The following is a 142,287-nucleotide window of genomic DNA, read 5'->3' on the forward strand; positions in this document are numbered from 1 at the left end:
ATGCAGCGTTTGCCCTTTCCTGTATGTCTGAATTTACTTTAGCACGATGCGTTCAAAACCCATCCACGTTGTAGCACGTGTCATAACTTCATTCTTTTTTTTTTTTATTGAAGTGTAGTCGATTTACACTGTTTTTTATGGCTGGATAATAGCCAATTCTATGGATAGAACACATGTTGTTTATCCATTCTCTCTTGAGGTAGACTTGAATTGTTTCCTCTTTGGCTATTGTGAATAAGGCTGCTCTCCATATCTGTTTGAGTCCTTGCTTTCAGTTCCTTTGGGTATATATATATCCCTAGGAGTGGAATTGCTGGATTCCATGGTAACTTTATGTTTAGCTCTTTGAGGGACCACTAAATTGTTTTCCGTAGCAGCTAGACACATGCACGTGATGCCAGCAAAACGCACAAGTGTTCCAGTAGCTCCACATCCTCTCCGTCATTTGCTAGTTTCCTTTTTTTTTTTTTTTTATAATAGCCACCCTAATGGGTAGGAAGTAGTATCTCATGGTGGTTTTGATTTACATTTCCCTAATGACTAATGATGCTGAGCCTCTCTTGATGTGTTTATTGGCCATTTGTATAACTTCTTTAGAGAGATGTCTGTTCAAACCCTTTGCCCAATTTTAAATTGGGTTGTTTGGGGTATTTTGTTGTTGAGTTTCAGGAGTTCTTTATATATTTGTATATTAACCCCTTATCAGATATATGATTGGCAAATACTCGCTCCCATTCTGTGGGTTGTCTTTTCACTTTCAAATTTTTAAATTTTGGTGGAGTTCCCCTTTCTGTCCCAAGGGCAATGAAGAGTTGATGGTAGACACCCCCGCCCCCACCCCCTGCGCTGAGCAGTGGTGGCTACGGCAGCAGGAGTTTCGTGTGGGGTCTTCGACCTGAGGAGGGAGAGGGAGCTCCAAGGATCTCCTAAGAACAGAGCTGAAAAGCTACTGGGATAGTAGCCCTGTTTCTGAGAAAGACATAGCATGCATCTGAATGCCAGAAATCCCGTCGTAGAGTTCAGTCCTGGCAGCTACAGAGAAGACCGTCACAGGAGCCCTTGCCTGGGAGCAGCCTGGCCCCCATCGTCAGTGTTCTCAGGGCTGCTCCTTCTTACAGCTGGGTCTCCCCACTCTGCCTGCCTCTGTCCTGCTGACCCTCTGTCTGCTCCAGCCTCAGCGCTAGAAGGCCAAGGGGAAGAGCAGGGAATAGGCAGGGTGAGAAAGCCTTCAGAGGACGTGCGGTGAGTCCCCGCTGCGGTCCAGGAGAAGGCCAGCGGCAGAAGTTGGAAACTCTGGTTCTGGTTCTGGCTCTTTCTCTTTTTTTCTTTTGCGGTATGTGGGCCTCTCACTGCTGTGGCCTCTCCAAACGCGGAGCACAGGTTCCGGACGTGCAGGCTCAGCGGCCATGGCTCACGGGCCCAGCCGCTCCGCGGCATGTGGGATCCTCCCGGACCAGGGCACGAACCCATGTCCCCGGCATCGGCAGGCGGACTCTCAACCGCTGCGCCACCAGGGAAGCCCCCCCTGTACTGTTCTTGACCTCAGCTTCCTCATCTGAAAAATGGGGAATGGCATCAATTAAGATAATGCTAGCTGCTAGAGCACCAGCTCTCAGTTCCTTAAGGCAAGAGAAGTTTCACATTCACTTAAAGTGCACCTGGAACTGGGGCTGCGGAGCAACTCCACAACATCATTCAGGGACCCAGGCTGACTCAACATGGCTTCCAAGGATGCCTGGCTATCGACACGCAGCTGCCAGACAGGGGAAGAGAGGATGGAGTGAGGATTCATGGGGTGCCTCTGTGGACCAGGGCTGTAAGTGGTGTGTGTCACTCTGACGCATTCAGCGCAAACATCTCACCGCCAGGTAGACTGGGAAATAGATGAGCCGTGTTCCCGGGAGCCACGGGAAGCAGGCAAAGCCCCTGCTCTGATGGGGCTCACCTTCTAAGGCCTCACTTCTCAGAGTGTGGTCCATGAACACGACCATCAGCATTTCCTGGGAATATAGAAATGCAGAATCTCCACACCTGAAACTAATAGGATATTGCAAATCAAATGTACTTTAATTTTTTTAAATGCTAATTCCAAAAAAAAAACCAAAAAACCTAGAAACGAAGAATCTCAGACCCCAACCTGGATATATTAATACTCAATCAGAATGTGCATTTTAACAAGGGCCATGGGTGGTTTGTGTGCACATTTCAGGTTCTAGAGAAGTGTCTTAATGAGGTGAAAAGAGGATGTTGGTCCAGCACTCCGGTTACTTAGTTAGCAAGGGCCAGACTGAATCCTGCCTCTTCCACTTGCTAGCTGCATCATTTTAGCCAGTTACTTAATTAAGTCTCCGCTATTCCGAGGGGAGTAATGACGGTCCTTACCTCTCAGGGTTATTGGGATTATCAAATGAGACAATCGACGTGAAGTTCTCATCACAGCACCTGGTATATAGTTTGTGCTCCATCGGTGTTAACAAGTACTAACCTTATTATGGCTGTTAATTTTCCTCCACTGTTGATCCTTCTACTTTCCCTAAACCAGCCCCAGCACAAGGATGGCAAATACATGGCAAGCATCTCACTAGTTTATTCTCCAGTGTCCAAGACAGACTTGCTAATCCATCAAGACACTTTCTCCCAGAGCCCAGACTCACCTGAGAGTCTGTCTCACACAGGGCTCCAGGCAACTGTTCCTAACTGAAGGAGGTATGCAAGGGAAAAACAATTTCCCATCTCTGGTTGACTTGGGCAACCCCAAAGACCAAATCTCCCCTTTAATCAACGGCATTGGTATTCTTAGTAGTGACAGGTATCAGGACAAAGAAAGGGCAGAGGGAAAAGACCAGCTGGAAGAGGCCAGCCTTGGAGACCGTGAGAACAGAGGAATCAGGGGAGGGAGTTGTTCTGAGGCAGGTGCTCAACTGGGGGCATGGTAAATCTTAGCCGTCTCAAGATACCTAAATGGAAATATCAGAAGGAAGTTGAAGACACACAGTTGGATTTAGGAGGAACATCTGAGCTGGAGACAGAGATCTGGTCACCGTCTGCAGCAGACGCTGTTGATTATCCAACAACAATTTCCCCCTTCCTTTTAGCTAACTGCACCCCACTTTTGTTCACATGTGGAGCGGTCATGCTTGCAGAGGAGGCTGGACCCCAGCGCCGTGGGTGAACCTGGATTAGCCCAATACAATCCTAGGGAATTCCATTCCCCTAATCTGTGTTTAAGAGCGGGAATGTAATATGATTCTGGACAGTGAAATGCAAGGGGATGTCTGCAAGGAGGATTCTGGAAAATTCTAGGAGTCATCTCTTTTTTCAAAAAGAGAGCAAAGAGAATCTTCCCTTCGTCTGCCTCTAGATGTGGCTCTGTGCGGAGCCATGGCCTGAAGCTCGGCAGCCCTTTTGTGACCATGAGGGGAAAAGCCTAAGGGCAAGAATCAACGTGCTAAGGGTAGCAGAGCAGCATGGTGGAAAGAAAGGGGGTCCCTGATGATACTGAGCCATCAAATTATCCAACTCCAGAAACAAGCGCAGGACTCCTCGCTGTGTGATGATAAATGTCCTCTTTACTTAAGCCCCTTGAGTCAAGGTCTCCGTTCCTTGCTCTGCTAAGTATTTCAACCAATGCACCATCTATGCAGAGAAATAGCTACATGACAAAGGCGACAATAACACCAACAAAGTGTGCAAGGAGGAAAAAAGCAAAGGGGAGGCCAATGGTTAAGGAGTAAGAGAGGGAAAGGAAGAGCAAGGAGACAGAGGAAGGGCACTGTTGGGGGCGGGAGAGAATTAGAGCCCCTGTGTCTTGCAAGTTCACGGAATGGAAGATTCCAGAAAAAATACACAGACGTGGAATGAAATGCATACAGAATCAATGACAGTAGAAGAAGGCAGAAGGCGATGGGAAGAGTGGGAGGGAATCACTCTTTGTTGGTTGACTATCTACCTGTGTGATTGACAGCTACCCCATGGTGGCCGGGATGACCCCAGTGTCCAAGACTTGGGAAGCTTTGACCCTCAAGATGAGAAAGAAGCGTCCCTCTGCAGATATGGAAGCCACATGTCCAGGGCCTCCAGGACAGAGGCTTTACAGAATGCTGTCCATTGTCAGACCGGGGCCCTGCCACCTGGTCCTGACCTATCTTCTGTAGGCAGAACACGATACACAGAGCTGTGTCTATCAGCTGTAACTCCAAGGAAGTCCTTTGTTGCTTTCTTGTTACCACGCAGGCAGCTCCCCGGTGCCCTCCTCCCTCCCCGCTTGGCTCCTGTGCTTGCTGCCTTTGATCACAGGGGTCCCTCTACCGTGGTGTTCTTCCTCCCCATCCCATCTCTACTTGTTAAAGCGTCTCTTCCTGTCCTTCAAGACTGCCACCTCCTCCAGGAAGCCCTCCCGCTTTCCCCCAGGTAGAAGTTATCTCTGGCATGTAAATGCTCCCATTGCACTTGGCTTGAACCTCTATCCTTCCAAGCTCGAGGCAGGAAGTATTTGGGGACATCTGTGGTCTGCTGGGAGACAAGAACACAGATCCAGAAGGAAATTCACTTGTACAAATAAAGGCAAGGCCTGCACACAGTCTATCCCATGTGTGAGCAGAGGGTGGGTGCAGCAGGTGCAGAAGTGACCCACCCCCTCCACCCACCTACAGAATCTCCCCTCCCCGTTCCCTTCCCAGATGACCTCCAGGGCAGAATGACCTTGGCGAAGCAGGATGTGCCCCCCTCGCCTTCCCCACCTACATAGGGTAAGTGACCTCACCGGCCCCCAGATGAATGTCCACTTTCTTTGGGGCATCTCACTCGGTGGCCCTCCCCGCTGCTTGGCCTCTCCCATCCTCAGCCACCTTCTCTGCTGGGCTCCAGGCCCACGTCTAGCCACTCTCTTTCTCTTTCTCTTCCTTCTCCTTTATCTGGCATTGTTTCTTTCTCTGCCCACCTCTGTCAGACGCTGGCCTTGTCCTTCCTCACCCCTCTTCCTCACTCCCTCGGCCTCCCAGACTGAAAGGAAGATCCTTTAAGGAAAGCAGATCGGCTCCTGGCACACCAGAGGACCTGGGAAACAGACCCAAAGGACATGAGGCTTTGGGGTCTGAAACCAACCGGCAGAAACCTACACGTGTTCATCAGACCTTGGAGTAAAATCACTGGTCAGAGTCCCGGAAGCCGGGGCCAGAAATGCAAACTGTGGCCTCGCTAGCATCTTAAACGGTGGCCTAAATGGTTTTGATTATGCGCCCCGGTCAGTTTTTTAAATTGAGCAGTGCCTTCAATATATGCATACCTACCTACTTCTAAGTCCTACATTAAATGAAATCGTCAATTGTGGCAAAGAATGCTAGTGGTCTCCCGTTAACCATTTTCCATTCTTCTACGGTATTGAAACCCCTAAATTTTAGCTGGACACATAGCCATCCACAATGAAGACTGTACTTTCCATGCCCGAGAAGTTTAGGCTTAGCCATTTGGATGAAGTTCTGGCCAATGGAACTGGAGGGGAGGGGACGGCTAAATTCGGGACCCTGCCTCCCTCCCCGCCACTTCCCACAGGCTGCCCCCAGAGCATGGACTTGGTAACAAGCCATCCTGGACTTTGTGGAGAAGAAGGATAAGATCTAGCAAAGGTGAGGCAACAGAGGAGGAGCCTGGAACTCTGGACAGCCTGGTGGAGCACAGACCTCTTACCAGCCTGGGCCATCTGCCTCTGGACACTTCCACTTAACCTGAGTCCTGCCGTCATGCACCTGAACCTACTATGTTGTCCTTTTATAATAACGTTGTGTACATCACTTTACGTACACAAATGTACACTATGAGAAGGATGATAATTTTGACTAACTTTTTATTTATTATTATTGGCTGCTTTTGGTCTTCGTTGCTGTGCGTGGGCTTCTCGTTGCTGTGCATGGGCTTCTCATTGCAGTGGCTTCTCTTGTTGCAGAGCACAGGCTCTAGGCGTGCGGGCTTCAGTAGTTGTGGCTCACGGGTCCTAGAGCACAAGCTCAGAAGTTGTGGCACACGGGACATGTGGCATCTTCCTGGACCAGGGCTTGAACCCGAGTCTCCTGCATTGGCAGGCGGATTCTTAACCACTGCGCCACCAGGAAAGTCCCGAACTTTCTATTTTAGAAAAAGTTTAGACTTACAGAAAATTTGTAAAGACAGTTCACAGAGTTCCCATATACCCCTATTAGTTAGCTGCTCCTATTACTAACACCTTCCATAGTAATGGGATTTATGAACAAATACTGATACACGATTACTTTAAAGCCCTTGCTTTACAATGGTATTTTTTGTTGTTGTTATTGGTTATACCGTGTAGCATGCGGAATCTTAGTTCCCCGACCAGGGATTGAACCTGCTCCACCTGCAGTGGAAGTGTGGAATCCTAACCACTGGACCGCCAGGGAAGTCCCACAATAGTATTTTTTAAAATAAATAGAAGTTTACCATTTTCTTCCTAACCCACACATCTGGCACACCCCCTGTGTCTGGGTGCCCCAGGAGGGGGACCATTGTTTAGGTCATTCCCTCTGAGTCCCCTCACTAGTCACATAGCTCAGGAATAAGGCCCTTAGAGGGGACACCAGGTGGAGGGAGGCCAAGAGTGTGAGTACTGAGCACATGCTGAAAAATGGAGTGATCAGTGGCACGAAGGATCAGTCCAGAAAGCATCTTGGAAGTTGGGTTTGGCGGGGGGTGACAGGGACTGATGGAGAGAAGGGTCTGGCATTTCCAAAGCAGAGGCCAGCCCAAGTGCAGACTGACCCCAGGGGTGGCAGGAGCAGAGGCAGAGGGGGTGGTAGTGAGGTAGAATCTGGTTTGCGTAAGGAACGTGGCCTGGGCAGCAGTGCAGAGCTGGGCTGAGTCAGGGAGTTGGGTGATGGACTCCTGCCCTGGGTCTCGGGTACTTTCCTTCTCCAAGAGCCTGTCTGTATTTTTTTGAACCCAAGGCTCTGTCTGTTCTGCTGAACTCTGTGTGTCCTGGTTCCCCATTGAGACAGTGGGGTTTTCCTTGACCCTTGGGAGTCCATGTATCTGGAGGGCGGCCACAATCTTGGAGAAAAATCACAGCAAAACCCCCCTTTTCAGGACAGGCTATGAGATAAGAGCCATTGGCAGAATCAAGGCCTTTTCTGGCACATATATAAGGAATGTACCCATGGCATACACTACACACCCCTTACTGATGGCTTCTGTTCAAATCCCGATTCCCAGGTTTTCTGTGACTGTGCAGGGAAGAGGCCTGTGGACTGGGGGAGGTCAGGAAGCAGAGATCCTGCGGTCCCCTGCATCTGGAGAGAAATGAGCCCATGGACTTGTGCCCGGTGGCCCAGCACCCTGGCCTTCAGCTAGGCCTGGGTTATAGAAACAGGCACAGAACAAGGCCACAGACAGTCACAGGTGGAAGGAACGTAGGACACACGATATGGTACTGAAACGACTTCTTTCTCTGTCTAGCCTGTGCGCATCCCTGAGGATGGGACTGGGTCCCTTCCTTCTGCATTTCCACGTCCAGCTCAGGGCCCGGTGTGCAATGCGTGTGCTGAATGAGTTGTCCATGCAAACACACTAATCTTGGTCACAACAGAATCAACAGGGGCTTGGGTAGCCTGAGCTTTGGGTCCTATTATTCTTTTCACCGCACCAAGTTACCGAATTGCTCCTGGACCTCGGTCTGGCTGCGTTTTGGTTCTGCCAGCCACTGTGCTCCTGCACCCCAAGTACAACCACACCTGCTCCTCTGGTGGTTCACCCGGGCCGATGTGCTTACAGAGCTCACAGAGAGCGCTGTGGCCACAGGGCTGTTGCACAGCCAGCCGGTTAGCTTCAACCGGGCTGAACCCCTGGCTCTAGCAGTCTTCTTAGAGAAAAGAAGGTGCACATGGGGACAGACAGTGCTGCTTAAGCCCTTGACACTCAGTGGGGCTATAGTACCCGGAGGATAAAAGCCAAAATCTTTAGGGTAGAATTAGTGTCCTCCATAGTTTTTATGGAGCCCCCGTCTCTCCTATACCGACTTCCACGCTCTCACTCTCTAATCACCCACCTCCCCAAACATCCACGGCTCGGTCATTTAATATGTGCCATTCCTCACACGCAGCGTTTCTTGTCCCCAGACCGTGGCTCCAATCCTGCTGGGAGTGCCACGCCCGTCTCTCCCCACCAAAATCCCACTGTCCTCCAAATTCTGAATCAAATCCCTCCTCCTCTCAGCTTTCCCGATTCCCTGCCCACCTGCTGGGGTGGGGAGTCTCCCCACCCTCTACATTCCCAGGGCCCCATTCATCCCCCAGTGCTACAGTTAGTTTTATATGTGCGTCCAGCCAGAGACTCTGAGCTGTGGGGAGTATGGATGCTGGGACCTTTGCTTCCTGTCTCTTTCACCCTCATCTCTACACCGAACCCAGGAGATGCTCTTGATATATCCTATGCTGAGGGTGGGGGAGAGTGGCCAGCAGACTCCTCTCTGTGTCGGAAAGGCAGAGCTTCCTTATTTGTCCACACTCTGAATCAGACCATCACAAATGCGCCATCTCCCCTTTAAGCTAGGAGAGGCCATTACTGTGTGCAGGAGGCGATGCTGGATCTTGGGGACCATGAGATCAAGCAGCGATGATGTGAATCATCCTGACCCATGGCCGGAGGATCAGACCCAGGGGGAGAAGCCTGCTTGGAACCCGGCTAGAGGAAGTGTCCAGTCCCACCCTTGGGAAAGATCACCCATATTGCCAAATGGGCAGGGGGACTGAGTTACGGTTTCCCAGGAGGCTCAATGGACCCAGAAGAGAAGCGGAAGCCAGGCCAGAGATCATTGCGAACCCACCCGGCCCCTCTTCCTATCCCATGGCTCTGCTCTCTTGTCCACTAGAGATGGGCAGGAGTGACAGCCTAAGGAAGAGACCTTGGGCAAGAGGGTCTCCCCTTTCTGGAATCTCCTTCAATACCCTTGTGAAGATGGGCTCCAAATCTGCCACCCGAAATTTTATTTTTAACCGGGAACAAAGCATAGAGAGTTAGCATCCTTTGTAAACGTGTCCACCCGGCACAAACACATGGTTTGTCAAATGAATGTTTAAAACTGCTTCCTCTTTGGAAGGGTCTTCCCACAGCAGGTCATGAGGATTCTTGTTATGTCAGCAGTTCTGTCAGGCAGGGTTTGGGGCACCACCTCCCTTCACCCCCCGTCTACCTCTTCCCTCCTCAGAAGCTCTCCAGAGAAGCACCCCGTGGCCCTCAGAAAGTCACGGGGCTCAGAGCATTGGCACAGCTAGCTCCCAGCAGTGGCTTTATCCCAGCATCCTTCATGCCACCCCTCCCCCACTTCCTCTGTGCCTCCCCACCACACATGCCATTGGGATCCTCACATGGAAGATTCTTTGCAGCTCCATGGGTTCCGTAAGCAGTTTGTACACCCCTCATCTCCTGAGTGCCAGTGATCTTCCCCCGACGCAGCCATGACCCTTGCACGTGGAACCAGAATCATCAAATTCACCTTCCTCTTATCCTTCCAAGGAGGATGGGGTGGACGGGCTTCTGTGAAGCACCCGGGCTACCCAGCGCCCACCCACCAAGCAACGCTCTGCCAAGAGCAAGGAAACAGCCTGGGATTCGACTCTCCCTGCTTCCCTGAGAAGAGCCAGCTCGCTGCCTGTGGACCACACCAGCTTTCCTGCTATCACCCCTCATCTGTCAGATCAGAGCCCTAGAGCATCCCCACTAGCCTAAGGGAGCCCGAGGAAGAGCTGGCTGCAATAATACAAAGTCATGAAGAATCTCAAACCCGTTCTGCTGGGCTTTGGAGAACTCTAGGTGACTCTTTCCTGGCGGCTGATTTTCCTCAATCTATTGAACATTAAAATGTGTGGTACTCAGCTCTACCATCTGGGGGGTACCCCGTGGAGGGCACTTTCCAGTTTTTTCCGTGGGCAGAAATGTGCTCCCTCTCTCTCTCTCTCTCTCTCTCTCTCCCTACCACCTCTATCTGACACCGCCCCCCCCCAGCCAAGCAGGAACCTCCCAGTGTCCCAGTGACTGGTGTCACAAAGCAGGCCATGAGATGGAGGTCACAGGAACATTTGCCTGAGGTGTGACCGGTGCCCCTCAGGGCTCTGGGCTTCCACGGTCACCCCTCTGGACACAGTTTTACCTTCCTAGACACCGGGTAGCAGTTTTTAGATTCTGGCCTGTGACGTCAACTGGTCTCTCATGAAAAGGTCCATGTCCCTTCTGCAGGACACAACATTTTAAGACTGATTTAAAATAGCACATAACATGGCTTTTAAAACTAAAATGTACAGCAGTGTCTACCTGGGGCCACTGAGCCAAGGTCGTTGGCTTCACTGGCCCAAGGAGTCCCCAGTACTTGTTTCATTCCCTCCGCTGGCCAATTGCACCCCAGCCCTACTCCCCCCCGGGGTCCTGGGGGGATGGCTTTGCTTCTCTGGGCCTCAGGTTATTCATCCTGGAAAGGAGCAGGATGGGCCAGTTTTCCCTCCAGAAGGAAAACTCAGTAATGATAAGAGGAATAACGATGCTAGGTCTATCGTGTGCTTGCTGTGTACTCTCCATCTCTTTCCTTTAATACACACACACACGCCTGTATAACTCTAGTTGGTAAAGGGCTTCGCCCTCAACACTCTTCCCCATCACTCACCTCATTTAAGTTTCACAAACAGTCGATTTTGCCCCCAAGCCCATCCACACTGGCATCCCCACCCCTGCCGTTAGTGGTTCAGCCCCTCCTGGCGTTTTCCTGAAGACTTCCCATCTCCGCTGCGGTTGGCCCAGCCCGCAATCCCACAGCTTCCAGACAGAGCCCAGACCTTTGGGGAAGCTTAGAACGCCCTGCGCACAGGCTGCCAAGTAGGCGCCACCGGCGTTTATTATTGCGAGTAATTGTCCTGTTATCCTGCCTTTTTTACAGATGAGGAAACTGAGGCTCCGAGAGGTAAAGGCTGTTGCATGTGCAGCTGGTCAGGGGTGCAGCCGTGAGCGGAAGCCAACTCTTGCTGGCTCCAAAGCTGTCCCCTTGCCGGCCGCTTCTCACTCCCCTCAGTCACTTACACTCCCTGGAGGCGTCATGATGTTTAAAGCCTCTGGTCTCTTACAGGATGTTCTTTCGGGCTAGTGCGATACTCACACGTCTGCCCAGGAAACTCCTATTATGCTCCACTTTCTTGCTCAGGCACGTTATCCTCTGTGAAATCTCCCCAGACCTCTTTCCGGACGTAGCATCCCCTCCTCTGGTTAATGCTCTCCCTTTCATCCCTCTGTTACTCCATCCATCTCATCACACAGTCATCATTTTTTTTTTAATTTTTAAAAAAATTTTTGTCCGTTCCACATGGCACGGGGGATCTTCGTTCCCCGACCAGGGATCGAACCCGCGCCCCATGCATTGGAAACGTGGAGTCCTAACCACTGGACCTCCGGGGAAGTCCCACACAGCCGTCATTGGACCACCTGTCAGCCTCCTCTCTGCCTCTGTGAGCATTTGAGGGTGGGGACCAGGTTTTGTTTGTCATTGGACCCCTAACCCCAGTGAGTACGTGAGCTCACACATACTGAACAGTTTTCCAAGTGCTAAGTGCTTTACATGGACCGTCTTACTGAACTTTCCCAATGACCCTAGAAGATATCATCTTCTCCCTTTTACAGATGAGGAAATTGAAAGTGAGGGAGCGGTGTCACCTGCCAGATTTTAATCGTTGAAATTTATGGTTGTGGAGGTACTGGGGGATTCGCCCTGAAGCTGGGTTTCGCCATACATTGTTTTCACTTTACACATTGTGTGTTTGGGGGTGGGTATGGCAATGACGAGGACTGACGCCCTCCCTGGGTGCCACTTCTAGAGGGAATCAGCCATGTGCCCAAGGTCGCATGGCTGGGAAGTAGCAGAGTCAGGATTTGAACCCTGGTTGGGGGGTCGGAGGACCCCTGAGATGGGTGCCGGGGGCCGTTTAGTCCGAGGTCACTAGGTAATGAGGCATTAGAGTGGAGTTTACAAGAAGAAACCCAAAGGACTCAATTTTTTCTAGCTTATAGGTTAATAGGGGAAATAAGTCATTAAAACGTACATAGTGACACATACAAAAAGGACACACCCAGCAGGTACACAAAAATAGCAACTGGGCAGAAATCTGAGTGTGGAGCTGAGCTGCTATGGGGTGAGGGGAGCGCAGTGAGTGGCTTGGTTTCTGCGTAAAAGGGCGTATGAATCAAAGTTTTCAAGAGGAAGAGGAGACGGGCTGTCCTGCAGCGCTGGCCCTACCTACCTTGTGAGTTCCGGCTTCCTCACCCACGCAGATGGGGCTTAGAGCCAGTGGTCTCAAGAACCCTCCCAGCCATATTCATTTATGATTCTGGTTTTGTTTTCAAAGCAGAGAAAATACTGAACACACACAGCGCTCAGACTCTCCTCAATTCCTGTGATTTTTAAAAGATTTCTTGGAGAACAGCCGCTCAGACATTTCCATGTGGGTCGTCTGTCTTGAGACTTGTTTGTGGCCAGGTCTCATAAGGAGTCACTTTATGATGCGCGCTGAGGAAGGGGAAGTAGGATTGAGGGCATGGGTCTAGGGGGGATCTTTGTACACCAGGAGCAGCACGTGAGTCCGTGGTCTTTTCAGGAGATTCTAGCCAAGCAACAAGCATCTTCCACTGGAGGAACACGCAGCCAAGACAGGCAGGCTGGACTCAGTCCCCCATCTGGTCTCGATGGGCAGTGCACACCTGGAGAGTACCCAGACCTCTCCAGCATCCCACACACAGGCTCTCCAAGCCCCACCCTGCCCCCACTCAGAGCGCCCCCCTGCCCGCTACCATTTGGCTGTGCTGGGAGCAGGCGGCAGTGCCCAGGCCCGGCAGGGCTGGCACAGGAAGGTCTCCGACCCCACCCCACCCAGCTCTCTACCCTCCAGCTGTCGCTCCCCCTCCAAGCCCACCATTTGGCAGGTGCGGCCAACTCCCACCCCAGTCCAGTCCAGCAGGCACGGCTTAAGTTTCCACAGAAGCTCTGCCTTTCCTGGGGTTTGGAGCAGCCCGGCAAGCAGGGAGCTGGGTGTTTTCACCAGCCACGGTTCCAAATGCTGCTGGCTTCAGCACCCCCTCTCCTCCCACGGCTTCTGGCAGGGCATGGTCACTGCCACGACAGGGCCCTGGCAAATCCTGGCAGGAGAGGGTGGGTGGCCTATTGTTTGTTTCTATTCCTCGCCCGTCGCTCTCTGAAACCCAGAATAGCAACCATCACACTTAAGGGTCACTTTCAACCTCGTAAAGGACTTTCTAAATTTTATTCCACTTGATCCCCATGAGTTCCCCAGGAGGTAAGCAGGATAATTCAGATAAACCCCTTTTGGCCAAAGGAGAAGCAGAGACCAGAGCGGGGTGAAATGACTTGCCCAAGGTCTCACGGCTGGTTCGCTGGCATGGAAGCCGTGGAGCCTTCCCCAGGCCACATTGCCACTGCCACACCCTTTCCAGGTGGCACGACATACTCCCAGAGGTCACGGTGAAAATGTCTTTGCACTTTTCACAGCCTCCCTTTTGCATAAAAGAACCTGGAGGTGTAGGGAGCTCTTGCGGGGCAGTGGTGGGAAAGGACGTCACTCTTGGGCAGCCTCACCACGTCTGGGCACCAGAACCCACCCTCCGTTTTCTCCCCAACTTGCTGGAGACATGTGCTTTGTGATCAATTCTGTATCCCGGGCAAATCTTTTGATCGACATGAAAAGCCCCAAAGAAAGATGCTTTGTCTGTGTTTTTCCATAGGAGTAATGTAAGCTTCAGAGAGTAAAGGAAATTAGAAAACTTGGGAAGGAGGAGGGCAGAGGAGGAAGAGATGTGCACGCGTGTGGCTGCAGACAGGAGTTTCTGGGGTTTGCTCCATACGTGCCCACCTCTTGGAAGTTTCTCATGTGGTGGACTTATTAACTTGACCCCGCCTGGCTTGAGAAGAGAACCCTCCAAAGGCAAGAGGCTCATTCCTGAATCCACAGGACCAAAGTCGTGGGTCTAGCCCACCCCTAACCTCCCCCAGTGGTGAGTCTGAACCCTGCTCTTACAAGTTTCCAGAGAAGGAGGTACCTTGATCAATTCCCAGGTCTCTAGGCGCTACTTAGAGTCTAACCTAAATCCTTCCTGCTGCATTTTTAAAAGACCTTCGGATCTCTGCAGAGGAGAGAGCAGGCAGGGTGCCAACAGGCAGGAAATGAAATCATGAGGCTGGTCATTTCCCTCTTTTCTTTCCTCTCCACTCCCCTCCTCCTTGCCCATCCCCCCACTACCCTCACCCTGGGGGCTGCTTGTCATATGTTTCCACTGTGATGGGCAGCTCCCGTGTGGACAGTTCCTTTATGTGTTATAGATTTTTGCTGTGAGCCTTCGGGCTTCTCCTTGCAGCCCTGACAAGGGAAATCCCATAATGAAGGATTTCACAGAGCTTGCGGGCTGAGAGAGGCTTTTCTTTCCATCTGTCATCTTCACGCCCTGACCTTTCTGTTCCCATGCAGGGCGGTACCAGGAAGAAGCTTGGGCTGGGGAGTGAATGTCTGGGTTGGGCAGCGGACTGGGCAGTAAGTGAACCAAAGCAAGTAAGCTGGGGTCGGATGACCTTGAAAGGGTGCATTAAGGACCAGAGCACATCCTTCAGGGGTGTGGATGGAGGAGGGTGGGGTGAGGAGAAGGGTTTAGAGAAAGGAGAGAGGCTCTGGTGAGAAGCAGGTCCTCCGTAGAAGTGGGACCACGGAACAGACTAGGAGCCCCTGGCCAGACACCCAGGGAAGCCACTTTTGCCAAAGAAGCCAAGGCTTTGGGCTCCCCCAAGTCTGGGTTTAAATGCTGGCTCCACCCCTTGCTTGCTAGGACCTTGGGCCAGTCCGTTAACTTCCCCAAGGTTCATTTTCCTCATTTGAAAGTCAGGGGTGGGGACTCAAGACATCACTGGCAGATGGAAGAGGCCACTGTCCGGCGCTCAGCCTGGCCCCTGCAGGCAGGCAGCGTGTAAGCAAGGATGCTGGGCATGCTTTGGGGGAGGATAGAACCTCAACACCTCCACCTGGAAGATCATAGAAACCAGAAACCCCAGCCATGGCCTCTGTGCAGACAGAATACCCAAAACCCACCCCCTTCAACGGGGCCTCGGCCCCGGACAAGCAGCGGTGGGAAAGCAGCTCAGGGCTTTGATGACAGCGAAAAGGCCACCTTCCAACCAACTTTCCCATGTCGGGTCCAGATGGAGGCTGAAAAAAACCCCAGTCTCCAAGGCTCCACCACCAAATACCCGCCCGGCCCTCTGCTTTGCAAAGGCCAAAGCCTTCGAGATGCACAAGGATTGTGATTGTCTGCAATGCTGGTAACATTTCATCTTTCCAAGGACCTTGTTCATTTATCAGGGTTCTTAAAACCCTTTTGTTCCTAAGCTCGTGGTGAGCACAGAAAACATTCTATCTAATATCAGAGCACAGCTGTTCCCTGACAGACAGACTTGGGGAGAAAACCCTTAAAAAAAAAGAAGGGGGGGTTATCCCATCAGGGACAGAAACATGGGAGAAGCAGCTGGAGCAGCGGCTGCCTGACAAGGATATGCTGTGGGGGGACCTTTGAGAAAGTCGCCCCCAGCGACAGTGGGCCCCCGGGCTCTCAGCACCGAGACAGAGGCCAGGTCCCAAGTCGGGGCTCCACCTCCCGTAGGGTTCCTGGCAGTCGCACCCAAGGACCCAGCCAGGGCCCCTAAACATGTTTGAAGTAGGTGTGGAGTCTTGAGTAACATCTTCTTAAGGGCCAGTGTGGCTGGAAAAAAAAAAAAAAAAAAAAAAGCCTAGTGGAAAACTCTGTCCATCCAAGGCCACAGACAACCAGGAAATATTTTCTAAAAAGGGCTTTGATTGCTCCTGAAAGCCCAAGACAGAGTAAGCAGGACCAGGCCAAGGCGGGGACGCTGTGACCTTAGCCATTGGCCGGGGGAGGTGGGACAGGTCCAGAGTCTAGGATTTATTTTCAGCTCTTAATGATTTAGTCGGAAGTCGTATAAAATTTCATGAATTCGGACAAAAGAAAAATCACATCCGCACTGATGAAATGTCTGAAGAGTCGAAATTGCCTTAAATGGCATTTTATTTCATAAATCAAAGCCATATTCTAAAAAGGAAAAATGATAAAGTTAATCAAGGTGACTTTTCAACACTGAAAATTACAGTTGCCTTGTAATCGATACTAGTATATTACAGGTGGTGTAATATATTAGTATACTACAGAGTTTAAATGCTGGTGCTGGGTGACCTTGAGGAAATGTCTCAGCCCCTCTGTGCCTGGGATTCCTCAGTGGAATGAGAACGAAGGCACCTACTTCACAGGCTTCCTGTGAAGGTTACAGGAGCTTCTCTAAAAAAAAAAGTGTCTCGAAGAGGGTGAGAATCTCTTGAGCCTCTCCTTTTAAAAGGAGAGGCTAGAATTTTAATGAGTTGGAGGTTATCATGGTGCTTTGTTGTTTTCAGGAAACAGGTGATCTCTGCTGGACCACTAATTGGATCCCATAACATCTCCGGACATGAAGGTCATGGGTCAAAGAAGCTTAGGAAGTATAAAGGCATAGGTAACTGTGATCTATAATTAGCATAAAGTATTTTTCTTATGTAATTTATTCCCTCTCATTCAGCAAACATCCTCATGCAAGAACTTTGAATGAGCAGCTAATCATTCTGCCTGATACCTGCAACCCAACCTTCCGCTGGATCCTTATTCTAACAAATCAATTGCAAAAGAGTGACAGACAGACAATCGGGGAAATTGGATATTAAGGACTTATCGTTCATTTTTTTTAGTTGTGATCACTGTATTGTAGATATATATGTATGTATGAGAGGGTTCTTCTATTACACTTGGAGTGTTTACAGATGAAATTGCGTGATATTTGGATTTCCTTTAAAATCACCTGTGCAGCAGGGGAATCTGGGGCTAGGTGTACATAAAAGAAGATCGGCCATATGTTAATAATTGTAGAAGCTGGGTGAGAGCACATAGGAGTTATTTATATTATATTCTCTACCTTTATGTTTGAAAATTTTCCATGAAAACAGGAAAAAGCAATACCAAAAATACCCAGAAGGGGATCAATGATTAAGCATCCATGACAGCAGCTGAGGACCAGGTAGAGAGTCCTAACCAGGGACGGTCGGGTAGTTGGGATGCAAAGAAGGCGCCCAGTAATGGGAGAAAGCTGGAAACTGGATGGCCTGCCGCAGACAAAGCCTTGAGGTGCCACCAAGTCACTTAATTTCTCCAGGTCGCTGTGTCATCTCCTTTAAACGGAGGAGAAAGACTCAAGTGCCATTTTTAGCTTGAATGTGATATGATTTTTGAGGGTTTCAAAATCAAGTACACTTCACCAGATTTTCTGAATGCAACAGACAGCTCTCACTTTCAAGTGAATGAAGCCATTTAAAATGTGTCCGAATTGCTCTCAGTTTAAAGATGCACGGTGGGAGAGTGTCTAGCTCAGCAAGAAATCTTTTGGTAAAGTGTGTACCTTCTTCCCCAATTTATTGGCTTCTGATGTACTTGTTACAGTAAAAGGTCCATTGGCCAAAGTCCACAGAGTTTGGAGAAGTTCTTCCAAACTCCATTTCTGGCAGCTGAAGGATAATTTTTTTTTTTTTTTTGCGGTACGCGGGCCTCTCACTGCTGTGGCCTCTCTCGTTGTGGAGCACAGGCTCCGGATGCGCAGGCTCAGTGGCCATGGCTCACGGGCCCAGCGGCTCCGCGGCATGTGGGATCCTCCCGGACCGGGGCACAAACCCGTGTCCCCTGCATCGGCAGGCGGACTCCCAACCACTGCGCCACCAGGGAAGCCCCTGAAGGATAATTTGAAAAAAAATCCTTTAGGTTTCAATTCTTGTTACAAAAAACCTCTCAAAGCCAGGCTTTCCTAGCTTAGCCAGCACGGAGAAACAAATGCCTCCTTCTTGGTGATCTTGGCGAGAGGCTTCTTCTGGCTCGAGGTCACCACCAGGCACCAGGTCTGACTGCCCAGGACAGAGAGGGTAGAGACCAAGTCCAGTCTACATGGATGCCCGGGCATCTTCTGGAAGGTGAATTTTCAACATCAATCCTGTAGGAGCCAGTTTTCTCATATGTCCTCCTACAAGTGGAGGACAGAAGAAAAGGACAGCAGTTAATAAAATGTTTTGGATTTTGGCTGCGTCACTCAGTCAACTGATGTGCGCTGTCTTGCTGAAAGCCTCACGTTTCTCTTTGCTACTATAGACTGTTCACCCGCAGCACTTCTGATGCCAAATCTGTGGGGTTTATCCCCCAACCAACCAACTCTCCAACTCTCTAGACACCAACTGGGTGTCTGACAGTTCAATACAACTCTGACTGTGACCACCTAGACTTAGCGCACACCCCGAAGGTGAAGGGCTCAGCCAACAAGACTTCCCCACCTCAGATGCCGGTCACAAGTCCCAGGTTGCCACTGGGACTCCTGACCAATCGGCCATAAATTCAGGGGTTCCCACGACCCCCTCCTCAGGTTTGATCATTGCTAGAACAGCTCACAGAACTCAGGAACAGTTTACTTGCTATTACCGGTTTATTATAAAGGATATTATGAAGGATACAAATGGACAGCCAGAAGAAGAGGTACAGAGGGTGAGGTCTGGAAGGAACCCAGGCACAGGAACTTCTGTCCCCTTGGAGCTGAGATGCACCACCTTCCCAGGCGTGATTGATTACATCGGCCACTGGTGATGAACTCAGTCTCCAGCCCCCTCCCCTCCCAGGAGGTAGGGGGATGGGACACAAAGTTCCAACCCTCTAACCATGACCTTGGTCTTCTTGGTGACCAGCCTCCATCCTGAAGCTCTCGAGGGACCCACCAAGAGTGGCCTCATGGGAACAAAAGACACTCTTATCACTCAGGAAATTCCAAGGGAGTTAGGAGCTCTGTGTCAGCAATCAGGGACAGAGACCAAATACATATATTTTTATTGTGTCACGGTCACCTTGAAGACTTGGAATAAAATTTTCTAGGACTCTGCCTGCAAACCTCTCACTTCTCCCAAGAAGTACCTGGCTTTTGTCTAGCAAGGGCTCAACGCTATTTTCTCCTCTCAAAAGCACCCGAACTCATGGATTACCGGAAAAGCAGACTAGACACGTCTTTGAACAATCAATTAGCCAATGTTTCTTGAGCAACTACTCCGCAGAGGCACTCACTAGGAGCTATAGGAGGTACCAAGAAGGTCCTTGATGTGGTCTTGTTGAGGACAAGTTGGAGGCAAATCCCAGACTCTCATGCCTGACTGGGGTTTCAACACTGTGGTCCAGGGCCAGCTGGCTCCTTAGCTGCCAAGGACTGGGGCCTCGGGTTCCTCCTCTGTAATACGGCAATAATAACACCGACTCGTAGGGTTGTTGGAAGGATTAAATGAGATAATCCCTGGACATAGTGCCTGGTACATGCTAGGTGCTCCGTTAACTGTCTTGTGAGCCTCTGAGAGATGCATTCGTGCAAGAAGCTGCTATGGCCAGGAGACACTGTACCAGAGAGGCAGCAAGACATCAGTGCCCAAGGCCAGCTGGATGGTAGGGAGGGTACATTTGCTGTAAGAATGGGGTTTCTAGGGAGAGAGGTCCCGGGACTGACTAGGCTGGCTTCCAGGGTATCTGAGGCTTTTATCACCGGAACGTCTGGTCTGAACCTCGGCCCACTGGGGACCCCTGCTCTGAATGAACGTGGACTGGCCTGGACCTCAGAGTACCTAGGCTTTATACCCCTGGAACAGAACTGTGCATTCTACGGGTTGGTCAGGAAGGGCTTCATGGAGGAGGTGCCCGTGCAGCCAAGGCTTCAAAGATGGGTAGGGTTTCAGAAGGCAGAGACGCTGAAGAGGTCAGCTTCAGGGTGGCCCATGTCCTCTCTCTAGAGGCCCCTCCTCTGGGCAAGGTCCCGTGGCCACCCTCTGCCAGGGTTGCCAGGTTGAATTCCTCTTTCTCCCTGAAATCCCACTGGTGCTGCCCGAACAGAAACCTACTTTTTCTTGGCTGGCTCTTGGGAGAGCTGCTCCCTACGTCCCCTCGTCCACAGAACAGCCCTTCTCAGATCTGAAGGCTGAGGTCGTGCCAGTCCTTCCCCCAGGCTTTCTCTTCTCCCGAGGACCATGTTCTACTGGTCTCCTCGAAGCCACGACTCGTTTTGGTGCGCTGCCCAGCTCAGGGGTGCCAACCCGCCAGTGGGCTTTGAGGTCTTCCCTGGCAAAACCCCAGGCTTGTGGCTGCTGTCTCATCACCCTCCCCACCGCCCTCCATCTCCAGAGCTCCAGGGGCTTGGCCATCCCTGGCACCCCTTCGCAGTGCAGCTCAGAGACTCTATTCTCAGAACCCTGGCATCCCACCCCCGGCCCTCGCAGAAGATTTCAAGGGAAAAACAAAACCCAAACTGAGGAATGTCTTCCTGTTTCATCACAAAATATAAGCAGTGAAGCATAATCTCAGCTCTGCCACTTACCAGCAGGGTGAGCCTGGGCAAAGGACATACCCGTTCTGTGCCTCAGTTTCCCCATCTGTTAAACAGGGATAATAGCGCCCCTGCACGGTGTTGCTGTGAGGACTGAACAAGTTACTATAAAAGAAGTATTTGAACGGTGTCTTGTGCAGAGTGAAGGCCCTATTAGTATACAGTCTGGTTGTGACCGTGTGGTTAAGAGACCAGAGAACTGAATCAGGCATCCCTGGAGACATCACTTAACCTCTCTGAGCCCCTGTTTCTTCATCTTCTTTTTTTTTGCGGTACGTGGGCCTCTCACGGCTGTGGCCTCTCCCGTTGCGGAGCACAGGCTCCGGACGCGCAGGCTCAGTGGCCATGGCTCACGGGCCCAGCTGCTCCACAGCATGTGGGATCTTCCCGGACCGGGGCACGAACCCGTGTCCCCTGCATCGGCAGGCAGACTCTCAACCACTGCACCACCAGGGAAGCCCTCTTCATCTTCTTAAAATGAGGATAATCACAGCACCTACTTCACTTGACTGTTGGAGGACCAAAGAGATGCTGCCTGCTAATGGTTTTATGTTAGCACCATAATTGACATGTAGTAAGTCAGATAAAGGTTTATAGCATAAAAACAAAAAGAAGAAGAAGAAGAAGAATCTTGAAGGAAAGAAAAAAAGAAAGGATGATCAACCCTGGCTAGAAAAGTAATGACCAAACTCAAGAGAGATGTAAAAAATGCCTGCAACTCAGCCCCCCTCCTCCCCCAAGGCAGTGGCCTCATCCCCTACATCCTTACATCCCCTCGCTGGGCTGAGCCAGGGGTCTTGAAGTAAAACCAGGGTTCAATGAACAGCATGTTTAAGCATGCCTGCCCAACGCCCAGGAAACCAGGGGAGTAAAAAGAATCCTTCGAAGGATTTTCCTGTACCTGGTCAACACACAGACCTCCTCTATCTGGGACAGTGGCTGCTGTGGGTGCCACAGAGTGTGTGGACCCGCCACGTGGCTTTGAGTACCGTGGTCAGGAACCTGGGCTTTGCTTTTGAATGACTGTGGTTCAAGTCCATGATTCTGTCAGTTACTGGTTAAGGAATTTGGGTACATTTCTTCCTCCTTTCTAGCCTCAGTTTCCACCTTCCTAAAGTGGGAATTATGAAAAGTACCTCACCATGGAGCAGTGAGAAGTAAATGAATTTTTCCTAAGATGCCCAGCACACTGTCTGGTAGATGTTAAGTGCTTAATGAATTTCGGGCCATTATTATCCACTCTGGATTTCTCAAACCCCTGAAGATGGCAGGGCATTCCATTCAGAAAGTATTTTTGGGGAAAATCTGCTCTCTTCTTAATTTTTCTGGTTGGGGGTCAGGAGAAGAAGTGTGTGGCCATGGCCCTAACCCCCGGAATGCTTCTGTACAGTGCCAGCATCACTGACGTGTGTGCCCACGCTGCTTCAGGGTCACGGTCCCCCTCTGGCTGCAACTGTCATTTCCATCACTATCAACACGGCTCCTTCTACAGAGATGTGAGCACGCTGACGTTTCTTCTGGCCGATGGCTTCTCTCTGGCCTGTGATTGGTACCCCCGAGATTCCACTGCGGTCCAGGCATGCCAGCTATGTCAGCGTGACTCCAGCTGTGTGTGTCTGACATCCACATGGCCCCGTAGAAGGCAGGCTCCAGCAGAAGGTTATTTGGAACGCTGCTGAATGTTTGATGGCTGTCAGGTTATCGTTTGGGGGTTAGGCCATTAAAGTCACATCTAATGTTTTATGGAACAAAGGAGATAAACTGCCTGTTGAAATTCATGGGGCATGGAGAGAATTTTTACGGATGCAGACACAGCAGCAGCTAAAAGTAGGAGGGTTTCTTTTTCCCCCCCTAAAACTTTGTAGTTTCAGGACTTCCCTGGTGGCGCAGTGGATAAGACTCCGTGCTCCCAGTACAGGGGGCCCGGGTTTGATCCCTGGTCAGAGAACTAGATCCCACATGCATGCCGCAACTAAGAGTTCGCATACCACAACTAAGGAGCCGGTGAGCCACAACTAAGGAGCTCGCAAACCACAACTAAGACCCGGTGCAACCAAATAAATAAATATTTTTAAAAAACAACAACTTTGTAGTTTGTCTTCCACATGGCTATTTCACTTGAATTCAAAGCAGAGACAACCCCCCAAAGTGAAGCAGAGAGATGCCGCAGTAACAGATTCACTAAAACTGGGGCTGCGGGGTCACTTAGAAAGAATGTGGACCCATCTGTCTGGTTCCCATCATCCCTTCAGAGAGCTGTCTGCTCTGTCCTTACACTCTCTGCCCAGCCTTCAGCATGCATCTTGAACAAAACTCCTTTTCCGGCAAACTGAAATCCCTCCTGGGTGCCTTTTAGTCCATGCCTGTGACATCCTTCTATCCCTGCGCTGCCCGGAGGTGGCCTGTGCTCGTGTGCTCCGGCCACAGCAGCCAGGTCTTGGCCCTCTGAGAAAGCGGGCACTTCGTCACGTTAGCTCCTGGGCTATGTCTCCTTTGCTCAAAGCATCCTTCCCCTCCATCCCCACCGTTATTCATCCAACCAAATGGCCTAATGAAGAATCCAACCAAATGGTAGGCACATTTTAAGACCATGATAGGAAGATGGGCAGACCAAGCATCAGAGCCTTCCCATCCTCCACGACTGGACTCAAGTGCCGCCTCCTCCATGCAGCCTTCCCAGTCATCCACTCAACTGAGCCCCTCAGTCTCCCTCTTCCTGCACTTCCGTAACACTGAGGGCATTCCTATCTGCCTCACTCTTAAATTAAAGGGAAAGCTATGTGTGTACATGTCTGCTCCCCTATAGACTGTGAGGTCATATTCTCTATCTTGGACCTCCTTTGAGGTCACAAAATCAAGACCTCAATATTTTGCTCCTCCCATGGACACCTGAATGCACGAGGAAGCAGAGAACGATGGTGCTTAATGGCACATTATTTATAAAAGCAAAAACAGTGGTGAGGGAGGACGCCCAAATGCCCACTAATTGTAGGAAGTGGTTAAATTACGATACATTGTAACTATTAAAATCATTCTGTACTTACAATGAATGAAGCAGATCTATACCAACTGGCATAGAAAGACTCCAAGAGATTACTGTTAATGAAAAAAAATCAAGTTACAGAACAATATGTTTGTCATAATCCTACTTAGATTTTTCAATTCTGATGCTCAAAAAACGAAAACCGGGCTTCCCTGGTGGCGCAGTGGTTGGGGGTCCGCCTGCCGATGCAGGGGACACGGGTTTGTGCCCCGGTCTGGGAAGATCCCACATGCCGCGGAGCGGCTGGGCCCCTGAGCCATGGCCGCTGAGCCTGCGCGTCCGGAGCCTGTGCTCCGCAACGGGAGAGGCCACAGCGGTGAGAGGCCCGCGTACCGCAAAAAAAAAAAGAAAAGAAAACCAAAAAGTAAAGATCTCTCTGATGTGACTGGGAAGGTGGTGGGTTATCTAAAAATGTTAGGAAGGTGGGAAATCATTAAAAGATGAATTATACATACCTAAACATTTATTTGAAGTGAATGTTCCTTTATTTACAAATCTCTTGATGTCCATTCAAAGCCGATTTTTTTAGCATGGGTCTGATGATGGAGTTCTCCCTCATCTTTCCTGGGCAAGCCACACCCATAAAGCACTGTCTACGATTGCTAGTTTCATTTTCTGTGAAGTGGAATGAGAACTTAAAGACACGGATGCAGTCATTTGAGTGCAGGTCCCTAAATTATGGTACGTAGAAGCTGCGTGTCCTGTACAAGTTGAATAAGCTCTGTAAGCCTCCGTTTCTCATTTGTAACACAGGGCATGGTAATAGTAACTGTCGGTAACCGAGAAGAAAAAAGATGATTCCATGTTCAACGCCTTGTGCTCAATAAGGTTTAGCTAATCTATGAAGCATTTTACTTTCGTATGGTCTTAGCAAAGTAGGAAGAAGAAGCAGCGGCAGGGGACCACCCTCTTTGGGACTCTGGCCACCTTCTCGTTCTGCCTCAATGATACTGATGAACCTAGGGGCAGGTCAGGAATAAAGACGCAGATGTAGAGAACGGACTTGAGGACATGGGGTGGTGGGGAAGGGGAAGCTGGGACGAAGGGAGAGAGTAGCGTGGACATATATACACTACCAAATGTAAAATAGATAGCTAGTGGGAAGCAGCCGCATAGCACGGGGAGATCAGCTCGGTGCTTTGTGACCACCTAGAGGGGTGGGATAGGGAGGGTGGGAGGGAGGCTCAAGAGGGAGGGGATATGGGGATATATGTATACGTATAGCTGATTCACCTTGTTATACAGCAGAAACTAACACAACATTGTAAAGCAATTATACTCCAATAAAGATGTGAAAAAAAAAGTGAGAATACTGAAGATCAGAAAGGAAAAAAAAAAAAAGATACTCAAAATGCATAGTTACCAGGGGGGATGAGGATTTGTGATATGAGGGACAGATGATATGCCAGAACCGTGCCAGGTAGCACGGCAACATAGAGCTTGGGGAAGTTAGTCTCTGCTCCAAAGGACATGACAGTCTAATGACAAAGTGCTGTATATACACGGGAAGGTAATAATAATAAGTATCAGTTAGGATATTTTCAGTTGCAAATGATAAAATAAACCTAGCAAAGTAGCTGAAATACTAAATTTTTTAATTGGCTCAAGCAATGGAAAATTCCAGAGGTCGGAGGGACTTCAGGAGATACTTAATCAGGCCTGCAGCTCTAGTTCTCTTTGATTTTTCTCAGCTCTGCTTTACTCTCTGTGTCAGCTTTGTTCTCAGGCTGGCTTCCTGCTAGTAAAACAAAACGGCTCTAGCAACTCCAGGCCTCACATTTGAGGCCACATTGTCAAACTTCAGTCCTGAAGGTCGCTCTGGCCTAGTCAAGTTCGTGTACCCAAGTCTAACTCAATCACTCTGGCAAGATGGATGGGATTATGTCCATCAGTTTGGGCCAATCAGGGCTTACCCCTAGAGCTGGTGATGGAATCAATTCACATTTATCCTCACAGCAACCCTAGGAAGTAAGTGCTACTAGCATCTCTAGTTTGTAATTGAGGAAATCGAGGCCCACAGAGGTTAAGTAATTTTCCCAAGGTTGCACAGCTTATAAGTAGTAGTGTTGGGATTCCAATTTTGGCCCTCTGACTCCAGACCTCGCATTCATAGCCACTAAGCCATAGGGTCTCCCAAGGCATAAGTCCCAAGGTGGTGCCTGATGTGTACTTCAGACAACACCTGCTGGGTAAATTGATGGGAATGAGCAGCTGGCCAGGCTGAGCTGGTGGAGAAGGCAGGGCTTGAGCAAGGTATTAAGCAAGAGTGGGAAAATTAGATCAAGTAAACTGTCAGAGACAGGAATCATGTTATACCAGGGATAACAAAGGCAGTGGGGTCAGACAGCTGCCAAGTTTTCCATTTACATACAAGTTGAGTGACCTTTTCTAAATTATTCTACTTCTCCGAGCCCACAGGTAAAATAAGAAGCCACCAGAGTGAATCAAAGGTCCATGGGGAGAATCTACAGAGAGAAGAGGGCAGAGAATACAGTCCTGGAAACCCTGAAAGGGACCAGTAAGAGTCCAGCCAAATACTACGGAAAATGGAAAGCCTGTCGGGAGGCTAGAGTAGGACATCACAACTCATGGACTCACTGTAGAGAGAAGTCTACAGCAACTGTTCTACAGCAATCCTACCACTGCCAGCTAGGAAACAGGAAGGAGGGGGATCAAGATGAACCCTCAGGAACTATTACATGAGAACACCCTAATAGCTCCTCACAATCACGCAACTGTGGAGCTTGACGGGACAACAGACAACATATGGTATAACCTGATTATCTTACAGATAAGAAAGGAACACATCTGAACACATATATGAGGCTTGTAGATAAAGTGCCTAGTACAGGGCCCGGTAAACAGTAGGTGCTCAATAGACAGTATTTCTTATTAGTTTTTGAAGTGACTTATCCAACGTATCAGAAATTGGTTAGTGACCAAAAAAGATGAGAATCCATATATTTTAATACCCAGTACAGTTCCTTCCATTACTCTTAGCTTTCTTCTTCTATGGCACATTCAAGATGAAGGATGCCAGGTACTGCTAAAAGAAGGGCGAAGAAAGAAGAATTATTTAGCCTCTCTCTCACCCAAAGCCAGCAACCCTCCTCAGTACCAAAGTGGGGGAAACTATCATGGAAGGAAAATGTTGGAATAAGTACTAGGCAAGGGGTTTGTAAACCAAGATTATGGATGTTAGTCTGCCATTAACCAGCTCAGTGATATAACCAGCTTGAGCCCCAGTTTACTCATCTATAAAATTAGAGATTTGGAAAAAAAATAATCTCAGTTTCCTTCCAACCCTGAAATTCTGTGAAAGTAGGTTCTGCTCTTGCAGTTGTTCTACACTGCAGTAGATTTCTTTATAAGTGAACATAATTGAGATCTAGGGAAATTGTTATAAGGCAAAGCCACATAAAAATTGAAAGTGAGAAAAGACGTGAGAGTTGGCTTCAAATATTTGGAGCACTCTCTAGTCACAAAGGGGTTAGACTTACTTCGTGAGGCTCCAGAGGGCAGAAATAAGTACATGGAGTAAAAGTAACAGAGGCAGTTTCCTGCTCAACATAAAACAGATCTTTTTTCATGTATTTTGGGGGCTCATTTATTAGGGGCATATTATGTCTATAATTGTTAGGTCTTCCAGATGAATTAACCCTTTTGTCGGTTGTTCTTTTTGTCTCTAGTAGCAATTTTTGTCTTAAAGTCTGTTTTGTCTGGTGTTAGTATAGCCACTTTAGCTCTCTTTTGGTTAGTGTTTGCATGATAAATATTTTTTCATCTTGTTACTTTAAATTTATTTATGTCTTTGAATCTAAAGTTTGTCTCTTGTAGATAGCATATAGATGGATCATGTTTTCTTTATTCTGCCAAACAGTTCCTTTTGATTGAACTGTTTAGTTCATTTACATTTAATGTAATTACTGTAAGGTAGAACTGACACCTGCCATTTTGCTCTTTGTTTTTTATATCTATTACGCCATTTTTGTGCTTCTATTTTCCATTGACGGATTCTTTTGTGTTGAATAGTATTATCAGGTGTGTCATTTAAATTCTCTTATTGTTTCATTTCCTTTTGTTTAAAAAAAAAATTATTTTCTTGGTGGGTGTCCTGGGATTACAGTTAGCATCTTAATATGCAAAACTTTTACTCCAGTACAGCACTGTCCCCTCTCACTCCTTTGTGCTATTATTGTCGTACAAATTACATCTTTAAACACTATAAGCCTATTGATAAAGTTTTATAATTATTGCTTACTGCAATTGGTTTTTAAATTAGATAGGGGAAGAAAACTGTTACCAAAAAAGAAACTACATCTATATTGCCTTTTACATTTACCTCTGTAGTTACATTTACTTTTTATTTTGTACTTTTTATTTGTGTGGATTTGACTTACTATCTAGTGTCCTTTCACTTAAACCACAAGAACTCCCTTTAGTGTTTCTTGTAAAGAAAGTCTGTTAGCAACAAACTCGCAGTTTTTGCTTATTTGAAAACATCTTAATTGCTCCTTCATTTTTGAAGGATAATTTTATCAGATACAGAATTCCTGGTTGACAGTCTTTTGCTTTCAGCACTTTGAACATGTCATCCTACTGCCTTCTGGGCTACATGGTTTCTGATGAGAAGTCAGTTGTTAAAATTATTGAGAATCCTTGGATGTGATGAGTTGCTCTTTTCTTGCTATTTTCAAGATTCTCTCTGTCTTTTGAAAGTTTGACTAATATGTGTATAAATGTGACTATCCTTGAGTTTAATTAGAATTTGAGCTTTTTGAATGTGTAGAGTACTGTTTTAAAATAAATTTGGGGAGTTTTCAGCCATTATGTCTTCAAATATTCTTCTATCTCTTTCTCTCTCCCATCTCCTTCTGGAACTCTCGTTGCATGTATGTTGGTATGCTTGATGGTGTCCACAGGTCTCTGAGACTGTTCATTTTTCATCATTTTTTTCCTTTCTGTTTCTCAGACTGGAAAATCTCCATTGGTTTATCTTCAAATTGGCCGATCCTCTCTTCTGCTAGTTCATATCTGCTGTTGAGCCCCCTGCCAGTGAAATTTTCATTTAGTCATTATATTTTTCAAATCCACAATTTATGTTTTATTCTTTTTAATAATTTGTCTCTTTATTGATATTCTCTGTTTCTTTCTTTCTTTTTTTTTTTTTTGGCCATTCCGCATGGCACGCAGGATCTTAATTCCCCAACCAGGGATCAAACCCGTGCCCCCTGCAGTGGAAGCGTGGAGTCTTAACCACTGGACTGCCAGGGAAGTCCCAATATTCTCTACTTCTTATACTTTATTCAGAGATGGTTTCCTTTACTGCTTTGAACATATTTCTATTTAAATAACAGATTTAAAGTGTTTGTGTAGAAAGTACAAGATCTGGCCTGCCTCAGGGATGATTTCTATTCACTGCTCTTTTTCCCTGTGTTTAGGCCATACTTGTCCGTTTTTCTGTGTGTCTCATAATTTTTTATTGAAAACTAGATGTTTTAAATAATATAAGGTGGCGACCCTGCAAATCAGATTCACACACACACACAGAGCAGCATTTGTTGTTTTTATTGCTGTTGTTATTGCTGTTGCTTGTTTACTTAGTGCCTTTCGTGAGCTAATTCCATAAAGTCTGTATTCTTGGTCATGTATAACCACTGAAGTCTCTGTTTCGTTTGCTTCATGGTCAGCTAATGATTACATAGAGATTTCCTTAAATGCCTTGAACCAGTAATGTCTCCTAGACTTTGCCAAGAGATCCAGCATGTGTGTGTGTGTGTGTGTGTGTGTGTGTGTGTGTGTGTGTGTGTTGGGGGTGGGGGCGTGTCTTCAGCAAGTGGCAGACAGTTTAAAACTCTTAACAATCACTTTCTGTCTGCACAGAGGCTCAAGGTCCACTGGTAGTGAGTAATTAGGGCCTGCTCAGGTCTTTCCTGTGTACATGCAAAGCCATGCACATGCACGTGACCTTCTAGATTCCCAAGAATATGCCAGAGCTGTTCAAAGCCCATATGGACAGCACATTTCCCAGTGTTTCCTTTTGCTTCTCTTAGTCGCTTCTTGTTAGCCCAATGGATATCACCACCTCAGGTAGATGAAATGCTAAACAATTGCCACTCATTGTTTTGGGCAAACACACTGGGGATAAGGCTGCTCACAGAGAGCAACCTCTGAGTCACATCAAATAATGACAAGCTTGAGAAAGAAGCTTTTCCAGAGAACCGATAGATAAGTCAAATAATGACATTTCTCTGCCCTTAAAAAGGCAGAGAAGTTTGGAAAGGTGATAGGACAGAAGGAAAACCTACTTGGAGAGGCAAAAGTAACAGGCAGTGGTGGTCTGGTAAAAAGCAAGGCAGCCAGTCCAAAAGTTCAAAGTAGGGAAAATCATTAAAACAGAAACGATGAACAATAAGAAGTGTCTAAAGCCATTCAGAAAACAGAATCCATTTGTGAGTCACAATAAAATACTGACAGAAGAAACGAGAAGAATGGGTAAATTGTAACAATATAGTTTACATGAAAATAATCCACACAAAGTCTTAACTTCTTTAGTTTCAGAAGTGAGGGGTGCTATGTTCGTCCCAGACTGCCACTGACAGGCTGTATGGTTATGGGTGTAAATGAGATGCTGTTCCTTAGTTTTCTAAGGAAGAACTGGAGTTTGTTTTCTAAGCTTTAATAATTTCATACAACCTTCCAGATTTTTAGAACCCGTATCTATATATCACTTCTTCAACTTACTTAATTTTTAAAAAATGGATTCTTTTTTTTAAACTTAAATACCATTATAATATTTGTGAAACTATGAGTTTGATATGTTGCATTTTTTTCTGATACTCATTAAAATAAACTTCAAAGCATCTAAATACAAATGCTCCTCCATGTACCAACTACCTCACTTTGATAAATAATGGATTCGATGTGTAAGGTTCTTTCCACTTCTATGACTGTGTAGTTGCGCTTTCCCTTGTCCCTTGCATAGGTTGGAAGATTACCTCTGAGTACATGTCTCTCTGAGGACGAGGTGATAGGAAGTTGAGAATTAACTGGTTTGAGATTAAACCATGTTGGCAGAAGCCACTGAGTAACTGGCTAATAGTGGTGTAAACGGTGGGTAGAGACACCCCAGAGCCATGATCTGGTACAGAAATGTCCATACTTTCATAGAGTGTATGAAATGCATTAATAATTCCAAGGACTCCTAGAGCTGCACTGATTCTGAGAGTAGAGGTTAACAATAATAATAACTCCACTTATCTTTATCTCAGTGCTTAATGCACGCCAAAGCACTGTGCCAAGTACACTACAAACATTTATTCCTTACAACCACTGTGCTACGGATATTATTATCCCAATGTTACAGAGGAGGACATCTAGGCTCAGAGTCAATAAGTGACCCATCCATCTCCTTGTAACATCCCTAATTAGCTACTACTATAGGTCCTTTATTTGATTACTAAAGGTAACCCTTGCCATGTTGCAATGGATTACAGAAGAAGCTCTTTAAGTGAGCAGGAATATGCCTCTTTCTAACGTTTTATCAGAATCACTCGTTTTGTTCCCTGGGGCCACAGAACGTACATAAGGTAAGAGCATCCATGGTTTAAGTCACCCAACTTACAGATGAGAAAATGGAGTGCAATTTGGGGTTTCATTAACAAAACCAGCCTCCAGAAGATGCGATAACCATTTTCTCTTTCCTGTCTAGACTAGTATGTCCTCAGTGGTACTGGGGGATGCCTCAATGGTACCAGGTAAGTGGAGTGAGAGAAGCCAAAGGGTGGTCCATGGCTGTGTGTGTTTTTCTGTGACCCCCTTGATGATCTTCAGGTTTCTGAAGTTGTTCCAAGCTGCTCCATCTCATTAGTGACACACTAAGAAAGATACCACACTTTGAGATGGATATCAATGAACTAGTCAGGATCCAGAGGAGGGTAGCCTGCTAATGAGGGGCCAGCATCCAATAAAAGAGCTGAAGAGAAATGGATGAAGGGATGGCACCCTCAGATATCTGACCAACTGTCAGTACAAATGAGGAAGATAGCTAGTTCTCTCTTGTCCCAGTGGCCAGAGACAACATATGTGGGAAGAAATTGCCTAGAAGCAGGCGGCTTTGGGCCCCTGACTAGCTTTCAATGACTTTGAGTAAGTCATCGAACCCCTCTGTCCTTCAGGATCCTAACGGCACATGGTTCTTGGGAAGATCCTATAAGGCAAAGCACCTAGCTCAAGGTCCATCAGTAGTAAGCAGACACACACCAGTGATGCCGATGGAGCATCGTGCTCAATAAGAAAGAACGTATAAACTTAGAACAGACAATGGGGATAACTTAGAGGACGTGAGTTCCTCATCAGTAGAATATCTGAGCAAAGACATCACTTTTACCTGTCAGGGATGCTCTATAGGTGTTCCTCTGTGATAGATGGGGGTATGGACTGGGAGACCCATGGTTTCCCTGACAACCTTAAAATGTGGTAACCCCATAAGGGTCTTGCCCCAAGTTACACAGCCTATGGCATAATGGGGACTAGATCCCACCTCTCCCAACCCCAAGTCTAGTGCTTTCTCCATGACCTTATATACCACATGTTTAAAAAAATTATATAGAACACTGTCCAGAAAGTCTCCCAAACGTAATTGCTTATTAATGACTACCAGTTTCTCTTTCTCAGTAGCCACACTTTTAAGAAGGAAACATGTCTACAAACATATAATTCTATAAAGCAAATAATTTACATCTAAGAGGATTTTGGTGGAGTACAAAGAACCCCAATGAATGAAATTTGTCACATGTTCAAAGCAATGAAAAGTGAAGGAGAAAAGTGCGACAGAGCAGAAAGCTTTCCTTGCTTACTCCTAGCTATTAGGACGTGCCAGAAAGCAAGGAGGGATATCTTGTCTAAAGATTGCAGTGCTGGGAAATTTGCTTTGTTCTCTTTTCACCAAACAAGCTACCTGATGCTCCATGAGTTCCATGTAGCTCAGAGTAAGCCTGATTGAAAGAGGCCCACAGTCTCTAAGCTGTCACTTAGTCAGACCTAAAGAAGGATCTGCAAGTTAGGGTCCGTCCAAAACTCTATGTTGATATGTGCTGTAAGGGGGGTTGTGTTTGACTTGTAGGAATAAGCACTAGGTTAGTTTAACTTTTGTGCTGAGATTTTCCACATATATGTGGAATCTAGAAAAATGGTACAGACGAACCTATTTGCAGGGCAGGAATAGAGACACAGATGCAGAGAATGGACGTGTAGACATGGTCGGTGGGGGGACGGGGTGGGATGAATTTGGAGATTGGGACTGACATATATACACTACCATGTGTAAAACACATAGCTAGTGGGAACCTGCGGTATTGCACAGGGAGCTCAGCTCAGTGCTCTGTGGTAACCTAGATGGGTGGGATGGGGGGGAGATCCAAGAGGGAGGGGATATATGTATACATATAGCTGATTCACTTCATTGTACACCAGAAACTAACACAACATTGTAAAGCAACTATACCCCAATTACAAAAAATAAACAAAACAAAAAATCTAAAAATAAAGCTACCATATAACCAGCAATCCCATTCTTGGGTATATATCCAGAGAAAAACTTGATTTGAAAGTATACATGCACCCCAACGTTCACAGCGGTACTTTTTACAATAGCAAAGACATGGAAGCAACCTAAATGTCCATCGACATAGGAATGGATAAAGAAGAGGTGGTACATATATACAATGGAATATTACTCAGCCATAAAAAGGAATGAACTTGTGCCATCCGCAGAGACGTGGATGGACCCAGAAACTGTCATACAGAGTGAATTAAGTCAGAAAGAGAAAAATAAATATCATATAATATCGCTTGTATGTGGAATCTAGAAAAATGAAACAGATGAACTTATTTGCAAAGCAGAAACAGAAACACAGACGTAGAGAACAAACGTATGGATACCAAGGGGGGAAGGAGGGTGGGATGAATTGGGAGGTTGGGATTGACATGTATACACTACTATGTATAAAACAGATAACTAATGAGAACCTACTGTATAGCACAGGGAACTCTATACTCAATGCTCTGGGAAGGAAATCCAAAAAAGTGGGGATATATGTATATGTACAGCTGATTCACTTTGCTGTACAGCAGAAACCAACACAATATTGTAAAGCAACTATACTCCAATAAAAATTAATTTTAAAAAAAAGAAATGGAAACATTGAAGCTATCCCCAGGTCACAGTGCTGGAACTAGAATGTGTGCATTCTGAATCCAAGCCTGGTGCCATTTCACCACCATGGTGCCAATGACAGGGACAATGTTTTCTGCATCTATTTTAGGAGGCGTCTGAGCTTATAATCAGAGGTCTACCTTCTGCTCTGTGAACATCTGGGTGATTCAGGACAAGTAAATGATCCACTCTGACCTCAGTTTCCCTAACCAAAGGAGTGAGATGCTGGTCAACAGTCTGTCAGATTCAGGGAAGGTTCATTCTGAGGAGAAACAGATGCTCTGGGAAAACCAGCTACTCAAAGAAAGGACTTCTCGCAGTCTGATGGACCAAGAAGGGGTTTGGCTACTTTAAAAGGACTGACCAAACCCCAGACATGTAACCCAGACATCCAATCAACAAGTTCCTATAGTTTATTAAGAACAATATTCAAGAATAATTTAAGAAAAATAATACTATGCAATCCAAGGAATAATTACTTGCCTAGACTGAGTTTTAAAGAAAAGATAAATTTCCATGCCCCTGCGTTAAGGTAGGTGATGTAAGATGGGTAAAACATGGCAGCTTATTCTATGCCTTTTGTTCTCTGTTTTATTATTTTCTTAAAGCATTCATGTATAGGATGTTAATTCTTTCCCAGGCTTGATCCCTAGACAACGGGCTTGTTAGGGACAGGGACTGTATTATTCAACTCTTTTTCCTTCTTGCCAGCCTTACAAAACATTCACTGAGTGTCTAACTACATACCCACGACATCCCCGATGCCTAGCACGCTGTTTGGCACCTGGTAAGGACTCAGCTTGTACCAAATAAATGAAAGAATAAAACACAAAAGCCAGAGGCAATCTCCAAAGCACAGAAACCCCTGCATGTTTGACTCCTTCATTAAAACCATTTGAATTTTACCTTACAAATCTGAAGCGTGCCCCTGACATGTTCTGATGTATCTGTGCAGAGACCTGTGATGTTATCAGTTTAGCACATATGTGATCGCTCAGCATGAATACCTTGATGAATACTATATAGAATTTCAACTGCAGACTCCCAGACACAGAAGGCATATTCTGTGACGGGCCAAAATGTCATGAGGGTCCACAGCCCATTCCCCTGTTTCCAAGCAAGACTACATCTAATCTATAACAGAGAGCCAGGCTTCCCTAAATCTGAAAAGAGTTCCACTGAGTGAAACATACAGGCAGCCTAGGTAAAGTCTTAAGTGTCTAAATGGAAGGTCAGACCTTGATTTCTCGAGGTAAAGTATGGTTTTCATCCCAAGTATAGCAAATTTCACTGGAGTTCGATTACCAACTTACTTAACTCATTTGCTAGATGACATAAAATTGTGGGTAATTACACTACAAAGAGTAATTATCTGAATAATTTCCTTGTACAAAGGCAAGTAAATTGGAGCCTTAGTCTATATTATGTTAGGGAAATTTTAAATTAGGTACACCATTTTATTTAAAAAAGAGAAACATTAGAAGAATATATATTCAGAAGTAGGGGATAGAAAAACTTGCTATTCACCAGTTTATTGGAATTATACAAAAGGGAGCTCATGGGCTGCTACTTGAAACAACTAAATTTCCTGAGTTTAAATGATTTCAGGAAGACCTCACACACAAAATGGCTGTCCAGATGTAATGCATGATCTAGACTCCCCTCTCTCTCAAAATATTTCTTTAAAATGATATTTCATGATCCTGAAATAATTGGTGACTGTGAGATGCCAGATGTAAGACATTTCCTCCAAAACCTTACGTAAACCCATACCATTCGCTTTAGAACATCTTCCTTGACACCAGGAAAGGCTTTAGGTCCTGAGTTTGCATTAGCTAGACTGACCGCCTGGCTGCTCTCAAAAATGGAAACATATGTGGGCACGATGAAGGTAGGGATTTGTAAGTTAGGCAAAGGAATTTTCCTGTTCATTTTTAATCCTGTGCATTTTGTTCTCTTCCCTTAAGCAATACGTCTACTAAATTTTGGTGACTTTTTATTTTCAAAAGCACAAAATTGAGCCCTTTTGGTGTTGTTTCCCAGGACAAAAACCTAACTTCAGAGTCCATTTCCTTACAATTCGATCACAATTTTTAAAGAAACATAAAGTGAAGGCTCACACACACTCATTGGAAGAGGAGACAGCGGAATTACTATTATCTATTGTCATCATCATTATTAAACAGGGCTTGAAGGAACACACCTCTATATGGCATAAAAAAAAAACTATTTGGTTTATAGCTGATGGGATCACAATGCAAGTGTGATTTGAGATGGCTAACAGCAGAAATAAATTAGGATTTTCTGTTCTAACTTCACCTTCCACGTAAACCCCTCTCCTCTGAATTTGTGCTTTTCTAAGTTGTTTACACAATGCATAGGCGCAGACTTTGTTTCAAGTTCATGTAAGAGCAGATGCCCTTACTTCAGGCTGAACAAAAAGGAAATGCATTCCTCCTAGGAGTCTAAATCCATCCTAGCTTGGATTGTCTAGCATACTTATACAAACTGCTTGCTTTCAGGTCAATCCTAAAATAGAAAGAACATCTCTCTCCAGAGGTGCACATTTTAAAGATGATAAAACTTTAAAAACAATCTATTTCACATTTCAAATGAAAAATGCCAACCAAAGACCACCAAGAAAATAATTTTAGAAAAATTTTCAATCTCCCTCCTGAATTGTGCCACCAGGGAAAAAAGCCACAAACAACAACAAAAGCAACCCAAAACCTCAACAAGAAAATTATGTCTCCGGTTTTTATTAATGAGTTTTTTAAAGTTTGGAGAATATGAATTCAGGGTGTTGTAGAGTTATGCTATAAACTATACTAACAAATGCCGGCCATCCTTGTGTTTAAAGGCTGAAAAGTAAAATATGAAATACGGACTATTTGTTAGAAATAGTTTACATTGCTTCGATTTGGTTGTAACTAATACACAGCTGAATAAAGCCACAAAATCGAAAGAATATTCAATCACACTAGGAAAGTGGACATTTTAAAGGCAAATGAACGTTTGAACTTGGGCAAAATGTTTATAAAAACATTTTTAAGTTTTATAAAACAAATAAAAATGACTATTGCTCCAGAAACATTTCCGGTAAGGGTAGTCTTGACATTTTACTAGGGATTTAAATCTACAAAACGTTTAACATGACCTCCCCGAACTTAAATGTCTCAAATGAAGCAGGAGTAAAATTTAAAAGACATTTGTCTTTTTGGTTTTTCAAACACTTCTTTGGTTCCTTCCCTTTTCTTTTCCCTCAATAATTTATTCTGTTTTTCTACCTTTGTACATACAAATCAAGTGTCCATCAAATCAGGCACCAAAAAGCAAGCTCTCTTAAATATAGTTCACTCAGACTGACCTTCAACAGCAAGTATTGACATTTTCATTAATTTTAACTCTTTTTTCCCCCCAGAAGAAACAAAACAAAGTCTCTTGGGTGGGAACAGCATCCATTAAACGAAAAAGAAATAAATAATAAGTTAAAAATAGAGGGAATGTGTTAAAACGAAGGAAGAATGGTCATAACCAAAGTCTGTCATCTTCAAAAAGAAACAGTTCCACACTTCATAACTGATTCAAACAGAAAGCTTCTCCTTTACATTTGAAACAAGTAATTCCACCTCACAAGCACATTTTCAAAGAAGCCCCTAGCTTTCTGCATCTGATTCTTGCAACATTCTCTATACCTCATCGAGGTAAAACCCAGTTCACATTGACTATTTTCCTCCCAAAGAGTCCCACAGAGCTTCTTGTAAATTTCAGTATAAACTCAGCATTATCACCGTGGGTTTTAAGAATGGCACACTTCTGATATCACCCCCCCGACTGAAAGATTAAAAAGACTTTGCCCACATAGAGGGGAAATGAAGGTGCGCGGACTTACTCTGCAGCTGCAGTGTTTAGCTCTCGGGGTCTAAATGGTCCTCCACGAGCACGGACACCCTGGGGGTATCCAGCGAGTGGGAGGGGAGTCGCCCTAAACGCTTGCCCATTTATTTGTGGAACTCTTTGGACGGGCGTTATTTCTAGACGGATTTGCTCCTAACACAGTAAAATTCGTCCAAAACTACTTCTATGCATCCTCGGGAGATGGATTGTCACATGTAATTTTCACAAAGTCAGCCAACCCAGCTGGTATCGAAATAGTGGATGGGGCGGGGGGACCAGGGAGGAATAAGTCGCGCGTAAAATACTGGCGTCCAAGTAAGTGCAGAACTCATTACCGAGGAACAGAAAGCACACCCACGTTTCCCCCGCTGGAGAGACGGCGGAGAGCTAGGTGGCGTCGCGTCGCGACCAGCAATCGCGATATTCAATCTGACGTCGCCAATGAGCGCAACTGGACGGCAACGCAAAGGAATCAGCTTTTCCCGGAGCTGAGAGCAGCTCGCGATTTCAAAGGGAGAAAACTCAGCTCCTCGTGGTGGAAGGTGCGGGGGCACGGCAGGGGGGGCCTGGGAGGGGGTCGCCATTTGGCTCCGGGCGGGCGCGCGCGGCGGTCCCAGCGAGCCGGGCGGCCGGGGGCGCGAGGCCGGAGCGCCGTCCGCTAGGGGCGGGCCACGCACCGCCGCCGCCCGCCCCCGCCCGCCCCCTCCCCCGCCGCTTCCTCTCGCTCTCCCAGCCCCTTCCCCCCACGTGTGGGTGACGTCAAAATTCCGCGAAAAAGCCGCGTGGTGGCTCCTCCGGCGGAGGCGCGATTCCGTTGCCCAGCGGGCCCCTCCCGGGCGCCGGGGGGGAGGGCGAAGAAGCGAGCCGGCCGGTTCCCTTTCCTCCCGGAGGCCGGGCCCCACCGACGCCGGGGGGCAGATGCCCCCCGCCCCAGATATTACTGGAAAAGTCACTTTTATAAAGCGAAGACACTTCCAGGGCTATTTTCGGCCGCGTGAGGCAGCTGAATCAGACAGGAAGAGGGGGAAAGTTCGGGTCTCTTTACTTTTTATTTTTTTTTCAAGGGAGGGGAGGAAGATGCGAGGGGCCTGAACGGACGGCAGGCGTTCCTGACCCACGCCTGTCGCATCTGCCGCCCGAGGCACGCAGCCCGGGTTCAAGCTCGGACCCACGGAGGGCGGCTGGAGAGCGCAGGCCGGCCCGTGTCTATCCCCGCAGGGTCTGGGCGCCCCGGGGCTGCCACGGGCGAGGGGCGGCCGTGCGGGGTCCCGGAAGCGCTCTCACACCTGGGTCCCAGTGCCTGGCGCGGGGAGCCACCCGGCGGCTCGTCCCCACCCACCTTCTGTCCCCTCGAGCTCCAGTTCCCGACCTGTCCCTCTTCCTTTCGCACATTTTTCTAATTTGCTTCCACTCCCTTCCCGCTCTCTCCCGTCCCCTCCTTCTGCACCTCCTCGGCTTCCTTCCTGGTACTCTGGCCTCCTAGAGCCGAGACTCGGACCCTTAGCCATCTACTTTCAAGCGACCGTCGGGTTTTCGGTTTTGACTGCCCGTCCATCCCTAAATGGAGAAATACACCGCTCTGCTCTGTGGGGGGAGTTAGGGGTGGTGGGGGCGCCTGAGCCCGAACTCACTCCCCTCCCCCCACCCCGCCAGAGCGCCCCTAGGAGGACGAAGCTTGCAGCCGACAGCGGGATCACCTGGCTGGGCGGCATCCGCCAGGTGAGCTGGGACGTAAGTGTGCTTAGCGTTGCAGGTTCCTGCAGAAATGTGCCTATAAACACCCTGCACCTACAGGGGTTTGTACACTTTCCAACCGAAACTCCACAACGCGAGAGGTGGTGAGCCGGCCAGGGAGAGAATAAAAGTCCAGTAAAACTGACGTTCGCTAAAGGTTATCATTGATCCTACAAAGGGAAGGAGGTGGGTTTTTTTCCCCCTTGAGGGGTTTAAAAGGAATAAAGAAGAGCCAATATTTTGTTTTGTTTTGTTTTTTCCCTACAGTGACCAGTTTTGACTTAAAAGCCGGAGCACAGACGTTTGGTTTTTTTCTCTAAACCTAAGGCTACACTCAAAAGAAAATGCGCAGGTTTGCCCAGAAGGCAACGTGCCTTTTCCTGCGTGCGAGGAGGAGTGCTTTTTAGCAAGCAAAATTAAAGTTTTAACACATGGTCGGAGTGGCGACCAAAAGGGAAAACTCAGTTTCCAGTCCAAGCCTCGCGGAGACATTCCTGCCAACCTCCGCACCCTCGCACGCCCCACCCCGAGCCTTGGAGCCTGAACCACTGGGGGACGGATTCGCTGCGAGGTTGCTGTTCGGGAACAGTCCGTAATCGGAAGGGGAAGTCAATGGGGAACTTGAAGGGGCGAGCCTGCCACGCGGGGAGCGCCCGCACCCGCGGGTCTGGGTGGACGGAGAGGGCGGCGGGGAGAGTGGCATCCGCCCGCGCCCCTCCCCTTCACAGCCGTCTGTCCCCCGCCCCCCGGCCCCGCTCCCCGCCGGAATTTCTCCGTAAACCCAGACGGGTTTGGGGCTGGGGGGAGGGAAGGGGAGAGGGGGCCCCTCGGCTCGCCGCTCCCGAGACTTGAGGCCTCACCACCCAGGTTTTCTCCCCAGGGTGGGCGAGGCCCGGAGGACGACCACCCGCCTCTTCCCCGCCCCCAGCTGCCCCTCTTCAGGGGACCCAGGGCTCGGGATGCTTTCCCTGCAGGGAGGTGGAGAAAAGGCCGTGCTGGGTTAGTTACCAAGTGATGTCAAGAGGCTGGGAGCCCTCGCCGGCTTCTGTCCTTGCCTGTCGGGGCAGATTTATACTTTAAAAATACCTCTCTCGCCCACGCTGCCCCCCACCCCCTACCCCTACAGCTTTCTTTGATCCGCTCAAAGGTGGCTGAGCTGAAGTTTGAGTAAGTCCTTTATGGGGTCTTAAAATGTTAAGTTCACTTATTTACCCAGAGGGACTCAAGGCCTGAGTTGGGAAGTCCGCGTTGACTGAAATCAAGAGGTGATTGTTAGGCACCCGCCGTCTTGCGAGGAACACCGTACTCAGCCCCGACTGTCATCCGCCGCGCGGGACTGTTTCATTTTGAGTTTGCAACTTGGGTTTTTCAGCGAGCTTTTTTTCTTCCAGAAAGCTAATGGCTTCCACCGCAATTAGACATTCTCCTCGCCCGCCCCTTCCCTCCCCTTTCTTTACATACAGTCGATTGGATACTAATTCCCGAGGCTATTGATAAGGTCGCCCGCGCCCCGGCCTCTCCCCAGCCCTCGCCCGCCCCAGTCCCCGCTCTCCCTCCGCCCTCCCTTCCTTGGCTTCCTTTTGATGTAGCGGGGAACGCGTCCTACTAAAAAAAAAAAAAAAAAAAAAAAAAAAAGTAATCTGCCCGGTAACAATCAGCGCGCAGTAGCAGGAGACCCAGAGCTATTGGCTATGCAAATAGAGGGAGGGGAGACGGCGCCCCAAACTCTTACTCACCCTTTTAAAGCGATATCCCCCTTCCACCCACCCACCCACCCACCCACCCCTTCCGCCCCACCCTCGTGGAAAGGGGCTGGCCCCGGGGCCAGGGTTAATCGCTCGCACCTCTGGGTTATGCGCTGTCCGCCCTCTTTATTCCACCTCCCCCTCCTTTCAGCGAACAGAGCTCACAGCTCACCCAGCCCCCCGCCTCCCCCCGCTCGCCCTCGCGCCCCGGTTCGGGCCCCCTTTCTCCGCGAGGGAGGTCCTGGGCCAACCTCGGTGTCTCTCCAGAGACCCTACCCACGCCGCGCTCGGCGCACGTGCCAGCTCCGCCAGCGCGCCGCGGGCCCTGGGCCCACTCCCTTTCTTCCCGGAGTGAAATAGCACAGACGGGCAGGGTGGGGGGGTGGCGGGAGGAAGGAGGTGAGGAAACGCCACCAGATCCCCTCTAAAAGCGGCTTTGACCCGAGGATGCATTGGAGCACGTGTCAGAGCCGACCGCACTGGCTGCGTCTCCACCGTAGTTCCGCTCGCGGGGGGAAAGCCCTGGCTGCGAGCGACGCGTGAACCCGGAGGGTCCGCGAGGGTGCAGGCGAGGGACCCGGGGTGGAACTCTTGGGCCTCGGAGGAAAGGAAGGAGTGGTGTCGTTGGCGCCCGGGGAGAGAGGGGGAGCCAAACCTACCCCTCTTTCGCCCCTCTCCCCTCCTCCTCCCGGGCTATTTCCTAGAAAGCTGTATCAGTGTGGCCACGCTCGGCGCAGGCACCTCGGGCGGCTTGTCAGCAGAAGCAGGGCGAGGAAGCGGGTTTTTCCTGCGTGGCCGCTGGCCGCGGCGGAACCGCTGGTAGCCCTGCCCCCGGCCTGCGGCGACTCGGGGCGCCTCCCCGCGTCTCCCAGTGGCGCCTGCGGCGCCCCAAGAACGGGATGGTTTCTGCTCCTGGGTCACATTCTATCACGTCGGAGAAGCGCCCCCTCCCTCCGGACACTCACCCCTCCCCCCCAACACATCTGCGGGGGGGGCGGGGGCGGGGGTTGGAGTGGGCGCCGAAGTTCTGGTCCCTTTATTCGGGTTTTGGAAACAGCTTCAACATGATCAGGAACATAAATTTCAGGGACATAACCTTTTTCTCTGGGTATGCGAAGTTGCTGTTTTCTCAGATCGCCCTCCCTCTTTCTCACGTAAGGGATCTATTTCTCAATTGTCTGAGCCCACCTCATCTTCAAGTAATCCACCCGTCATTCCTGGATCTTAAAATACATGGGCGGTAGTATTAGGATCAGTTTTGAAGTAGCCAGAGTCGGAGGGTCGTATTTTGGCAGGATGCACCTACAGAATGTGCGCAATTAGAGGAAATAAGTAGGAATCGGTGGGGTTTTTTTTGTGGGTTCCCCTCTCCGAGGCCCCTGGCTTGCGGGGCTGCATAGAGGGAGAGGGCCTCGGAGAGCTAAGGAGAGGGGGCCGGGGGGCGGGGGACCGCGTTTGAAGTTTGGTCGGGCCAGCTGCTGTTCTCCTTAATAACAAGAGGGGAAAGGAGGGAGGGAGGGAGACACTGAGAGGAGGAGGGGAGGACCGGGAGGGGAGGGAAAGGGAGGAGGAACCGGAGAGGGGGGTGAGGCGAGAGGGAGGAGAAGTAACTGCCCAGCCAGTTTGCGTCACTGCCTCGGAGAGCAGAGAGCAGAGCGAGCTGGGGAGAGCAGACAAGTTTGAAGGGGAGGGCAGGCAGAGTCGGCAGCCCCCGGGGCGCTCCTCTCCCACCGCCCATCCCTTTCCCCTCTTCTTCCCCAGCTTCCCTCTCTGCCCTTCGCTATTTCCCCGAAAAGCCCTTACTTAGCCAAAGGAAGGAGGTAAGGGGAATCCTCTCCCCTCCCCCCCTCCAAAAAACCCCCCAATTTTCCAGTCCGGAGATCGCAGGGGCGCGAGTGGGCACCCAGCTGGCCATGGAGCTGCTGTGCGGAGAGGTGGACCCGGTCCGCAGGGCCGTGCCGGACGCCAACCTGCTCCACGACGACCGCGTGCTGCAGAACTTGCTGACCATCGAGGAGCGCTACCTTCCCCAGTGCTCCTACTTCAAGTGCGTGCAGAAGGATATCCAGCCCTACATGCGCAGGATGGTGGCCACCTGGATGCTGGAGGTAGGTCTGCAGGCAGGCGCACCGTCCGTCCCCGCCCGGACCCCAGACCCCACGCGGGGACCCTTAACCTGCGAGAGGGCAGCCTCCGCGCCCGCCTCCCCGCTGCTGCGCGAGAGGTTACCCCGTGCCCTCGGCGAGACGCGTGGCTTCCTTTCTGTTCCTTGCGGGGTGCAAGATTAACGGGGGGAGGGGGGAGGAGGGAGGAGGCAAATCTGGGAGCAGCGAGGCTGTCCTGGGGCGGGGGTGGGGGAGCATCCCGCGCGCGGGTGCCTGCCTGTGGCTGCCTCCTCCCCCCCCCAAACCCCGACCTGTCTTTTGCGAAGCCGAGGCTGCTTTCGGTGCCTTGAAGAAGGGAGTAGGAGCGGGAAGCCGGGACCCCAAAGTTAAAAAATCAGCCCCCCCACCAAAGGCCAGGGCAAATTCGTCCTAGCCTCGGATACCCCCCCCCCCCGCCTGTGGTCGCGACTCCGCGTTGGCACTTAAGGGGGGAGGGCGGAGGGCGGAGGGAGAAGAGAAACGGGGAATTCAGGAGCCCCGGAAGTCACACTGAAGAAACGTGTGTTTTCGGGGAACCCAAAAGAACCACTTCTTTCCCCTCGCTCCGAACCCTTGCGGAGCGAGCCGTGTGCCCACGTCTGCACGGCTCCGGACCTGCCGTGGTTTCGCCATGTTGCTTTGTAAACTCGGGGTGGAGAGGCTGGAACGCGTCGCCCGCTCCCCGTCTCACCCCACTATCCCGGCCCCCCACTTCTGATGGCGCCTTCGCCCCCGATCCCCCCCTCCCTCACGAAGGTTACTTACGTTTCGGCCTTCAGTTTCCTGGGTGCGGAGAGCTGGGTGGGGTGGGAGGGGGGAGGAGGTGTGTGCAGGGGCGATAGCGGGTCCCCCCCGAAGGAGAGGCCGGAGCTCCCCGCGCCTCTCTCCGGCGGCTCCCCGTTCTCGTCTGTCCCCCAGCTCTTCGCCACCGTCCCCGGCCTCTGCCCTTGTGGGCCGCGGCCGGACACTCCCGCCGCCGCGCTCACCCCTGCAAGTTTCCCCCTCGGTATCCAAAGCCCCAGGGGTCGCGGTCCAGACCTTCCCGGCACCCCAAACCTCCGTTGCGGGTAGCCTGGGTCCTCTGTGGGGTTTTCACGGCGAAAGGTCTTGTCTGGGGTATTTCCTCGATTTTTAATTATTTTTTGAACCCGTCTCCCCTGCCCCGACTCCGGCCGCCCAGGCTGCGCGGCGCTGGCTCCCTCCGCCCTCCCCCCGCTTCCCCACCTCTCCCCACCCACCCCCCCAAATGCGGCGCCTGGGCCGCGGGGACTCCCCCCGACAATTTTTTCAATTGTCGGGAATGATAGAGCAGGGTCTGGGGGTCCGAATGAGACCAAGAACGAGACCCCCGGAGCCTCCAGAATATTTTTATTGATTTTTTGAAAAGATGACGAAATCCAAAAAAGAGAGTGAGTGAGTGCGAGCGAGCGGAGCGGTGAGCGGCCCACGGGGGCGGCGGGGCCGGAGCTGCTGCGCCCTCGGCCTCGGGGTCCTTAACCCACCTCTCCGGTGAGTTTTTAGGCTCCCGGGGAGGACCCCAGCGCGGATGGCCATTCAGATTGACCCCAATTTCCTCGCCTTCACTCTGATCGCTTATTCTACTCCCCTCCCCCTCCCCCCCGACAAATTCAATATTTTTGTCGTTTCCCTAGATTGTGCGGTTTCCCTTTTTTCCTCTTTTCCTGATACTATGGTCTCCCCCGACCCCGACCCTGTCCCACTCGTGTCATAGGTCTGTGAGGAGCAGAAGTGCGAAGAAGAGGTCTTTCCTCTGGCCATCAATTACCTGGACCGCTTCTTGGCCGGAGTCCCAACTCCGAAGACCCATCTGCAGCTTCTGGGGGCCGTGTGCATGTTCCTGGCTTCCAAGCTCAAAGAGACCATCCCGCTGACCGCTGAGAAGTTGTGCATTTACACGGACAACTCCGTCAAGCCTCAGGAGCTGCTGGTAATGACTGCCTCCTTCCCCCCTGCCTTTCTGCTGTCCCCTATCCTAATAATATACTTTGATGCCACTGCTCCCAGAACAAATCCTTAGGACCCCAAATTACCCATCACTGAAGTTTTCACATTTCTGGGAACTCTTTAACACGACGCTCCTTGCGTTCCTACTGTGTGCTGGGCTCTGTGCGAAGCGAGGCTCCACCCGTGAATAACGTCCTCGCTCAGGGAGGTTTGTGTTGGTGAGATTCATTTGCAGCGTGTGCGCGCCCGCTTACGTATGCAGAGGAGGCATGAAACACAGTGATAAAATATTTTAATTAAATTCCAAATTTTCAATCGCTGAATTCCGAGACAGAAATCAACCTCTCACATGATTCTCAAATACGCGTGTGGCATGTCTCCTAAGAACCGGGAGTTCAAAGGTAGGTCTTAGGCACCTCTTAGGCACCTCTTAGAGTCTCAAGATACCCACACATAGTAGCTGTTCACTTAAATACCACCTCATTGGCTTTTGAGCAGAGTCAAATTGGGCCCTTTGTCAGAGGGTTGGGAGGCCTGAATTCCTGTCTCCGGTGGGGCTGTTACCTCTACATAGACACGGGGTCCTGTCTGGACTCTGGTTTCCTGCCCGCAAACCTTTTTCCCACCCGATAGGACTCTTTGCCCCCTGTAGCTTCATACTTAAGACGGCCATGTGGCAGCAGCGTGGCATTGGTTGGGTGGCTCCAGAGGCCCACCTTCAGTGATCTGCACAGCCTATCTCCCAACTGTTTGGAAAAGGGGCCCCCTCTTGCCACCCGCCCTCCCCCTCCCCCTCCCCGCTGGCCAGGACTGCACTAAGTCCACAGGGCCCGGGACTGGCTGCCTGAACTGAGGTCTTTGTGAGAGGCCTTCCTCCCTGAGGCTGTGCTGCCACCTAGCGGCAGACATGTGCAAGGATGGGGAGGAATCTCCGAGAATGCAGAGGGGCATGAATGACCTCACCTTTGAACAGTTGCCAGATTTCAGCTGCTTCTGGTTTGCTCCGAGAGGCCCAGAAAGGTGCTTTCTTCTAGGAGATCTGCTTCCTTTAATAATGGTACAAGTCGAGTGGTTTATACTCACATTCCCCCGTGAGAAGGAGAGCTGGAATTTCAAGCCATCTTGGAAAACACTGACTGTTCAGTAGCCTATCTGGGTTTTCACCGCCAACCTCCCGTAAAAAACCAAGGCAGACTTGAAGGCAGGTAAAGAGAGCATGGTTAAAATTGGCATCCAGTTATATTTCTCACGGGAGACGAGGAAAACGAATCTTCCTTTTGCTTCACTGTTTCAACATGATGGGGGACTCGGGTATGTTTCAGAGCACCCCAATTTTTTTCCAGGGGCTTGCCAAGCAAATTTATACTGCTGCAGACAAATCTGCCTTTTTCCAGTCTCTGTCTCTTTATCCCAGAAGTTGAGAACTGGAGGAGTCCTCCTATTTTACCAACAAGAAAGCCGAGGCCAGGGAAGGGGAGGGAGTTGGCCCAGACCACACAGCCAGCCGGTGCTGTGGGTCGCAGGCAGAATAGGGCTCTGGTGGCCGGCTTGGCAGGTGGAAGACAGTCGGTATCTTGGGGTGAATGGGGGAACGGACTACACTGGTAAGCTGGTCGCTCATTCTGCTGATGACGATAGATCGATGGGCCTGTTTTTCCCTCTGACTGCACGTAGTTTTAAGGCTTTCTCTTTGGCTTGTTTCCCTTTGAGCACAGTTCCCCCCAACGTATCCCAATAAGGGAGAGAAACAAGGTTTTTCACTAGGTGGGTTGCTGGTGAGAGGCCCACAAGAGACAGGGTTGCACGGTGCCAGCATTTGGGCTGCGGGCTTCTATGACCTTGAACAAGGACCTTCACCCTGCCCTGAATCACCTCCAGCTGCACAAGGGGGTTGCCAGTGACCATGAGGTCCTTCAGTCATGGTAACAAAGGCCGGTGAAACATTTCAGTGGAAGGGTGCCCCGTGTCTGAGTATCATTTCCCAAGATTTCTGCATTACGTGTCATGGGGAAAGTTTTAGCAGCAGAGAGAAAAATGGCACTTTTTGGCACCAACTACGAGCAAGCTAATTGGTTGCCAAGGATTTGGGCCAAGAAACCTAATTTTGAGCTTTATTCTGTGTACATCATTTTTCCACGAGGATTAAAAAGACTATTAATCTGGTGATAGATATACAATAAATTGCTACCAAAGGGCTACAATGACCTTGGCGGTATCTTACTGTAGATTCAACCTTCTGGGTGGGCGGGCAGAAGCATTCCCTAGAATGGAAGTCAGGGTTGGGTGTGGGTCGGGGAGCTGGAGAGGCAGAGAAATAGAAGAAGGTACCATCTTGGCAACAGCTACCTGGGCGCTCATTATTTTCAGTGGCGCCTGACCTTTGAAGCCTAAGAAGAGCCGTCACCCACTTCAAAGCTTTAGGGCCACTCTGATAAATGGCCCCACCTTCCAATCTAGCTGTGTGTCCTAATGAGAATCGTTATGAAGACTGGTCTGGATGCCAAGCCCCCAGTCCCGGATGCCAGGTCAGCCTGTGGGTTTTATACTCTTCCCTGCCTCCCTCCGTCCCCAGGAGTGGGAGCTGGTGGTGCTGGGCAAGTTGAAGTGGAACCTGGCGGCCGTCACCCCCCATGACTTCATCGAGCACATCCTTCGCAAGCTGCCTCAGCCCAGCGAGAAGCTGTCTCTGATCCGCAAGCATGCTCAGACCTTCATCGCTCTGTGCGCCACTGGTAGGAGCTGCTGGAGCCCAGTGGGGGCCGGGTGCTGGGGAGGGTTTTTGGGGGGGGTGGATTCAAGGGGAGGAGGACCGCAGCCCTAACTTCCAGGGATTGGGGGGTCGAGGGGAGGGGGTCCCAAGTAATCTAGAGTCCAAGGTTTCATTCCTGGGCTGTTTCTTCCTTTATCTCAGCTGGTATATTTTCTCTCTCTGCCAAACTCATAAATGGTTTATGAGGACAGGTGTGGTGAGGGGGAAAAAAAAATAGCGCCTGTTAAAATATTCTTTATGGTGTCTAAAGTGCTCTTTGAAGATTATATATACTGCCCTCTGGTTGTGTTTCAATCTTTCATCTTTGGAGGAAAAGGATGGCTTGGAGATAAGCCCAAGAGGAAATTTGGAGGGGGGCGGGATGCAAATATAGGTCCGAGGAACGCTGTCAAGATAAATACCGCCTGCCCTGATAAGTGGTCAGGGAGGCCAGAGGAATTCTTTTGGCTGCAGGGCATTTACTGCCTTCCGGCAGCTCCGGGTGAACATGTGGGGTTTTCAGCAAGGACTGCTTCCTGCGCCTGGGCTCTGCTGCCCTCCCTCCACGTGTTGGGGTTTTGAGTGCAGCCTTTTTAACGCTGCAACCGCTTTTTCATGTTAAGAGCTCTACACCCACCCCATTGATCCTGCAATGGATACATAGTCCTCGTTGGCCCGTTTGCTTTGCAATTAACTGATAAACTAAAGGCAGTGGTTTGATACCGTCTCATCACACTGAACTTTGGCCAGTTTCCGCCGTCTTCCCCCTCCCCCCATCTTTTTCCCCCCACCCCTAACGGTAGTGGCCATGGGAGAACCTCCGGACCCATCGTTGGCCAGGGTAGAGCGTCAGGAGTTCATATTTTCACAGTCAGAAGTGTTAGGGAAAGAACTTCCTTGGGTGGACCTTTCCCCCCTGCCCCGGGTGAGAGGGCGGGGTTCACGGTTGCCAGGAGCGTGTACTGGAATTGCAAAGGTGGGCCTGGGGCTTGACTTCTTTCAGTATCTTGTTACGTGTTAAGATGAGCACGTTATCTGCAATGTAGTGTACGTGCCCTGTTCACAGTCAAAAGGTCGGGCTTTGCTACTTACCAGCCCGCGACCTCTCTGAACCTTAGCCTCTTCACCTGCAAAATATGCCTGTTGACACGTGACGCTCCTACAGCCTTTTCAGGTGGTTAGGAAAACGGACATCAGAAGAGAGATGATGTACAAGGAGGTCCTTCGTCAACCAGGCAAGGTGTAGGCGATGTGCCCTGCTACCGAACGTGAAAATGTCTCCGATTCTGAGTTTTACTGAGTGGATACGATGACTTTCCTAACCCTGACCCTGCTACCCCCATCTGAGTTTAGCAGGACGGCGTGCTCGGCCTTTGTGGGCTCAGATGCAGGGTCCAGCCCCCCCACTGTGGATCCCAGAGCAGGCTTCCTGTCCCTGAGCTTCCCAGATCCAGGCCCAGCCTCGTGGAGTGTCCGTGCCCTGTGCCCTTCCTGCAGCCCTGGGGGACCATTCTTTGCCCGTGATTCTTGCTGCCCTGCACACCGTAGCCCTTCTTCTGCTTCCTCCCCTTCTGCTGTCTGGCCTGGCCCCTAGAGGTCAGCCCCTCATTGACTTGTCATTTTGTCTCCCAGGCCCCGCTATCCCTTCCTCTCCATTGTCATGATTCACTGTGGAGAAGGGGTCAACCAGCCCTTTTCTCTCTAGGACAGCTGACCCCTGACCCTGCGCTCCCCCATCGCCCAGCTGTCGATAGCCAGCGCTCTGCTCTGACCTTGTCTCTTGACGGACATATCTTTAGGGGTCCATCTGCCCACTCCCCGTCGCTGATCTCTGACTCGGGTCGGGAGGGGGGGTGGAGTGACCCAGGCCAAAAGCAGATCCCCGGATTGCCTAAAGGCCCACGCTGAAAAATTGGGGATCCCGTCCGCCACTCCTGGCCTTCTTGGCCAGGTCCTTGGGGCAGCTGCCACGTTTGGGGCCCGAGGAGGGAGCCTGGGATTCAGGGGCAGGGGATAGAGGTCTGAGGGGAGGCAGAGGAAGTCGGGAAGACTGCCCTTTGAGAGAGGAGCTAGCGTGGGGCAGGGGCAGGGAAGGATGGGAACAGGAACACCTCCAGCTGGGTACTGAGCGCCACGTGTGGACCGCTCAGAGCACAAGGAGGGTTTCACACGTTTCTGGGTCTAGAGGGGATGAGCCTGTCTGAGAGGCATTTCTTTCCCTGATCTGCCCTTGAGTGTGTCTGCATGGCCGAGTCACGTGGCATCCCGCTGCCTGGGGTTTTAGGGCCGTGGCCCTGACAGAGTAAAAGCCAAGGGGCTGCTTTTCTTGAGGGGACCACCTTCCGGCCAGATGAGATGCCTTGTTCTGGGGCCAGGGTGTGTGCGCAATGGGCGCGTGCCTGGGACAGGCCGGCAGGTAGCAGGCACGAGTTGCAGCAGCACAGGTCCTGCTCCGTTCCGCCCAGGGATCCTGGCCTTTCGGGGGCAGCCGCGACCCTGGGGCTGTGTGGCTAGTTGAGGGGGAAAGCTGCTTGTGAAAGAGCTGGCGGTGGTCCCGCAGTCCGTGGAGAGTGCCTGTGTGTGAAAGGGGAAGACGCGGGAAGGGCAGGGCTGTCAGTCCTCCTTCCGGGGGCTTGAGGCTTCACATGGTGGTGAGACGGAGAGAGGTGTCCTCTTCCCTTCCCAGCCCTGAACAGCCTCTGGGGTGGAGACTTCGGCTGGTGCTGGTCAGTGGAGGCCATGGGGTGAGGGGGAGCCCTTCACATCCGCCTTCCCTAGAGCTTTGGATGCTGGGCAGCTCACTGTTCTTACCATCCGCCTGGTGCCGCTCTGATGGCAGAGCCCCCAAGTCTGCCAACGAGGAAAGAGACCATCGGGATGACTCAGGATCGCGCCGGCGTGGGGGAGATTCCTGACGCATGACATCATGCTGAACAGATGACTCCAGTTAGTTTAGAAGAGCCCGTGGCATTGAGTTTGAACTTGGCGCGGGCGGGGGTGAGGGAGGGGGTGTTTAGCCTCCCTTCCCACGGCACCCCGCATCTCCCTCTGTGCCTAGGAGCCCCCCACCCCGAGGTGCTGCCCTCAGCTATCCAGGCTCCCTGGGCCCCAGGGATGGTGATACCCCAGAGCTTCCCCGTCCTCCTGGCTGTACCTGGACGTGTCTCGCGACGCTTCATCCCTGGTTTACAGCCGGACAGTGGTGGCCCAGAGAGGGTCCACGACTTGGCCCCTGATCCAGAAAGGGAGGTCTGCCTGGGTGGTTGGAAGGTGGAAGGAAGAATGGAAAGCCCTTTCCATCTGCGACCCTCTGAGTTCCCTCCACCGAGGAGCGGTCACGGGGCCCCAGGGAAGAGGACTGTTGAACCGGGAGTCTCAGTTCTTCCATACGGGCAGCTTGACAGGGCCCATCTCACTTCCCACCAGGCTGTAAGGTGCGTGGGGAGCAGGCTGAGGGTCCTCGTCCAGCCCCCCACCGGCTCTGGCCTTTTAAAGGCCCACCTGAGGCAGGTTGGAGGAGAGGGAGAGAAGGGCATCCCTGATTCTCTTCCCCTCGGAGCGAGCGCCTCTCGCCCCCTAGTGGTGAACAGAAGCACAGTGGTCACACTTGCCGGTCAAGGCCTCGGCCACCATAGTCAAAACAATGGGGATAAAGCCACCCCCAGGGCCGTGTAATCTGTGGTTTCAAACCCGCTTAGCTCAGAACGCTTCCTTCAGTGAAATCTTAACCAAGTTGATGAACGTGGAGCAGCTCTTCTGCCCTTGTCCAGATTAAGGAGCCCAGTGGGGCCCCAGGAGGTCCTTGGGTGGTGAAGCGTCTCTGCAGGATCCCACAGGGGGCTGGGGCCACAGACGGGAGGGGTTTCCATCTCCTGGACTCCTGAGCCAGGGCTCCTTCCTTTGGCCTTTTCTCCGGCCTCTGATGGGAAAGATGGCCGTGTATTCCCAGTGGGGCGTGGGCGGTGCCTCTGAAGAGCTCTCTACCTGCTGGTGAGTCTCAAAGCGCAGCGTCCAGATGCCTCTCTCCATCTTAAGCCCAGGCCCGGCATCAGACGTTAGACAAGTCACTTTACCTCTCGAGATTTCATCGGTTCACCCGTAAAAGGGAGTGTCTTGAAGCAGGTGAATTTCACCTTGTTCTTTGCTAATTCCTTGCCAGGTAAGCAAACAGTAGGAACACTGCCTGGGCTGGTCGGTGGAGAAGGTGGAGGTCAGGTCAGGGCTGCTGAGCTATGGGACCTGTTCCTTGGTTCTGGGTGACCCCAGCTGAATGAATAGTCCGACTTCTCTCTCATTCCTTGTGTGCTTGTGCCCTCTTTCCATCCCCCTGTGAGGCCTCAGCTTCCCCCACTGCTGACAAAGCAGCAGGAGGCAATGGGGACACGATGAGGCCGGTTCTGAGAGGGAGGGAGAGAGAGAGAGAGAGAGGGAGAGCGAGAGAGCGCGAGCGCGGGAGAGTGAAAGAGCCTCAGGGCGGCCAGAGCAGAGCCCTCGTTCTCCCGGCCTTGCTGTGCAGGACCTGCTGTTCTGCCGCATCCCTGCAGTTGCTGAACAGAATCTCCGACAGTCAGAATTGCCCACCCCGATCCCCCAGCGGGCCCCTGGGGTAGGAATAGTGGGGTAGTGACAGTGATGCTGCTGGTGGGTGTCGTGGATTGTTTACCAAGAGCCAGGCACTGTTCTCTGAGTTGAATCCTCAGAAGTACCCTATGAGAGTATAATTATTATCCTTATGTGTAGGTGGAAAAATGGAGGCTCAGAGAGGTCAGGTAACTTGCCCACCTTCACGCAGCTGGTAGGTGGTAAGGTCACCAGCCTCCGTGGCCTCCACCTTCCAGTGCTTGGAGCTGCTTGGCCCAAACCCTTCCCACCTCCTTTTGGGGAATCCTCCTAAGTGTGTGTCTCTAATGCTCCTATCCACGTGGGCACCTCCCTCCTTTCTTTGAGACATTTCTTTAGAAGTCACCTAGCCATTTAGATCATATGTCCCGTGTCTTGGGGGAATAATCATGGTGCTGCCTGGAACAGGGAGGAACACGTCGTAACTCGATCAGAATGGGTCCCTGCTCAGCTAATTGCCTCTCACTCTGGGGGGCGGGTTCTTAGGAGGTCACACACACTTCAGCTTTCCAGGTGGGTAGCTGAGGATGGAGATAGACCCTCACCCCTGAGCACACCTTCAGCACCAACATAGAGCTTGTCAGCGTTTTTTGACCAAGAGATTCAGAGATTTGGGAGAGATCGTTACTTTGTATTTTATTTTTGCAAATAGCGTTTCCCCCACTGGATGGTGGGGAAATCTACATACATCTTTGTATTCTCCTAATATCCCCATGTGCATGCATGTTGATGCATTTCTATTTACATATTTATGGACAATTGCAATCTTGATCATAGCACGTGCTCATGAAGCCTGATTTTATTTTTGCCCCCTCCCTCAAGTAAATATTGTGAATCTATCCATCCAGTTCCATAGCCAAAAGTTTAAGGTTTCCAGAAATGGCTGAAAAGGTTGGATGGAACTTTCCACGGGTGAGTGTGGAGGTTAGCTAACAAGAGCTAGTACAAGGACACGACCCTTCAGATGTTTTATTCAGGTGTTTTTCTCTCTGCCATTTCCCCTGCCAGCAGAGAGGGGGTGTCCCTGGGTGTGGTCTTGGGGCAGCCCCTGAGGCCATGCAGAACTGCTCCGATGGAGAGAGATGTCTTGTGACTTTGCTGCCTGGCGGAAGCTGTGCTGTGTTCTATTGTCTCTTCCTTATTCTTTTCCTTGAGAGTCGTTTTTACTCCAGAGCCTTAAGTAAAAAGCCAGTTAGAGCCGGAAGGACCCGAGAAGATTAGCCAGCCTACCTACCGTCTTCCAGCTTTTTGGACCTAAACCATAAAGGAAGAAATGCATTTTATAAAGCAGATCAGGATAACTGTCAGTATACGTCAGATGGATACAAATGTTTCTTAAGACAGTATTGACTTTCACTTCTTGCGTTACTTCCTGATACTTTCTATTCTAACATTTTGTTCAACTCAACAACAACAAAAAATGCTGGTCACCACCTACCAGTGAATTTCATGACCCTGTACTGAGTTGCAGGTGGAGGTTAGAAAAACTCGTTAGTTCGCTGCTCTACCTCCACCCTCCTCATAGACAACTGGGACTCCAAGGGCTGGGAGGGAGGAAGTGACTCGTCCAGGGTCCCACGGGCTGGACCTGGCTTTGTGGGAGAGCCGGGCAGTTGTCGGGGCCCTAGAGGGGGTCACTGCCCTGCTTCTCAGCAGCGCCAGCCTAGCTTCCCTGGCCCTGCCGGTGCTGCCCAGAGGCTGCCGTGTTCATGCAGCCCTTGCTCCCCAGTTCTGGGGGGCGGGGCAGGGGACAGTGTCCCTCGGCATTTTCCCACAAAACGAGAAGGGAGGTACGATCCTCTCAGCAACCCCAGGACCATCCATCCACACGCCCTGACTGCCAGGATTAATTCATTTGCTGGAAGTGGGAGTTGGGTTTGCAGGCAGCGGGATGCAAAGATAGGCGTGTGTGGGCTATGCTTCCTGGGCTGAGGCCTGGGGCAGGGGGGGCTGGGGATCCCCTCCTGCCCTGCCCTTCCCTGCCAGCTGCTCCCACCCGGGGCCTGTGTGGGCCCAGGGCCATGGGCTGGCTGCTGCCTCTGCATTGTGAATGTCCCCGGGGGGAGCTAACGAGGTTACTGGGCAGAGAAACACTCCTGTGTGACCCCATGCGAAGAGACCTACAGCAGAGCGGGAGGCAGGGAGGCTGGCTTCGTCACTGTCCGGGGACAGAGAAGAGGCTCTGGATGAGTTAGAGCACAGCAGGCTTTGGGTGGAATGGCGTAATATATATACATCCCTCGAGAGGTGGAGATGGTGCGTGGGCTAAGAACAGAAGGCCATGGAGAAAGACAGACAGACGGCCAGACCTGCTGTGTTCATGGGATTCGGCCAGGAGGGGAAGGGTGTGTGCCTGGTTGAGCAACCCAGCGCAGTTTCTGAGGACGCCATTGACCTGATGTGGACGGTGGGGTCACTGATAGAAGTGCGTCCTTGGACTATGTTGATAGAATAGCAAGAGGGGGAGATAGTAGGTTGAACTGTTTCTGTAGGTTAAACGCGGTGCTTATGCTGGGAATGGAAGTGTGACCCACGGCTTCCCTCTACAGCAATCCCCCTCCCTCCAACTTTCCACTTCTACATGCAGTGAATTCACTGGGATGATAGCAAAACTAGAGAGAACCCTTTGTGGAAGATGCTCTCCACTCCGGGGCTGCAGTCAGGATCAGGGACAAAGCTCTCACCTCTTTCATCTATCAGCACAGGACAGGGTGAGGGCAGTGGAGACTCAGACAGCTCGGTTTCTCATCCACGACGTTAAGGTACTGATTGTACACAGCTTCTGTGGCTGACGGCTGGATCACACAGGCTGTAACGAGTCAGGTCCTGGCCGTGTCGGCAGGTGGGAGCCCTTAGCAGCAGGAGCAGGGCTAAGGGGTGTGTATCCTTACCTCCCTGCCATGGACAGCAGTGGCCGATTTGGTTGCCGGCCCTTCTGGGGGACACCCCCCCACCCCAGAAGAAACTGGTGTTTGGGCTCCCAGGCTGGTACACAAAAGCATCCTCTGTAGTTGCTCTTGGAGAAATGGAAAATGAGGGGGTTCGAGCCCATCCAGTGTATCATCGTTTTTCCACTTGTCTCTAGCAAACCACTCTTTTTTCCCCAGCAATAAAATGGGATCTTCAGGCCTCAAAGCCATAAAATCTAAAGCAAGTCGCTCCTCTGATTAGGACGGCTAATAGTGGGAGTGTGATTGACTTCCTGTCCTCTCTTCTAACGTTCTGAGGGCCCTTGACGCTGGGTAGAAGTGGGGAATTGTGTGAAACTTGCCCCCCAGCACCCGCCCCCCATGGCTGCTTTTCCCACTTCTCTTGCATGGCCCATGGGATCTTAGTTCCCCAACCAGGGATTGAACCCGGGCCCCCTGCAGTGGAAGCATGGAGTCTTAACCACTGGACCACCGGGGAAGTCCCATCCTTTTCTTTTTTTTTCAATCAAATCATCTCTTTTGTTCTGAGCCGTCTCAGTCCTTGATGCCTGTCCAGAGAGTATGGCAGAGTCACGTCAGGGCTGTCGTCCTTCCTAAGATTTACCTGCTCGTACTTCCCCCTCCTTCGAACATGTGGAGCCCTTGGCTTGTGTCACTTGTGTAGCACGTGGGCTGTCTTGTCTGTACTGGTCTCAGACCTCCCGTTCTACTCAGTCTCCTCCTTTTAAACCTGGAACCGCCACGGTCACGGGCAAATGAAGGGCGTCTCGTGAAGGAAAGACTTAGGAGAGGATGCGTCCGTGGGGGTCCTGACCTTCCGCCTCTCGTCCTCGCAGACTTCAAGTTCGCCATGTACCCGCCGTCGATGATTGCAACTGGAAGCGTGGGAGCCGCCATCTGTGGGCTCCAGCAGGACGAGGATGTGAGCTCGCTCACGGGCGATGCCCTGGTGGACCTTCTGGCCAAGATCACCAACACCGACGTGGTAGGTGGCCCCCATCCATCCTCTTGGCTGAGACCAGGCCTCTCTTTCCTCAGCTCGGGGAAAGAGACAGTTGGTTCAATGAGGAGGTGGCAGAGGTTCTTTGTTGCTGTTGGTTTCTGTTTTCTAAGATCGGCACCCGCGGTCCTACAGAATTCAGCAGGTGAGGCCTCACGTGCCATCAAATAGAGAAAAGAGCTTCGCAAGCAGAGACAAGGGGGGAGGGAGGGCTGCTGACCAGTTTCCTGTGTGGCCCGGGCTTCCCCATGGGTCTGACTTGTCGCCTGTTGCTTGTTTCCATTTATGTACAATCCTTAGCCTGCCTCTCCTCCAGCGTGGAGCTTTCTTGCCTGCTCACGGGCGCTGAGGCTGGCAGGCAGGGCCCGAGCGAGCCCCTCCTGCACCTCAGGGCTTGGGAGACGGAGGGGCCCCCCACCATCAGGAGGCGTCTACCTCCACAGACCTCTCCACCCCGCCTGCCTCTCACTTCCCTTTAGTTCAACGTGATGATGGATTAAAAAGCACTCTAAAAAGAGTTAAGTGCCGTACAAATGCAAGGAACTATTATTAGCTATAGATTTTTCCATTCTGGGTGCCCTGTGGACAGTGCAGAGGCTGGAACTCTGGTTGCCAGCATTTGGAGCTCCTTAGAAGAAGAGAGGTTTGGGGGACAGCCCAGGGTCCAGGGAGGCTCTGATTCAGCTAGCTGGAAATTGTGGTCCTTAGAAGGTTGATTCTGCGAGGTCAGAGAGGGGGAGAAGCCGGGGTCACCGGCCTGGGACCAGAACCTGGAGGCTCTGACGCCCAGCCTGGGAACCCTGCATTCCTCCCTCGCCGCAGCTCCTGGGATCTTTTTGTTTGAAAAAGACCTTTGGTTTAAAGCCACTTGAGAGAGGGGTGTCAGCTCTGAGGCCCCTCTCAAGTCACCATGGAGAGGCTCAAGAATGCAGGGGAACTTTGTGATGACCCCCTCTAGATGGTCAGGGGGATTCTGAATGCCCTGCTGTGGGCATATATTGACTTATAAGGGATAATGTGGTTTACAGGCCTGGGGCCGGTGCCTCCACCAGGGATGCTGGGCAAAAGGGTAGATGTCAGCACGCCTAAGACTGCAGTTGGCTGGCCTCCCCCCCGACCCCCCCCAGATTTTGCCTCGGCCTTCATTACCATCTCAAGGACATGGCACAGGGAGGGGTTCTCCTCTGAAACAGTTCTTAGAGATGCTTTTCAAACGCTGGCTCCAAACAGGCTTCCGAAGCATGGTTTCCAAAATATAGATGGAAAAGACCCTCCAGTGCAGCTTCCTGGGAAGAATGCTCTTCAAATCCTCTAGAGGCAGATCTTGGACGGAACTTAGCATTTATAGAAATGATATGCTTCCCTCCTTTTCTGAATATCTCCTATTAAGGCTGCCTTGCCAAAAGGACTCCCAACCCGCTGAAGACCAGCCCCTCCTCGACCCCCGGGGACAAAAATGTCAGTGACAAGTGTTTGATTCCCCCCACCCCACCCCCCGCCAGCATAGTAACCTCCTTCGGATATTTCTAGATGTGCCCTGATGGGCTGATTGTCCCACGGGGTCTCCAGCTCTCTCCCGCATCTCTCTGTCACCCGTTACTGCAGGCTTCAGATGGACAGAGGTCGCTCCTGGGGTGCCAGGGGAGCTCGTGGGCTGTGCCTTGCTTTTCAAGTCCGCAAACCAGTCTCTCGTTTCACACGGGAGACACTGCTTGCCCCTTTCAGATACTATGTAGCCAGGCCATCCTAGTCGCTGTCAGACTGGGTCAACTAGACACAAAGCTGGCTTAGAGGTTCCTTCTAAAAGTCACCAGCTGTTGAACGTGCCTCGTTCTCACCAGTCGGCCCCGGGTTAAACATTTTAATGTGAAAAACCAAGCATGCATGTACCACTGTTTCAGAGGACAGTTGGAGAGCTCAGGAAGTTCCCAGCTTACCTCGGGTCCCCAGAGCCGCACTCCCACTCTCCCTGGGGACGTCCTCGGTGCCTCAGCTGTTGTGTGTGCCGGACTTCGGGCGCTAAGTCCTCCCACCCATCAGCCTGTGTTCTCTGGAGAGCTCTTGGTGCAGGCTGTCACCTTGTGAGCGAGGCCCGTGAACAAGCAAGGCACAGACAGCGTGGAAGAAGTTGGGGGGTGGGCGGCACACGGAAAATAAAAGATGAGGTTCCTGTCATCAAGGAACGTAGCGATTGTATGGTGAATCCACGGTAAAGCACGTAAAACCCCAGCAAATGAAGATCAAATGAGTGGATGCTAAGCAGGTGTTTGGAACTAGACGTGCAGTAGGAAATCAGCCCTCGGGAAGGAGCTCTCCGGGCCTAACGTAAAATGCAGAGTAGAAGCCATCACTTGGTGGTTGAAAATGTCCTTGGGTTGGAGAAAGAAACTGTGGTATGTGCATGCCATAGGACATTATTCAACCTTAAAAAGAAATGAAATTCCGATACATGCTACACTATGAATGAGCCTTGGACGTGTTAAGTGAAATAAGCCAGACACAGACAAATATCGTGGGATGCCACTTACATGAGGTCTCGAGGCCCCTAGACGTAGTCAAATCCATAGAGACAGAAAGTGGAATAGAGGTTCCCAGGGCCCAGCGGGTGGGGGAGTGATTGTGTAATGGGGATGGAGTTTCCGTTTGGGAAGAAAAGTCCTGGAGAGGGTGGTGGTCTCACGACACAGTGAATGTACTCAAAGCTGACGCTGTACACTTAAAACTGATGAAGTCGCTCAGTGCTGGGTGGTGTATATATTGCTACAACAAAAAGTTGTAGATACCCACATAGACATAAAATGTCCTTGGGCCACACTGAAGTGCCCAGGGGTTTGCGTTGAGCCCCCCTCCCACAAGGAAGCCCAGTGCCCAGACCACCTTCTGCCCTATGGGCCCTGGTGCATGGGCAGATAAGAATCGGGAAGTGCCGGCCTTTGACCCCAGAGTCCCTACAGTTGTGTGCTAGCCCCGTGCACCTTGCACCTTGCACCTAGAGACCTGGGCCAGCTGACGGTGTCCTTTTTCCGGGGATTGTCAGAGATATGACTGTAGAAAGAGGATCCCCTCTTTCTCCCCTGAAACAGCCAGAGCCATCTCTCTGGCTCTCTGGCCAGCGGCAGAGAGCTTTGATAGGAGGGACCCACGCGGCCCTGAGAAAGCTGCTCTCTGTTGTTTGCTCTGGTTGTCAAAATAAACCGGAACGCTTCATTCCAAAGAGAAAGCTGAGTGAGAAGCCTGACAGTTTTACAGGGAATAAAAGTCTCAGAGGGTGGTGTATTTTAAGTACTCTTTCCTTCTACTCCTAAGTGTTGCTAAAAACAGACACCAGCCAGAGAGGCCATTCTGGCTTTGGGGGAATGTCTACCGGGGCTTCCGTTGCCAAGGGTCCGCTTGCGAAGGGGGGGACCGACTGGGCCACTTCCCTGGCAGAATCGGGGTTCCTCTTCCGTCCCCTCGGCATCCTGCTAGAGCTTGGTGCCAGCCTTTATCTCCCTGTTCACTTGTATATAGACTCTTTTGAACGAGACCCAACTTTGACTCAGCCTTTTCTCCAGATCCCCTGGCAGAGTCATTGGGGAATGATGTAGGGAGGGCGGGGGAGGAAGGAAGGGGGACAAAGGCTGGGCAGGTGGGTTTCAAGTGTGTTTCTAGTGCTTTGGTCTCCCCAGGTCTTTTGGAAAAGCTAGATAGGTGTTAACATTAACAATATGTCAGGGTCCCCTGAGTTTTACCTGACTTTATCTTAGAGCAAGTCACTTTGTTTTCACGTGACACCATTTTCCTAAGTCACTAATGAACAAGTAGAATTGGGGCTCACGGGCCATGAAGATTGGAAGTTACTGGAAGGTATTTAACAGGACAGGTACAGATGGGAGTCGTCCTCTCATTACATGTATCCTTTTCTACCTAGATTACACCAAAACTGTCTGTTGCCTTCTTTCTTCTTTTTTTTTTAAAGCCTTTATTGAATTTGTTACAATATTGCTTCTGTTTTATGTCTTGGTTTTGGGGCCAGGAGGCCTGTGGGATCTTACCTCCCTGACGAGGGATCGAACCCACATCCCCTGCATTGGAAGGCTAAGTCTTAACCACTGGACCGCCAGGGAAGTCCCTTGAATTCTTAACTATGGCCCAGGAAGATTCCAGGCCATCCGTCCCCTAGGGTCATCCGCAGCGCCAGGGAAGACTCGATAGTGACTGCATGTCAGAACCCTAGGGTCCCCACCCTTGCCTTGGTCCCCGGAGCCCTCACAGCACATCTTCTCCTGAGGGCACCCGTGTCCCCGAGACTGTCCTTTTGCGCCACGAACAGGGCCTGTGGTCAGAAGCCCGCAGGAGAGTCGCTGGACGGGAAGCCGGGGGCGGGACGGCAGAGGAAACAGAAACGGAGGCCGATGCTTCCCGCCCCTGCTTGAGCTCGAGTTTTGCCGCGGGCCTCATTTGGTATTCAAGGAAATAAGCCCAACAGGCTGTGAAGAAAGGAAGAATGAGATAGTTTCCTAAGTTGTCTGTGCCTGAGTTGGCCGCGGGTCTGGGGCTCATTCAGCCCTTTGTGCCCCTGTTGAGCGCAGTGCGTGTGTGGTGACAATGCCGTGATGCAGTGACACTGGAGGCTGATGGTAGCAGTTCCGCAGCCCATTCAGAGGGCCGAGGAGGGTGCGGGGCGCGGGGCTGGAGCCAGCACGCGGAGGAAGTCGGGCCGGGGAAGGAGCCGGGCATCACAAATGCCGCTGTCAGGGCTCCGGGCCTGGGGTGGGGGGGGGAGGGGCCCGAGCATCCTCGGGCTGGAGGCCTGCCCGACCCCCAGCACTGTGGAGTGCCACCTGTCCAGGCTGACAGACGAGCATTATGGCTCTCCCTCTAATCAGCTTAATTTGGGGCATCTCGACACAATGGCTGGTGCTTCTGGAGGCTGCGGAGAAGCAGAGGGCCCGGAGCCGCGGCACTTGCCGTGCACGCAGCATCTTTTCATCGGAGGCGCTGTCGGGGGTTTTCCAGGCCGCTTGGGCTGTGTCTCCCTTTCTCGGAGATTCTCTGCTCTGTCTTTCCTTAGAGCCCGGAAGAGGCAGAGAGGCGCACAGGGAAGACGGTTCTGGAATTGGAGTCTCGCCCTTTGAAGGCCAGGGATCCTTTTTAACTAGGTGTGATTGGGGGAGGAGCCAGCTTCGGGTCGGCTCCCTAGCTGTGAAGTGGGCGCAGCTGGCTGTTGGATCTCCAGAAGCCCCCCAGAGCCCCCAGTTCTCAGATCCTATAAGGATCTGTGTGTGTCGCCTTAGAACTCCGCCCGTGGACACATGGCCATCACTCTCTCCAGCTTTGCTTTGGGTTCCCTTCAGGCTCTGCAACTTGTCCCCCCTTCTGTTTCCTTCTCTGGGCTTGGCCTCCTCCCTTCCTCCAGATCACCCCTCCCACCCCAGTCTCCCCGGCGCTCTCCTACCCGCTCGGGAGATTGGGAGCCCCTCCGGCAAGACCGGGGCCGGGTGGACTGGGTGGAGGGGCGTGTCTGCTGAGGTAGGGGCACCAGCCCGCCCTCCCTCGGACCTCACTTTCCACCAGCTCACAGGAAATCCACACGCTCTTGGGACGCCCAAGAAGGACTCCTGCAATCCTAAAGGAAGGTTTAAAATGCAAGGAGTGAGCTCTGTTTCCAGGAAGAGGGATGCCGATTTCCTTCCTGCCACTGTCAGAGTAGAACTTGCAACATCCTTTACGCAAGACAAGCTCTTGCCCTTAAGTAGGTTTTCATCTAGCCGAGAGCGAGAGGTCCCCGCAGTTGAAACTCAGATTAGGACAGCCAAGTCATGAAGCAGTGGAACCAGGGGAGGGTTAGACGGAGACCCCAGAACGCTTTCCAGGAATGAGGGACACCATCGACCCACCGAGAGCTTTAGCGTCCTGCTGTCACAGCTGAGCCTATGGGCTTCAGGGTCCCTCGTTTCTGGGGGAGCTGCTATAGTCGTCCCTTTTCCCTTCGAGTAAGAGATATCAAAGAGGAAGAGCTGGTCATAGTCAGGAATGATTTAGATTGAAATTCAAGTGGGACTGGAAAAATCAAGAAAGGAGAGTTTGTGTTTTATGCGAAATCTTTCTTCATTTTATTTGGGAAAGCTGTTTTTGGCTGGAAGTTACATAAATATGACATTCGACGCCTGTGTTCTCTTGAAGTCCCGTAGAAGTCACTGCCCAGTGTGCCAGCCCTCCCTGTAGGCCTTTCTCAGAACTGTTCCTTTAGGGTCTAAGGCTGCTGGGAGGGAAGTCTAAATACCGGGAACAGTAGGAACATGGGTGACCCAAAGGGAGACTGTCTGTGTCCCCGAATCAAATTCTTTAGCTCTCCAGAGCCCGGTCTCCCTGTTTGGAGGACCATCCATCTCGGCTGCTGGTGTGGCTAAGGCAGTGATGGTCACGGCATCCTGAGTTTGTCGTATTATTGGGGTGGCAGATGTGCTGACCCAGAAATAGAGCCTTGGGGAAGGAAAGTCGGACAGGATTGGCCAGGAGCTTCCTCAGGGACAAGCCAGAGGAGTTTTGACTGTCGCCAGTGTTTACGTTGTTAACCTTGTTCTTTAAGATTAATTGTTTGAGATCATAAGGCTTTCGGGTCCTCTAGTGCCTTCCGCTGAAATGCAGGTGCCCTTAGAAGCATCCTGCCTTTAGCCTTCACCACCGAGCACCTTCGTGAGTGGTGAGTGACCAGAAGCACGGCCACTGCAGGACGGGCCTTGGAGGAGGAGTGCTGGATGGGCAGAGCAGGCAGTGGGCGAGGCCCGTCAGCTTCTAATTCACCAGTTAGGGGGTCAGGCAGGTTAGAGGACATGACCAGGCGAGGCCACAAGCCAGTCTGAGAAACATTGGGTCCTCAGTGGCCAGTCCCTGGCTCTTTCTCATTGGGGACGGAGAGCTCTGGGCCGGGGTACGTCTGCCCTGCTGGACGCTCCATCCACTGTGCCCGCTGCACTGCCCGCCTCACCTGTCCTGAGCAAATGCTCGTTCGTACCTCGTTTCAAAGAAATCTCAGGAATTCTTTCACCGTCCAGGATGGACTTCTTTCTGTTCATAATAAATGATTGTCGTGTGTTGAACTTAGCACTTTGTCCAAATGATCTCAGTTGGTCCTCCGTCTGTGAGCGTTTCCTGGGCCTTATTTTACAAGTGGGGAAACTGAGGTCAGAGAAGGAAGATAACTTAGCGGCTGCCTGCAAGTCTGGTGGGGCGACAGCAAATACCCCTGCCTTCTAGTCACTCTTAATTCATTGCAGGTGAAATTTCATCTCTGCCCTTAGTGCTCGGTCTGCCATTGCTCCCAATGTTGAATTTCATACGAAGCTGAAATGGATGAGAGATGAGAAAGGAATGGAAACGGTGTTCCTGAGAACCCCAACTTTATTTTTAGATCTTGGGAGAACAGAGATAACGCTTTGGTGCTCGGCAAACAGTAACCCCTGGGCAGTTGCACGGTGAAACAAGCACAAGGGAAACGTACATTAAACTGTGGAAAGACCCGGGCAGAGTGGATTTAACATATTTTCCATGTGTCTGTGCTGCTTACGAGGGCACAGGAAAGCAGGCTTGCCAAGGAGAGATGTTGGGAAATAGCTCCTAAGAGCAATTTCTTCAGCTCACCTCCCACTTGCTACTACCAACCACCATCCCTCCCTAGGGACACCCACGAATTGCCGCTGTGTCCCGTGCCACCCAGCTAACAGAGACACCTGCCTGAGATTAACACATTGTGCATCTTCCCGACCAAATACAGACTAATATCAAAGCAATGCTGCAGGGTTTTTTTTTTGCCTATTCCCAAATTAGACGGCTCTGCAGTCGCTCTGAGGGTCAGTGTAGTTCAGTCCATTCTCTTATCTATCCCTTGGGTAGTCTAGTGCGGTCACACTGTCTGTACGGCTGGCCTTCCCCTTTTCCTTCTCACCTCCCAGTGTCCCCAAGCGGGAAGCATCTCGTTGGCCCTTGGATTACCAGGCACCGTGTGGCCACAAACGGCTGCTCATCTTGGCCAGTGGTGCGTAGGTCCTGTGCATACAATTCACCTGGGCTTCTGCTAAAATGCAGATTCTGATCTGACTGGTCTGGAGAGGGATGAGGTCCTGCATTTCTTTTTTCTTTAATTAATTGATTAGGCTGCATCGGGTCTTAGTCGTGGCCCTTGGGATCTTTCATCGCAGCACACAGGCTTGTCTCTGGTTTTGGCGTGTGGGCTCCGGAGCGCGCGGGCTCAGTAGTTGCAGCACCGTGGGCTTAGCTGCCCCGCGGCCTGTGGGATCTTAGTTCCCCGACCAGGGCTCAAACCCGCGTCCCCTGCATTGGAAGGTGGATGCTTAACCACTGGACCGCCAGGGAAGTCCTGGGTTCTGCATTTCTAACAAGCTCCCAGATGGTGCTGATGCTGCCGGTCCGTGGACCCCACTTGGAGTGGTGAGGCTCCGGCACCGGAAGGATGCATCTCTTGTACATTTCAGCTTTCTTTCTACTGGAAAGCGAGCGCAGACTCAGGCGGGGCTTGAATCACGTGTGTTCTCTTCGTCAGTTGCTCTGCGTACTGTTGCCTTTGCTAACAGCTCTGGTCTGGACCGTTCTTCCTCTAGGATTGCCTCAAAGCCTGCCAGGAGCAGATTGAGGTGGTGCTGCTAAACAGCCTGCAGCAGTACCGTCAGGACCAGGGCGACGGATCCAAGTCGGAGGACGAGCTGGACCAAGCCAGCACCCCTACAGATGTGCGGGATATTGACCTGTGAGGATGTCGGGCAGGCCGAATGGGAGAGAAGCGTCCACAATCTGCTCTCTCCTTCTCTCTGGTTGTGTTTTGTTCTCTTAATGTTTTAGAATGAAACTTAAAAAAAAAAAAAAACCTGCCCCCACCTAGATCATATTGAAAGATCTTTTAGAAGTGAGAGATAAAGGTCCTATAAACACGGAATCAGTAAAAGCATTTGGTGCCTATTTGAAGTACAACAGAAGGGAATCCCGTATATATGCGAACAGTTATTATTGTTTGATGATGTTAAAAGTCATAGTAAAATGCTTACAGGAAAACCTGCAGAGTAGCTAGCAAAAATGTATGCCTGCACTATGGGAACAAATTAGAGACTTTTCTTTTTTCCTGTTAGGAACTAGCATGTATATATCCCTGGTAGGATACTTTCGAGGAATTGCAGATGCCACTATGGCAGGATTAGATTGCAAAGCAATGAACTCGAGAAGGAGTTAGAAATAAGGAGGGGCAGGATGGGGAGGGAGTTACAAAAGAATCTCAGTGCGATCGAACCGTTTTGGATGGAGAAGCGCCCTTCCTCCCGACCACCTGTTTGTTACTAAGTCGGGAGCGTTGCTGGGCCTCTAGTGACAACTCTTGCTGTCTACAGTAGCTGCTACCTAGAAGAGGTGATGTTTGCCCGTTGGACACAGGTGATTGGATCCTGGGGTTTCACGTTTTTCGACATCTTGCTTCTTCTTCCAAACATGGTTCGTTGCAGACATCACCCAATTTTTATCTAAAAGGGGCAATCTAGCTACGGGCCATCCCCAAAACTCCTATGAGATGGAGTCAGATGGAGCCCGAGGGTGGGATCTGGAATGGAAACTTTTCTCCTGATGTGTTCAAGAGAGTAATGTGACCTTGGCATCCCTCATTAGGAAACAAACGAATTCTTTGGTGCTGATTGGCGTGTCTGGTCCACAGGTGAGCGTTTTGGTATAAACCATTCCATTCGAAAAGCACTTTGAAAAATTGTTCCCGAGGGATAGATGGGATGGTTTATGCAAATCATGCAGAGTAGATGCCTCCCTTCTCCTCCTGTGCCCCCTCCCCTCCTGCCCCCAGTTGGGTTGCTGTCCTGTATCTGACACTCTCTGGCATCCCCACCGGAACTCAAGACACACCCTCTTCCGCTGAAATCCCCATCACAACATTCCTAAAAACAAAGCTCTGTTACCATTTTGATGGCACAGAAGGATCTTAATTCCCACCTCTATACTCCTCCTTTGGACATGGAAAAAAGCGTTATTGCTGGTGCAAAGACAGACAGCGGGTCATCAGTGTGGCATTTCGTTCCCGTTTCCGTTTTTTTGTTGATTTCATTGCAAGGTTGCATTCAGCATACTTGAATTTTTTTTCCTCTCCACGTCTTAGAGGCATTCAGTTAGCAGAGAGGTTGAAGCACCAACTTTTTTTTTTTTTGCACAATTATAATTGACAGGTAATGAAGCTATTAAAATATTTGCCTTTTTAAGTAAAAATAAAAAAAAGATCAGAACAGGGCTACTCTGAAGAATTGTTTTATACACAGATTCTGCCTTGTTTCGTCGTATAAGGGTTTAAGATGGAGAAAAATCTAAGGGTCTCTTATTTTTCATTTTATTATGTTCAGTTTTTTATTATTTTTTTTTTTGCGCTGCTAAGAAGCTGAGATCATTCATTGTTATCCACGTTAACAGTACCTATAGCTGTAATGTTTCACCGAGTGTGCTGCTATCTTATAAACAATTTTATAATATATTATTTTCCCGCTTAAATTTCCAAGTCCTGAAGTAGATGGTTGAGATAGGAGTTCTTCGTACTGGAAAAGCCCTTCCATACATAGTTTGTTTTCTTCTGGTAGCGTATTCATGGATTTTTTTTTTTTTTTTCCTCTCTGGTCACATCCTTCAAAGACAGAGTATTCTTTACCTCAGGTGTACTGGACAAAATCAATAGCTACAAAAGAAAATGGTTCACATTTTTGTTCTCATAATACCTCACAACCGGACAGTTTCTGCTTGGGAGCCCATTAGTCAGGGAAGGCAGAAGGCGGGGAGGAGGCTGTGCGGGCCCCTCCCAGGTGGCAGGTGGAGGATTTGGCCCCAGGGTCTCTCACGCCCAGGGACCTCTTCCGTGGTGAAGGTCATCAGGCTTCCATTCTGACTCTGGTATCCTCATCATGATGGAAAAAATGCAATTGAACCAAGGGATTTCCCCTCCCCCGCAAGGCTGACACTCAGCACAGAGGTTGATGCAGTGGAGTAGGTACCACGTGGGTACCAGCGATCAGGACACAGACTAGAGAATTCCAGCAGGCTATCTGGAGAGTCTCATCTTGCAGGCCTTTCTAAAGCAGGGCTCTCATCTGCTTTGGGTCCTTTCATCTGGAACGTTTCCCCTCTCTCTGGCCCCTTCCCGGATACGGGCAGCCCCTGTTCAGGATGATCTCCGAGGGTCTCCTAGGTCTGAACCTGCAGCAGGTAGGGTTGCCACGGCAACTGCTCCCGCCTGTCCAGCCTGCGGCAGGCAAGCGCAGCCAGGTCCTTGCTAAGTGGCACTAAATGGTTTTCAGGTTTTAGATCGTGCGTTGAATTGGCATGGTTGGAAAAATGGGTCAGATGAGTATTGGATTGGTGGTCGAAGGGAGGTAGGGAGGCTGCTTCTCTGCAGAGATATGCAGTCCCAGATGCGTCAGTCTCCCTTGAAGTGTGTTAGAAGGGTTCAGGACTTGGTGAGTTACGTGACCCTGACATTCTAGGGATTTCTGGTGGGCCAGTGGGTGCTGTATTCTGAGGTTTTGGAGAGGAAGGGTGAGCAGCCTGTGTTTTATTGGGAGCACACTTTGCACAGGCCACTCTTCTAGGCCCTGAGGGGTTCCACAGGATGGAGGAATGCATGGACCCTAGAGTTCTTGGGAGTCTTGGAACCTAAAGAGAAAGCCAGGTACAGATCCCTTGAACAGTGACCAGCCGCTAAGCTCAAAGGGAAGCAGCAAATGAGAGAACCTGACAAATAAGGAAACAGGCCAACAGACTCCCCGAGAGTCCTTCACTTTCCACTTTCCCTGGAGCCCCCAGGGGGCCACTGGGGCCTTCTGGTTTTTTCTTCTTCCCAGCCCTGGAGCCCCCAGGGGGCCACTGGGGCCTTCTGGCTTTGTCTTCTTCCCATCCTCAGGGCCTAGTGTGATGGGAGGTGTAGGGTTGCTGGTGAGGAGGGTGCCAGGTAGTTTAGCTTTTCTGCCTGCTCTCTCCTTAACACAAAAGAAGGGATCCCGGCTTTGCTGAACTGGCTTATACCCGCTCCTTGGATTGGTTTCCTCGGTAGGAGTCTTTGTCCCAGAGGAGTTCACTTCTCCCCATGCATTTTTTTCTCTTTCCTCCCACTAAGAGGGTTCCAAAACTATTCTGGTCTTTTTCTACCTTGTTGTCTTTCTCCCTCTTCTTTACTTCCTCCTCTGTATGGTTTTTTTTGGTTGGTTGTTTGTTTATGTTTTTCTCCATCAGTGGGAGCTAAGTTGTTCCCCTAACCTGCCAAATTTTGGCCAAATCCCATGGGGGAAAATCCTTGTATGCCAAAAATATATGCTAAGCATAATTCAGTTCCGTGCGGGTTCATAACAGCCGAGAAGCCTGCAGGCGGGGGCAGGGGACCGATGCCTCAGCAGAATGCCCCCCCTCCCCCCCCAGGGCTGAGAGAAGGGGCTTCTGTCCGGGGAGGCTGTCCTCTGGAACTGCCCCACCCCACTGAGCAGCCCACTGCGTCCCCCAGCCAGGTCCCTGTTGGTGCGTGTGCTGCAGCGGAGGTCCGGTTCGGCCTCCTTCAGCATCCGAGTCGGGCACGCGTGGCTCCGAGGGGATGCCACCTCGGCTGCGGGCATCGGGGGCTTCCCTTCCGAAGGGGCTGCGGACGGTAGCAGGATTGGATGACTTTCTCAGAGAGGGCAGGGGCATTTTCCCTCCACGGGCCACAGGGGTCAGGGCTGGGAGAAGAAATAGACTCGCACCTTATCTCATGTAAATAATTTTCTAGCTCAAGAAGAGAACGTTGGTAGAGTGGAAATGGGAAGTAAGAATGGGGGGGATCTGAGTAAGCCAACTGGCTTCTAAGCCAAAAGGATTCCTCTTTGTTTATCTTTGAGACGGTCCGACCCTGAGAATAGCTTTAAAAGGGAAATTACTGCTGAGACGGTAAAGTCCCCTTCAGCCAGCAGACGCTCTGTAGCTACGGAGCACAGTGGGCTCGGGGCAGTTCCTGTCACCCGTTTGTACAAAATCGGGCCGGGAGACTCAAGAGGACGTGTATGGCTTCCTCATCCCACTTGGCTTTTCATGATTCTGGATTCTAAATGACCCAGAACCGTCACTTCAGCCAGAACCACCGTTCTGTATCCGTGTGTCTCTGCTTTTAGACTTGGCTGGGCTGTCAGACCCGATTCTTGGCTTAGGTTTCCAGAAGCCATCGGCAAACATACACATGCATGCTGGAGCTGCCACATTTATCCCTTTGCCTGCAGCCTACTTTGGGGAAAAAAGTGCCTTACTGACTGTAGCCATTACAGTAGCCAGTGTATTTTGACAGGTGCCTATCCTTTAAAAAAAAAAAAAGTTCTCGTGGTTTCTTTTGTTTTGTTTTTTAAATTGGTTGTGTTTCTTACTGCTGGCCAGCTCTGAAATCCCCGGCAGGTCACCAGGCCATTGGATTTTTTCCATTATGTTCATTACCATGTACCTCAGATCTCTCTCTCTCTCTCTCTCTCTCTCTCTCTCTCTCTCAGTTACAGTTTCTCATCTTGGACTTTCTTTTATTATTATTATAAATTTTTTTTTTTTTTGCTTTAAAATGAGTGTGATGCCATATCCCGTCAGTTTTATTCTCTCACCATGTACTCTGTAAGAGGTGTGGGTGTTTATTTGGTCGGCATGCGAGCAAGTGCTAAAGTAGCATGATCAGTATACACGGAAGGTTTTTAGGAAGTATGGGAAAAAAATGTTGTATTGGCCATGATGGTGACATGGTATAGTCAAGCTGCCTTTTCAGAGGTCCTATCTGTTCAGTGTTAAGTGATTTTTAAAAATAATAACCTGTTTTTCTGACTAGCTTAAAGATGGATTTGAAAATGGTTTTGGATGCAATTAGGTTATGCTATTTGGACAATAAACTCACCTTGACCTAAATTCTCTGGCTCTTTTGACTTCTTTCTTGACCAGCAATCCTCAGCGTGGAACACAACTTTCTTGAGTCAGGACTCTGTTGGCCGCAGTTGGTGCTGGGGTAAAATGCAAATCCTAACCTGGAGGGTCATCTCTGTGTGTCATTTGCAGTGCAACCAATTGATGACCTTTTTTTTTTTAACTTTTGGGTCACCCGTACAACCCTCTTATAAACCAGAAGCCTCAGGCCACCTTCAGAAGGTGGGTCAGTCACTGCTGTCCTGACCAGACCTCAGATGCTAATCTGATTATTGCCAGCTACTCACTCTTGGGTGTGAGTATCTCCTGGCTTGGCGGGGAGGGGAGAGCGTGTCTCTGGAGAACCCAACCTCTGCAGCTTTTCTCGGTTGCTTGCAGCTCTTCCCGGCTCCCTCCTGCTTCCTGACCCTCCCTCTCTGTATCCCTCCTGTGAGGACTGGACTCCCACTGCCTTGGTGGAAGGGTGGTGAGGTAGAGCCTGGGAAAGGGGTGGGAAAGTCCACACTTAAACAAATTGCCCATTGCTCCCCGACCTCAGCGACTCAGACCAGCCTCTTTCCCAAGAGTGGTGGGTCAGGCCCTGTTGATGTTACTATGAAAATTCATTTTCTCTGTAGTTCCCTGTCTCCTTCAAAGTCACTGAATGGATAAAGAAGATGTGGTACATATATGCAGTGGAATATTACTCAGCCGTAAAAAAGAATGAATAATGCCATTTACAGCAACATGGATGGACCTAGAGATTATCATACCAAGTGAAATAAGTCAGAAAAAGACAAATATCATACGGTAACATTTACATGTGGAATCTAAAGAAATGATACAAATGAATTTATCTACAAAACAGAAACTCACAGACTTAGAAAACAAACATGGTTACCAAAGGGGAAAGGTGGTAGGGAGGGATAAATTAGGAGGTTGGGATTAACATATACACACTATATAAAACAGATAATCAACAAGGTCCTACTGTAGAGCACGGGGAACTCTACTCAATACTCTGTAATAACCTATATGGGAAAAGAATCTGAAAAAAGAAGAGTTACATGTATACGTATAACTGAATCACTTTGCTGTACACCTGAAACTAACACAACATTGTAAATCAACTGTACTCCAATATAAAATTTGTTTAAATGTGAAAATAAAAGTAAAAACATAAGTGAATTTCTGTGAGAGTTAAACAATGAAATATTGAAGGAAATAGAGCTACACAGACACAAAATAATAACCTAGTTCCTAAGGAAAAAGAAAAAAGTCACTGAAGGCTGTTTTCCAGTTTCATTCTGACCTGAGTTGCAAGTGGGAAGATAAATACTGGTCACGGTGCGAAAGTCCAGATGAAAACATTCCCTGTTACTCCCAAGGAGCTCCACTCTATAGGATGTTTCATCTTACAAGGACTCTCGAAATTCCTCTTTGTCTCCATCCCCCACTGATTTCCAGTGTTCTTGGGGAAAAGTAGGGATAACGTTTTTCTTGGGTTTCTGCCTAGTGGAGTCCGCTGGACCTCTCTGGAGTTTCCAAGGCCTCTGGTTGCCACTCTTAACCATCCTTGGAATCCTCTTCTGCATGACCTGCTGTCCAGCCAGTTCCCTCCCTCCCTCCCCTCCCGATCTGTTCGCCCTGCAGTGTTGGTGCCGTGTCCATTAATAACACTCCAACACCGCTCCGTAACGAGTTCCATCCAGCAAGGCTGGATTCTCCCATCCGGGGCTACGGGTGTTGCAGGTGGGAAGGCCACTGAAGAAGCAAGTGTTCCATCCCACACAGCTGGCTCTGGGTCAATCCAACGGCCCCTTCACAACACACTCTCAGATCCATTTCATCTTATACGTGGAAAACCTCAAACCTGAGACAAAAGGGCCCTTTCTGCGAGTGGAAGTTAGTGATGGAGTGGAGACTTCGAAATCCCAGGTCTTTTGTTTATGCTCTAGTGACTAACTTTTCTAACGACTTTGCGGAGATCTGGGACTTTTAAGTCAGGACACAGAGGTCACACCAAAATGAAAGTTCCAGTTGCCTTAGTGATGTTCTCAACCTGCTGCCGTGAGGCGAACATTCAGAGCTGGGTATTACACCAGATCATTTCTGCCCTACTCTTATAGCAGCAACGGCAACAAACATGCCAGGGGGAAGGGTCAGCACATCACAAAGAGCTGACTGGCCACAGCCAACACGCATGTGCAGGGTCTACACTGGGCCGGCAAGGAAGAGCAGAGCAGACAAAACCCATGCCCCCTGGTTTAAGAGGCTTTCCGTGGGACACAACACACACACGCCCCCAAGACTGCACACAGCTCTTGACAGCAAACGCCGATGCCCTGGGTGGCAGGGGGCAATTTCTGACAACATGGGATGGGTTCCCTCAAGCAAATGAGTTTTAGGAAAACACGTGTGGAAAGATGCAGGAGAGTTTGGAAACAGAGTTTGACTTTTTTCCAAAAATAAGGGGATGGGAAGTGATTTTAAAAGTGACGGGAAAATACTCAGAGCTTGAAGAGTATGCATAATATAACGGATTTTAAACACCACGAACACAGATGTTATCCTCGTGAAACGGGATGAACTTGGCCACAGACGTCGATTCCCATGTACCTAATTCCTCCTGAGAAATACGTCTGGCCGTTCTGAGCCGATGGCTTGGGCTTGGAGGCCTCCTGCTGCCGTGGAGGGTCAGATCCCATCGGGTGGGTAAGCAAAACTGGGCGGCCTGAGGACACAGCAAGACAGCCCCGCTGATTTCCCTCGGACCGTGCCTCAGCATCCCACGGGAGCTTGGCGTTTATGCTTATCCAAAACACAGCTTCCATTTCATTGCTGGCGACTTGCCCTGGAACCCCATCTCCTTCCTCCCTCTGGCCTTGGTGGGTGTCAACATAGAGCACTTCCTGGAAAGTCCAGTAGGTGGCGCTAATGCCACAGGCGGGAGCAACTTAACAGAGAGAAGGGGGGCAGCCAGGTGTAGGGTGGCTCCTACCTCCCGCAGGTGAGCGGGACGGCAGCTCCCTCCCCTGCACCTGTCAGCACTGCCACATCCTGACTCCACCTGGGAGGGGCTGGTGCTATTCGTGACTTCCTGCCATTCTTTTCAGTGTCTAATTCAGAGATAGAAACGGCGGCCTGTAAACCAAATCCAGCCTGCGGGCGTGTTCAGTTTGACTCTCATCATGACTTACTGGCCAATATGAGATGAGATCTTTCCCGTAAAAGTAAGGATTTTAACTCCTTGGGAAATACATTCCTGGCAAAAGACAGGCCTGCAAGGCAGTCAGGGCTGCTGCTAAAGACAGTCTGACCCCTTCCCCCCGCCCCCCCCCACCGTGGAACCTGCTTCCCTCACTGACGTCAGCCGCCTGTCCCCCTCCAGCTATGAAACAGGACCCCCATAAGTCCCAGGGGGAGCAGAGCAGGCTTGGGACCCTCCCTTTACTTTTCTACCCCAAGTGAAAAAGACTTGCATTCCTCATTAGGCTTTGTCATCTCTGCTCTGTTATCTCTTCACGGGCTATTAGTTATCAGATAACCAGGAGCTGGGCCAGATTCTTGAACTTCCTTTGAGACCCCCGAGTCAGCCCACACTGAGGTCTGCAGGTAGGCCAACTTAAAGATCAGCTTTTTCTCTGTTGCTTGTTTGTTTGGGGAGCCACTTTCAGTTCTCCTACCACTATATTCACCCCATAAGAAGATAAACCTGTGAGATTTTTGGATCTGTTGAAAAGTACAAATCCCAGGACTGTTTCAGTCATCCCAACCATCAACAATGATGACTTCTCGCCACCCCTTCTTACGCGTGGGGCTCTCGGGCACTGTTTGTTCATTCAATAAGTGAGGGCTGGTCGTGGGCCGGGCATATCCTGCACCAAACACCCCATTCGACAAATGTGTCTCTGGCACCTATAGCTTTCCAGGTACGATGTCTTCGCACTCCCTGCAGAAACAGACAAGGAGTCGCAGGACGGCTACTATTTCATACAGTGGTAACGAACACAAGTGCCTGCTCTGGGATCCCCTCTTCCCCCCCCTTCCTCTCCCACCCCTGGACCACCCACTGGCTGTGTAACCTCGGGCATCACTGCTGAGCCCCTCCACGACTCGGTTTCTTCATCTTTGAAATGGGGTCCAACGCTCACAGTACCTCCTGAGTTACTCATTTTAACACGTCCACAGTGCCTGGCACAGAGCCAGAGCTTGATAAATGTTAGCTATTGTCAAGGCTGAAGTGGGGTGTGATAAATTGGTGCAGCCACTATGGAGGACAGTATGGCATCTCCATAAGGAACTAAAAATAGAGCTACCGTACGACCCAGCAATCCCACTCCTGGGCATATATCTGGAGAAAAACATGGTCCAAAAGGATACATGCACCCCAATGTTCATTGCAGCACTGTTTACAGGAGCCAAGACATGGAAGCAACCTAAATGTCCATCGACAGAGGAATGGATAAAGAAGATGTGGTACATGTATACAATGGAGTATTACTCAGCCATTAAAAGGAACGAAATTGGGTCATTTGTGGAGACGTGGGTGGACCTAGAGATTGTCATACTGAGTGAAGTAAGTCAGACAGAGAAAGACAAGTATCATGTGATATCGCTTATATGTGGAATCTAGAAAGAAATGATACAGATGAACGTATTTACAAAACAGAAACGGACTCACAGACTTAGAGAATGAACTTATGGTTAACAGCGGGGGAAGAGTGCAGGGAAGGAAGGGATAGGGAGTTTGGGATTGACAAGTACACACTGCTATATTTAAAAAGGATAACCAACAAGGACCTACCGTATAGCACAGGGAACTCTGCTCAATGTTATGTGGCAGCCTGGATGAGAGGGGATTCTGGGGGAGAGTGGATACATGTATATGTACAGCTGAGTCGCTTTGCTGTGCACCTGAAACTGGCAGCCTGGATGAGAGGGGATTCTGGGGGAGAATGGATACATGTATATGTACAGCTGAGTCGCTTTGCTGTGCACCTGAAACTGGCAGCCTGGATGAGAGGGGATTCTGGGGGAGAGTGGATACATGTATATGTACAGCTGAGTCGCTCTGCTGTGCACCTGAAACTGGCAGCCTGGATGAGAGGGGATTCTGGGGGAGAGTGGATACATGTATATGTACAGCTGAGTCGCTTTGCTGTGCACCTGAAACTGTCACAACGTTGTTAAACGGCTACACTCCAATATAAAATAGAAGGTTAAAAAATAAATAAATAAAGCGGAGTGTGAGAGAGGCACCTAATTCAGTCTTCTCAAAAGTTCATTTTCCAGACAGGTATCGACGGTTTAGCCGCTCAATACCGCCAGCTTAAGCTCTGAGATGAGGGAGACTTCTTAGCAGCTAAGTGCAATCTTCAAAGAGCTTTCACAAGCGTCTCATGACCCTCACGACCCCCGATGAATCTGACACCTCGTCTTGTAGCCGAGTGACTCGAGGGACACACAGCTCGCAGCAAGGGTCAGGCTAGGACTGGGACCCAGAATCTTCCGCCACATTGTGCGGCTCTGCCTCCACCACCACCTCGCAGGAAGGCTTCCCTCCTCCAGGCAAATGTTCCAAAGGAAGGGTTCTCGTCCTTTACAGTCAGCAAGGAGCAACCAGAGGGCCTCCCAATCCCACGGCCGGATGGAGGGCTGTTAGAGAGACGAGGCTCGGCCAGCAGCACCCCGAGGATGGAGGCCAGTCTCTCTAGACCCTTTACTGGTCATTTGGTGGGGAGGGGGGGTCCCTAAAACGTCTCAGCCAATACACACGATTTCAGCGAGGCCCCCGTCTAACTTGTGTTGCACACGTTACCATTTGCACCAACAAAATCTATTTTCTGAAATTCAGGATGCTAATTAAGTATCCATTGCAATCGAAATACAGATAGAAGTTCCCGTGGGCTGTGGTTCTCCCGATTAGGACACCAGTGCCCCAAACTTAGAACTGTCCATTCCTTTTTGTGTGTGTGTGTGGTACGTGGGCCTCTCACTGTTGTGGCCTCTCCCGTTGCGGAGCACAGGCTCCGGACGCGCAGGCTCAGCGGCCACGGCTCACGGGCCCAGCCGCTCCGCGGCATGTGGGATCCTCCCGGACCGGGGCACGAACCCGTGTCCCCTGCATCGGCAGGCGGACTCTCAACCACTGCGCCACCAGGGAAGCCCTAGACTGTCCATTCTTGATTAGAATGTGTTCCAGACTGAATGTTTGTGTCCCCCCAAAGTCATATGTTGGAACCTAATTCCCGGTGAGATGGTATCTGGAGGTGGGGCCTTTGGGGGATAATGAGGTCCTGAGGGTGGAGCCCCCATGAATGGGATGAGTGCTCTTATAAGCAGAGCCAGAAGCCTAGCTGTCTGTTCTGTCTCTGCCGTGTGAGGACACAGTGAGAAGCTGGCGGTCTGCAACCAGAAGAGGGCTCTCACTAGAACCCGACCGTGCTGGCACCCTGACCTCGGACTTCCAGCCTCCAGAACTGTGAGAAATACACGTTGGCTGTTGAAGCCCCCAGGTCTGCGGTCTTCTGTTACAGCAGTGCCAGGTGGCTAAGGCAGAATGGTTGTAGCATCTGGGTTATAACTTACCGAAATCACACACATGGGCTGCATATTCCAAAATATTTTAAAGAAAATTGCAAACACTGTACCTGTGGTTTTCTTCTGGATGGAAAAGAAACATTCTGCTGCTCCCATACTATGCTGGGGCCTGGGGCCAAAAGATTTACCCCAGACTCTGTCTAAGGCCCTGCAAAGCCACTGCTTCTGTGGGGTCTCGCCACCTCCAGGGGCGCTCTGCCTGGGAAGGGGCAGGGGTTCTGCTCTCCTACCAACGCCGCAAACGTATGTCATTTTAAAAAAAAAATCGTATCTTGGGACTTCCCTGGTGGCGCAGTGGTTAAGAATCTACCTGCCCATGCAGGGGACACGGGTTCGAGCCCTGGTCCGGGAAGATCCCACATGCCGCGGAGCAACTAAGCCCGTGCGCCACAGCTACTGAGCCTGCGCTCTAGAGCCCGCGAGCCACAACTACTGAGCCCACGTTCCGCAACTGCTGAAGCCCGCATGCCTAGAGCCTGTGCTCTGCAACAAGAGAAGCCACCGCATTGAGAAGCCCACGCACCAGAACGAAGAGTAGCCCCTGCTCGCCACAACTAGAGAGAGCCTGCGTGCAGCAAAGAAGACCCAATGCAGCCAAAAAAAAAAAAAAAAAAATCGCATCTTTAGTTTGTCCTTATTCCTCAGGGACCCACCGACATCGCTGCTTTCATCATTTCCCCTCCCCCAACAGTCCAGAGAATCTTTCTGGTCCAGGGATCAGGGAAGACCTCATCACAGTCTCTCAAAACTTTGCTCATGTCAAGATTACTTTCTTTATCCTCCAGGTGGTCATTTCCCTGGCTCTCTGTCACCTTCCCTTCCCTGAAAAGGGGACACGGGATAAAGGGCCAAAAATGCAAGCGAAAAATGCTGGAAGAAATACACTGGTACTGTTTCAAAAAATGTATCCTACCATGGATACAATAACCTGAACCCCGCAAGGGCTCCCTGCTGTTCTCAGCAAAGGGTTGCCCAGCAACGGAGGTGTTAACGTGCTGAGGGAGCTCTTGGCTTGTGCAGTTTTCCATTCGTGGCTGGGCTTAACGAGTCTGGATACCTTCTGGATACCTTGGTCAGTACCTTCCTGGAAAGTCTTGACACCTCAGATGTTCTGACAGCAAATCATTCACTTCTGTCTTCCATACATCCCCATAGATCAGAATGAAGAGTCTACAGAAGGTTTGCTTCGATAGGGCACTTCCTATGGCTTTACTTGCCTCACATCCTACATCTTTCCAGATACTTGGACCAGGAGAACAGGACTCCAGGGTTTTCCTTAGCACTCTGTCAGGTGTCTCGGGGGGGGGGGGGAATCCTCCCAATACCCCCCACTGCTTGCTGTCTGTCTGGAGTGTTACTGACAGTATTGTACATTTATCTGTTACATAAAAATTGTCACAAATATGGTGACAGGGAAAGTCAGGATGCCACAGTGGAGAGGGAATTTCCCTTAAGCAAGAAGATCTGTGTTTGAATCCCAGGGCTGCTGCTTGTTAGCTGGGAAACCTTGCTGGTTTATTGAAAAGATTAAATGAGGTAGTCTATGTACAGCGCCTAATACATTGGAAGCTTCAACAAGAATCTGAATACAGTCCTTCCACATCCACAGGTTCAGCCGAAGATTGAAAATGTTTAAGAAAAAATTCCAGAAGTTCCCAAAAGCAAAGCGTGAGTCTGCAGAGCGCTGGCGACTACTTCCATAGCCCTTCCGTTGTGTTAGGTATTCTAAGTAAACTAGCGACGATTCAAAGTATCCGGGAGGATGTGCACAGGTGACATGCAAATACTGTGCCACCGTATATAAGGGACTTGGACATCCACGGATTGTTATCCGAGGAAGGTCCTGGAAACAATTCCCAGCAGACACTGACTGTATATGCAAACACATCAAGTACCTTGTTAATTATTTTTAAAGGCGTTAACAATGCAAATGTTAATTTTCCAAAAAGGCAGGGGCGGTGGGGGGGGGCAGTGTTTTCCTGTGGATCCTGATGGAGGAGAGACGGCTCTCATCCAGAGCCTGTGAAGCATTTACAACTATGGAAGTTGTAAATGCTTATGAAACCATAAGCATTTACAACTTCCATAGTATCCCCTTCATCCTGCTGCCATTCTTCCGAACAGCAATGAACCTGGGCTTAGGGGAGGTTCTTTTCCCTGCTAAGTGACAGGCTGTCAGGCAAGGCATGAAAAGGGATTATTGGATACATGAATTCAGATAAAAGGGAGGTCCCCAGAAGCAGGCTGACAAGGCCTCCTTCGACTGTCCATCAGTAGAAAAGCTGTCTGGCAGATATGATTTTTTGGAACCAGCAATCATGGGGAACTCTGGGTGACAGATGTCAGATGCTGACAGAGCGACTGCCAGAACCAATCTCCCTCCACCATCAGACCTCAGGCTGGTGGAGGACCAGGCACAGCTGGACCGGCAGCCCCTTCCGGCTTGGATCACTGCTCACATTGTTATTTCTCAGTCGCTGGACAAACAGATGGTTTACCGTGTATTTGTGATTTTTTTTTTGTTGGCCTAGAAATTCTGTTCTTCCATCAGGGTACAGCATGTAATCAATTATGACAGTGGGTGGTGCAAGAAAATCCCTGCCAATAAAAGTCCAAGACCTTCTCTTGTATTAAATTTGCATAAACCACGACCATTTCCAACTTAAAAGCAATAGGAGGAAAAAGCAAAGTCGTGGGGTTAGAAATAACTTGGGTAATTGCAAAACCACAATTCTCAGTTGGTCCTGAAGACTCTTGTTAGTTTATACTAATACCTGATGTCTGTTTTGTCTGCCCATTTTTAGCCTTAAAATCTTCTTGTCTCTATTCTGATGAGCCTTGACGAGCTTCATGTTAGAATCCTAACGTAACAATCGTAAGTAAACAGAACAAATCCCAGGAGCACACATACCCACCGACTCAGACTTCTTTTTGAATATTCAGAGTTTTACTCTAGTAAGTGCTTTTACATTAGAACTTTGGCCTGCCTCAGTATATATGCGTGACCACATACATACAACAATATATGCGTTCTCCCCTATCTGCCCTCTGGGTAATTTTCTTTATGAAAAAAATCTCAATTATACGCATACAGCTGAAAAGTTCTTTAACAGTAGAATAGCAGAAGCATTTTTAGCATTATAAATATCACCTAGACAAACCCCTGACACAACCTATACGTTTCCTCTTGTTATAATGTATGTGTCTTTTCTTATAAAATCAGGCTCACAGTGAATAGTTTTCTACCCTATTGAATAGTATTTTTCTTTTTTCCATTTAACCATCATTAGATATTCCTTAGGAACATGATTTCTATGGATGACAAATACTGATTGGGCTTCTACAACGTGACTGTCACCATTCCAGGCGCTAAAGACGTATAAGAGAACAAGAGGGTCCCTTTCTTCAAAAAAACCTACACTCCGGCAGAGAGAGACAGGCAATAAACCTGTGAAAATAGTAAATAGATGATACAATTTCAGGCCTAAGTGCTCTAAGATAGGGTAACACATAGTGACTGGGCGGGGACTGGAAGGAAGGCCTTAACTTCTGAGTTAAGATCTGAAGGCCAGAAGGAGGTAGGCCATGCAAGTATCTTGGGAAAGGGCTTTGTCGGCAGAAGGAACTGAAAATGCAAAGGCCCTGAGGCAGGAATGAGCATGACGTGGTCCAGGAACAGAGGGAAGCCTAAGTTATGGCTGGAGCTTGGTGAAGAGGGGCCGTGAGGAGGGAAATGGGACCAGAGAACCAGAGAGAGGCCAAGTCACCTAGGCCTTGGAGGGGCTGGGACTTCAGTGGCAATGAGAATCCGTGAGAGAATTTTCCAGCAGGGGGGTGACATGAGATGATTACAGAGCTATCGCTTTGCTGGCTGAGGAGGGGAGGGTTTATGGGGTACAAGAGTGCAGGCAGCAGAGCTATGTGAACAGACTCTCCAGACAAGCTATGTTAACAGTTGTTCACACAAGAGATGACGGAGGGTTAGTGGAGGATGTAGTAAAGCCACAAGGAGAAGTGGTGGATTCAAGACATAATTTGGTGAGAGAGCCCACAGAAACTTCTTTTTTAGGTTTTAAATTCCTCCCTCCCTCCCTCCCTCCCTTCCTTCCTTCTTTCCTCCTGCCCTTCCTTCCTTTCATTTCTTATTGAAGATTTGAACAACACAATTATTTCAGACACATATAGAACTCGGCACCATATAATGAGTGAATCCGCATTCTTCACAAACATACATGAAACATTTACACCACAGGACTGGGGACAAATTCACGGAACAAGTCTCTGCAAATTTCAAAGACGTGTATCTTTAAAGATCTCTGAAGTCCTGGAGATTTAAGACTGTATATATTTTAGTCTTACTATCAGAATGAGGAAAAACCTTCAGTTTAAAAATATATATTTATAAACAAGAAGAACAGAAATTTCACTGACTCTGAGTAACCAACAGGCCAACGTTTGGTCGCAATAGAATTATTTTCAGTCCCAATTCTATTGTTGAAACCATTTAGATGCCCTGGAAACGGACTCCAACCCTCCCTAGCCTCCCCTATCCCACATTCCAGATAGATCAGGTATTTTCGCACTTGGCTTATCCTCAGTGAAGACTGGGATTAGATCTTTATTTGAAAATAAAAGCAAAAGTCCAGCACTCGCTGTACTATTGAACCTACAGAAATTTGTGATGACGCTGACGGGGAACGTAAGGTTACAGTGAAGAATCAGGATTATGTGAGCAATGGTAGAGGTACTGCCACTTACTGAGATGAGAGGAGAGAGCAGCCAAGATGGCAGAGTAGGAAGCCCCTGAGCCCACCTCCTCCCAGGGGCACACCAACATTACAACTATTTACAGAGCAACTATTGATGAGGAAGATAGGAAGACTACAGAAAAGATCTTCTACAACCGAAGATTTTAAAAAGGAACCAGAACAAAAGGGGTGGGAGGGGCAGAGATGCAGTACAGTCAGGACCTATACACCTGTGAGGGAGTGACCCACAAACCAGAGGGGTAGTTACAATTGCAGAGCTTCTCCCCAAGGAGCGAGCGGTTTGAGCCCCACATCAGGCTCCCCAGCCCAGCACCAGGAAGACAAGGCCCCAGAATGTTTGGGGACACAGACAATGGCAGCAGCCATTCTGGGGAGCTTGTTCCACCACGTGGACACAGGTGCCGGCAGCTGCCATTCTGGAATCCTCCCTTGAGTTTATCAGCATTGGGACTCAACCACACCCACCAGCCTGCAGGCAACAGTACTGGGATGCCTCAGGCCAAGCAGTAGCTAGGTGTCAACACCAGCCCCCCGGACCCCTGGGCCCTGCAGCCAGAGATTCTTGGACCTGGCTCCACCTACCAGCAGGTCAACACGAGCTCTGGAACCCCAGGTCCTACAGCCAGAGACTCTAGGACCTATCTTCCTCAAACTATTCCAAAAAACTGCAGAGGAAGGAATGCTTCTGAACTCATTCTATGAGGCCAGTATCACCGTGATACCAAAACCAGAAAAAGATATCACAGAAAAAAAAAAGAAAAAAGAAAATTACAGGCCACTATCACTGATGAACAGAGATGCAGAAATCCTCAAGAAAATATTAGCAAACTGAATTCGACAATACATTGAAAGGATCATAAACCACGATCAAGTGGGATTTATCCCAGGGATGCAAGGATAGTTCAATATCCACAAATCAATTGATGTGACACACCACATTACAAATTGAAGAATAAAAATCGTATCATCATCTCAATAGACGCAGAAAAAGCTTTTGACAAAGTTCAACATCAATTCATGATAAAAACTCTCAACAAAGTGGGTATAGCGGGAACATACCTCAACATTTAATAAAAGCCATATATGATAAGCCCGCATTTAACATCATACTCCAGGGTGAAAAGCTGAAAGCATTTCCTCTAAGATCAGGAAGAAGACAAGAATGCCCACTCTTGACACTTTTATTCAACATAGTATTGAAAACCTTAGCCATAGCAGTCAGACAAGAAAAAGCAATAAAATGAACCCAAGTTGGAAAGGAGAAGGTAAAACTGTCACTGTTTGCAGATGACATGATACTATGCATAGAAAATCCTAAAGACACCACCAAAAAACTACTAGAGATCATTGACGAATTCAGCAGGATACAAAACTAATATACAAAAATCTATTGCTTTTCTATACACTAAAAATGAACTATCAGAAAGAGAAATTAAGGAAACAATTCCACTTACCATTGCATCAAAATGAATAAAATAACTAGGAATAAATCTAACTGAGGAGGTAAAAGACCTGTACTCGGAAAACTGTAAGACACTGATGAAGGAAATTGAAGACAACATAGACAGATGGAAAGATATACTGTGTCCATGGATTGGAAGAATTAATATTGTTAAAATGACCATACTACCCAAAGCAATCTACAGATTCAATGCAATCCATATCAAAATACCAATGGCATTTTTTCACAGATCTGGAAGAAATAATTCTAAAATTTGTATTGAATCACAAAAGGCCCTGAATAGCCAAACAATCTTGAAAAAGAAGAACAAAGCTGACGGTATTATGCTCCCTGATTTCAAACTATACTACAAAGCATGAGTAATCAAAACAGTATGATCTGGCACAAACACACACACGTAGATCAATGGAACAGAACAGAGAGCTCAGAAATGAACCCATACTTACATACACAATTAATCTATGACAAAGGAGGCAAGAATAGACAATGGGAAAAAGACAGCCTCTTCAATAAATGGTGTTGGGTAAACTGAACTGCTACATGCAAAAGCAGCAAACTGGACTGTTCTCTCCCACCATGCACAAGAATAAATTCAAAATGGATTAAATATACGGCTTAATTATACAACCTGAAGCCATAAAACTTCTAGAAGAAAACATAGGCAGTAAGCTCTTTGATATCAGTGTTAGTAATATTTTTAATTTTTTATTATTGTTTTTTAATGGCATTTATTTGAAACATATTTTTTTAAAGTTTATTTATTTTTTTAGGCTGTGCCAGGTCTTATTTGCGACAGGCGGGATCTTCATTGCAGCATGTGGGATCTTTTTTTTAGTTGCAGCGTGCGGACTTCTTAGTTGCGGCATGCAGACTCCTTAGTTGTGGCATGTAAACTCTTAGTTGCGGCATGCATGTGGGATCTAGTTCCCCAACCAGGGATTGAACCTGGGCCCCCTGCAGTGAGAGGGTGGAGTCTTACCCACTGGACCACCAGGGAAGTCCCATATTTTTTAGATATGTCTCCTCAGGAAAGGGAAGCAAAAGCAAAAATAAACAAATAGGATTACATCAAACTAAAAAGCTTTTGCACAGCAAAGGAAACTACAAACAAAATGAAAAAGGACATCTACTGAATGGGAAAAAGATATTTGCCAATGATATATCCGATAGTGGGTTAATGTCCAAAATACAGAAAGAACTCATACAACTCAACATCAAAAAAAAAACACAAAAAAACCCAAACAACCTGATTAAAATGTGCAGAGTATCTGAATAGACATTTTTTCCAAAGAAGACATACAGGCCCATGAAAAGATGCTCAACATCACTAATAATCAGGGAAATGCAAATCAAAACCACAATGAGATATCACCTCACACCTGTCAGAATGGCTATTATCAAAAAGACGACGTGTTGACGAGGGTGTGGAGAAAAGGGAACCCTCCTACACTGTTAGTGTGATGTAAATTGGTGCAGCCACTATGGAGAACAGTATGGAGGTTCCTCAAAAGACTACAAATAAAACCACCGTATGATCCAGCAATTCCACTGCTGGGTATATATCTGAAGAAAATGAAACCACTAATTTGAAAAGATACATGCACCCCAATGTTCATAGCAGCACTGTTTACAATAGACAAAATATGGAAGCAACTCAAGTGCCCATCAATAGATGGATAAAAAAAATGTAATAAACATACACACACACACACACACACACACACACACACACACACATTGGAATACTACTCAGCCATAAAAAAGAATGAAATCTTGCCATTTGCAACAACACAGATTGACCTAGAGGATATTATGCTAACTGAAATAAGTCAGACAGAGAAGGACAAATACTGTATGATTTCACTTATATCTGGAATATAAAAAAACCCAATGAACAAACATAACAAAACAGAAACACATTTATAGATACAGAGAACAAACTGGTGGTTACCAGAGGGGAAGGGGGTGCTGGAAGGAAAGCATAGGTGAGAGAGATTAAGAGGTATAAACTTCCAGTTGCAAAATAAATGATTCATGGGTATAAAATGTACAGTGAGGGGGGACTTCCTTGGTGGCCCAGTGGATAAGACTCTGTGTTCCCAAGGCAGGGGGCTGGGGTTCGATCCCTGGTCAAGGAACTACATCCCAAATGCATGCTGCAACTAAGAGTTCGCATGCCACAACTAAGGAGCCTGCCTGCTGCAACTAAGACCGGTGCTACCAAATAAATAAATATATTTTTTAAATGTATGGTGTGGCGAATATAGGTGACATGTTTAATCACTTATCTTGGTGATGACTTTGAAATGTACAGAAATATTGAATCAGTATGTTGCATAACAGGAACTAACGTAGAGTTTTAGGTCAATTATACTTCAAAAACAAACAACAAACTCATAGAAAAAGGAGATCAGATTTGTGATTACTAGAGGCGGGGGGCGGGTAGGGGAGGGAGAATTGGATGAAGGCAGTAAAAAGGTACAAACTTCCAGTTATAAGATTAAATACTAGGGATGTAGCGTACAACAGGACGAAGAAGATGCGCACAGCTGTGTTACATATGAAAGTTAAGAGAGTAAATTTAAGAGTTCTCATCACAAGGAAAACAATTTTTTCTTTTTCTTTAATTTCGTGTCTGTGAGATGATGGAGGTTCACCAAGCTTCTTGTGATAGTCACTTCATGATGTACGTAAGTCAAATCGTTATGTGATACACCTTAAACTTACACAGTGCTGCATGTCAGTAAAACTGGAAGAAGAAAAAATGAATGAGGATATCAGGGGAAAGTGGCAGACCAGAGACACAAATAAGACCTATACACTGGGTGAGGTTACCTGGGAGACTCAGACACGCATGGTCCGTATGGCATTGTCCACACACTAAACATTTATGTGTTCCCCCATACTCCCCATCACCTTTGCAGTTAGCTGGGTTGTGTGAGTAGCTCTGGACAGTGAATGGAGGAAGCACCTAAGAACTGGTTCAAGACCCTCAATTGTCCTCATTTCCTGCCACAGTTATCATGAATCCATGTACTAATGTCATTGTTAACTCCAGTCCCTGAGGGAATTTGCAGAGTAAATTCACAAATTTACTCCATGTCACACACGTAGCATGAGAGAGAAATAAACTTTTATGTGGTAAGCCATGGAAATTTCAGGACGAATTTGTTACCTCAGCATAACTTGGCCTATCCTGACTAATTCGGAATTCCATCATATGAGCTGCCACAACAAAGCATCCTCTTTCATTAAAAAAGATAGCATATGTGATTTGATATGTTTTCAACAAAAGTATAGCAGTGGTTATTTCTAGCTTCTGTCTAAACAACATTTAAATGAACTCCTTGTTCATTTTATAAGCTGAAGGGTAATCTCTGAACGGTTGAGTGAATAATGCAGGATAACGTCCATTCTTTCAAAGATCCTCATTTCTCAACTGTTTTTTCCTGATTGTTAAGGTTTATGAAAACATCGTTTTTATACATAGTTCTTGGATAATTAAAACAGTAATATTGATACTTTATAATTTTCTAAATTTCTCCAAAACCAATTCTCTCCCCTTATATCAGCTAATTTTTTAGATGTTTGATTCATTTGACAAATTGATGATAAAAGAGATTCCTCATTCATTCATTTCACAAATTTTAATTGAGCCCCTACTTTGTTCTAAACATTTTGATAGGAGCCAGGGAAATAAGGAAAAGATCCAGTACTTACCCTCATAGTTATGGTTTTGTTTTGGGTTTTTTTGCGGTACGCGGGCCTCTCACTGTTGTGGCCTCTCCCGTTGCGGAGCACAGGTTCCAGACGCGCAGGCTCAGCGGCCATGGCTCACGGGCCCAGCCGCTCTGCGGCATGTGGGATCTTCCCGGACAGGGGCACGAACCCACGTCCCCTGCATTGGCAGGCGGACTCTCAACCACTGCACCACCAGGGAAGCCCATAGTTATGGTTTTGATACCACCTGGAGCGTTACCTACGGCCAAACTCAGTTCTGAGATCCTGAGAGATGGGAAATTAGTTAACCTCTATGTGCCTTAATATCTTCATCTGTAAAATGGAAATAATAATTCATTCCCTCCAGAGGTATTGCAGTAATAAAATGAGACAAAGTGGAAGGCTATTTTTAGTTACATTTAGAAATGCACTCAGACCATCTTAACACAAAGGGGTTTTACTGGAAAAACCAGAATCTACAAGGTACCTGGTGCTCGGGCAGCTGGAGAGAGGAAGTAGGGACCAGGTGATCTCTGCATTGCTCACTGTGTCTTCTTTCTGTCTGTCTACTCAGTTCCCCCACTATCTTTGCTTGCTCTTACCTTCTACTCTGTAATTTTGCTTTCAAGCTTGTATTGCTGGTGGTTTCCGTTTCTTCATAGCTTCAGTCTACACACTGCCTTGGGCTCTATCTCCATGCTTTCTTTCTTCTTTCGCCCTCATAGATAACTACCTTTAATTTTTCAGTTCAAATTTCCAGAAGAATCTGTTTGATCGCTTTGTTCATTCAGGCATTCAGAACACATACATGGAGTATCTACTAAGGACAGGCAGTGGACGCCCATGGTAATCCCCACCGCCTGTTAGGAACCTCTGAATGATCCCTCCAACCTCACCCTGAAGATGGACTCTTTCCCTGGGACCTTGTTAGAGGTGCTGAATTTGTCCCCCACTCCAGATCTACTGAATCAGAATCTACATTTTAACAAAATCCCCAGGCGATTTGTGTGCACAGTTCAAGTCTCAGAAGCACTGCTTTAAACTTCTAGCTCAAAACTGGCTGCACACTGGAAATAGCTGGAGATTTAAAAAATTACTGGTGCCTGGGTCCCTCACAAAGAGATTCCTTTTTAATTTTTCTGGGGTGCAGCCTGGCATTCAGAAAATCCTAGATGATTCCAATGTGCAGGTAGGTTTGAGAATCTCTGAACTAGCTCTGAGTCACCACAATCAGCTGTGAACCTGGACAAACTGCTCTAGGCTAGATTTCTCACCTCTTAAGTGAAGATAACCTGTGGACCTCAGAGTTGTTCTGAGGGTCCCATGTTCTCTTATACAATTGGGGATTTAAGGAAACAAATGCATTATTAAATATAAGAATATAAGTAAAAATGCATGGAAGATAATTGTAAAGCTTACATGATTACACTCTACCTGTGTCATGGCTGAGTACCGTTATCCCATCTTACCTATCACGTAATGGAGGTTTAGAGAGGTTAAGTAACTGTCTCAAGGCCCTGAAGGCTGTTAAAAGAGAAATTATTCACCAGATCCTCTTTAAAAACCGGCGGGGAAGACTTTACTACAGACTACTGCGATGGGGGAAACAGACTGAATGCAGCTCTGAACACAACTGGGACCAACGGAGATTTACAGCCAGGGGGCAGGGTGAAGGAGAGAATGGAAAAAAATGACCGAGACGAACTTGGTGAGATATTGGGGGGTAGGGTGGCAGGTGGGATGAGGAATGTGATTAGAAATCGAGAGTGGAGGAAGAGGAGCTTGATTAGGTACCAAGGTGGGGGGAATTCTCGATCGAGTGGCTTCGCAGGATTCTTTGGTAAAATCAGGCTCAGCAGGCCAGGCACGAGGCCTAGTCTACACGAGGGCTCCAAAGGACCAGACCAGAGTTTGCTCCCGGAGCGGGTCTAGGCGGAGTTGGGGGCTCAAGCCGGGCGAGTCTAAGCGCGCAGACCCTGCTGACCCTACACGCCCCCAGTGCCGGGGTTAATGCAAACCTCACAGGACCGAACGTGTCTGGCGCTGTACACCCACGAAGCAGGACTGCCGGCTGCACTCCAGCTTCCAATCAGACCAACCCCAATCGGAGCAGCAGCCCCTTAGCCGCTCGTAGCCTACAGGACCGGGTTTCCCCGGGCACGCCCCGCCTCCCGGTCCGGGGCGGGGCCGCCGCACCTGCCGCGCACCAATCACGGGCCGGCGCGTAGGGGCGCACGCGCCACGGCCCTGGGCGGGGCCTCGCCGCACATCAGTCTCCGCGACCTGCCGGCCCCCGGCCTCCCTGATTGGCCGTCCTGGAGTGACGTGACGGCCGCCTCGGCCTATGGCAGCGGAGCCGGCCGGTGGCGGGGTGCGGAAGCTGCGGGGTGCGGCGGGCGCAGTGCCGGTTGGCTTGTGCGGAGTGCGGGTGACGGTTCGGGCGGCGTGCGCGGCCTTTGCTTTGCTCTGTCCTGGCGCCGGCGGGATGACGCGCTTCGCTCTGACAGTGGTCCGGCAGTGAGTATGGCCGGCGCGGGCTGCCCTTTCCCCTCCGTGGAGTGTTGCGGGCTGGGCTGGGGGACCGAAGATCTGCACCCGCCCCGCCCTGCCCGTCCCATTTGCTCCTCCGAGGCTCGGCCTGGCGATTTCAAGGTGTTTCCTGTGAGTTACCCCCTACCGGCCCTCCTGCCCCAGCGAAGCTGAGCGGGAAGCCAGGTGTCAGATGGCAGCGGTCCCGCGTTCGATGGGGACAGGGAGGTCGGGAGGAGTGAGTGTCAAGGGCCCCCGTCTCCGGGTGGCAGCTGAAGCGGAAGAGACAGCCCTGTCGCCGCACCTCCCGGGCCCCGCGTTTGCCCCCGGCCGGTCCCCCAGGGTCTGCAGAGTGACTGGTCCGGGGCCGACTTTTCCGCTCCAGGCTCTGCGACGGCTCCGTCCCTGTCCCCTCGGTCGCCTCGGCCCCCCAGGCTTGTGTCTGAGATTCGCTTCTTCTCCGCAGATCTTCTGTCGCTGGGGGAGGAGAGGGGGCCTCGCCCTGCTCTCAGCCGCCTTCATCGCCCCGAATAAATATGTTTTATCATATAACGTTACAGGGAGCTAAATGCTGACAAGTCTTTACGTCTCTTCCTTTTTCCTTCTCGACTCTTCTTGGCCCGGTGTTAATGGGAGGTGGAATTCAGGGAGGTCAGGAGCACAGATTTTTCGAGAAAGATCGACGTAGGTTAGAATCTGGGCTCCAGCTAGGAGCCTTGTAACCTGGGCTTCCTTTTACCGACTTAATCTCTACGACCTCAGTTTCCTGATTTATAAAATGGCGGAAGTGATAGGACCCACTTCACTGGGTTAGCGTGATAATGAAATGTCAGAAAGGTGAAGCGTATAGCACAGTGGAGGGGGAGAAATATAGCTGAGAATTAACTAACTTTTGTTTCTGTAAGGACAGCTCTGATCCAGATGCAGTGAGTCCTCCAATTTGTGTGTATGGTTAATGGGACCAGCATTCTGAGTAGGTGCTGTGTGTCAGCAGGTAACTAAGGGTTACAGGGTTACAGGTAACTAAGATGCCGTTTTTGACATCGTGGAGCTTGTGGAGAACAGCAGTATGGCCTAACCTTGTCAAGCTGACTTTAGCTGCTATCGTCTTTGGTCCTGTTTTTACTTTATAGGAAGATTATCTTGGCAACCATCTGAAGTTGTTCCGTTAGGATTCACAGGATTTTAATGACTGAGCTAGAAATCGAGCTCCTCTCTTTCCACCCCACCCCTCTCCATTTTTAGAAGGCTTTATGACCGTCGTGTGACCTTCTTAAGGTCATCCAGCTAGTCAGTGGCAGAACAGGAATTAGCGTCTTGATTGCCCTCATTTTCCTCTGAAGTTTCTGGATGCCTTGACACAGTGCCTGGTGTATAATTGCCACTCAGAAGTTGTGGAAAATCTGGACAAAACCACCCCTTGAAAAACAAGATGATCCCTATTTAGTTTCTTAATAAACAATAGTTACATGAGTGTGGATTTTATCCCCTCCCTGCTTCTTAAAAAGGGCTTGATTTTTAAAATGAATTCATCATAGAATTCCTATGAGGAATTAATTTTAAAATAAGTCTTAATAAATTAGTATGTGCCAGGCACTGTTGTAATTAAATTCTGACAACAGTCTGGTGAGGTAAAGACTGGCTTCTCAATTTGCCGGTGAGGAAACAGACACGGAGGGCATGTGACTTGCTTATAGTCACATGACAAGTTGGGGTGGTGGCCTTTAAACCAAGGCAGCAGATCTGCGGCCCATCCTCTTAACTATATACTATGCCCTTCTGCCTCCAATTTTACAGAGTTAAAACCTAGTGTTTGTAGGTTGCTTGAATATATCAGCCATTTCAGAGGCTACGTTTTCTTTCCTGTGATATAACCATGAAGAGTGATAAGAATAGTTTACTTTGCTCTGTTTTATTCATGGGAAAGTGCAAAGGAAGTGTTGAAATAATTGATAGGGTTAGTTTTCTCCTTCAGAGTTCTCAAAGCTAAAAATTGATGATTCTTTCAGGAAAAGAAACAATTTCAAACTTGATTGATCACCAGAGTTCAACGTAATGACTCTTTCTGGAATCAGCAAGATTGAATCATTGAGCACAATAGTGGGAATTTACCTTGAGTTTTCTCTTACCTGACTCTGTCAAACGCTTTGAAACTCTGTGTGTTTAAGAGTTGGATAATTTTTGGATAATGCAAGAAAACTTTTTAAATGCAGTTTCTTTAAGTTCAGCCAAATCCTTTATGAATCTGTGCTGTTACCATCTGTGTGTTGGTCTTCATCATCATACTTGAAAGGGAGAGCTACCAGTTGTATCATTTTTGGAACAGAATACCCCACCTTTCAAACTTCAAGTCTACTAGTCTGATTGAGCTGTAGCATCTGGTGGCGTTAGAGCAGCACGGTTGAGAACCCCAGTATTTGCAGGTCGTCACTGCCATCACCCACACGGCACATCGAAGGCCCTAGTTCCCTTGAAAGGTTCTTTGTAGGAGTTTGCAGTTGGTTGCCTGCAAAACCATCCCATTTCACTTCCGTTTTTAGCTAGCTCTTTCAACATTTTTACAAAGAAAATTTCCTTTCCTTTTAACTACTTAAAGATGATGAATCATGGGGCTTCCCTGGTGGCGCAGTGGTTGGGGGTCCGCCTGCCGATGCAGGGGACACGGGTTCGTGCCCCGGTCCGGGAGGATCCCACATGCCGCGGAGCGGCTGCGCCCGTGAGCCATGGCCGCTGAGCCTGCGCGTCCGGAGCCTGTGCTTCGAAAAAAGATGCTGAATCAGTGTAGGTATTGACAGCAAAACTGATGGGTTTTTCTTACTCTGCCTCTGTCGGCACTTAGTCTTCATGAATGCTAGTCATTGTTCTGTTTGTTAATAAAGCAGAGGCCAAATGAATATTGGATCATCTGTCAGCTTTTATCAAGATGCATGTAATTGTTATGTTACTGTGATATTTGTTTTCTGGGAGTAGGGTTGATTAACTGGGAGAACCTATGCAACTAGGCCTAATCTACATACAGACAAAGATATATCACGAATTGAGTATTTTACATTTTTGCCCCCAGACCATCTGGTGAAACTCTCCACGTTACTAGTGCTTGAAATCTTCTATGTTTTCAAATTATTAATCCATTTTCAAATGAATTAACTGGTGTGGAGGAATTAGGTTAAAGCTGTATATGCATGATTAAATATTAGGTGAGCACACTCCATTCCTGTGTACACCAAAGCATATCTCTTTTGAAAACTTGCCCCAAATATATACTGACTTCCCATGATTTGTCTCTGCTGCAGCAAACCGAGTACTGGTCCGTGGAATTTGAATTATTAAAAAGGATGTGATTGGGAAATTAAGCTTTCTATATGATTTCTAGAGAAACGCTATAGAATACACACCAGAACTAACAAAATAACGTGTCTTTTTAAGGGGAGAACAGCATGATAATCCACAAAATAAATGGTGCATATCTGTGGGCCTTTAAACGGCCGGTCATAGACTTGACTTCCTGGCCTAAGTGCCTTCTCACGGAGTCGGGCGTCTGTCTTGGAAGGGAGTCACACTGCAGGTTTTGAGAATGAGTGCTGTTATTCCTGACTCCTTTAAAATACACTCCTCTGACCTTTCCACTCCCCCTGCCTTCCCTGCCACTGCTACAAGCCAAGTTTCGCTTAATAGTAAACCTATTTTAGCCACCCACTTTCCTTTCCCACTCCCTAGACAAGCTAAACAGTTGCCTCAGGCATTTGTGCAGACCCTCGAAAAAGCTGATAAAAGCTGTAAAACTATTTGTGCACATTTTTGGAAAAAAAATTCTCTTCCTAGATTCTTACACTATAATGTTTATAAAGTGATTTGAAAGCAAAAAATGCCCCGTAGAACACGAGTGATTATTAATAATGCACTAACGCCTGCAGCAGTCTCCACTGACTTACAGCTACAGGAAATCTTCTATTATATTACAGCTGTTTCTCCTTTGGCTGGAATTGGTGAGATGCTGGGGCAGCACTGTTACAAATTATCGAAGTACTGGGATTCCGTTTTTTAATAGGATGCCATTTTGATGATATAATGTTTTATTCTGAATCCTTGCTCAAATCAGCTATTGGGATTAAGTTAAAATCTTGAGCTACCTTTGCAGTAAGCATACAAAAAGTTATCATCTTGGCAAATCATTTGTGTGATTTGTAAAGACCTGGTCCAGCGTAATTATTAAATTTCTTCTCACCCTTGATTTTCAATTTGTACAATGAGCGAGAGAGCTTGTGATCCACAGTAAGTGGGCAAAACCTTCTGAGGTTCCCGTATAGAAGTAAATATGGGATTGGAGGCGTTCTTTGAATTTTGCTGGTAATTGAGTTGGTTACAAAGCCATTGTCTAAAGAGGATGTCACTCGTACAGAAGTGAAGCACAGCCCTTTTATTCTTGGTCTCAGCAAGACTGTGAGGCTGAGACAGACAGGAAGTGGATCCAGTGTTTGGGAACTGTTTTCTGTATGAGAAGCAGTGCCTTCCCCATCACTTCCCTGGATGCTTTGTTCATCTGAACCGCAGAGCTTAATCTCTTTCATATCCATTTCATACGATTCTGAATGGGTTTTGGAATGCTGCGAGACATCTTTTATTAATACTCACCTCAAGAATGATAATACTGGCACGTGAGTGGCTAGTCGTGCTGTGTAATTTCACTCACTTGTCGTATATTTTTTAAGCCACTACATCCACACGTTTAGAAGTCAGAACAGTTCTCCTGAGTTTTCTGTCCTCTCACCCTGCAGGTGACCACAGCCTCTGCATCCTCCCGGCATCTCTCGTGCAGATGCAAACGTTTACTCTTGTGTCCTGCCTTTCTTTTTCTTTCCTTTTTTCTCTCTTTTTTAAAAAATTATTTCTGGCTGTGTTGGGTCTTCATTGCAGTGCTCAGGCTTCTCCTTAAGGTGGCTTCTCTTGTTGCGGAGCACGGGCTCTAGGCGCGCAGGCTTCAGTAGTTGTGGCACAAGGGCTCAGTAGTTGTGGCTCACGGGCCCTAGAGCACAGGCTCAGTAGTTGTGGCACACGGGCTTAGTTGCTCCGCGGCATGTGGGATCTTCCCAGACCAGGGCTCGAACCTGTGTCCCCTGCATTGGCAGGCGGATTCTTAACCACTGTACCACCAGGGAAGTCCCTGTCCTGCCTTTCTAAAAAGGTAGCAATCTTTGTATATTATTCTGTACCTTGCTTTTTCTGCTGAATATGTCTTGATGATTTTTCCATCTCTTTACGTAAATCACTCTCCCGCAGACACAGCCGCATCGAATTCCATCAGGTAGATATCCCACTGTTTATTTGTGAAAGTAACGGGTTCCCTGCTAAAGGGAATTTAGGTTATTTACCATCTTTCGCTGTTAGAAATATACTGTAGCAAATATTCTTTTAAATCTAGATGAATGCAAGCATTTCCAGTAATAGGGCTGCTGAATCAAAGGGTAAACAGACTTGTCATTTTGGTGGATATTTCCAGATGACCCTCCATCCAGAGAGCATGTACACTGAGGTTCTGTTATTTCCCAGGATTTTCTCCAGGGACCAGGCATGTTAGGGTGATGCAGCCTCTGGCCGTGCCTTTTAAGGAACTGGGGCCAGGATAGATGCACGACTACAAAAGTTACCTAGCGTAGTACAGAAGGTAACTAACCACAGTAGTGCCGGGAAAATGGGAGCGCACAGTTGGGGTAGTTAAAGGGGATGGGGCGGTAGGGAACGGTGCTGGAGAGGGAAAGCTACTTCAAGGAGTCATCTGGCTGTGTTGGGTCTTGAAGAATGAGAACACTTTGGCCAGGTCCAGCGCTCTGTGTTTTAATAAGACCCCTAGGGGATTCTGAGACACACTCAAGTTTGAGAACCTGTGCTCTAGGTGAGGTTGAAAAACCCCTGTTTTTATAAACGAGGGGCAAGGTATAAGCAAGGGGCAGAGACGCGAGTTTGTGATCCCGACCAAGGTCTGATGGCATTCCTTTCTGGATCTGAGTGAATCAGTCCCACGCGAGATCTTTTTCTTTTTAAACTACTGCTTCACGTAAAAAACAAAGCAGGAGTGATGAGCCTTCATGGTAATCAGGGAAATACCAATTAAAGTCAAGGTGAGGTAAACTGTTCAGGTTCCATCTTGGCACAAATTGAAAGCTGTCACATTATAGTGAGGATGTGGAACGCTGCAGAGGGGTCGCGACTGGTATAACCACTTTGGCCTTATCGAATGAAGCTGGATGCGCCATGGCCCCGCAGTTCCCGTGCTAGGCACGGGTCCCTAGGCAGGGGTCAACAGACCCCTGAGAGCGAATAGTTGAGGCTTTGCAGGCCACATGGTCTGTCTGAACTGATCATTTCCACCATTAGAGTGTGAAAACAGTCATAAACGATAAATAAACGTATGGGCATGACTGTATTCCAACAGAACTTGGTTCACGGAAAGACTTGCTTACCAGTCCTTGAGTGGATCTCAGACATGAGCACGCATCAGCGTCACTTGGCGGGTTTATTAAAACAGATCCTGCTGGGCTGCCACCTCAGAGCTCCTGAGTCAGTGTGTCTGGGGGCAGGTGGGGCCTGAGACACTGCATTTCCAGTGAGTTTCCAGGCAGTGCCAGTGATGCAAGTCCAGGGACCATGCTTTTGAGAACCACTGCCCTAGAGAGTCTGCTGCGCTCTGAACAAACATGTTCATGGCAGTGTAGCCCGGAACCGGAAACAGTCTAAGTGTCTATCACAGCCAACCATGTACTACATTGTAGTAAATCCTTACAGTGGAGTTTACACAGTAAAAACGAGAATCAAGTACGGCCACACTCAGCAACGCTGGGGTATCTCCCAAAATGTTGAGCAAAAGAAGCAACACAGAAAACCACGTAGAGTAAGAAGCAAGTCACTGTAAAGTTCAACAACAGGCAAACTAATGTATGCCGCACGTGGGCAGGAAAGCGAAGAGGAAAGGTGAGCACCTGAGCGGGCAGAAGTCCTGGCAGGGGATCCGCTGGGGAGGGAGGACATCGTGGTGGACAGGGACGGGGTCCTGGAGGCCGGCAGTGATCTGTTAACTTGGGTGGTGTTATGTGCCTGCTGGCTTTATCATTATATTATTTACTATTTATTTCATAATTTTTAAAAGATTAAAAATGCATTAAGTCTTGGATATCTATATCATCTGTCCAAAAATGACTTTTAAATACAGCTACTGAGTGCTTCCTAAAGCCAAGCAGTGTTCTGGGTGCTTTACCTGTGTTCATCCAATCATCCCGAGAATCTTGTGAGGTTGGGACCATTTATTATCCCCATTTTACAGATGAGGAAGCTGAGGCATTGAGCTTAACCCAGCAGGTGAGTGTAGCGCCAAGCAGTCTTGCTCCTGGGCCCGAAAGATGGCAGCGAGGTTTCCCCTCACGGATTTTCACCTCTCACCGACATGAAAGGGTGTGGACGCGGGCTGTGGGGACAGTTGATTCCAGATGAGGCGATAACTCGATCTGAAGAGGCCTGTGGGGTGTTTCCCCCCACCGTTTCCAGTTTTCTGTCCAGTGTGCGCACAGCACACGCCAGCTCCCACCTGCACTCTGTTGTCTGGTCTGGTCCAGGTGCCCTCACCCTCACCTTCCCCCTCCAGCCTCAATCCAGTTGCTTTGGGACACCACTTCCCCCCATCGCTCTCCGGGTTGCTTCAGAGTGGGTTGGGTTTGCTTTTGTAATTCCCTGGTGTTGCAAAGTGGAGCAGCTTTGAGCAGCTCCAGGACCGAGGAGGCAGGGCCGGGGTCTGCGGGTCTGCGCTCCACTCTCCGTCCCTCGCGCCTGTCCGCTCAGCGCAGCGGACGGACCGATGGACCAGCTGTTGTGTTTTGGTCCCGATGCCTGTGGGAGTAGTTTTGATCAACATATTTAAGAAGATTATTTAACAAAAATTTTTTATACATACATATACTACTTTTAAAATAGCATTTTCTACCTTTAGTTCACTTAAGATTGTTGATCTATACATTTGAATTTGGGGCAATTTGAAATTTTTAGCTTATCGATTAGGCACATAGAATAGATGATTGCAGACAGTAGTTTAGAATAAATTTTATCTTTACAGGTTAGATTCTGACGTTTGTACAATATGCTGTCTTTACAAGTATCATTACCTTTTGTTGCTGATTTTTTTCCCCTCATTTCAAAAATAACCTAATTTGGTAATAAAGGCTTTTTTCCCTCCCTGTTTCAGTGGAGAAACAAGACTTAACAAGGAGAAAATCCTTCAAGGTTGGTATGCTCTGACTCTTATTTTAGCTCTCTCTGTTAGTATTAATGTGAAATATGGGTTAATCAGATCCGGTGGGGTAGGGTGGACCGGGGGCCGCTCTGGACTGTGAACTGGGATTACGGTATTAAATCATCATGGTCACAGAAATATGATCAGAGCAGATGGTAACCAAGAGTCTCCTGAGTGAATTAGATGTAAAGAACAGTGCTCCAAGTTGGTCGTGGGCAGCTCAAAGCTGATTAAGGACTTACGTTGAGTCTAGGTGTCTTAAACTGTATCTGCCAGGATTTTAAATGATTTCATATTTGGAAACAAAAAATTTACTGGCTGGTGTTAATGGTATTTTTCTGCTAAGATACTTATATTATTTTTAGTAGTAACAAAGAAATGGTTTAAAAAGAGAATCCCTGTTCTCACATGGGGTTGTTACTTTATTCTGAATAGACTGTCCTCTGCCCCCTGCCTTGTTCTGTTAATTTGGGTTCAGATCTTTTAATCTCCCTGTGATCCAGCTGGCCTGGCTTTTAAAGAATATCTTTCAGCTAGACGTGCTATTTCTCTGCTTGGATTATACAAGCATTTAGTTTTATATTTTTGGATTAGGGACATCTGGGGTTTGCAGAAGCTGATTTTCATACCCTGTGTGCTTGCCTCCCTCTTTTGGAAATCAGTCTGATAATTAAACGCACCTCTATTTCCCATTGACCTGGGCCCCACCCAGAGCACCCTCTGGGCTCACGTACAGTACCGCCTTGTCCGTGGGCCCTGCTCCTTGGTCTCATTTCATTCGAAGCTGACGGTAAAACATGAATAAAATTTTCATGTTCACACCTGTTTTTTTAGGTCTGTTTTGTGTTTTCCTAACTTTGGAAGTTAGATGCTTAGTTCTTTAAGTTATGGCCTCCTTTTTATTTTTTTTAAAACCCTCAAGCCTTATATGTTTCTAAGTACCATTTTTTTGTCACATACCTGCAGTTTTGATTTGTAGTAATCTGGTAAGTATTCAGCACCAAGTATCTTAAATTTCCGTTATGATTTCTTCGTTGACCCATGAGTTATTTAGAACTGTTTTTTAAATTTCCAAATGAATGGGCTTTTTGGTTTTGTTCTTCATCTTTTGTGATTGGCTTCCACTGTAATTGCTTTGTGTTCTGACAATATGGTTTATTTGATAATACGTCTTTGAAATTGGTTAGCATGGTCAGTTTTTATAAACCTACTACTGTGTGTTTGAGAAAAAATCTGTTTTCTAATTGTTGGGTGTGGAGTTCTATATCAAATACTTGACCTTGATTTTGTTGTTCACATCTTCCATACTTTACTAATTTTGTAAATTTACTCATTTGCCTGTATGAGCTAAGCGTCAATTTATGAGTGAGATATGTTGAATTTCCCGCGTGATGGCCAGCTCATGCTTTAATACCTGAAGTTCTGTCAACTTGTGCTTTATGTGTTTTGCTTTTATGCAGCTAGAGGCTAATTTATTAGGCACATACAAGTTTTAAAATTGCTCTGTCTTCGTGGTGAATGGGAACACTGACTGTTTATAGTGATCTTCACAATCCTTACTAAGACTTTTGTCATAAAGTCTGCATTTCTGAGAGTGATATGGCAACTCCGGCTGTTTGGGGTTGGGATTTGCCTGGTATATATTTTCCTATCCCTTTCCGTTCAACCTTGCTGTGTACTGATGTCCTAAGTGTTACCTTGTAAATGGTAGGCAGCTGATTCTGATTCTTTAAAAAAAAAAAAAGAAAGAAAAGAAATATGATCTTTCTGTTAACTGGTGAGAGTGGTCTGTCCACATTGACTCTGGTTTCTGGTGTGTTTGGACTTATCCTTTGTGGTTCTTTTCTCCCTTCTTTATCTAGTCCTTTACTTCTTAGGTGCCTGCTTTTCTTTTTCTTCTCTTTATCCAGCCCACTCTTACTTTCCCTACTGGCCTCAAAATAAGCCATCTCTATCCTTTTGATGGTTGCCTTTATATCTTTACCATTTGTGCCTAACAAAGTGTAAGAGAAATATCATCTCTCCTGAAAAAATACAAAGTGTGTGCTGCTGTTCAGTCCTGTCCTTTTTTAACCATGCAGTGTAGGCATTATTATTTAATTTGTTACCTAGTGTTTGTTTAGATTGACATCGGTAGTTGCCAGTTTCTCTCCTCACCGTTTCTTTTGCGTCTCAGACCTTCATTCCTGAAACATCTTTTTTGAAAAGTCCTCTTGTGTAAATCAATTTGTGGTAAAGATCGTTTCAACTGATTCTATTCCAGACAATTCTGTTTTTATTCTCCTCAGTCTTTTTTAGTCCAGACAGTTCTAGACTCACAGTTCTCTTAGCTCCTGGCAGCTATTCGTCCGCTGCTTTCTGGCTTCAGAAGTCTTCTCTCATCCAGATGGTGTCCCACCGCGGGTATCTGTCTTTCTCTGCAACTGCTTTTAAAGTCTTTGTGTTTTATTCTGGTATTCTACAGTTTCTCTTACTAAATCTAGGAAGGTACTTTTTTTTTTTTTAGTAATTTATCCTTCTTGGTGTACACTGTGTTTCCTTCATCGGAAACATAGTTTTATGTGTTCCCTCACTTCTGTTCTCCATTTTCTTTCCTGTCTTTCTGGAGTTCCCACTGGATGTGCTCAGGAATCCTCGTCCTTTCTCCGTGTCTCTGACACATCTGTGCTCCTCTGTCTCCTCGTGTCTGTGCCAGGGGCCAGCTTCAGCCCTGCCTTTGGGCTTGTGAAGCTTCTCAGCTTAATGAATCTCCTTTTATCCACTGAGGGATGTTTTTTTCCCCTCCTCAGCAATTCCATTTTTCACTGTTAAAAGACCTGTCTGGTTCTTTTGGAAAGCTATCTGGTTTTTGATCGCTTGTTGTCGCTTATTTTTGTGACTCTGTTTATAGTCTCTGCTGATTTACACGTCTGACGTATTAGTGGTTCCAAATCTGTTACTTGTTGTTTCTGCCAACTCTCATTCATGACAGATTATTTTCCTGTGTGTTGAGTCATTGGCTGACCTGTTACTTGCTCTAAATTAGTAGAAGACTTGTCAGCGTTTATTGAGAATGACTTGCGATACTGAACGTTACTGAATTCAGACAGTGGAGATAAAGAAGGAAAACTTTTCTAGGTGATGATCCGACTGCCCAAATGCAGCAGCTGAGCTGAAAACGTAAGGTAGGGGCAGCATTAATAAAACACGTGGTGAAGTGATGGGCGATGTGGGGGGGAGAGCTCGGGGCAGCCTCCTCATTACCCAGTTCTCGCCAGACACACATTCTTCTGGGAGATACAGAAGAGCTTTTACAGGATCCTAGCTGAATTTTGCTTGCTTTCAGTTCTCTGAAAAGTTACGTGGAAAAGTACCCAAGGGAATCTTGTAATAAAATATAGGTAAATGCCCTTTATATTCTCTTAGGTGTGATTTTTATTGCATCCCATGTATATATATAGAGAGAGAGAGAATGTTGCTCTTCTTTCTCTTAATACCACAGGACAAGGAATAGATGAGCCTCTTTCAGAAACTGGATTTAAACAAGCGGCTGCTGCTGGCATATTTCTTAACAACGTGAAGTTTACTCACATCTTCTCCAGCGACCTCACGAGGACAAAGCAGGTGAGCTTAGAGGCAAGGTTGAGGCCGTTGAGTCAAGAGTCTCAGCAGTCGTGCCAGAGTCCGCAGGGAATTAACTCACACGAGACGTCATCCCCAGCCCTCCTCTCCCTGACAGAACTTACTTCTTTCCCCTTCATTGTACTTTTGTGCTTTGTTTTATTGTGGTAATTCTTAAGTTAGAGTAGCTTGGGGAAAACGTCTAACAAAAGGCCTGTAAAAAGGCAAAGAAGGTGTCGTGAGAGAGAGCCAGTGGAAACACCACAGAGACGTCAGATTTTAGAACCCAGATACAGTTTGAAAAACAACTGTGTTACTCTAAAGAAATAAAAGACGTGTGAAATATCTTTAAGGAACAGATTACTATAAAAATGATCCCAGAGATTCAAGAAAGAACCAAATCAACTTCTAAAAGGTCGGTGGGAGGAGACTTTTGTGGCAACCATGGGGGAATAACAGGGTTGGAATGTAGCCTCCCCCCATAAACAACTAGAAAACAGGACAAAATCTGTGAAGCAACTGTTTTCAGACATTGGACCCCAGGCAGCGTGGGCTGCGATCCCCGAATGAAGTGAAACAAAACAGGTGAGCCCTTGATCGTCCTGGTTTTCCAGCTGAAGCAATTCCCAGACTCTGGCAGAAGAAGCCAAATAGAGGACAGTGGTCTCAGTGATTGAGGGGACAGAGCTTGGAATTTGGGGCGTTTAAGTAACTAAAATTTGTGGGGAAGAGTGCTGGAGAGAGAGCTGCACAGAGAAAACTCAATAGACATGTGTAGGGATCCCCGTGATTCTTTGTTGGACGGTTGGTTAATCTGCACACGTGTGGCTGACACTGCACGAGGGCAGAAAACACGGCTTCGGGCGGGAGGGAAAAGGTCCCTGGCGGGTGGCGGTCATCCACTCAATTCCTGGGGCTCACACAGGGTGCGGAGTCAGAATTCCCACCAGCGCGAGGGGAGGCTTTGCTGGATACAGAGAGCATATTACACCTTAATAGTGAGGCTAAACTGTCCTCAGAGGAGCATGAGGTGAGAAGTAGGAGACAGCAGAACCAAATTTCATCTTCTACAGGTGAAAAATGCAGTATTCTGAAATGAAAATTTCATAGGGTGGGATTAACTGTAGGTTACACTGTAGAAGAGGACGTCAGTGAACATGAAGACGTGGAAACTGAACATTCCAAAATTAACTGTGGAAAGAAAAAAAGACTAAGAAGGGAAAGTGAAGAGTCTCAGTGACGTGGAGGACAGTATCAAGCAGTGCAATATACATGTAGTTGAAGTCTCAGAAGGGAAGTGGGGAGAAGCATGAGGGTGAGTATGAAAGTAAAAAGACAGATTTTGAAGAAATAATGACTCAAAAATCTCCAAATACATACCCAGTGAAAATACTTCCAAAAATTAAGGCAAAATAAAGACTTTTTCTTTCAAGCACAAGTTGAGGGACCCTCACTTATATGGTCAGTTGTTTTCGTTTAGTCTTTTTGGTCGGTTGGCTTTTGACACAGGTGCCAAGGTAATTCCGTGGTTGAAACGATGGTCTTTTCAATAAAGAGTGTTGAAACAATGGACCATCCAAGCAGAAAAGCATGACATGTGACTCTCACCTCACACAGTCCACAAAAACTAACTTGCAGGTGTTCATAGAACGAATCTAAAAGCTAAATCTATGAAAATTCTATAAGGAAACGGGGAAGATCTTTATAAAGGCACCTTGGGACAAAGTATAAACAAGACACAGATTGGGAGAAAATTGTAAACGTTGTGTTACATGTATGTAATATATGTGTATATATCTGACACATATGTATGTATTATCAATATATATCTCTTAGCTGTATAAATATATAAGATTCTTCCAACTCAGTAATTAGACAAATAGGCAAAAGGTTTGAATTTGACCGGGCGCTTTACAAAGTGAGATATGGGGAAAGCCAGTAAACAGGTGAGATAACTGATCGCGACAGAAACGCATATTAAAACCACAGCAAGATACCGTTACACAACGTGTGCATGGCTAAAATTAGAAAGATAAAGGATGTGGAACACCTGGAACTCAAGACGTTGCTGGTGAGAATGTAAAATGGGACACCTACTTTGGAAAACGGTTTGAAAGTTGAACATACACTAACTGTGTGATCCAGCAGTTTCAATCCCAGAAATTTATCCAAGAGAAGTAAGAATATATGTCCACACAAAGACTTGTACACAACTCTTTAATGGCAACTTTATTTGTAATGGGCAGAGAGTGGAAACGACCCGTGTGTTGATCAGTAGGTGAATGGATAGATGAACATGGTATATTCATACAGTGGAATACACCTGAGCAGCAGCACAGAGGAGTCCCCAGAACAGTATCTGAGCAAAAGAAGGCAGATGTGGAAGAGTGCAGACTGTGTGATTCCATTTACATGAGACTCTAGAGCACATAAAGCAGGTAGTGCGGGCCGGGGGCCAGGAGTGGGAGGCATTGGCTGGCAAGGGCACGAAGGAATCATTTCGGCTGATAGACTTCTTCTCTGTCTTGATTTTGGCGGTACTTAGATCTGTCACAGCTCAGTGACCTGTACGCTTGAAATATACTTCAATAAAATTTACTTAAAATATGGAAAAAGTTTATCCAAAAATGAAAACCTCAGTGGCTGTACTAAATTATAGACTAGATATAGCTGAAATGGTCACTTGCTTATAGATAAATGTAAGATAGCAACTGAAGTGTAGTGCAGTGTGATAAATAGATTAAAAATAAGACTAAGACAGACGGATGGGATGAGAAGGTCTGTCGTCTTTCGAGAGGAAGTATCAGAGAGAATGGGAAAGAGGCAATATTCGAAGAGGTCACAGTTAATAAACTACAGAATTATTGAAAGATAGCAAAATATCAGATCCAGAAAGTGTAAAAAAATCCCAGTCAGAATTAAAGAAAGAAACCCACACATCTACACTTACAGCAATATTGCAAAACTCCAAAGACTGTGAAGGAAAAAACATTATCCATTAAAGACCAATATTAGACTGTCAACAAATGTGTCAATAGCAACAGTAATTAGATGTGCTGAGAGATAATAAAGATTAATCTAGAGTTTTATACCAGCAAAACATTTTCTAGAGAATAGGTGAAGACATTTCAGACAAACAAGCTAGAAAGAAACTTTCAAAGGATAATTGAAGAAGAGATGTCTGAGATTCAGAAAAGAATAGTGAGCAAAAGAAATTGTTACAGGTATAGGTAAATATAAACAAATATTGACCATGTAAAACAGTGTCTGATTTTTTTTGGAAGGGAGTTAAAAAACAAGGCAGACTATGGACTTCAGTGATTTCTACCGTTTTGCAAATACAGTGTCTCTTGTCAGAGTAACCAGGTACACAATGAGAGAAGGAAACATGAACAAAAATGAGCAAAAACAAAAGGCAGCAGAAAGAGCCACACGATTTATCCGGTATCTGGAGTTATCAGATGTAGCCTTTAAAATAATCATTGAATGCACAGATAAAAATGACATGGAGAATTTCAGCAGAGAACTGGAAATTATAAACAAGAACCAAATGCAAATTCTAGAACTGAAAAGATAACTGAAATTAATATTCAATGGATGGGTTTAAAACCAATTTAGACACACCTGAATGGAGAACTAATGAACTAGAACCTTCTTCTGTAAAGGGCTAGTTAGTTAAATTTTTAAGTTTTGTGGGCTGTATGGTCTGTGTCACAATTGTGAATTCTGCCATTGTACTGTGAAAGCAGCCATAAATGATACATAAATGGCTGAGTTCTAATAAAATGTTATTTACGAACAAGCCATTTATTTATTGGCTGCGTTGGGTCTTTGTTGCTGCACCCTGGTTTTCTTTAGTTGTGGTGAGCGGGGGCTACTCTTGTTGCGGACCACGGGCTCTAGGCACACAGGCTTCCGTAGTTGTGGCACGCGGCCTCAATAGTTGTGGTTCGCAGGCTCTAGAGCTCAGGCTCAATAGTTGAGGCACATGGGCTTAGTTGCTCCGCGGCATGTGGGATCTTCCTGGACCAGGGATTGAGCCTGTGTCCCCTGCATTGGCAGGCGGATTCTTAACCACTGCGCCGCCGGGGAAGTCCTACCACATCTTCTTTATCCATTCATTCATCAGTGGACACTTAGGTTGTTTCCATATCTTGGCTATCGCAAATAATGCTGCAATGAACATAAGGGTATATATAGCTTTTCAAATTAGTGTTTTTGTGTTCTTTGGATAAATATTCAGAAGTGGGGGAGTTCCTTGGTGGCCTAGTGGTTAGGATTCCGGGCTTTCACTGCCATGGCCCAGGTTCAATCCCTGGTCAGGGAACTGAGAATCCTGCAAGCCACATGGCACGACCAAAAAAAAAAAAAAACAAAATCAAAAACTCAGAAGTGGAATAGCTGGGTGATATGGTAGTTTTATTCTTAATTTTTTGAGGACTCTCCGTACTGTTTTCCATAGTGGCTACACCAATTTACAGTCCAACAGTGCACAAGTGTTCCTTTTTCTCTCCAGCGTTTCTTATCTCTTGTCTTTGTGATGATAGCCATTCCAGCAGGTGTGAGGTGATAGCTCATGTAGTTTTAATTTGCATTTCCACAATAGTGATGTTGAACATCTTTTCATGTGCTTATTGGCCATCTGTGTGTCTTTGGAAAATGTCTAATCAGATGCTCTCCCATTTTTTAACGGGGTTGTTTGGGTTTCTGGTGTAGTTGACTGGTGTGCATTCTTTATACAGTTGACCCTTGAACAATGTGCGGCTTAGGGGCTCCCACCCTCCTTGCAGTCAAAAATCTGCATAAAACTTTGCAGTTAGCCCTGTGTATCCACGGTTCCACATCTGAGGATCGTGTAGTACTGTAGTATGTATTTTTAAAAATCCATGGATACATGGACCTGTGCAGTTCAAGCCCATAGTCAAGGATCAACCGTATATTTTGGATATTAATCCCTTAGATATATGATTTGCAGTTATCTTCTGTCATTCAATAGGTTGCTTTCTCATTTTGACGATGGTTTCCTTTGCTATGCAGAAGCTTTTTAGCTTAATGTAGTCCCACTTGTTTATTTTTGCTCCCTTGTCTTTAGAGTCAGATCTACAAAAACATTGCAAATACTAATGCCTGTGTTTTCTTCTAGGGCCTTTATGGTTTCAGACCTTACATTCAAGTCTTTAATCCATTTGGGGATAACTTTTGTGTAGGGTGTAAGATAGTAGTGTAGTCTCCTCTTTTGCATGTAGCCGCTTGGTTTTCCCAACACCATTTGCTGAAGAGACTGTCCTTCCTCCATTGTATGTTCTTTGCTCCTTTGTTGTAAATTAATTGTCCATATATACGTGGGTTTATTTTTGGCTGTCTCTTCTATTCCATTTATCTATGTGTCTGTTTTTATGACAGTACCATACTGTTTTGATTACTCTAGCTTTATAGTACAGTTTGAAATCAGGGAGCATGATTCCTCCAGCTTTGTTCTTTCTTAAGATTGCTTTGGCTATTTGGGATCTTATGAGATTCTGTACAAATTTTAGAGTCATTTGTTCTAGTTCTGTGAAATATTGCCACTGGAATTTTGATAGGGATTGCATCAAATCTAGATTGCTTTGGGTAGTATAGACATTTTAACAATATTAGTTCTTCCATGAAGTCCATGAACACAGAATATCTTTCCATTTATTTGTATCTTCAGTTTTTTTCATCAGTGTCATAGTGTTCAGTGTACAGGTTTCACCTCCATGGTTAAATTTATTCCTAGGTATTTTATTCTTGTTGATGCAGCTGTAAATGGGACTATTTTAATTGCTCTTTCTGATAGTTCACTAATTAGTGTGCAGAAACACCATAGATTTCTGTATATTAATTTTGTATCCTGTGACTTTACTGAATTCACTTATTAGCTCTAATAGTATTTTCATGGAGTATTTAGGATTTTCTGCATATAGTATCATGTCATCTGCAAACTGACAGTTTTACTTCTTCCTTTCCAATTTGGATGCCTTTAATTTCTCTTTCTTTCCTAATTGCTGTGACTAGGACTTCCAAAACTATATTGAATAAAAGTGTGATGGTGGGCATCCTTGTCTTCCTGATCTTAGAGGAAAAGCTTTCAGCTTTTCACCATTGAGTATGATGCTAGCTGTGGCCTTGTCATATATAGCCTTTATTATGTTGAGGTATGTTCCCTCTATACCCACTTGGTTGAGAGTTGTTTTTTTTTTAATCATAAATGGGTGTTGAATTTTGTCAGATACTTTTTCTGCATCTATTGAAATGATCATGTGATTTTTATCCTTCAGTTAATGTGGTGTACCATGTTAGTTGATTGCATATGTTGAACCATCCTTGCATCCCTGGAATAAATCCCACTTGATCGTGGTTTATGGTCCTTTTAATGTATTGTTGGATTCGGTTTGCTGATATCTTGTTGAGGATATTTGCGTCTTATGTTCATCAGGGATACTGGCCATAGTTCTTTCTGTGATGTCCTTGTCTGGTTTTGGTGTCAGGGGTAATTCTGGGTTTATAAAATGTGTTTGGAAAATTTCCCTCCTCTTCAGTTTTTGGGAAGATTTCAAGAAGGTTAGGTATTAAATCTTTGAATGTTTTGTAGCGTTCCAGGTGGTTAGTGAAGCCATCTGGTCCTGGGCTTTTTTTTTGTTGGAAGACTTTAGATTACTGATTCAGTCTCCTTACTAGTAATCAGTCTATTCATATATTTTATTTCTTCATGATTTAGTCTTAAAATCATGGAAATTTCTAGGAATTTATCCATTTCTTCTAGGTTGTTCAATCTGTTGGCATATAATTGTTTGTAGTAGTCTCTTACAATCCTTTGTATTTCTGTGTTATCAGTTGGAACCTCTCCTCTTTAACCTCTGATTTTTTTTGTTTGGGTCCTCTCTGTTTTTTCTTGGTTAGTCTAGCTATAGGTTTGTCGATTTTGTTTATCTTCTCAAAGAACCAGCCCTTATTTTCGTTGATACTTTTCCTATTATTTTTGGTCTATATTTTATTTATTTCCACTCTGATCTTTATTATTTCTTTTCTTCCCCTAGTTCCTTTAGGTGTAAAGTTAGATCATTTGGGGTTTTCCTTATTTCATGAGGTAGACCTGTATTGCTGTGAACTTCTCTCAGAACTGTTTTTTGCTGCATCCCATAGATTTTGGTATGTCGTATTTCTGTTTTCATTTGTCTCTAGGTATTTTTTGATTTCTTCGATGATCCATTGGTTGTTCAGTAGCATGTTGTTTCACCTCCACATTTTTGGGGTTTTTCCTGGGTTTTTTTCCCTTGTGCTTGATTTCTAGTTTCATACAGTTGTGGTCAGAGAAGGTGCTTGTTATGATTTCAGTATTCCTGAATGTATTGAGACTTGTTTTGTGACCTAATGTGTGATCTGTCCTGGAGAATGTTCCATGTGCATTTAAGAATATTTTGCTGCTTTTGGATGGAGTGTTCTGTTTTTATCTATTAAATCCATTATTTAAGACTGATGTTACTTACTGATTTTCTGTCTGGATGACCTACCTATTTGTGTAAGTGGGGTGCTAAAGTCCCCTACTATTATTCTATTGCTCTCAGTTTCTCTCTTTAAGTCCATTAATATTTGCTTTAAATATCTTGGTGCTCCTCTGTTGGGTGCATATACATTTATAAAATTATATCTTCTTGCTAGATTGACCCCTTTATCATGTAATGCTCTCTTTGTCTTTTATTACAATCTTTGTTTTAAAGTCTACTTTGTCTGATATGAGTGTAGCCACTCCAGCTTTCTTTTCATTCCTGTTTGCATGGAATATCTTTTCCCATCTTTTTACAGTCTGTGTGTGTCCTTTGTTCTGAAGTGAGTCACTTGTAGGCAGCCCATAAATGGCTCTTTTTTAAATCTGTTCAACCAGTCTGTATCTTTGATTGGCATATTTAGTTGAGTTACCTTTCAAGTAATTATTGAGGGGTATGTACTTATTGCCGTCTTGTTCATTGTTTTCTGGCTATTTCTGTAGTTTCTCTCTGCTCCTTTCTTCTCTTTCTCTCTTCCTTTGTGGTTTGGTGGTTTTAACGTTATGTTTAGATTCCTTTTTCATTTTCTTTTGTGTATTTAGTGTAAATGTTTTCTTTGTGGTTACTGTGAGGTTCACATATGACATCCTGTATAAGTAGTAGCCTGTTTTAAGTTGGTAGCAACTTAAATTTGAACACATTCCAAAACTAGCTTTTTACTCCTCCCTGCCATGTTTTGTACCTTTTATGACACATTTTACATCTTCTTATTTTATGCGTCCCTTAGCTAATTATTGTAACTTTACTGCTTTTGTCTTTCATCAAGTGATTGATCTACTACCTTTATTATATATTTACCTTTTCCAGTGAGATTTTTGCTTTCATATGTTTTCTTGTTATTAATTAGTGCCATTTCTTTTCAGCTTAAAGAAGTCCCCTTAATATTTCTTTTTTTTTTTTAATAAACTTAATTATTTATTTATTTTTGGCTGCGTTGGGTCTTTACTGTTGTGGGCGGGCTTTCTCTAGTTGAGGCGAGCGGGGGCTACTCTTCGTTGTGGTGCACGGGCTTCTCATTGCGGTGGCTTCTCTTGTTGCAGAGCACGGGCTCTAGGCGCTTGGGCTCAGTAGTCATGGCTCGCAGGCTCTAGAATGTAGGCTCAGTAGTTGTGGCGCACGGGCTCAGCTGCTCCGGGGCATGTGGGATCTTCCTGGACCAGGGCTCGAACCCATGTCCCCTGCATTGGCAGGTGGATTCTTAACCGCTGAACCACCAGGGCATTCCCCCCTTAATATTTCTTTCTTTCTAGGGTGGGTTTAGTGGTGATGAACTCCTTTAGCTTTTGTCTCTGGGAGACTCTTGATCTCTTCTGCAATTCTGAATAACCTTGCTGGGTAGAGAAAAGCTTCTTGGTTGGAATTCTCGGCACTTGGAGTATGTTATGCCACTCCCTTCTGGCCGGTAAGGTTTCTACTGGAAAATCTGCTGTCAGCCTTACGGGGTTTTCCGTGTCCTCGGGAGGAGGTGGGTTCAGTGACTTCCTATGCTAGCATCCTGACACTCCCAGAATGATATTTTTTTTGGCTGCGTGTGCAGCTTGTGGGATCTCAGTTCCCCGACCAGGGATCGAACCCAGGCCCCCTGCAGTGGAAGTGCAGAGTCCTAACCACTGGACCACCAGGGAATTCCCCAAGAATGATTATTTTTATGAGAAAAGAGATAGTTGTCTTTTGATTTGCAGACCGTGCATGGAATTTTGGAGAAGAGCAAATTTTGCAAACATATGACAGTAAAGTATGATTCAAGACTTCGAGAAAGGGTAAGTAACTTACATATTGTTCTTTTACCATAAATTATCAATAAACCAACTCAGTTTATCCCATGGCTAGAAATTAAATGCCTACCTGCTAGGGATGTGATATCAGCTATTACGTGAAGAATCTACTGTGTGGCAGTCACTGTTACTTACTCTCATAAATAGTGTCTTTTTTGATCATTAAAATCATAGGAAAGAGGCATCTTAAATTATAAAAGCAAGGCATACTTGTGAGAACTTAGTACAGAAGAGTTTAAAGTTAAAGGTGAAAAGTTCTCTTCCCAGTCTCCTAATCCTACCCCATAATTATAAGCATGAATAGACTTCTTTATGCCAACTTTATATACTTCACCAGAAATGAATCTTCCTGAAACGGTGATTTAGCTAAAAGACGGCAATTTCAGATCTGAGATTTGGCCCCAAGTCTCCTCCTCGAGCAGTGTTTTTAGCGCACTCTATAATACTAACGTGTAAGCTGGTTGCTGTCCTGTCAGCCCTGTGATTTCCTCTACCCCTGGAGGGAAATGTAACAGAATGGCCAGGGCATCTTCAAAGAACTGCTTTTCATAACTTGCGTGTGTTCACTGTTACAGTTCAGCGTATAGGCTAGAGCTCCAGCATAAACTGTCCCTGGAAAGGCTCACTGTGTGCCCAGGAGCCAGTGCTCGAACGTTGTTAAAGAAAAATGTCCTGGGAGCTCCCTGGCGGTCAAGTGGTTAGGACTCCACACTTTCACCACTGAGGGCGCGGGTGCAATCCCTGGTCGGGGAGCTAAGATCCCGCAAGCCGCGCTTTGTGGCCAAAAAAATAAAATAAAGCGCGACCAAAACAAAACGAAAAATACACCTATCCCCAAAACTAAATCTGAATAGATTAAAAGAAGAAAATGTCCTGAGTTCAGTGGAACGCTGCCCAGGGCCCGCCATCACGTGAAGGAGAAAGCGCTGTCAGCGGCTGGGCCGTCCCTTCTCCATCCGTGCTCTCTCCTGGGTAACTTCGTCCTCTGCAGTGATTTCAGTCCACGGCTCTTCCCTGAGCTGCGCACACACACCGAGCCGCCTGTGGCTCAGCTGCCCCGCGGCCGCATCCGGCCAGTGGAATGCGCCCCCCTCTCCACGTGGCCCTGCTTCACGCAGTGGCTGAAACCCTCCTGCCGGCTCTTCACCGTCTCTCGCACTGCGCATCCTGTCCTCGTCTCGTCCGCTCAGCCTCTGAGAAGTTCCTGAATGCTTCATGTCTCTGCGAGCCCCCCGCCGCCCTCCTGCTGCCGCTCGGCATCCTGTCGCCTGGGGCGCTGGGACAGCGAGTCTCCTGCTTTCCCAGTCTGATCTGCACGCCGCAGCCAGGGTAATCTTGGCAGAATTTGGTTGCCACACCCCTGTATAAACGGGTTCACTGCTTCTCTTCTACCCTCAGGAGTTGTCATAACTCTGACCCGGCTCTTGGGAGCTGCGGGGTCTGATCTGTTGCCTCCTGCCCCTTGCCGGGTGCTCAGTGCCTGGGTTTAGCGGTCACATGAGTGGGCATTGGCGCTGCGCTCACCGCATCCCACCACTGTTCCAAGAGCCGCGGGTTTGTTCATCTTCACAAGAACCCCGGTGCCGGGAAGATGTAAAAACCTCATTTCTTAACCCCCGTTTTACAGAAGCAGAAACCGAGGCACATGGAGGTCAAGTCCAGGCCCAGGGTCCCAGAGCTCATTCGTGGCAGAGTTCAGATTCACACTGAGGCCTCTGAGCCTGGAGTCCGTGCTCTGGGCCGCTGGTCACTCGCTTCTCAGCCTCTTCCCGGAATCTCCCGAACACCCTGTGCTCACTGAACCTCCGCATCTGTCCTCCACTCTGCCTGGAATGCTTGCTCCCAGGCCTGGCCAGCTTCCACTCGCCAGAGGCTATGGCCCTCGGTGGTTTCCCGAGTCCAGATTAGACATCCCTGCCGTATCTGTCAGTCTCTCTCCATCTCGGCACTTTTCCACTTGCAGTTGCTTGGTATCCCCACCACCCCGCGGTCTCAGCAAGGGTGGGAGCTGTGCAGCCGCCCGTCCTCTCCTCCTAACTGCCCCAGCAAAGCGTTTGGAGTATTCAACAAATGGATGCTTCCATTCCTGTGAAAACAAAGCAACTGATGGCTTTTAATGGCCCTCTTTGTAATCGTTAGGTTGCTCCAGATATAATTAAGAGTGTAAGAAATTGGGCTTGAAGATTGGAAGAGCAGCTGGTAAAGTGTGCATGTATTCTTATAAAAAAGTAGTATTTCACTATTGGATTTCTTATCTGATGGTGGTGTTAGAATCTTTTGGCATCATCGGTGCAAACCCTAAGTGACAATTTGTCTCTTTCAATATTTTCTTATGCAAGTAATCCATTGTCACTGTAGGGAATTAAAACTAAGAACACTTTGGAAAAAAATACAATTAAAATTTCTTCCACACACAAACACTGAATGTTTTGGTATGTGTGCCCCTGCCTTTTTCCTTCTTGCCTGTTTTTATCTGTCTGTCTGTCTGTTTGTGTATGTGTTTTTCGAAATGAACTCCTACTCTGTGCATTGTTTTATAACTGGCTTGTCTCACGTACTGTGTTTTTCAGTGCCCATAAATGCACATCAATATGACCACATAATTCACGACTCTGTATTCTTAAGGCATTGCTGTTGCATCATGTGTGTGACCAAGCTACTACTTACTGACCTAGTTTAGGACATCTAGGCTGTGACTAGATTTTCCACTGATGTAAATAATGTTAAAATATAAACATCTTCGTAGTTGATCCTTCACACACATATCTCATACATTTCCTAGAAACGGAATTGCTGAGTGTGGACTTTTTAAAAAGACTTTTGTATGTATTGCTACATTTCCTTCCAGAAAATCTGTGCCAATTCATACTCGCATGAATGATCTAGGAGAGAGTTTTTCCCACATCAACACTGGCTGTTAGTGATCTCTGTGGTCTTCTGATTTAATAACTTACGAAAGGTGTCATTTTAGTTTTCACAGTCTGGATTCCTAGTGAGGTAGATTTCCCATGTTTATTGGCCATTTGCATTTCCTTTGTGACTTGCGTGTCCTTTGCTGAGACTCAATTTTTATGAATCTAAAAAACGAATGAGCTTTGAAGTCACATGGATCTGGGTTTGCATTTTCTCCGAGGAGATAGGATAAAGTAAGCCAAAGAAATCTAAGCTCATCTCCGGAATGATTGTTCTGAATTTGCCATAAACATGTACTTAGTTGTTGTATTGCAAATTCCTTTGAGGCCTTTTTGTCTGTTGGATCATTGCAGAAATATGGGGTTGCAGAAGGCTCGCCGCTGAGTGAGCTAAGGGCCATGGCCAAAGCAGCTGGGCAGGAGTGCCCTGTGTTCACACCGCCCGGAGGAGAGACCTTGGACCAGGTACGTAGCCCTGGGGAAAGTCGCCGCGTCCATGAGCGTGCCAACGTCAAAGTAGCTGCGATCTTGACTCGTCGCGTAAGCAAGATGTTTCTGAATTGTAGCTAAGCAGTTTGGAAGTTGTTTGGTTCACAAAACAACTCTGCATCATACCATTTTTTCCCCTTCTAAGCTGTCCTGCCTTTCTTGTTTATTAAGTCATTATCGATAATGGATTTGAGGAAATGGGTTATTAGATGGGTCTGTTAAGAAAACTCCTTGAAAAGGGAGCAGAGTAGCCTTCGCAGTGGCAGTGGAGTCGGTGAAGCAGGCGTGGTGCTGGTCAGCGGGATGGTGGGCAAAACCCAACAACTTGGGTGGCAAGACCATCAGGCCTCTCCTGCGCCTGCAGCTCTAAGTGACATTGTAGCCCTGCTTGCGTTGCTCTGGAGTGTTCTGCTTTTGAGTTGTGTTATTGGTGATTTCCCCCCCCCCACCATTTTTAATTTTCATAAATTTCTTGTAAAGACTTTGTATTAGTTTAGTGAGGGAAGGCTTCTTATCCTTGTTGTTCTAATTGAACGGAAGTGCCCGATGCAGCTTCCTAGGTATTCCTAGTTTCCCGATATTTTATGGGCTTCTGTTTGCTTGTAGATTTCCCCAGCTAGGCTCCAAGTGCTTTGAAGTCAGGAATTAGTCATTGTATCTTACTCGCCTTTGTCCATCTGCTTCTGTAGTCACGGACGCTGACGCATAGAAAAACTCAGTTCTGTTTACGTCTTAAAACAGTCATTAATGTCACTTTATTTCACCTTTTTTTTTCTTTCCTTGTAGGTGAAGATGCGTGGAAAAGACTTCTTTGAATTTCTTTGTCAGCTGATCCTGAAAGAAGCAGGTCAGAATGAACAGTTTTCCCAAGAAGCCCCGAGCGACTGTCTGGAAAGTTCTTTGGCAGAGATATTTCCTTTAGGGAAAAACTGTGCCTCCACGTTTAATTCGGACAGCGGCGCTCCAGGGTTAGTGGCCAGTGTCTTAGTTGTGAGTCACGGCGCCTACATGAGAAGCCTGTTGGATTATTTCCTGACCGACCTTAAGTGTTCCTTCCCGGTGACCCTGAGCAGGTCCGAACTCACATCAGTCAGCCCCAATACAGGGATGAGTGTCTTTATCATAAACTGTGAGAAAGGAGTAGTGAAACCAACCACCCAGTGTGTGTGTGTGAACCTACAGGGCCACCTGACCGGGGTGACCAAAATTCACTAGATTTAAGTCTGCATCGAAATCTAACAAATGTGAGCCTCTGAGGGGGGCCTTTGGCTTTATTCCCACTCTCTGCTGATGCAGGCTTGGAAACAGTGAAAAAGCTGTCCGTTAGAGCAGGCTATAAAGCTCGAGTGGACTCAGAGCCACATGAAACACTAACGGAAAACCATTGAGAGTTGACTTCTTCTTTGTGAGTACAGTTGGAATTTTCCAGGGTAATTTTACCGCCCTGCTCAGTGACATCTCTGGATTGTAAATGGATGAAGGAACTCAGTATTGCAAACTGGGGGAGTAATAATCCTGTTACTGTGGGTTTTTTTGCTTTTTTAATGTCCTGGCTTTTTTGGTATTTTTCTTTAATGTCTGAAAAATCTGGCCTATTTCATTGGCTCTTGGTAAGATACTGTATGTTTTCTTTTTTACTGTCTCATCCAGTCCTTGGAAGAGGGAACTACTTGTAATTTCCACTCCATGTTTACGTGAAAATATGTTATATTCCAAAAGTCCTTTGAAGGAGAAATGCTTGCCGTCATAGTTCATGTAAAAGCAGACGACACTAAATGTCTAATACAGAAAGCAGCCGTTGGAACTGTTTGCGCTGCAGGGTCTGAGATGCAGATGCATGTGGGTCGTGGTTGCAGGACAGCCTCGCAGGAAGAAGCATGTGATTACGGAATTTTAAGGAAGGGATCTGAGCGGAGCAAGAGGAGAGAGCAGATCTTTCTTAGCTAAGCTGTAGGCGGAAGAATTGAGTTTGAAGACGGCACTAAAGAAAGTAAACGGTTGCTTCACAGTAGCCCCAGAATAAAAGAGGGGCTTCCCTGAAAAGAACCGTGGCTTTTTTGTGGAAGGTACAAATGAGGTTTCCTCTCTTTTCCACCAGATGGCACTGGAGAAAAGGGAGCTTGGTTACCTTAGTTCTGTACAAAAGATGGGTCACTCTGAGGCCCTCATGTAAATGGAGAACGTGTTTTCCACGCAGTTTGCTTTTAAATTATCATGTTGATGGATGCCGTGAGTCTCAGCTCACAGAGGGTAGGACTGAGGCTGTCAGTTAAGGCTAAAATCACGTGTAGTCATATTTCAAGTTCAGGATCATGCTGTCCTTAGCGTGCCCGGCGCTGCCTGTGTTCGTGCCAGTGCTGGAGCAGAGCATGTGGTTGAGCGCAGAGGAAGTTCACTGCAGATGAAAAGTTGGAAAGTAACCAAAAAGGACAGATAATAAACGTCCACATCCCTGCCACCCAGAAGTAATATACCCCCCCCTTTTTTTTAAAAAAGAAATAACACATTGCGATGTAAGCCAAGTCCCTTTAAACAGCTGTTGCTGCCCTGTTCCCTCCTGTTCTCTACAGAGACAGCCAGCACCGCGAGTCCGCATACCCATCCATCCTTCACGTGGCCACCTAGTGTCATAAGGGAACAATGGTATTGTTCTGGTATTTTTAAACAATGGTATTGTTCTGGTGTTTCTGGTCTTGATACAAAATATCAAGCTGCCTGTATTCTGTATTTTCGCTTATTACATATATCTTGGGGCTCTATATTGGTATGTGTAGATAGATCTGGTTACTTGTAACCACTGTATTGTACAAAATAAATGTAGTACCTTTTATTTTCTTTATTCTCCTATCAGTGGGTGTTTCAGTATATTCACTCTTTTCTTATAGAAACAATGCTTACATGGAATAGCCTTGTGCTGTGTCATAAAAAATGTGCATCTCCAGTTTGACAAGAGCCAGTGGTTCTCTAAAGCGGGCTGTACTATTTTTCAGTCTCGGTAGAAGTATTTGAAAGTTCCTGGTTTCCACATCTTTGGAAATCTTGTCTGATGAACTTCTGTTGATCTGATGAGTGAAAAATATGTCGCTGTTATAACGAGCTTTTCTGTGACTGCTGGAGTCTGGGCAGTTTTTCCTGTGCATGTTGACAATGAGGCTTCCCTCCCTGGCGAGTCACCACCGTACATTCTTGGTCTGGTTTTCTGTTGGGCTGTGGGGCGCTTTCTTAGTGAGTTACAGGAGACCTTGCAAATATCCTCCAGTTCACTGACCTCTTGCACGTGTTACCATCCATTTTTTTCACGTGTTTCTTATTTTGAAGTCAAACCGCCGATACACCTTGTCCTTTTTGGTTTGGGGGGAGTTGCGGCTGAGTACCTTGTAGGGTGAGCACCTCTATTCTATACACGTGTTAGAACCAACTGGTCAATTTCCAGAAAAATTCCGTTGCACATTTAATTGGAATCACATGCCTCTATTCATTGATTTAGTCATTTGGTTAATACATTTCGAGCATGGCACACACATGCCAGGCTATTATAAGAACTATTAGACTATTACATGAACTGCGAATATATGGCCATGAACAAAAAATAGACCAAGTCCCCATCCTTGTGGAGCCTATACCCCGTCAGGGAGGATAAATACATGACCTGTCATTGTGGTCAATGCAATGGAAGGAAGTGAATCGGGCGCGGAGGGAGGCGTGCTGCTTTCTTTGGGGGACGTGCAGAAGGGCTTCTTGGGTGGGCTTGGAGGACCCAAGGCGACTCTGCTCATCTGTGGGAGGAAAGCAACCCAGATGGAATGGGGGGCGCAGGGGCCCGAGGAGGGGTTGAGCTCTGCGTGTGGGACCCGAGCTTGGGGGGCACTGGGCAGGCAACAGGAGACGGGGGCAGAGAGCAGAGGGGATGGGGGAGGGAGGCATGGCTCTGTGGCCTGTGCCAAGGGGTCGTCTGTTGATGGATTAATGTCTGGTGGGACCGGGCAGTGACACAGGGAAGGTTTGTGGTCAGAAAACCTGCATTCAAGTTCTTCTAGTATTGTGGCCAAGCAAGTCTCTTAATACCCCCGAGCTGCTGTTTCGTCACGTTAAATGGAGAATAATTATAATTATGTATGTGTGTTCTGGTAACCTTTTGGTTTTGATGTCAGACCTACAGGAAAATGGCGAGAGTGATCCAAGAAACTCCTTGGGTTAATCTCTTTACCCGGATTCACCACTTGCTTACATTTTGCCCCATTTGCTTTGTCGTTCACGCTCGTGTGTGTCTTTTCCCCCAGAAACATTTGCGAGTAAGTTGGAGACATCATGCCCTTTTTTCCCCGCAAAATTTCAATGTGCGTTAATCTTAAGATCAAAGATGTTCTTATATACAGCCACAGAATAAATATCAAAATCAGGAAGGTTGATACTGATAGAATTTATTATCTGGGCAACAGACCATATTTAAATTTTGTCAGTTATTCCATCGGTGTGCCTTCTGCCTAATATTTCCTCACCCCCCAACCCAGCATCCAGTCCGGGACCACGTGCTGCATTTCGTTGTCGTGCCTCTTCATTCTTCTCTGATCTGGAACTGTTCCTTAGCCTTTCTTTGTCTTTCTTGACCCAGTTGTTAAAAGAAAAATAACTAGGCTACAGGCTAGTCATTAGGTTTTTCTGATGCTTCTCATTCTTAGATTCAGGTTATGCTTCTTTGTCAGAAGCACCCGAGGAAGGATGTGTCCTTGGTGAGCCTTGTCAGGAGGTGCGTGAGTGGTATCACCAAGTCCATCTGCCATGAAATGACTGTTTATCTGGTTCCTCATTAAACTGTCACCCACACTTTTAGCCTCCATTGATTATTTTCTGTCTCTGTTTTTGTTTCTGTATGTATTAGTTGGTATTATACAGTAAGGAAGAACTTTCCCTTCTCCCCTACTTATTTATTTATATCACTATAAACTCAGGGATTCTTATTCAATGACTTAAATTCCAGTACTGTCATTATTTGATGCTCAGATGGTCCCAAATTTGTCCTGTGGGAGCACTTCGCAGCTGCTTCTTGTGTTCTCTTGGGATATTCCCATCATTCTTTAAGCACTTCTTTCTTTTCTGACGAACAAGATGCTCCAGAATCATCTTATTCTTTCCCAGCCTCAGTCCTGGGAATCAGCTTTTTCTCCGAAGAGCCCTGGAGCCATTTGCTTTCAGCGGAAATGGTATTTAGAAACCAAGGTCTGGGTGTCGGATGTGCTCACTTTTAATCTAGGTCTTCCTTGTTATTATTGCATTGAATTCCATTGTGTGAATGAATATACCACAGTTTATCTGTTCTATTGGTGACATGTGGACCATTTCCAGTTGGGGAGTATTTTGAAAAAGCTGCTACAAATTCTTCTTTTTTACAAGTCTTTTTCTGGATATGTGTTTTCATTTCTCCTGGGCTGGTTGTAGCGTAGGTGTGGGTGTATGCTTAATATACAAGAAAGTTGTCAGACTTTTACTCCAGGTCTGTGTGTATGTATACACACATAGGCTTTTATATATTTATAATATGCCAGCCTATATATTTGTTATAAAATATAACTTTATTTTCTGAGTAGTGTTTTCTATGAGAAGTTGTTCATTTTCATGAGACTGATTTACCACTGTGTTTGTTTTGTGGTTATTGCTTTCTGTGTTCTCAGAAATCTTTGCCCACCCCCTAACTATAGAGATACTCTGTTTTCTTCTAGAAGTTTTATAATTTTACCTTTTTTGTTTAGGTCTTAATCTATCTGGAATTAGTTAGTTTTGTTTTGTTTTTGTTTTTACTGTCAACTTTATTTTTTTCATGATACAAATTTTTATTTTATTCAAAAAAATTTTTTATTGGAGTATAGTTGATTTACAGCGTTGTGTTAGTTTCAGGTGTACAGCAAAGTGATTCAGTTATACATATACATGTATCCACTCTCTTTTGGATTCTTTTTCCCATATAGGCCATTACGGAGTATTGAGTAGAGTTCCCTGTGCTCTACAGTAGGTCCTTATTCGTTATCTATTTTATATATAGTGGTGTGTATATGTCAATCAGTTTTGAGGAGGATTAGTATCATGTTTTATAGGATGTGTATCTGTTGGAATTTGGTGTTCTTCTCATGACCAGAGTGGGGTTATGGTTTTCTGGGAGAAGACCACAGAAGCAAAGTACCATTTTTCATCACATCATCTCAGGAGGACACACTGTCAACGTGACTTATTTTGTTTGATTGTTGGTGTTGATTTTGATATTGACCTTGATCACCTGGCTGAGGCGGTGTTCGTGAGGTTTCTCCACGGCAAAGAGGCTCTTCTTTCCCCCTTTTCTGACTGTACCTTTTGGAAGGAAGTCTCTGTGCACAGTGGGGTTTATGCTGCCTTCTTAAGGACACAGTATCCACATACATCACTCGGAACTCTGCCTGAGAGATTGTACTCTTCTCCCTGTTTGTTTATTTATTCAGTCATTTATTTTGCTCTGTAAGATTTTGAACTTTTGAGTTAATTGAGACTTGTTTGTTGGCCTGTATGTGGTCTATGTTGGTGGACATTCCATCTGTTCAGAAAGTAGTCTTCTGTAGTTGTCGGGTTTGATGCCCTATAAATGTAAGTTATATGACGTTCATTAACAGTGTCGCTTAGACACCACTAATCCTTTCTGATTTTTTGCCTGTTTGCTTACTCAGCTACTGAGAGAGGAGTGTTCACATTGCCAACTCAGATCAGTACTTGTCTATTCCTCCCTTCAGTTTTGTCAGTTTTGCTTCATGTGTTTTGTTACTCTGTTTTTAGAGACAGAAACATTTGTGATTTTTATGTCTTCCTTATGAATTGGCCCTTCTGTCATTAAGAAACGTTCCTCTTTACCTATGGCAGTATTCCTTAACTTGAAGCCTTTTTGTTTGCTATTTATATAGTAAGTAAGCCCATACTTCTCGTGCTTGCTGTTATCACTATATGTGTGTGTTATGGACTGGATTATGTCCTCCCAAGTTCATGTGTTGGAGTCCTAGCCCCAAGTAACTCAGAATGCGAATGTGTTTGGGGAGAGGGCCTTTAAAAAGGCAATTAAGTTAAAATGGGGCCAATAAGGAAAGTACTAATCCAGTCTGGCTTGCGTTCTAAAAAGAAGAGTAAATTTGTTCACCCTGAGAGACACCAGGGATGCCTGAGTACGGTGGAAACACCCGGTGAGGACGCAGCGAGAAGGTGGTGCCTCCAAGCAAGGTGAGAGGCCTCGAAAGGAATGAAACCTGCTGGCACCTTGACCTTGGACTTCTGGCCTCCAGAGCTCTGTGAAGATAAATTTCTGTTGTTTAAGCCACCCAGTCTGTGGCATTTTGTTATGGCAGCGAACTAATTTAATATCCTTCCCTTCTTTTCTTTCAAGTCCATCTTGTATAGACAACATGTAGATGGGTGTTTTTATTTCATGCAGTCTGACCATTGCCGCCTTTAGTTGTGGTGTTTTATTTATATATGATCTAATTATTGATACGGTTGGATTTAGTCTTGTCATTTTTCTATTGGTCCCCTCTGATTTTTCTTCTACTGTTCTTCCTTTGCTGCCTCCTTTTGGGATAATTGAGTATTTTGTTAGTATTCTCGTTTAATACTTTTAATGGCTTTTGTCAACACCCCTTTGATTGTTTTTACTATTGGAGGTACTTTAGGAATTATAATATGCATATATTCTTATCACAGTCTCCTTAGAATTCATGTTGTATGACTTTGACATACAGTGTTACAGTCTTTCATTTACCCTTCCCATCCTGTGTGGAAATTCTGCCACACAGTACGGTGTTGTAATTCTTGCTTTAAGTGGTATTTTAAAGAAACCAAGAGAAGAAAGTGTATCACATATTTGTAGTTGTTTGAATTTACCCACATTTTTACTATTTCTGCTGCCCTTCTTTGTTTTCTATATGGTGTTATTTCTCTTCAGCCTGGCAACAAGTTCTCTCAGTTTTTACTTCACCTTCATTTCCCCCTCCCCACTTTTGAAGGATGTTCTTGCAGGATATGTAATTCTGGGCATGTAGCTTTATTTTCTTTCAAGCTTTTCAACGCCTTATGGCTTCCCTTGTTTATGGTGAGAAATCAGCTGTGCGCAGCTGTTCACGTATCCCTGAAGTTTCATTTTTCTTCAGCAGCTTTCAAGATTTCATCCTTGCTTTCAGAAGTTTGTGATATACTCAAATCACAGTTTGACTGTGACTTTCTTTGTTTTTATTTTTCTTGAGGTTTGCTGAGCTTCTTTTATCAGTACATTAGTTTTTCATCAATTGGGGGAAAATTTCAGCCATTGTATCTTCAAATATTATTCCTCAGCTCTTTCCGCTCCTTTCTTGGGACTCCACGTACACATGTTTTGGACAGTTTGATATTGTCACACAGATCACTGAGACTCTGGTCATTATTTTTTTAACATATTTTTTCTTTCTTCAGATCAGATTACATGTTAACTTTATTATTTTCAATGACTGTTCTTTCATCTTCAATCTATTAAGCTCATTTAATAAATTTATTATTTCTGATATTGTATCTTTCAATTTTTGATTTCTACTTGGTTCTTTTTATTATTTCTTTTCTCTTTTGAGATTCCTGATCTCTTTGTTCCTTATTACCATTCCTTCCTTTAAAACCCTTAAATATATTTATAATAGCTGCTTTAAAGTTCCTGCTGCTAATTCCAAGATCTGGGGCATCTAACGGTTGGTTTCTAGTGATTGAATTTTCTCTTGACTGTGGGCCACTTCCCCTTATTTCTTCCAGAGCCTGGAATGTGTCATCTTTCTTTAGAAGCTTACTGGGATCTTGAGGTGGCTGTGTCTGTGGGTATTTTTCAAATAAAAAGAAATTCCTCTCCTTAAAGGAAACACAAGCTAGAGTGATCAGAAATCCAGTATTAAAATCTTTTCCTTGTTTTCAATAATTCTGTCTGAATTAGGCAAAATTGCTGAGTTCATTTGTGTATGGAGAAAACCTTGAATATTTTAAAACTCTGAAATTTGTCAACTTCGCTCCCTCTAGATTTTCCCAGCGCTCCCCTCCCATAATTCCTCCTGTAATTCCTTTTATTCTCATAGTTCTATGTACTTTTGTGTAGTAATACAAAAAGGAAAAGCTAAGAGAAGCTGAGATCAATTTTATTTTTTTAAAAGGAGAAAGGAAAAAGATGGTGTTACATTTTTATAAATATCCATAAATATAGAGCGATAGGCAGAAGTCTTCCAAATAAATAAATAAATATTGCCACGTGCTAAGTGACATAAGACATTGTGAGGCCCTCTTAGCTCTGCCAAAGAGAAAACCCCAAGGAACCAGTTTTCTGCCGAAGTCCTCTCCGTTTAGGTTTCCAGTAGCTTTTATACACTATAATATCTCGAACGGAAAATGAAAACTATAAAGAAAATAGTTGCCATGCACTGCTATATAGTTATTATACACAGTCTGAGTGTTTTGAAATAGGAACTCATCCTTCAAGATCAGCCTGAAACCATAGGTGAGAGCAGTCGGCCAATGTTTCTCTCATAAGTAAAAGAATGGATCCGTTTCTAAGGTCGGGTGCGTGATGGCAGCAGGGGGAGAAGGTGACTGGGAGGGAGCTGCTGCTCGTGCATATTCTGCTCTTCAGGTGACCATTTAAATAGAGGTAGGAAATGGGGCCCCTGAGGATGACTAAGGTATCAGCCTCCCTCTGCCTGGTGCTCAGCTGTTCTGTAAGTGAGGGTTGGTTTTCCTCAGGGTAGCGCTGGGGCTCCTGGGACTGAAAGCTGTCTTCATTTGGTGCCCCCAGAACGTCCAAGTGGAGTAAGACCCAGACACGCCCGCCTAGGAGTGTTTTAGCTAAGCCTCTAGCCACGGCTACAGGGCGGGTTGCGGTCATGGTGAAGAGCTGACAGTGCTGGCTTTTCCTGACTCCTACACTGTGATCCCTGGTGGTTGGGCTTCTTTTCCCGGAATCCCCGATGCCACTTCACAAAAGGATAAAATTGGGGCTTCCCTGGTGGCGCAGTGGTTGAGAGTCCGCCTGCCGATGCAGGGTACGCGGGTTCGTGCCCCGGTCCGGGAAGGTCCCACATGCCGCGGAGCGGCTGGGCCCGTGAGCCATGGCCGCTGAGCCTGCGCGTCCGGAGCCTGTGCTCCGCAACGGGAGAGGCCACGACAGTGAGAGGCCCGCGTACCGCAAAAAAAAAAGACACAACTGGCAAAAAAAACCCAACCCAGAGCAGTCCCGTTGTCACAAGGCCCCTCCTTGCAACATTTGTCTGATTCATCCAGAATGGATCACCACTCAACCTGAAAGCAGAGGCTTAATTAAGGGCCTCTTGGGAGAGTTTGAATTTATTTCCATTTTGAAAAACAAATCCTAGCAGGGTAGATTTTCAGGAGCCAAGACCAAAACTCCTCCTCAGGCCCAATTCACTCAAGCCAAAGGTAGGGCCAAGAGGCGGGGGCCACGTGGGAAGCGCAGCGTCACTCTGGGCCGGGCTTTGGCTGCACAGAGGGACAGAGCAGGGCAAGGGGCCATCCTGTAAGGAGCTCGTGTCTCTAGCTTGATCCCTGCCTCCGTCCTCCGGGTGCTCATTCTGGCTAAGTTTTGACCAGCCTACCCCCAGTCTTGTTGACGGCCCTTCTCCAGAGATGCTTAAGGAAGAACGAAGGCTTGAGGTTAGGATTTTCATGGGTTTTGCTCAGTCGAGCTGTTAATCGCCCAGGTCAAGGTTGCAAACTCAAACCCTGCCAACAGGGTCCAGGCAGATGGCACAAAGCAGGGGGCGGTGGAGAAGCCGCTGGCTTGGGCTCCCTGCTTCACCTCCCGTCTGGTCAACTCGCTAAGCCCCTGTTCTTAATGTTAGACTGATGGAGACGAGAGGAGAGGGAAGAGGAAGGGCTGGGGGTGAGGGAACCCCTTCTCTCCCAAAGGAGCGCGTCCAGGTGGGAGGAGGAAGGCGAGGGGCGCCACCGCTCCGGCCTCCAAGGGCAATCCCCGGGGACCTCCCGCTAAGGGAGGAAGGGGGGCCGGTTCGCCCCACCTCCAGCCCGCGCCCCAGACGGTTTGGCTTTCCGAGTTGGGCCGCCCTAAGCGAAGCTGGGGAAGGGCCGGCAGCGCTCGGCGCCCCCCGGCCCGGCGCGCGCGTCCAGCCGGTGGCCGCGGAGCACCCCCAGCGGGTCGCTGGCCGCAGGGCCGCTGTCCTCGGCGCTGGGCCGCTCTTGCGAGCAGGAGGCGGGCGCGGGCGTGGCGCGGGCGCGCGGCTTGAGCACGCTCAGCGGGTCCCCGCCGTCGTGCGCGCTGCGCGTGTGGCGCCGGGGCCGCGCGGTGGCGAAGTGCAGCAGCGGGATCTCGTTCCTGCGCGACAGGAACTGCGCGTACGGGGGCGGGTTGGTGCCCGGCAGGAAGGCCCGCTTGGCCCGACCCAGGCTGACGAGGAAGCGGTGCTGCGGCGAGTGGTACACGTCGTAGCCGTTCTCCAGCGTCCGCTGCCGGAACCTGCAGCTCTCGGGGCTGAAGTGATGCTGAAAGCGGGGCGGGGCGACCGGGTGAGGCCGAAGTCCTCGGCGGGCTGGATTGGGACCAGCTCCATCCCGGGACCCCAATCCTCCCACCCACTCTCCTCGGGCCTTGCCTTTAACCCCGTCGTGCCCTGCTGAGCAAAAGTGATTTCCACTCATTTCCAAACTGCGGTTACGACTGGCAGGTGGGGACAGGCTTGTGGAGCTCGCGGCCCCGCCTGGGGACCCGCCGCCGGCACTTGGCTGCCTGGGGCCGGGCTGGACGGAGAGGCCTGCCCTCTCTCTGCCTTTTGTTTTTGGCTCAGAGGTGGCTTCGGTCTGTCTCCTCACCTGGACAAAGGTGGGCTGGGGTTTGTAGGGCCGCACATAAGTAAGGAGACTCCCCCTCGGAGGCAGAACAGAGTTTGGGAATTAAGGGACATGAACTTCATCACCAGGTGACCTACGTGAGCCCTCACTCTGCCACTAACTGGTGCTGCGTTTTGCTAAGTGCCTGCTAGGGCCTTTACGTAGGATGTCCTTTAATCCTCAGAAGTCCACGAAGTAAGTATCTTACAGATGAGGACTCTGCATATGCCTATATGCGGTCAACAGGTATTTATGTACTTATTTATCTATATTTGTTCAACAGATATTTATCTACTCTGGGCCAGATACTATGGTGGGTGCTGGGACACAGCAGTAAGTAAAACAGGAAGTAATTGCTCTCTTGGAATGTCTGGTGGGAGGAGCTTCTGAGATGCGCAGCACTGCTTCTGTCCAGTGCCCCCCCTGCTTTGGGATATGCTGCGTCCTGTAGTTTGGGAAAGCCCTTGCTCACCAGTCCAAAAGACCAGCCATCACAGCTGGGGCCGAGGGAGTTCGTTACAGATCTTGATTTGGGGGAGCCCCACAGGGCACATGGTCCATCCCACTTGACTTTTTCCGGGTGAGGAAAAACTGAAGTTGAGAGAAATAGGGGACTTGCCCAAGGTCAAGGATGTCTGGTAACAAGATCATGAGACCCCAGTGGCCTCTCACCCTTTCTTTCTAATGGACTTTCCAACACGAACGTATGTGACTCGAGGACCTGGGCTGCAGACAAGGTGCTGTGCTAGTTAAAAAATGGGGACCAAAGGGCAGGTAGGACTAGAGACTGAGAGCCCAGATGCTCCAAAGCCAGATGGCCTGGGTTCAGACCTCAGCTGTATAAGCCTGAGCGTTTGATACTTAGATGGAAAAAAGTACTCAGTGAAAACATCACCCAGGTAATGTGCAAGTGGAACCTTTAAGCTATAAAATTCTACATTTTGCCAGAGTAATGAGATAATTATTTCCAAAGAATTACCCAGCACAAAAAGAAACTCACAGATCCAAAAATGTTGCCTCTGAAGTCCATGCAGAGATATCTCCGGCTCACCACCCCTGTTATCACCACGAATCCCGCATCCTCAGATCTGATCATCAGGGCACCTATGGAGAAAATCATTCAAGTCAAAACCTGGCTTCACATCCAGCCCCTACCTCCAAGGACCCTCCCTTGATTGATCTAAAGGGCGGTGATGATTTCACAGAAGCCTCCTCTTGTCCTTGTTCAGCCTCTTTCTTCAGACTTCCCCTCCCCCGCCCCTCTCCCCTCCCCACCTTGCCTCCTGCGTCTCCTCCTGCCTGTAAGGAGCACCCTGAACTCCCAGCTTTCTTCCACCTGTACCAACATGTTTCTCTCTGTGCTTGGACTCTCTTTATTTTCCCCTTTGCCTGGCTCATACTTCTTAATGTCTGTGGTGGTGGTCACGTCCTCCCAAGCCTTCTGCTTTTGTGATTTTTAAATCTATGCCCAGATGTCTTTCAAGCATCCAGCTTGACCCTCCACCCAGGGAGCCGTGCAGGAGTCAGTGATACAGCAGTCAGCACCCTTTATGTGTCAAGAACAGTATTCGGATGGATCTTCTCCTCCCCCCTCTGCTTATCGAGGTCACTCACGCTTCAAGGCCAGGCTCAGATGTCACTATTGTATGGAGACTTTCCTAATCTCCCTAATCAAAATGACCTGTTCTTTCTTCTCGGCCGCTCCGACTCGCCTCTCTCAGAGCATGTATCTCCTCACCTGCTTTAATAAGCTCACATGTCTAGTGCCTCCCTAGGGTGAGCCACTTAGAAGCAGATGGTTTATCTTTCCATGTCGAGTAGATCCTGGGATGCAGGGAATTACTTCTTGCTTCTTCATCGCTATTCCTGGTCTTTTTCTCACTTGGTGGTGCCCCCAGGTGCAGCCCCTCTCAAAAACTAGCCCTGGACGAAGGTCTGAAACCCATTCACACTACCTACACCCTGAGTAACTGACAACAGTTTTAAGTGTAACCCCCCCCACCCCCATGGGGATGTGCAATTCTAACAAGTACCAGTGAGCAGTTAAAGTTTCTGTTTTGTAGCAAGGGTACAACGAGACCATAAAAGGTGTGATATGAGTGCTAATTCAGCAAGATGTCCTCCCCAGATGCTGTTTAATTACCTGACATTTTCTACTAGAATCATCTCTTTAGGTCTTGGGGCCTCTTCCCTTTGCCGACCACAGAATTTCCCCACACATCTCATTTGGCCTCACGGTTCCCAGGCAGGTAGCCCAGGCAGGGGTCGAGTCTTCTAGAAATGTAGCCTGGAGAGGGTGGAAATGCCAGGCATCTGTGCCCAGTAAGTGATGGCGCCTCGTGGGGTGACTCATTGCCCAGATCTACCCCATGGAGGCTCAGTACAGAGCCCTCCAAAGAGAGCAGCAGGCAGTACTAGACACTAGCTGAGCACAGAGAAGTCAGAATGATGTGGGGCAGAGGCCGTGAGGCTGGGAACAAGCCCAGGCAGAGGGCCAAAGAGGAGAGGTCATTGGTTTCCAAGTTTGGCTAAGGATTAGGCTTGAGGGAAGCTTCTGGAAGTGGGGTGGGGCATGGGAGGTGCAGAGGATATTAAATGCTCCATAACGGGGTCTGCCTGTGAGTCTCAGATCTATGGCTAATGCTGAGAGAAGGCCTGAGAGAGACATAAGGCACATGTAAGGAATTGTTTCCAGCCTGAGGAATTTTCAGTCTACTTGGGGGAAAAAAAAATTACACTTCGTAACTGTTTTTGAGATGTTGCACTCTGAGTGTTTGACACATTTTTAAACTCTCAAAGTAGCTGCTCTGGGACTTCGCTGGCGGCCCAGTGGTTAAGACTCTGCACTTCCACTGCAGGGGTGAAGGTTCAGTCCCTGGCCGGGCAACTAAGACCGCACATGCCATGGGCCGCGGCCAAAAATAAATAAATAAGAAATAAGAAAAGAACCCCCCCCCCCACAAAACCAGCTATGTTGTTAACGTCACCAGTATTAATATTGGAAGTAGCAACCTTCCCATTTAAATCATGAGGAAAGCAAGGCAAGATTCAAACTCAGGAAACTCGGGTGAGTGACCCTAACATCCTCTGCCCACAACCCTGGAGCTCGTCTCCAGCTGACATCACGACAAGCCTTAGAAGATGAAATCAAGGGCCGAAATCCAGGCCACGGCCATGAGGCCCCCAGGTCACGGTACCCCCGAGGGGGTCAGGGGAGAGGTGCTGAGCCAGGAGCCCGGAACTGGGGCGCTAAGATTCCGGTCCCTGTTATGCCCTGTACTAACTCTGTAGCGTTGGGCAACTCATCGCTCAAGCCTCAGAGTCCTCAGCTGGGAAGAGAGGAGAATCACAGCTGTCCTGCCTGCTTCCCAGGGTTGCAATTTGCAACTAGGATCAAATGGGATGATGCTGTAAAAAAGTGCCTTGAAAACATTTAGCAGATGGAAGGCCCTGTGGAGGATGGCTGCCCTGCCCCTGACGATAAGCCCACACCCTGCCAGCTCCCAGCCGATGCCTGGGTCCCTGTGAGCAGTGTGCATTGTCTCCAGGGCCAGTGAGGACAGAAGACTGCCTTCAGGGGCACCGGGAGCTGCTGCCGTGAGGACGCACAGGCTTGAATCAAACCCACAGGAGCCGGTGCAAAAGTCCAGCAAATGGAAGAGCCGATTGTCCTCCCTGTGCAGGTGACTGAGGCAGGTCTGCACCGACCCAAGGGCAGCATTTGGTAGAAAGAAGGCACAAACCACTGGCCGCTGGGACCACACCTGTTGGAGCCCGGCAGGTGTAAAGGACATTTCCTTACGTGATGCCGTGTCTGTGCACGTGATACAGAAGAAGCAGGGGACCCGGGTCCAGGTCTCCCCTAGGTCATTTACCGCCTATGTGACCACAAGCCAGTTATCTGAGTCCTTGAACCTCTGTTTTCTCATATGGAGTAGAATCATTTACTTCATTTGGTCTTCTTCGGGATGTAAGGAGATAATATTTTTATCTGCTATAAACCCACATTCTAAATGCCGGTGATTGTTACTATTACCACTTTGCCTCAATCTCTGCTATAAAAGTAGAAAATTTTCTGCCCTATTCTAGTCTCATGGTCAATAAATGATAAATAAGATGATGGATGTAAAGGACTTTGAGCTCCCCAAAAGAAAGATAACATTTTGAAGGGTTAGAGAGCCCAAGGATAGTTCGGCTTCAAGAAAGTGACGTTGGGGAAGGAGAGGAAATAAAAAGACCTGGAGCCAGGGAGTAATATTAACCAGGGGTAATAAGCATCTCTTTGCTGCTGTTGCCACAAAGTGGGGCTCACGGAGAGTGGGAGGGTAGCCTTGTTTATAGTAGGAAGGAGACAGACATTGGAGACACACTCCCTGACACCAGCTGCAAGTCACGAGGATATAGAATCTTGTAGGCAGATAATTTTACAACGATCAGCAAACCAAAGATGGGCTGAGCACTCAACTATTAATCAAGAATTTAGTAAAGCACAGTAATCAAGTGAACCACATTTCACTGGAAATCTGTAATTAATTAGGAGGGGAAAAAACACTCCGCACCTTTCCATCAATGTAAAACCGTTGCTTTGCGTTCATTGGGGAGGTCATTACAAATCCTTCTCCAGCCTGTTACTTGGTTGTCCTATGGAGCTACAGGCATCTGTGTTTCTTCTTTCCTTTTTGGGTAACTTTTTATCTTAGTGTGTATATCTGTCTGTCTATCTATATATATAATGCTCATGATAACTGATCTGAATAGTATAAATGTTATATAAACTAGCAAAAGTGTCTCTCTCCCGCCCCTGACTCAGTCCCTCCCCAGGTTCCTTAATTGCCAGAGACAGAAGGCTTAGTAGGTTCCTTATATGACAAAACAAAATCACATTTCTGTAAAAAAAAAAAAAAAAAAAGTCTGAAATCAGTTCAATTCACTTTGCTTCCTCTCAGTCATTTTAATTCATTCCAGCTAGCGCTCTGTGCCTTCTTGGGGCCTGAGGTCGGTGGATATAAGAGGGAAAATTCTATGATTCATGCTGCAAACTCAGTGGGCTGAGCCCTACCCACTCCGGGCACCGCTCACAGCCCTCCCTCTCCCCCCACCAGGCCGTGTCTTCGGGGGCTTCCTTTCATCAAAAGGATTCTGTGATTATAGAGAAATTTTATAAGCATTCTCTAATTGTCTGCAGCCCTTTCCATGTAGGGGAATCAAAATAATTTACCATAATCTACCGTCCTGCGTTTTAAATCACCTCTCATCTTGAAGTGAGGGCGGCCTTCCACGAGAGGGCAAAACTGTGTTTCCTCAAAGCTGATCGTGAGCTGTGAGACACGAAGGTTGGAAACCTGGAGGTGCGTGAAGGGCTGGTCTTCCTTTGAAGCCACAGAGCTTTTCACGATGTCAGACACGTTGTAGGTTCTGCTAAATATCCATTGAATAAAACGGGCAATACTTTGGATGCATCAACTGTATCCAGATTTATTTCAGAATTTTTGCCATGGGACTCAAACTTGGCTTCCAAGATGTTGACTCCTGAATCCACTGTGTGCCCCTAAGTTCTGGAACCTGTTTGGTATTTGGGGAGAACTTCCTCCTTTCTTTCACCCCCTGTCACCATCCACTGGGCACCTGAAGAGGTCTGGACTCTTGGCTTTGCACATGCATCTCTCTCACTACCAGGTTTAAGGTCCTTTGACTCTTAGCAGAATGAATGTCCTGCGTATAGCAAGGCCACAGCAAAATTACAGAATAATTTAGTGCACCAATAAAGGGCCAGTCATTATTCCTATAAGACATTGTCTTTAATTAAACAGAGACTGTGCTTACTCCTTCCTTTCTCTGATTGGATCTATTTTGAATCAGTTGGCATTTTTCTGGATCCTTAATTTTTACAGGTTTTCCTAAAATAGAAGACCTTGTCTTTTTCAGTATCTGTCATCCCCCCCACCCCATTATTCCTTCTGGGGACATCGGAAACACAGCTAATTGATTGACTATTGTGGACTGTGGTCCAACTTTCCACAAACCTAATCTTTAAAAACATTCCGGTTGTCTCATGTTTTCAGTGAGTTCCCAACCAGATTAATTTGCTAATAAGTGGACCTTTCAGCTCCACAGAGAAGACTCCCCAGCTCATAGCATCCTGGGTTCCACTGAAGCCCCTAGTAAGCTTGTTGGATGGATGGATGGATGGATGCACTGGGTCAGACTCATCAAGACAGGATTCCTGGACAGTCTAGTCTTTAATACATTTTCCCTGAGAACTTTTATAAGGCCAGCATACTAGAAGCTCTGAGTTGGAAAGAGCCTCTGGGTTTATCTATTCCAAGCCCTGGTCTGGTACAGAAATCTTCACAACCTCTACCGTTAACCCAGTCCAAAGTTCATGAGCCAAAACTCAGTGTCTACTGACGGATGTGACTTCTTTTGCTCCCAGCCTCCTTGCCTGTCTTTTGTACGTTTTTTGACTCTTTGGACAGGGCACAGAGAAAGTGGCTGCTATTGTGGGAAGATGGACTTTAGTTAAGATGGAAATTATTCTTGTTGGGAGAAACCAATACACAGTAATTGGGGAGGTGGCAGAATCTTCTCCCAAGGTTTAAATGCGCGCACACACACACATGCACTCACGGATCCTGGGCGAGAAGCTAGGAGGCTGGATTAGCCCTCTGGTCCAGCCAAGGCCTCCCCAAGTCCCTGCAGGTGGAGGCACAGATCAGTCCCCCCTCTTCCCAGCCTAGACGGAGCCCCAACTTACTGTAGATGGTCTGCTGGGGTGAGCCATCCACGTGGCCGTCCCTGTGGATCTGCAGGTGGTAGCTGTTCCTGGCCGTGGCCGTGTACAGGTGGGTCAGGCCGCCCCAACTGGAGCCCAGCAGCGGGGAGGTGTTGGGATAGGCGTGGACCGCACAGCCCAGGGTGCAGACCCAGAGGCCCAGCCAGGCCCCCAGCATCGCGGCTCTCTGGCTGGTGTGGAGTCTGAAACCCGACCCTGGCTCTGCGCCTGGCCTCCCTGGACTGTTTCTCCTCTTCCTTGCTGGTTTCTGGCCTGCGGCTCCTAGGCTGCATTCCCTCCTTTTTTTCCCTCGGACTTTTAAAGGGTAGCAGTGTGACATCAAACAGGAAAAACTCCACCGTCCACATCCTCTGTGTTGTAACCAGCCCATCTGAAGAGAATACAGGGATCTCTGAGGCTCACGGAAGGCACGTCGGTTCCAGACACACACACACACACACACACACACACACACACACACACACACACCCCTCAATTTCAAGCCAACGCTCCCAAAAGTGAATGATGTGTGGGCAAAAGTTATCTACGACACTGGGTTGTCTGCTGACCTGCCCCACTTCCACCAGGAAATGCGAAGGCAGCCAGTGGTTCCGAAAAAATCCAGCTTCACTCATGCAGTCAACAGATGCCTGTGCAATTAATCTCCCATCAAGTCACTCATTTTGTTTTTCTCAGTCTTTTGAATTCCAATCCGGAACTAAGCACCCAGAGCTTTGTCTATGCACAGCCCTAAGTGTGTGTTTTGAGGGATACAGAAGGAATCCAGGTCAGTACCAGGCAGTGGCGTCCTCTGAGAGCCCCTCTTCGTGAAGATGTGGGAGACCGAGTCAGAGGCACAAAAGCAAAGTTGCAACCTTGGGAGGGTTTTGAGACGGGAGGAAAGGAGAAAGGCCTCAGAGTCCCTGCTCCTTTACGGAATGCTGAGGTTTGATCGCTCGGTTTCCCTGATTTGAACTGCCGAGGGCAACCCCACTGGTATTGTGGCCTCTCCAATAGCGTGGAGGTGAATTCAGAAACCTCATGAAGATGACGCCTGCTGGCTAAGCCCACGGACAGGAGCCCGGGAGGGTCCCGGGAGCAGAGCCGCAGGCCAGGCGCCCCCACGTTTAGTGTCTGTGGGGGGCCTGGCTCCTGGGACTAGATGTGCCCTCTCGTGTGGGGCGACAGTCCTATCACTGCACGCCTTCTAGAAAAACATACATGCGAGGGGACTGTTGCGCTTCCCACGTCCCCTCTACTGAGTGCAGACCACGTGCGGGCGGCAGGCTAGAGGTCGGGGCTGCTGGCAGAGGGGAGCGATGTGATCCCCGCCCCAGGCGCTCCCAGCTAACGCAGAAGGCACCATGGGAAGGGTGGTCACACAGACGCAGGCACAAAGAAGTGGCATTGGTTATCCTGCCCACACACGTGTTTTTATCGTTTACAAAGCATTTTCACGTGTATGAGCTCATCTGAACCTCGCTGCCACTCTGTGAGGTAGACTCCCCAGGTGTCATCCATATTTTAAGTTTAGACACGAAGAAATGGAGCTCTTGGGGTTCACACGTCCAGAGTCACAAAACAAACAAACAGGAGAGCCGGGACAGGGTCTTCCGGTTCCCTCCGCTGCTCCTCCGATGATGACCTCAGAGACGCCTGGCGCTTATGGAATTTATGATGTGCTTTACTGGTAGTAACTCATTCACTTTTCATAATAACCCTTTGGAGAGGTACAGGTACCTCCTCTGTATAGATTAAGAGGCCGATGTAGACAGTTTAAATAACGCACCCGAAGATGTGCAGCTCATACCGGGAGAGGTTGGATTTGAATCCGGGTGTCCTGAGCCGTCCCCGTGTTGGGGCTGAAGCCACAAGAGCAGGAGAGACAGGTCCAGGAGAAAAGGGGCACAGTGCTCCTTGCCTGGACCCAGGATGTGTCTCTAAGACACAGGGTGCTGGTCCCCCCAGGTTAGAGAGAAGATTTAGGACACTTCAGTGCTATGTGTGAGACAGCTCTCTTTAGTAACAGTCACAGAATGGTTCGTACATGTGTTCACCACAGGATACAAAGCAGAGCAAACTTATCCTCAAGGGGCCCACGATGCGAGTGAGCGGAGAAGACCTTGTTCCATGCAAGGCACCACCATGTGAGAGGCGTTGGGTGACCAGGACGGGTGCGACATACCAGAGCATCCAGAGGACAGACAGACCTCGGTGGTGGACACCGTGGTCAAGGGGGACTTGGGGGCAAAGGGGCTTGAGGGAGACTTGCAGGGTGGGTCAGAGAGGGGTTTCCCAGCAGCTGCCAAGGTGCTGCAGGAGGCAGGGCAGGTGTCTTGAGAGAAGGATGTGGTCATGCGCTCTGGTCCCAGACTGGTTGGAGGTGGAACCTCCCTGGCCACTTCCGTGTGTCCTGTTAGGAGACAGAACTGATGTGCCGGCCTACGTCACTTCCAAAGACTCCCCACCAGCCCTGAATGCCTGGCAGGTGCATCTGAAGGCAGAGGACCACCCAGGGGAGTAGGCTGATTTCGGGGAGAGGAAGGATCCCCCACTTGGTGAGAGTGAAGGAAGGTGCAAGCATCTCAGAGTAATTCTTCCCACCTGAGATAAGGAAACATTGAGCTTGGAGGTAGGGATTTGCCCAGTAGCAGGGATGGCAGACCTTCCAGCTCCTGGCTAGACTTCCTGCCGGGGGCTCCCAACCTGGCTGCCCGAGAGAACAACCATAACTCCCCCAGGACCATCCTTCGCCTTGCTGAATGAAGGTGAGACTCTTTGCACTTGTTTCCAAAGCTCCCCGAGAGATTGTAACCCCTAAGCCTGACTCTACAGTTCTTATCAAGGAACAGATTTTGCACCCCTCCTGTGCACTGGAGTCAATACACAGGGACCGAGCCACATCTCACTGTCCATCCCCTTCCAGGATTCCAGCCTAAGATGTACATGGGCTTTTCTGGGGAGTCCTAGCACTGAATGCTAAGTCCGTACAGTGCTCGGAGCCTTGTAGTTGTGTCATCTCCTCAGAAGCTTCTGAGGGCGAGGATGAGAGAGCCCAGGGTAAGTGTGCTCCTTTTCTTGGCCCCTGGAGGGCATCAGCTGTCGCTGCACAGGTCGGAGGATCTGGGAGCGTGTGACCTTGGGAACCAGGTGTGAAACCCTGGTACCAGATGGGAACAGGAAGCTCAGGACAAGACCGGTGGCTTGTGGGTTTTGGATATCTCTGTCCATGGATCCCACGTGGCTGCCTGGGATGCAGCAGGTGGGGACACCTGCCCTGGCGTTGGGAGAATTTGCCCCGGGAGCTCTGTGGAGGACTTCCGGTCCAGACCCTGCCTATACACTCATAGAATAGAGGCTCTGAATATGGCCTGGGGACTAGACAAATCTGTATTCCCACAAGTTTGTTCCTTCCCCTCATCCCCTGACTTCTCAGAATCCTCTCTGAGAAGGTGCAGAGAATTCTCTCCCAAGGTCGTATTCTCTCCATGTGAAGGTTTTCAACAATTTTCAAAAAAAAAAAATGTTGTTTTGACTGTTGTTAAACTATGATGAAAAAAATTTTGAGGAATCTTGGTAAAAGAAAGACCAGGGAATGGGGCGGTGGTCTCAGGATGGACCACAGTTTTCTTTGCTTTGTTGGACTCTGTCTAAAGGCTCCGTCTGCAGATGGAGGTCTCTGCTCCCTATTCCCACCTCTTTATGATTCTGGCTCCATCATTTCAGCAGTGGTTTCCCTGGCATCTTGCCCATCCAATCCCTGGTGTCAGGCAGATGGATGTCTAAGCCTCCAGGATGAAGGGTCATAGGGGAAGAGCTACAGCCTTCCTGAAAATGCCACCCTGTGTCTTCTTCTCCTGACGATTAAAGCTCCATTCCTAATATCCAATCCTATTCTCTCTTCCTCTAATGCATCCAATCAACCCACACGTAACTGTTTATGGAAAGTCTATTCTATGGCTAGTGCTTTGCAGAAAGTCTTTAGGGAAGCCTAAGAATGAAAAAGCACAGTCCTGTTCTTCAAGGCGCTGACGATGCTCTGGGCAGAAGACCGTTTGCTTCTGTCTGGCTCTTCCCAACCTACGATGCACACACACACCCAGTATCCCATCTGATGCTCTGACAGTCCTGTGAGGAGTGCTGGCAGGTCACTTCAAGAACTTCACTACTCAAAACTACAATGAGGTGTCACCTCACACTGGTCAGAATGGCCATCATTAAAAAGTCTACAAATAATAAATGCTGGAGAGGGTGTGGAGAAAAGGGAACCCTCTTGCACTGTTGGTGGGAATGTAAATTGATACAGCCACTAGGGAGAACAGTATGGAGTTTCCTCAAGAAACTAAAAACAGAGCTGCCATATGATCCTGCAATCCCACTCCTGGGCATATATCCAGAGAAAACTACAATTCAAAAACATACATGCAACCCAATGTTCACAGCAGCACTATTCACAATAGCCAGGACATGGAAGCAACCCAAATGTCCATCGACATTTGAATGAATGGATAAAGAAGAAGAGGTACATATATACAATGGAATACTACTCAGCCACACAAAAGAATGAAATAATGTCATTTGCAGCGACATGGATGGACCTAGAGATTCTCATACTAAGTGAAGTAAGTCAGACGGAGAAAGACAAATATCGTATGATATCACTTATATGTGGAATCTCAAATATAACAGAAATGAACTTGGCGGGAGGGGCTCTGCTAGACGGTGACCGAGAGGGAGCTGTCATGAGAACATGGAAGGGGGAGTGGCTGGAGATGAGGAGAAGCAGGAGATGGAGGTCTTCCTAGGACAAGAGCATCTCTTGGGAGCAAATGCTTTAGTGGCAGGACCAGCCCTGCAAGTGTACCGTGCACGCACTGCACCCTGTTGTCTGTGGCTGGTGGTACTTGGCCACCGTCTGAGACAGTGAGGGGAACTGTGCACTGGGAGGACACCCACAACCAAGAGCTGGAGTGCAGGGCCATTTTAGGGCAGTGAAACTGTTCTGTAGGAGACCTTGATGATGGAAACGCAATATGGTGCGTTTGTCAAAACCCACAGAACTCACGACACACTGTGGACCCTCACGTAAACTCTGGACCTTTTTTAATCGTCACGCGTCACTATTGGTTCATCGACTGTGACAAACGTACCACTTAATGCAAGATGCTGGTAGCCGAGGAAACTGTGCGTAGGGTGGGAAAGGGGGTATATGGGAACTGTCTGCTGTCTGCTCAAGTCTTGTGTTAACTTATAACTGCTCTAAAAAAGAAAGTGTATTCAAAAGAACGCGAACAAAACTCAGCCACGGCGTTGGCCTGAATCAGTGTCAAAATCACTACCTGGAACAATTCATTCCAGGGTCAGAGAAATGAAATGTGCCAGAACAGCATCCATCTGCCTGCGTACACTAGCTACCTTTCGTTCCTTTAGATAAGACACGAGCAGATCCCTTACCCGCCCCCGTCATGTGTATCAGCTTCCCCGTCAAAGGGAACCTGTTTCTTTTGAAATCTGCACGTGCAAACTGAGGGACCATGTCCTCCCTCTGACCTGTTTCCCCATCTGTAAACTGGGGAGGTGGTGGATGGTGAACGAAACAGTCTCTGAAGTCCCTCCCGGATGCCTTAGTCTGAGAGTTTCTCTGAGGGTTGCACACTGTCTTGTCCTCCAACCCCTTCCTGCATTGTTTGCTTAATCACCTGCTACACTGGACCTGATCGACTGGGAGTTGCCCACCTGTAGACAGTGACTGGGGGTGTTTACATTCTCTACCGGTGGCCTTGCTTCTCTCCCACTGCCTTGCTTATAATGTCCACAGTGGATGAGGGATCAGCTCAAGCAAGGCAGACGCCTTTAATCTCTCTCTATTTTATTTATTCCCCCTCTGATCTGTATTATTTAGTTTTTTACATTACAGATTCTATTTCACTTCCAGTGATCGGTCTGTTCAAATTATCTATCTCTTCCTGATTCAATTTGGTGGGCTGTATGTTTCTAGAAACTCGTCCGTTTCTTCTAGGTTGTCGAATTTGTTGACATATAATTGTTCATAGTATTCCCTTATGGTGTTTTGTTATCTGTGGTATCAGTTGTTACGTCTCCTTTTTCATTTCTTATATTGTTGATTTGGGTTCTCTCTCTTTTCTTGGTGAGCCTGGCCAGAGGTTTGTCAATCTTGTTTATCCTTTCAAAGAACCAGCTCTTGGTTTTGTTGATTTTTTTCTATTGTTTTTTAAATCTCTATTTTATCTATTTCCTCTCTGATCTTTATTATTTAGTTTTTTAATTACAGATTCTACAGATGCCTCTAATCTAATATTTAATATCATACGTAGGACTGTTTTTTTAATAATTTAATATTATAGGTCACTATTATAAGAGGTACTCAGAAGGAAACCCAAATATATAAATAAAACCCTCATTATACATTCCCCAATGAAATACAGGGGCTTCTGTAATATCACAGAATCCATGCCTCTGCTGTCTCTCCTTTGGTGCCAGAACAAAGTTTATGCTGCAGAAGAAAGAGGGCTAAAGCCCTGCAGATGCCTTCGCTGGGGACCCCGGGTAAGGGAAGGTCACAGAAGAGCCTGACAGCAGAGGACAGAGAATGACCAGTGGCTGCAGCCTCAAGTCCCCTTTCCTTCCCTACGTCTTCCCCCGCCTCTTTTCCGCTAACACGCTTCTTACTGGAAACCCTCTCCTGGCCTCCACCACTACAGCTCGGGGGAGATAAGACGACGCTGTGTGTCCCAGGCTGCGGGAGTGATTTCACAGAGGGTTCACTTTGGGTGAAAAGAACAGGGCTGTGCTGGTTCCATTCAGAGTAAAGTCAGAGACTTAGGTCAGACTTGCTGGGGAAGCATGGGGGTGGGGATGGAGGAACCGGGGACACAGCTTTTGAATAAGGATTCTCAGTGTGAAGTTTATCAATCTGTACCTCCCACACCTCCACAAACCAATCTCACTTTTTTTTTTAAAGAAGTTTATAATTCGGAGTGGAGCTTTCCTGAGCTGTGCATCCTGTAAGTCCCCAGGGGTAGCAGGTGTACAGGGCCGTTGACTCTTGGCTGCAGTGGCGGGGACCTAGGAGGATGGGCGTCCAGTGTGCCGACAGATGTCACCTTCTATGTCGGCCACCATGTGAAGACAATTGGGAAGCCCTGTTCCAAGGTCACCAGGTAGGACCTTGCCCCAGGTATAAAACAACCCCAGTGACAAAGTGCTTTCTCACACCTACTTGGGCCCACGTGTAACCCCAGGGAAGAGGCCAGGGCAGTGTCACAGCAGGAGACATTTCAGCGGCGTTCCCATGGTGATCTGAACTGAAGCCAGGACTGGTCCCCATGCCCCAAGTCTTGTGTAATAACAGAAGCCCCCGTGACATTTACAAAGAACTTTCCTAACGGAATACTCTTCACAGAACATCCTGACGTGCATTCTCCTATCGGATCTTCCCGACCACCCCGTGGGAGAATAAGAATCCCATTTTACGTATGAAGAAACTGAGGATCAATCTGGGATTTGTGCGAGGTTCTACGCCTCGACCGTGGCAGAACAGGGAGTCAGACCCCGGCCGTCTTGCTTTGAATTCGGAGTTCCACCAATGACACCCCCCTGTCCTGTGAACATTCCTGTTTTCAGGGACTGAATTGCTGGGATGGGAACATGGTAGGCAGAGAACAACACGAGGGGAGAGCTGGGAGGACGTGGTACGCTGGGAACAAGCTCTACAGGGTGAACTTTGGAGGTTTGCTCTCTTCTAGGTGGGGAAGAAGGAGCAAAGTCTAGAACCCTCCGTGGCTCTGCCTGCCGGGCTTTGCCGGGCTACTGCCTTCTCCTAATACCCCACTCTGCTCCTTTGACCAAAACCAGAGAGAAGACAGCGATGCTTGTCAAGCTGGGATTGTTCTCAGGGAAGAACGGTGGGCGCTGTGGACTGCAGAGTCGTGTGTGTGTGTGTGTGTGTGTGTGTGTGTGTGTGTGTGCGCGCGCAGCCTGCCTGATCTGATTGGCGCTCGAGGGCTGCCCATCGGAACCCAGCCCTCCCTCGCAGGATGCCTGGGCCTCGTCACGCAGCCCACGTCGGAGAGCAGACATCCTGGTGCCCACTCACCTCCTTGGAGCCTGTGACCAAGGCCAGCCTACCGTGTTTGGGATGCAGCACATCCGGACCCGTGTTATCTCGGGGTCCTGGGACTCCTTGGACACACTGCCCTGCCCCCTCCCCTCCCGGTGTACACGTGGCCTCCGCACACTTCTGCGAAGGCTATTTCTAGCTGAGGGGCTGGTGATTCAGCCCCAGCCTGTAAGGTCAGGTCGTCTGCGTGCTGCAGCTGGGAAAGCCGGCCTGACGCGTTGTCGGTTCAGCAGAAAGCAGGAAGCCGGGGCTTCCGGAGGCAGGCATCCCCTCAGGCTGCAGGACGGAACGGTTGCTGAGGCGTAGGGCTGAGGCAGACAGGATGCTCCGGCCCGCATGATGGGGAGGGGGTGGGAGTCCGCCGGGAGAGGCGAGAACCTAGCCTTCTCGCCCCTCCCGCTGTGCTCCGTGCTCAGACCCCCTGTTCCCTCTCTATCTGTGAGTCACTTGTCTGCAGTGTGGCTCGGAGTGAGCAGAGTCCTGGGGTTGGACAGTTCAGGCCAGCAACGGAGCTCTACCCCATCAAGCCACTTCCCCGCTCTGAGCCTCTGTTTCCTCACCTGTCAGAAAGGAGGTCATACCTACTGTATAGCACAGGGAACTCTGCTCAATATTACGTAACAACCTAAATGGGAAACGAATTTGAAAAAGAATAGACACACGTATATGTATAACTGAATCACTGTGCTGTACACCTGAAACGAATGCAACATTGTTCATCAACTAGGCTCCAATATAAAATAAAAAGTTAAAAAGAAAGGTCATAATTGTAGCTGCTCATTAGATAGGCAACCCGATTTAATACGATGACATATGTGGTACTTAATTTCACGGGAAGGGGTCACATAGCCCCGCTTGGTAGACGGTAAATGTTTCTTGTTGTTAGGGTTCCTTTTCCCCAACCTCCTATTGCAGCTTCAGACGATTCCCACGTGGTTCTCATCTGCTCTCAGAATTCCTCACAGGTGACCTTCAGAGCCATCGTCATTTCAGAGTTATTTCCGATACCTGGCAGTGTTAGGAGATTATTAAGTATTTACTGAATGAAGCGATGAGTTCTTCCCTGAGCTTGACGTGATGGCAGGACACTGAACTTGGAATGAAAACAAACACAAAACAAAAACCTGGGCTCAAGTCCCAGCCTACCCCACAGCTAGTGGCATCACCAACCATGTCAGCGAGAGCATCCCATCTCGGTGCCCCTCACTCGGCTACCTGTCGGTGGGACCACAGCTCCTGCCCAGGCTTCTCCTGAGGGTGTGGGGACACATGGGCGAAGGGTGTGGCTCTGCATTGGTAGCAGCTCCAGGCAGATTATTCTTTACCT

The 142,287-nt window shown here is 48.0% G+C and overlaps 3 protein-coding genes and 1 non-coding gene across 6 annotated transcripts; 2 read left to right on the forward strand and 2 right to left on the reverse strand.

Moving 5' to 3' along the window:
- Positions 1 to 42,764: 42,764 nt before the first annotated feature.
- Positions 42,765 to 79,707, forward strand: CCND2 (cyclin D2). Of its 2 annotated transcripts, none has more exons than XM_022577337.3 (5): positions 42,765 to 43,261; positions 45,030 to 45,245; positions 47,835 to 47,994; positions 56,398 to 56,546; positions 65,162 to 70,487. In XM_022577337.3, the coding sequence occupies exons 1-5, from the start codon at positions 43,067 to 43,069 to the stop codon at positions 65,309 to 65,311; spliced, it is 870 nt and encodes a 289-aa protein (XP_022433045.1). In that variant the 5' UTR covers positions 42,765 to 43,066; the 3' UTR covers positions 65,312 to 70,487. The 2 variants fall into 2 exon arrangements, with proteins under 2 accessions (XP_022433045.1, XP_089776281.1); XM_089920155.1 differs by lacking the exon at positions 65,162 to 70,487 and adding an exon at positions 78,694 to 79,707 and having other exon boundaries at positions 42,961 to 43,261.
- Positions 79,708 to 89,424: 9,717 nt separating this feature from the next.
- TIGAR (TP53 induced glycolysis regulatory phosphatase) lies at positions 89,425 to 117,027 on the forward strand. 2 transcript variants are annotated; one of them, XM_022577340.3, is made up of 6 exons: positions 89,425 to 89,552; positions 97,792 to 97,829; positions 101,321 to 101,442; positions 110,687 to 110,764; positions 114,046 to 114,156; positions 114,967 to 117,027. In XM_022577340.3, exons 1-6 carry the CDS (start codon positions 89,521 to 89,523, stop codon positions 115,393 to 115,395), a joined length of 810 nt encoding a protein of 269 aa, XP_022433048.2. In that variant the 5' UTR covers positions 89,425 to 89,520; the 3' UTR covers positions 115,396 to 117,027. The 2 variants fall into 2 exon arrangements, with proteins under 2 accessions (XP_022433048.2, XP_089776282.1); XM_089920156.1 differs by lacking the exon at positions 101,321 to 101,442 and having other exon boundaries at positions 89,485 to 89,552.
- On the reverse strand, positions 110,557 to 110,629 carry TRNAG-UCC (transfer RNA glycine (anticodon UCC)). Its single transcript has one exon. It is a non-coding gene; the product is annotated as a tRNA-Gly (tRNA).
- An 8,241-nt stretch (positions 117,028 to 125,268) lies between the features above and the next one.
- FGF23 (fibroblast growth factor 23) lies at positions 125,269 to 133,013 on the reverse strand. The gene is made up of 3 exons (XM_022577347.3): positions 132,803 to 133,013; positions 127,049 to 127,152; positions 125,269 to 125,703 (listed from the first exon to the last, which is right to left on the reverse strand). The coding sequence occupies exons 1-3, from the start codon at positions 132,996 to 132,998 to the stop codon at positions 125,269 to 125,271; spliced, it is 735 nt and encodes a 244-aa protein (XP_022433055.3). The 5' UTR covers positions 132,999 to 133,013.
- Between the last annotated feature and the right edge of the window lie 9,274 nt (positions 133,014 to 142,287).

Source organism: Delphinapterus leucas, chromosome 11 (assembly GCF_059928025.1).
Source record: "Delphinapterus leucas isolate spDelLeu-1000000601 "Yukka" chromosome 11, BTC_Dleu_Yukka2, whole genome shotgun sequence".
Lineage (NCBI taxonomy): Eukaryota > Metazoa > Chordata > Mammalia > Artiodactyla > Monodontidae > Delphinapterus > Delphinapterus leucas.

Bases quoted from the DNA above. Each gene is read 5' to 3' on its own strand.
- CCND2 (XM_022577337.3), top strand. From the start codon at position 43,067: ATGGAGCTGCTGTGCGGAGAGGTGGACCCGGTCCGCAGGGCCGTGCCG. The intron at 45,246-47,834 runs GTAATGACTGCC...CTCCGTCCCCAG, and splicing joins TCAAGCCTCAGGAGCTGCTG to GAGTGGGAGCTGGTGGTGCT. The intron at 47,995-56,397 runs GTAGGAGCTGCT...TCGTCCTCGCAG, and splicing joins CATCGCTCTGTGCGCCACTG to ACTTCAAGTTCGCCATGTAC.
- TIGAR (XM_022577340.3), top strand. From the start codon at position 89,521: ATGACGCGCTTCGCTCTGACAGTGGTCCGGCA. The intron at 110,765-114,045 runs GTAAGTAACTTA...GGATCATTGCAG, and splicing joins ATTCAAGACTTCGAGAAAGG to AAATATGGGGTTGCAGAAGG. The intron at 114,157-114,966 runs GTACGTAGCCCT...CTTTCCTTGTAG, and splicing joins GAGGAGAGACCTTGGACCAG to GTGAAGATGCGTGGAAAAGA.
- FGF23 (XM_022577347.3), bottom strand. From the start codon at position 132,998: ATGCTGGGGGCCTGGCTGGGCCTCTGGGTCTGCACCCTGGGCTGTGCG. The intron at 127,153-132,802 runs GTAAGTTGGGGC...TTTTCTCCATAG, and splicing joins ACCCCAGCAGACCATCTACA to GTGCCCTGATGATCAGATCT. The intron at 125,704-127,048 runs GTGAGTTTCTTT...CCCCGCTTTCAG, and splicing joins GAGGCAACATTTTTGGATCT to CATCACTTCAGCCCCGAGAG.